A 121,896-nucleotide genomic window follows, 5' to 3' on the forward strand; every position below is an offset into this window, starting at 1 on the left:
TGGAGTGAGCAGAAATAGCTGCTACTTTTTTGAAAAACCAATTGCAGAAAAAAAAAAAAAAAAAAAAAAGAAGTACCAAGGTCTGATCCTGATCTCAAGTGCTGGGATAAATCCATTGAAGCCAGGGGATTCATGGTACTTTTTTTGATTTAACGAGATCAGAATCAAGCCCTGTAAAAATACTTCTACTGAAAGAAAGTGCAAAAGGGTATCCACCTCACAATGAGCTGTCTGTGTTATAGTATTTTTACTATTTACCCCCTCCTTTTTTAAAAAAATCACAGCCAATTTACATGTAGCGATAAAGACAGACACTAGCTAACATAAGGCTCAAACATGCTGGACGGCAGCCTGGGGATAACCTTGTTTCAGTGGGGATTCAGAAGGGAAGAAGGAGGCTGTGCCGCAGCTCTCAGCCCCCGTAGCTGAGCCCACACAGTACCAGAACCGGGTTTTTATAACGACAGCAGCTCCGTAAATGCACACCAGCAGGTCTCCTTTCCACGTTAAATATGCAGTTGCTCCACGAAGGCTCATCCTGATATATCCTGATGTTTAAGACAACTTTCTTCCCTTTCCGCCTTAAAATCTACCTACATCAAAGACAAAATCTGGATGCTCCAGAGCCATGATGAGGTTGTTTTTACAGCTATTTGAGCAGCATGTTATACCTGCTTATTTGAAGATGATGATATTTGTATTGTTGCTAAGAATTCATGCCAAGCATAATTTTGGGGCGTTGTGAAGATATCATATTTGCATATTTTAAGTATTGATATAATACAAAATTCTTTTTATGACTCTTTTCACAGCATAATAATGCTCTTTCCATGGCATGACAGTCTTGAGCATAGAAAAATTCAAAAACAGAAGAAAATGAAATTTTTTTTAATCCGATTTTCATTTTCCCATGTTTGGAGCATCCCTTACTGCTCATGACCTGCTGCATATCATCCAGATAAAAACAGTAATTGTGCAGAGATATAGGCATTTCACACAGTAATGTCTTAATCAAACAAATGACTACATTCTGAAGAAGTTTGATTTTTTTTTTTTTTCTGCAGCGCACTCTATTTCTAGCCTTGCGGGCTTTATGCCAGTTGCCGATGCAGAAGACGGCCCATATGAATCTCTCCCTTTTTTCCCTTCTCTTCTGTCCCTTTGCCTAGCCTCAGTCCTCTCTCTGCCCTTCCCTACTTCTTCATCGTTTGAGCAGAGACTCTATTTCTGCTCTCGCAGGCTCCACGCCAAGCCCTAGGATAGAAATAGCTGGCGTGGAGTCTACAAAGCGCTTCTTCCTTCCCGCCTCTGACTGATTCCCATCTTTCATTTCCCTTGTCCTGCTCCCTCGTGCTTCTCGCCAACAGCTTTTGTGCCGTGCCTTTCTGCCCAGCTCCAAAAGGGCTCCCCAAACCAGCCCCTGCTTCTTGGCAATAGCAGCAGGCTGGCCTCAGGGCAGGGGATTTGAAGAGGCCAAGTAGCTCAGGTGGGTTTGAGGATGTGCTAATGAGCAGCACATGTTACGGGTGAGCGTCCATATTTACAGGGGCTTCGAAGTGAGAAAAACCTGAGAGGAAGGATGAGGCAGGAAAAAAAAAAAAAGAAATCCAGGGACAGACACTGTCTCTTCTTCTACAGGAGGTTCGCTTTCTGTGCAGTGGGGGATATTTATATTGAAATTTTAATTGCGTGGAAGCCCTGTGATGCTTGGCCGGTGTGAGCTTTCTTGCGGTGCAAGGTCGTAATGGCTGGTGCTAGTGGTGACCTGGTCCCTCCGGGCAGGCTGTGGTTCTGGGGATCTTCTCCCTGTGCTGGTGGCTGGTATTCCCATGGGATGTTTTCTTACTGTAAAAGGGTTTTCTGAACGGTCGGAATACATGCTTTGGCAGTGGCGAGGGGGAGGCGCCTGCTCAGCAGCCCCCGTTAGAGGTGAGCGGCTGCTTTGCTGAGGGACGTGGCAAGGAGAGAAACTCGGACACGCAGGCGGGAGACGAGTGGGGTCCGGTGGGCGGGTGGCCGGGCAGTGACGTGAGGCCTCTGTGCAGCAGCGGGTTCGTTAGTGACTTCGGCCTCCTTCAACGAGCTTATCCCTCTCTGGAGTAAAGGACACGAAGCGTGGGACGACGTTCGAACGCCACTGAGGGACCCGTTTTCCTTTTGTCTCCAGCTTGGAAGAGGCACGTCGGCAGTCGCGGGGCCTGCCGGCTTCAGGGACGAGGCAGCAGGGGAGCGCTGAGGCTGGGTGAGAGCAAGGCCCGGCAGCGCGCTGGCAGGGAGCGGGTCATGATCCGCAGCCGAGCTAAGCACCGGGATCCTGTCTCTGCTCTTCTCCAGGCTTTGCCGGAGAGGCTGCTGAAGGCAGACATCTCCCCGCGTTACGGGGAGCGTTTGGCCTCCCTTCAGGCCGGGCGGCTTCATTCCTGATCAGCGCAGTCAGACGCTCGACGGCTGCTCCTGCCGTGAAGCCCAGCGCGGGGCCGTGCCCCAGCTCTGGTGGGTGAAGGCCAAGGCCTCCCTTCCCCGTGCCCACAGCAGGGCCTGCGGGGAGGGAGGCGAGAGGCCTCGCCTCAGGGCTTTTCCCCGCGGGGCCCAGAAGAGGTACATCTGGAGGAGACAGACAGCCATGGCTCCCCGCGGCTCGACGGCCGGCGAGGGGCAGGGAGGAGGCCGCCGCTGCCTGCTGCTGCGTTTCGGTGGTGGCAGATGCCACCTCGCAGGGAGCGCTGGCAGCGACCCTTGCTGCCAAAAATCCTTCCGAGGCGTCGTGCTCCTCGCCAGCAGCCCTGGGGACCTGTGCTGCTGACCCCTGGGGACGGCGGAGCAAAAGGCAATCCTGCCAGAGCAGCTGCGGGATTGCCATCCTCCACTCGGGCATTGAATTTCTGAGATTTGCATTGATGTTTTTATTTTCATAACCGCCTCAGTTTTGCCGCAGTGTTTACGTACAGCAGCGGGAGACTGTTACCCTGGGATAATGCTCAATCCCGCTGACATTATCCGCCTTACAGTAGAAACATGGGGGATCTCTGCCAGCCCCTCCTGGCTGGCTGACTGACCCTTGGTTAGGGGAAGCGGCTGAAAAAAAAAAAAAAAAAAAAAAAAAAGGCGCTGCCTTCTATTACAAAGCTTATCCACCCAGCAATTTGCAATTTTAGTATGAAAAATTACCTCAGTTATTTCAAAATGCTGGCAGTTGAAATTCAGTTTGAGGGGGGGTTTTTTGAGGTTGGATAAACAGTTGGTAAGTGCCATCCCTGCCTTTAAGAACTCACTAAAAGAACCAGCAGGATTTGATTTGTTTGTACAGCAAAAAGATTGTTCTTTAATCCCTTTGGAGTTGTTGGATTTGATACTCCTGCCAGTCGAACTAATGAAAAATCCTCTGGCAGGATGTGTCAGGAAACAGAGACATCCATCCCCTTGCCTCTCCTGAAGATGGTGGGTATCTTGAAAATGGCAGAGCAGGGGATGCAACTCCTGCATCCCTTTGTGAAACATGGTAGCCATGCTCTGTGCCAGAAAGCAGCCCAGGGATGGAGGTCTTATTGTATTTGATATCAAATTAGATCCAATTATCAAAGAGGAGGTATAAGAGATTCTGAAAAAAAACCAGCCAAAAAACCCCAAACCCCAAACTGGACAACACTAACCAATAATCACTTAACTAGTGAAATGTCAGTACAGTGAAATCCACTATTTTAAAAATAATTAATGTAATATTTGTGTTATAATCTTAGATATTCTGAAATAGCACTTAAGTCTTTAAGGAATATGAAGGATTAATTCAGTACATAAACTGAATGAAATAATAACAGAAATTAAATCAGGCATGTTGCACCTGACTGGGGAGAAGGAAAGAAGTTGCCATTAACAAAGAGAGCAGTTTGAGGCTTCACACCACTTACAAGGATAAAATTAAACAAAACCAGACTAATTGGATCTTAAATGGGGCTAAAGAGAATGCCCCTTGGGCTCAGCTCAGTTACTGAAGCACAGTTCCCTATTGTAGTCTGAGATGCCCTCCGACCCCAGAGATATCCCTGTGGGCCTGGCCGGCGTTAATACGGGACTAACGGGGACGGCCGGGTCGGAACAGCGAACTCGTGCCTGTGTTCAGGCAACCGGACCAGGACCAGCCCTTGTTAGTTGCTTGCTGACATGTGTACGTGTATTCTTAAAAACTACTGTTAATGGAACTAGGAATTTTTGTATTGATTTAGTATGGGAGAACATCCTTAAATAATGGTAGTTTCAGTCTCCTCAGTTAATCAAATACCTAAGCAGCAATTTCAGGGACTTAGCCATCAGTTTTGGGAAAAAAGTCTACCAGGTATTTTTTATGTTACTATTTCAAATATATCCAATTCCAAATGTATTTATTTTATAGTAGAGTACAAATCACACAAATCTTAGAAGCTAAAAGAAACAGTACAGAACATCCAACCTGAAACATCCCCAATGCTTTTTACTCAAATTTTCTCCTGAAAAGCACCAAATGCAAAGAAACATTTTCTCAGAAAAAAACATGCATTAAAGTGTTCTGCACTGGGAATCTTTCAGATTCATTGCAGTGGTTCACACGTTCACTAGAAATAAGAAGAAAAAACAAGATTGCATCCCTCTATCCTTTCCCATTCCAAAGACTTCCCTTGATACTTGTGTGTGTGCATGCATGTGTTTGTACACCCATAATTTGCTCTTTTTTTTTTCTGTTTTATTAATTTTTGTTGACTTATCTTCGGAAGTTACTTGGGAGAAAGGAAGATTCCAAATCAGTTCAGGTGATGAGGACAGGGCTCTTCGGTGTACCGATGAAAACTAATTCAGGAACCAGACAGTGAAATATTTATCTAACAATTCTTCAGAGCAGGTAAGTGTTTAATTGTTGCTGTAGTACCAGGAAGCAGGCTCTGATGATCATTTTATCCTTTAACTATCACAAGAGTTCAACAGTCAGACAATTATCTTTTAATTTCCTCACCAAGATCCAAGTACCTCACAAGGTATTCAAACAGGATTTTTCTAGAACTGGGAAATCTAATCAGAGGTTTTATTTGCAATTTACTGTTTATTGTATAAATACATATATATAGTATCCTCAAAAAAATAAACCTTGTGGTTAACACTGGGAATATTTCTCTGCAGTTAAGAGGCCAATGCTTACTGGTAAAGTAGCTTCTTTTCAAAAGTGTGCTGAAGGATGTAGAAGAACAGCTTTGACAGAGAAAGGTGTGGTGTCCACGCACAGTTGGCATCTGCTCAGATTTCAATGGCTGGTCCATATTAACATGTCTTTGACAATACACATATGGCACTGCAAGCAGAGGAAAAAGACGCACCGAGAAATAGGATGATTTCTTTTTTAATACTGAAGGCTCATGTATTAAAAGTCATACATTTGGAAAATGACAGTTGAGGAAATTCAATAGTATGTCTTGTAAACCTTTTTACTGAAGTTAAGAGTATGTCATTATAAAATGCGTAAAATTGAAAAAAGAATTTCCTTAAATGACTTTCTTTTGGAGACGTCTTAGGGAGCATTATTTTGATAGTGTTAATTGTTGTCTTTTTCTTTTTTGATAAATGGATTATGCAAAATTAATTCCCTCACTATGTAGATTTAATCCACAACACAGGACCACTGTCAGAATTTTAAAGTATTTTGAGTTTTCTAATGAATAGATACAAAAAAGCCATACTCAATTAATTTATTAGTTTGAAATTTGAAATTATAAATCAGTCACTGTCTTTATCTACAGTTTCCTGCATTTGACCAAATCCTACTGTACGAATGCCCGGAGAAAATCATTATAGGATATTTTTGAAGACAAAGTTTTATCATAGTATTCCAAAACGTTGAATAACTCCTCTTCAGTTAGGGTGATGCTGTACTCACGAAGAACCTACAAAAGACAAACACCTTTAAAATTTATTCTAGTGCTTTGGGTCAGCAAGAAGTAAAAACATTAGTTTATCTTGCTAAAATTTCTTTACAAAATAACTTCATGATTCAGCTCCACTCTGTCTTAGGTTTCTCAGAATATTAGAAAATCAAACCTTCCTTTATTATCTCTTATTTTGCCCATGCCAATACTGGCTCCCTGGGACGCATATCTGAAAACCTGCACACGCAGGGGTTTTGTCCACTAGCCCATCTAGCACTTGCCTGAGGGAGCATTGGGAAATGGGTAACACCCACGTGAATAGAAGCTAATTTTAAAAAGTACATGTTTAAAAGGCTTTCAGTACCATCTGGAGGCAAGATGGAGGTGGAATATCTTCCTTTCTATCCTCCTTGGGTGATCTGCAGCCTTTGCATCCAGAGAAACGGAAGGAATATCCAGTCACTCAAACTGTACAAACCCCTATGTATATAATAATGCCCACGATGCACTCAGTGCTTTTAATTTCCATGGGACAAATGCTCAGCCTGTAAGCATGCCTTCCTAACGCTTCGGTGGGAACCCAGCCTGAACAGGATGCATCTGGTCCACCTGATGCTAAAAGCCAGGTTAGATACCTGCATCTTTCAAATATTTCACCCAGTGCATTTTTCAGCACTTCAACAGTTTTAAATGTTCTCAATGTCCTGACATGGGATGGAGGGGTGGGGCGAAGCATTAATTTCTGAGGATTACTTCTGGTTTTAGATGCACTTGGGAATTTAAACCCTGAAAGTGACCAGCAACACAGCGTGTCCTTGTGGGCTATGCCAGTTGTCATTAGTTTTTCTGGCAAACTCAGATTAGTCTGCCCCTTTCCTTCTTAACAGCTCAGCATCAGAAATCGCTAATGACCCCTTGCAGATAGTACAGCCATAAATAGCAGTGTTACTGAAGTTAGTAGAGAGCTAATTTCCCCGTTTCAGTAAATTAAGTTACCTAGGAGATAAAGGGATCTGTACCTCCACAAATCACTTGATATTTTGTCAAACAGCAGATTAACACCTTTGTAGTAGGATTTTGGAATCAGGGATTGTTTCTTGATTTAGATCCATGAAGAGTTAGTTTTTCGTTGTAGGTTTGTTGTGGTTTGGTTTGGTGTTGTTTTGGTGTTTGTTTGTTTTTTGTTTTTTTTTTTTTTTTTTGCTTAGCTTGTATCATGTTAGGAAGCTTGATGAGAAAGTTGTTGACATTACTTTAACTATAAATGGTAATCATCACATGTCCTAGAGGAACATGACAAATTAAAATCAAATGCAAACGAGCCTGATCTTCACTCCTCCTCCCCTGAGCCCGGTCTGCTGAGGTAGTGCCCAGGCAGTCAGCAAGTGGCCGTGATAGGCGGGGAGCCGCAGGCAGGAAGGTGATATGGCCGCGTTGATCCATACGTCTTGCTCCTCTACCTTTGGAGAGGAGCAGACAGGGACTCAGATTTCAGCTATGTGGCAGTGCCGGAACGTATCTCATTCCCACCGGTCCTAAATAAGTAAAGATTTAAAAGAGCATTTCTGTGACTGGTATAATTGAACAGGTTTATATCTACCAGGCAACAAGCCGGCTTCCTGCAGCTCCAGGGGAAGGGAAGCATCAGAAGCACACCTTAGCGCTGCTTATTGCAGCAAAGCATTTGCTTACTGCGACTGAGCATCCTGTCTGCTAGTTGATCAGTTGTTATTTTTAATTAAGAGCAATACCAAGGGGTGTCCTAATGCATGCAGCATTAAGTGGGTTCAGGGCGCCACTCTAGTTTTTTTTCTTGCAATTGAATAGCAAATATTCAGAATTACTCCAGAACAGATAGTGATTATTATTCCTAATTAAAACAATGTCAAAGATTTTGAAATTAGTAAAGCTAAGCAAAAATCAAACTCCCCATGGATCTAGATGAAGAATCACTGATATCCAGAATACACAGGTGTGTATTTGCTGTTTGAGGACATACAAGATACCTAAATATTTGCAGAGGATACAATCCCTTGCCTAGTATAAAATTATGCTGCACACAGAAAAGCAAAAAAGAAACCAGAAACAGAGGCTCTCAAATGGGGATTGCTTGAGCCCATTCCACTTTTCAGAAGGACCACACCAGTTGGAGGGTCGCAGGATCCTGCAGCTGTAGCAGTGCCTGTAGGGAGACCCGTCAGAAGGTACGCTTCTAGTCCCTTCCCATGTGTCTGTAGAAGATGCACATTTAAACTTTGTAGAGGGACTAAGGTTTTTCTCTGTGTTATCTATTCAGGATGTCAGCAAGACCGCAGACCTCAAGGAAGTGTAATCACATGTGGAGAAAGATTGCCGTGAGTAATGGTCAGAGCTGAAGTCACAGAGAGGAGCCAGTTTCTACACTCTAGTTCAGTACCATTTTTCAGAAAATTTTCAGTCAGAAAGCTTAGATTACACAACTGTAATTTTCTGACTTATTTGCTAAACACAACTTACTTGTCTGAAATCTGCAATATTTAACAGTCCTGTATGACTTTCATCATAGGATTTAAAAGTTCGCTTCATTGGTCGCCAGCAGTGCAGGATCTGGGGCTGAATTCTCAGCATTGCACTGAAGAATGATGTGGTTTGTGGCCCAGGACTCAGCTAACGAAGTTGGATGAGAAAGACTTGCATTTACTAACAGCATCGTGAACGCAACCGGGAAGAACTATAATGCAGAATGAAAAGATGTTGGACTGTAATACTGCCTTAATCTATGACTGGCTGCTGAATACTTGTTTACAAATTATTGCAAGATACTGTTTACACAAGATTATTTTAACCTCTAACATTTTGATATTCTTGGAAAGTGCAGATGGTATATTTACTTAATCACTGTCAAAGCCCTAACTTTTTATTATTTGAAACTGATTCTGAAGTCAGTGTTACTTCTGCTTAGATCTCGGTGTCTTCACATGTGTTATGCTTGTCCTTGTTTCAACTCCCTCTTTCAGTCATTTTTTTAAATTCTCTGCAGCGTTCATTGTTCAGAGTGAAATTTTTGCTTAAAAGTGACTGAATGCACAAGCCAACTGTGGGAATGGTACAATACTTAACAAAAAACCAAACCCTACTGTACACTTTCCCTGGTACATAAAATACCTTGTAACCAGCTTTTGAACCTTTCTGCAGTTCCACAGCTGGACTACAGGATTAATTTTCCTTGGGACATGTTGTGGCCTGTTGTTTAACCCAGCTAAACTTGTTACGTTGATGTACCCTGAACACCTGTGAACTGTGGAACTATTCATTAAGGCAAAATTAGTTCCACTTGTACAAAGCTTTAACACTGGAGGGATGAGTAAGGGACTTTGGGAAAAATCAGCAAGCCTCAATCCACCTGCAGGCTCTGGATCTGCTCTGCTATTTTCTTAAAATATGGGTCCATCTCAGCTTTCCCCTAGAGTCTCCTGGTATTTATTATTGTAATTGGGTAAGTTGCTAGTGCCCCGCTTGTGCCGGTTGCACGTCACTGGCGTCTCTACAAGCATCTCCTTGGGAAGGAATTGCACAGTCGGCTTTATACATCTGCTACGTGGACACAGAGGCTGTGCTGCACCTACACTAGTTGTAAGAGACCTGGGGGGCAGCTGCACCTTCTTTCTGTGCTTTTGGAGTATTTCTGCTTCAGACTGTGTAGCTAAGGAATGAGTGAGTACATGAACAATGCAGTTTCCAATCCAAAATACTGAGTACCCTTGTGGGCTGAAGGGAGGGAAAGGGTGCTTCATGGTGACTGCAGCTTGGATTATTTTCATAGCTCAGACCCTGGATGCTTCCATGAAGCCCTAGGCCATCGATTCTCTCAGGCTTTTGAGAAAGAGAAGGAATTGTACGTGCCACCAAAAAGGAAAAAAAAAATTGTTTTTTTTTTATGGTGCCTTTTGATGTTTATCTGTATGCTTATTAGATGGAATGGACCGAGAGGTCTATGAGGAAATTTCACTCTGAGTATTACATTATATAAGGATGCTCAGAACATGGACTGAGACCTTCATTTTTTCTGAATTGAATAAATAAAAATTATTCAAGACAACTACATAGGGACTTAGAAATTACGGCTTATCCACTCCAGAATACTGGGATGGAATTTTACAGCATCAAATTTGTGCATAAAGGAAACCTCATGTAAGGTAATGAAGTTCTTTCATGCAAAACTTAATAGTTTTACCTTACTCTCCCTACTGGTGGTGAATACTTGATAATTCCTAATGATACTCTCTTCATACCTTGGTAGCAATCTGTTCATTCCACATCTGAAAACACTTTGGTAATGTAATTTCTCTATAAAATGCTGCTACTAACCATATCTAAGCTAATTAGGCACAGTCAGAAACAGCCTAAAAATGTAGCAGGCTTGCTGAATGAGCAGATTTGGAATTTGGCACTGTTCCTACTACATAACTTGATTGGGATGCTATTACCGATGCCTTCCTTTCTGGGCCATGAGAGCCAGATTTCTGTGTCTCTTCTGATCTTTTCTGCCCTAGAGCAGTACTGTGAGCAGAGGGGAACAGCCTGTGTGTAGCTGTTTTGCTGGCGTTCTTTTGCCTCTTCATTGTAGCTTGGGGAGCTGGTATGTGTGGCAGGGAGAGCTGCAAGGGCACAATGTGTGCTGGCCAGTCCTGGCTACGAGATGTTTTTAGTGACCATCAACAGCAGTGCAAGGGAAGAGCTTCCCCTGGGCTTTTCTTGCAGTGCTGGGTGTGGAGCAGAGGCAGAGCTTGCTGACCAGTAGGGGTCATCTTAAGACACATCCCATGCACTTTTTATTTCTAGCTTGATTTTTATTTAGTTCAACAAAAGCTCTTAAACTGTCAGCTCCTGTGTTTTCTATTTGGAATTATTACCCAAATTTTAGGAAATTTGACCAATTTACTATATAACCTGGATACGCAGAGCATGATCCCAAGGAGTTAAATCCTCCAGCTGAAGGAGATACCAAATGAATAGTAGGCAATTAGTATCATGGGATTAAATAAAAGAAAAAGAAAGTCCCTGCATAAAGTGACTACAGAGACAGGCAATGAAATATCCTGTCAGTACAGCAGAAACTAAAAAAAAAAAAAAAAGAAAAGTCACTTTGATTTTTTTATAAACTTTGTACCTACTGGCTTTTGTGGCTTCTGTATAATCACCCTCTGTAGCAGCGAGCTTTCCTGTGGTTTTAACAACAAGATACTACTCTGAAGGAAGTCATAGTATGCAAATCTTCCATTTTTCTTGAAATCATATTTTGTTGTTATGTGGTTAATTTCCCTTTCATTTAAATCCAAATTGAACTTCTCTGCTATATCTGAAATGCAAAGAAAGAATACTCATTTTGTCATTTTGAAAAATAGCCAATCGTTGTCCTGTGTTCACAAGTTTTACCAGGTAAATGCTGACAGGTCGTCAGTTCCTGTGACTGCTGGGTGTGTTATGCAGATCTTGCTATATGCAGGTATATGCATATGCCTATACTTATGGGGTTACAGTTCACATTTTACAGGATTTCAGGGGACTGATAACATGTCATTTTGATTTTAAATGCACAAGAAGTACTCCCTGACATCACCTGAGACAGAAGATCTGATAAGCTAACATGTTCTTACAGCCAGGACTTTACATGTGATTATACAGGTGTGCACTGTCTTATCACACATGCAAATATCCTAACAAAGGCACAGAAAATCCTCTCTCTAGAAGAGAACACAACAGAAGAGCAACATAGCCCAGTTCTTCTAGGAGTAAAATTCAGGGTCCTTTCAACTCAGCAGATGTTCAACCATCGAGACCAATGCGACCAGAACCACACAGAAGCCCACAAGGAAAAGACCGGTGAATCTATTTATTGAAATATCCCCAGGGCACAGAAAGGGTAGTGTATTGGGAAGGTGATGAGAAACTCGTACACATGCCATAAGTACCCACAAGCAAGCCATGCACTTCTTTTTCAAGGAGTAGCTAATTCTGAATAGGAATGTGAATGTATTGCAGCTAAGGCTATTCTGCTCTGCAGTAGCAGGGTGGTACCTGGAGCAATCATGCAGTAGATGCCGCTTCCTAGAGGCTAGATGTTCCTATGGCTGGGACAGCAGAAAGAAAACAGAATGCATCTGAGAATGAATAAAGCACTTTTCAGATGGAACAAACCTAAGAAGTCTGACACTGAGATTTCTCCTAGCTTGCCGACATCCTTCTCTTTGCACGCTTTCAATATGCCTCTCCAGGAATGCAGGATGTTCTTTCTTATCTTATTGTCTATGGTTTTGCAGGTAAGGACGGATGCAGAACAAGTTGTTGTCTGAAGACGACTGGATGTTGGTATCTAAAAGCAAGAGATAATGGTATTTTTTTTCTATTGAGTTTTACTGGTTGTGTAGCTAAACTACCAGATCACAAATCCAGTTTCTGGTCTTCCAGCCTTGAGATTAATGTACCATTTGAGCCACTTCTAAGTCTGATTTGAATTTGGTCTGCAAAACTCTGGGTAAAGATGTGAGAACACTCTTAGTGTCGAAAGAACACCATTTAATGGGCCTTGACTATTTTTTTCTTAATTCAGCTTAATCTGTAAATCATTTATAGTTTCTCCAAACTGTTTCATATTAAACAACAGGTACTGTGTTCAAAAAAAGCTATGTAGTACCATCTCAGACCAAACACAACCCAGTGCAAAGTCACTGAATTACGAAATAACATTGCTTTGATTTGTTACCAGGAGGACTCAGTTCTGCAGTAGTCCTGTGCAGAGCCACAGAAGGAGTAACGTGAGAGGATCCCGGCGCTCAGTGTCTTTTTGGCTGCTGCCTCAGCAGTACTGTGGGTAAGCTGGAAGTAAAGCCTCAGCCTACTGCTGTACAATACATGCACAAAGCGGTATTTATGCTTCTAGATCCAACACATAATCTCATGTTTAGTGAGACCTCCCAGTGCTCCCTTGAGGGTCTCACTGGTGCAGACTTGCTGAGGCCTCACACACGTTTCCATGCAATGAGTGCTGCAGGAACATTCATCCTGACTGGTGTTCAGGCCAGCTGGGGTCTTTCCAACAGCCATAAATTTGGGGAGACTTAAGTTCTCTTCCTATTGTCTCCAAATCTAGCACTCACAGAGAGTAAGAAGGAATTTTCCTTTGCTTTCTCTGGGAACTGGATCAAAGCACAAAGGATGCATGTAGCTAATCATCTGGGCTTTTCAAGAAAGAATCTATAGTTAATGCAATAATTGAGCTAGCAATGGGCCAATATTTAGATTTACCAGCCCTGACAAGTTGTTTGCATCTTTAATTTGCTCAATCTGTTATTTCTTTTTCAGTAGCTAAACATCTCCATGTAGAAGTAGTCAGAAAATCCATGCATGTTCCAGGCAGTGAATAATTCTAAATATTTTATTCTTCTGTTGTTGGTTTGGTTGTAGATAAAGAACGTGGAATAGGTAGGTGCAGCTCCACAAGGGGGATATTTAATTTTTCTGTTTGTAATGATTTCCCCACCTTTCTGTGAATTCTAGCACCAGGGTAAGAAGCCAGCATGGCGTGGAGAGGACCAAAGTGCATTATTGAAATGAAGTATAGGTATGGATGCAAAAATGGAGCAGAACTACTGCATTCCTAATTAATTTCTCTTAACTCTCTCAGATCACTAGCCTTCATGGCAAGTCTATCAGACTGTCAGGCATTAACTGCTGTAATGTGGCATCCACCAGAAAGCAGGCAAGATCACCAGAGTATTTTAGGACAGGCCAGCAAAAACCTATTGGAAAATTGCAACTGCCAGTCCTGCCTACCTTTGTCAGATGACCACAGATAAGCCGTCTATATTTTTTAATGCTGCTTTTGCAGCAATCGGACCTTTGTAATTTGGGCTGTTTTCTTTGTTCTCAGAAATCTGATTGTGCTTGAACACAGAAATTTTATTTGCTGTACAGCTCTGCGGATATGTGTATGGTAACAGCAGGGAATGCTATTGGTATAAATCAACATATATCCTTGGACTTTAGTGGAGTTACTATCTGGCCCAATTTTTGTCATCGTAACACAGTTTTGCAAATTACCTCATTTGCTTATTGACAGGTGGTTGTGCCTGATTTCATGGGCAATCAATAGGAATACTTTCACTGAGTCCCACAGGTATTACTTTCAGCCTGCGCACAGAAAAGAAAATCCATAAAATAACCACACTTACACTCTTTTGCCCTACTAAAGAAGATGACATCTTGGGGTGTTCAGGCTGAGGAGACATGCATGGGTCCTGCACGGCATGGGTAGCTGGCTTGGTAGAAGTTGCAGAACTAGTTGCACTGGGAGTGCTGGACAGCATCGTTACAAGTTCTGAGCTGAACTTCTTCAAAAAGTCCTGACACTTCAACTGTCCACCGGTGCTGACATCCACTGTGTTCCAAAGATTTTCAAACTAACGAAGAAGCAAAAAGATGACTTTTGTAAATGCTAGTTTTACAACAAGAGAATCCCCTTATGTACTAAGCATATGACAAAACATATCAAAAAGAAAGGGAGAGGATGCCCTGGAACAGAAGGAATCCTAGGGCCCATCTTATTAAAAAAAAAATCACAGCTTCTCTGCAGAAGCTCGCACAAGGCTGGGAAAACAATGAAAAAAGGATTTCTGCAGGACATTTTTTAATTGAGTTGGGCCCTTAGTGTGCTGTTTAAGCTACTAAACCCTGTGATTAGACACAGTGACTGAGCTGCAGTATAGAAGAATAACGCTTTAACATGAGATGTAAATCAAATACATGGTGCACCTGTATCCTGGCTAAGTACCATTGAAGCGAATTTCTCACGCTATCAGGGGCACCTAAGTTATACCACCATCTCAGGATGCCATTAATGTTCCTCAGTTATTGTATTTGCATCAACAAATTATTTCACCCCGAGGGCAAAAATGAATCAGCATGAAAGAACACAGCAGGAAATCTTTACAGCCTTTAGAATCACATATAGTTACAAGGTATGGCCAAGAACTGTACCTCTACAGCACAGCCAGCCTACAGAAGACCTGGGGGCGGCTGCTGATACCCTTGCTTCTGCTGCCTGGGGAGGTCTGGGTGGCTGCTTGGCCCAATGCTGGGCAGGTAGCCCACCCTCGGCAGGTAGCCCACCCTCGGGGCTACATATGGTACCATAAGGATGAGGCTGGGCTGATTTCCCACTGAACAGCACGTTATTCAGTAAGTAGTTGCACTGAATTAAATGGGACTACTCATGATATAAGCTACTAATCAAAGCAAGGATTATCACAGCCTGCCCTTAAATGAGCTGTACTCATTTTGTGAGTGTTTCAACAGTCATCAGTATGCCTTTTTAGGGTCTTCATTATTGATTTTTAATATAAATCTAATTGGGAAGTTCAGATTGCTTTTGATTTGATCTTTTCCGGCAGAGACTTAAACCCTAAAGGAAGCTAGTCACCTCTTTGATGCATGTGCCAAGTTGCAGTCAAACTTCAAAGGGCAAAGGATACATTCTGAATTTCCTTTCAACTTTCCCCCATTGGCCTAGCTGCTACCACATTATGAATTATAAACAATTCTATTTTGCGCTTGTGATTGTACTTCACACTTCATACGAGGATCTCAAAGTGTTTTACAAACTTCAGTTAAATAGAACAATACCCTGATGAGCTGGGTTAGCTATAGTTAGAAACTATTTCAACACCCAACAAAGTTTAGCCATTTGGGAGATTACAGATAGTTCAAGCAAGTCAAGGGAGTTCAAGCAGAGAGGAGAAAAGTGCTTGTGATAAAAAAGGGGATGTCAGTTGGCGAGGTATTAATCAACACCTTGCTTGCAGCGTGTTTACCATCCTTAGCCTTTTATGAAAAAGGTCACAGTATCAGAAATTCAGAAGACCAAGAAGCCAAACTTCAGGAAGAAATTCTTCATCCACTATTCAATACGGCCTCCAGCTGAGCCTTGCTAATAGCAAACAGTAAGTGGCCATCATCCAGAAAAGGATAAAAGAAGACATTTTCTATGAAGTCACCCAGACTATGACTTTTAGTAACACTTCTGTAACAACTCTGAGCAGCAACAACAACCAGCACAGCAGGGGTTTGGATTAGCAGTGGCAAACCCTGTACCCAGATTGCAGGGCTCTCCTGGGGCATCTTCATATAGATACACGTAGGCATATCTTTGAGAGGCCTGTCAAAATCAAAATATCTCTGGAGATACAGGGCTCAAGTCTCACTCACACAGAGGCTGCTGCTTATATAAATGAGGCTCCTCAGGCCTGCTTCTCGTTGCTATTATGGATGACAGTTTCTATCAAGATTTTTTTTCTTCACTTGCCTGAGGTTCTTTTAAGTATAAAATAGCTCCCGTGTCCCTTCACTTCTTCTTGAGTGTAAAGTAGACAGGATCTAGTCTGGAGGACTTTTCAGCTGGAGATGCCTGCCCTACTGCTTCCAAAAAAGAAAAAAAAAAAGAGATTTTTTTTTCACAGCTCGGGAAGGTGTGTGTTCTCCTGCCATGAGCTCACCCTGATGCTTCTGCACAGGGGTTCACAGGCATGAGGAAAGTGTCATCACATTTTCACTTTTGCTTTCACCTGGTGTTGAGCCTCCAGGTTCAGATCTGTCACTTGCACTTGGTACCTCACCAGAATTGTGGCTACTAGGAATAGAGCACATAGGCCATTTTGTTTTTTTCTGCTATTTTCAAGGGGAAAGTGGAAAATATTTTTATTTTTTTCAGTGCTTTCACCTGTAACTTTACACATGCGTAGCAGCACCTGGTAACACGGCAGACTGTGCAACCTCATTGCTGTAGTTACAAGCAGGCCCTGCTCCTGTCAGCAATTTATAGTAAAAAATGCTGGGCCAAGAACTCAGAGGGTATATCTGCAGTCAGCAAAGTACTGAAATAATTTTCTGTAATGCAGACACCCATACGAGTTTGGAGGCTCTGTGTCTTGTCTTTCAGTTTGCTGCCAAATGGCATTGATGCAACTGTGAGCATGAAGGTTAGAGTGCTGTTAAGTAAAATCTGAAATCTTTTAGTCAAGGTTCCCTCTGTTTTATTATTCACCTAGTCTTTGGACTAGGACAAATCACATTGAACAAGCATTAGCAAAGATAAAAAAATGGCTCTTTTAATTTTAAATTCAGCAGAAGCAGAATCTTATGTAAGACTGGCCTCTCAGATTCCCTTGAGATTAGCACTGGGCTAATCAGATGGTTTGTACTGCCAGATTCATGCCATGACTTCAGTCACTCAAGCTGAATTCAAGGTTACGTAAACTCTGCTAACACTAATCTGGTGGAATCTTTAACCCAGAAAAGTAGCTGAGAGGTGGCCAGGAAAGTCAAATGTTTGCCCCTGTCTTTGTCCTAGGAAGACAAGACAAAATAGCTACTGAGAAAAAGGAATTTGCATTAGCTCCTCATGGAAATACTTTTTATTCCATGCTGAGAAGGCTTTTTTCCCCATCAACTGGAAGTGGATTAATTTAAAATTGAAAACAGAAACTTTTAAAATAGCAACTATACAGATAAAGAGCTAGTGAAAGAGAACTACTGTGCTTTAAATTCACACCTTCGCTATTAGCAATAGCATCTCCGTGACTTTGCTTTAGAAAGCCTGCGATTATTATAGTTCATAACCATACTCAGAGATAAGGAAAAAATAATCTTCCACAAATGCAGCAACAAATGTTCATGGAATGATAGTCTTAAAACATTTTCATTTCATCCAAAGTTTTAAACTACTTGCCTATACACAGCAGTATGCAAACACATGTCTCTAGCCGTAGCCAATTTACCCAGTTGTACACTTAAATTAAGATGACAAAATAATTTAGTTTTCTTACTTGTTCTTCAGTCAGCTGACGAGAATGTCAGTTACATATATCCCAGAACTCTTCTTTTGATACCGTATTATCTTTTGAAGAGTCAATATATTTCAACTCTTGTGCAATGCGTTAAAGCCAGCAGTCACTAGTTCTTGTATCTGTGAGAGGATGCCTCTCTCTGACAGCTCCCAAGCAGATTTAGGTGGAATGACTTTTTGCCCTTCCTCAGTCTAGACAAAAAAAAAAACATACACAGAGATTCAGTAATGGATCCACTGAACAAATTATAAATCATGGTGTGGCATTCAGCCAGTCGAAGAGGGAAATGTCCATGGAGAAGGCGGACTTAGAGATCCCGCGGGCAGTAAAACCTGCTTCCAGGAATTCTGGCTTGCACCACAAAAGAGAAAAGGGGCTATGCAAGTAGTTAAGGGAAAAAATAGACTCTCTATAAATGTGATCCAGCTGGTGACAGGCCAACAAAAGCACAGGATTCCAAGACGGACCTAAACTTTTACAAAGGTCTAAAAAATAGGGTGATCTTACAAAGAGGGCTATTCTGTTAATGCAGAAAAAAGGGAAGTGAGCGCTAACTAGCCCAAATATCCCAAATGTATTCTTCTCATCTGAATAGTCTTTAGCAAGCAGTGGAAATCTCTTTCACTGAAAAGGCACTTCAGTTCTGAGATGAAAGAGAGGGCAATTACGTCCCTTTCCTTTCTAAGGTCCAGGTATATTTACGGCGGTACTTTTTAATCTGGTCACCCACAGTAGGGATACTGCCGCTAAACAATGCAGTTGAAGGCTGCAAAGGTACAGAATATGTGAGGGGAAAATGGAGAAGGGGTTGGGTACAAGTGTGTTAATGCTAGCACAAGATGTGCACAAACTCCTTTTTTTCAGTGTGTCGCTTTCAAATCTAACACCGGTGTACGGCTTTTAAAATCTACCACTGGAGCTTATTACTGACTAAATTCCCATTATGCATTCTGCAGGGTGGAAATCCACACTTTGGGTAAATACAGTAGAAGGTCATATGGCAAGCAGAAATAAAAAGGACAAAATACAGTTGGTTGGAATAAACTGCAGAGTAAAGCACTGCTAGGCTTTGGTATGGACATACCTGAGAATACCGAAAGTCTAACTGTGCAGGCAAAAGTCTACATTTCATGAAGTTAAATATCAATGAAATCTATTCAATATTACATTCTACCTCCAGAATTAGCAGTAAACTTCAGTTTTTAAAATGAAACCAAGTTTTACTTACAAATTATTCTTAGGAATAGCACAATGTGGAATAATAATAACAAAGAAAAGCAGTATCAGAATTTTGAAGAAGAAACTATTTATTTTCAGTAATGGAAGCTGACTTTCCACCCACTGTACTATCTAAACTAAATATGTAAAATATCTTGAAAGCAAAGTTTTCACAAACACAAGTGGCAGCCGGTTTTACTATAGCTGTGGTAAGAAGTCCTGGTAAAAACAACAAAAAAAGATAAATCTGGTTTTGGTTCAAAGACATTTCTTTACAGCATGTTAAATGTTACTATCATATTTTGTACCCCTATGTTTAAGCATATAAGCTTTGCCACCTTCCTGCTCCATGCAATATGAAATACCAAAAAAGAAACAGATGGCTTTTGGTCCTGCGCTCCTGTTTCCTTGTCACGTCTCACATGATCATTATAACTGGATGGAAAAGAAAATATGTTTCTCACAGAACTGCAAGAAACCTGCCTCCTAATCAGAAAAGACTCCACCATCTTCAGATGCAAATAACACTTTTCAATATTAACCATGCTTTACATAAAACATACATGTGGGACAGGCTTTACGCCTGCATTATTATTAAGAGAAGAAATATGAGAAGCAGAATCGTGCCTGCAGACGCAGAAGCCAGTCTGTGCTGTAGTCAGGAAACGAAGATTTGCTGGGCACGGTCCACGGCAGGGCGGCCTCCTGCCTGCCCGACATTACTGCAACTAAAAAGCACTGTACCGCTGCTTTTAATTATTCTAATGAAGCTGAAGTTTTAGGGAAAGCGTTACTGCCCTGCGACCTTTTAAAAAAACGTATTTTGTAAGTGCAAGCTTTCCTAATTTATTTAATTTCAAGAGCTTTTTGTTTCTTTCGTAAGACCTGATGCACTTTGATCTTAAAATGGTTAGAGAGCCAATAAAAAAAAAAATAAAAAATCGCTTGTTCTTCTTGCAAACCGCTGATTGAAAACTAGAAAACTTGCATTTGAAACTAACCTTATGCACAGCGTGGGTACATGCCTTAGCTTTGCTGTGTCTGACTCGAACCTCACGAGTGAAAGGGAGCCGCAGGAACGAAGCTGCCTCAGAGCCGTGCAGCCTATGCCCTAGCAGTGCTTGCAGATCATTTACAGAAGAGTTTCCATTGCATAGAAGAGGGGTTACTTCTCTTTTAGTGATTTCCTGACATTGGCTGCCACATGCTCCACTCGCTCCATCAGGCTCTGTCGGTATATCACTGCAGAATTCGGGGGCCAGGACCCTGCAGCCTGCTCCTGCTCCGTCCCTTCTCAGACACCCCGCGGCCTCTGAGCAGCACCTGCCTGCGGCCAAACGCCAGCTGCTGCGTAAGGTGTGAAATCCAGATTCCCTGACTGTTCTGCTCAGCTCTGCACAGGCTTTCTCGCCCTTCCAGACAGAATTTGAGAGCACCTCGGGAGGACCATGTAAATCCACTTTCACCTCCTGCTTTCACCAAGAGAGGAGGGCATTATTACGAGGCTTTTCTCATGGGCCACCCGATGTAGCTTGCTTGCTGTTCAAAGCAGGGCTGTATTTTTCCTCTTTAGAAAGTTCCTTGCAGAGCCTCATGTCCTTTTCTATAAATGGCATAACTATGCTGATTAGTAATAAAAGAAGGCTCTGCCACCCACACCTGCTCAGTGCAGCTCCATTCCCGCAGCTCCCTGTTTCTGGAAGATTTTTCTATTAAGAGGAATTCTTCATTAGAAAGTAAATTGGTACATCAAGATAAACTACAATTTCTCTGGTCCTGTTCCCTGCCCTGTCACAAGTCTGACCTCCGTCCCTTTCTGGGGAGGCTCAGAAGGCAAAGGTCTTGGGAAACAGCTTACACAAGAAGGCCCTTGTATCCTCCCCTGAGAAAGGATGCATTTTCCTCTTTGTACGTGAGAATGACCTTTGCCAGAAGTAATCATCCTTTTGACAGTTTACACAGCTTTAGAGGCTTCTGTGCTTGGCCAGTGGGCCCTCCTTTACCCTAACAGCGTGTATCTTCAAGTTGTTTTCCATAAATGCTCTTCTGTAAAGACGTGTGGAAGCAGCAGTCAGTTGCCTGACCGTGGATTGGGGTGGAAGTGCATTTTCTTCTCATGTTCAGATAACCAGTAATTCATCAGCCAGCCTGTTTTAGCTCTCAGAGTCTCAGCACTCTAGAGAAGCTTGTATTTTATCCCTGGGTTGCAAGGAGAGCTGTATCCTCATCTGGCAATGATCAGTCTAGCTCCATTAACCTGAGTGCTGATTTACACCTGCTGAGGATTTGATAGCTGGTGTGCAACAGGAGCTTGCAGTAATAAACTCCATTATAAATAAAAGATGAAAACTCCATTGAGGGTCATTCTGTAATGTAACATTTTCCTTTTCAACAACTATTTGCAACAGACAGATTCAAGTTTTGAGGTCACATTCGCAGGATAAAATACTCTTGGTAGTGTTTAGAATATGCAATGGTATATGATGGTTTGACAAAATGATTTGACAAAATGAGTCAAAGGTAACCCACATGCCAATCTCTGCCTTGTCTAGAAAAAAGCCACATTCCTCTAAATGTAATCAAAATAACTATTGTATTAAATAACTATGAAATATTAAGCCTAGGTAGAACCGGGTAAAGAAGCAGGAGCCACAGTGAGGCTTCCCTGCTCCTCTGTCTCCCCAGCAGTGCCTGGTCCATCAGCACCGTGCTTGATGGTCTAATACTACGTTCCCTACCTTCCATTATCCCTACTCTCTCCTTTTCCTCTGCTCTTAGTAAATATAGAGTGAAAGGCTTCCATCCCAAGGAACAATTTGCCATTTAAAAATTCCATTAGACCCTTTTCTTCATTATTTGGAACAGAAAAGGAAGGGGAAGTACGGCGTTGGCACGCTTGTCAATGGGGAAGGATCCCAAAACAGATATCCCAGCACAACGAGGGACAGCGCATTGTAGTCATGGGGAGGGAACTACGCAGGAGAGCAGGGGCCAGGAAGGGGAATTTTCAAACCAGTTTGCTATGGATAAAGAGAAACACGGAGTTAGATCATGGTGCAAGGAAAACTTTAACATTTCTCAGCCTGAAGCAGATATAATACTGGAAAATAGATGCAAACATGCAGGTATCCCAGAAGGAGTATTTCCCTGGAGCTGTTCTACATGAGGACAGACGAAGTTTGTGGTGCTGCTGGCTGAGGGTAGGGACATAAGCAGCAGGGCTAGTAATCTCTGCTGGTGGTGCAATGGGTCATGACTGATGGCAGTGTCTGATCAAATCAGTGGCCCAGAACAGGAAGGCCCAGAGGTTCAACAGACGAGGACAGTGAGCAAGGAATAAACCTGTAAAACTCCCACCCCCAAGACAGGAAAAAGCAGCACCTCTGCAGAGCGGGTCCTTACATATTCCTGCTGGTAGATTACAGGTAGATTACGGCAGCAAAATGAACTTCAGCTCCCCATGCATGAATACAGGGTTAGTAATGCTGCTGAGTTTAGGAAGCAAGGTTGTGGAAAGACCGAGGATGTCACTTCTCCATTGCATGGGGTTTTTGAGCTCCAAACCAATAGGGTTACAACAGATACACGGTAGAGTTGCAGTCTGCATTTCACCACTTGCAGGCAAATCAGTCTTTGGGGAGTCACAGCACAGCCACTCTCCATTTGTGGAGCTGGTAAGCTGTGTCAGTGCTGTCCCCTCTGTTGATTTAAGAATAGTTTCCAAGATCACAAGGAAGCTGTTTTGCTTGTGTTTTACAGGAAGGGATTGTAGCAGCTACTGCTGAGGGCAAAGTGGTGTGAGAGCAAGTGGCTTTAGCTCTGTAGACTCTCCACCAGCAACATGCCCAACAAAGATGGAGACCGTGACGATGTACCCATGGTTTTCACTAGTGAATAGCAGAAAATAATCCTGGACCTCAGTGCTGGGACCTGGAGGTACAGTTCTCACAGTGCCAGGCTTCAAGAAGAGATGTGAACTTGCTATACTGGGGGGAATCCTCCCATGGGTACTGGTCCAAGGAAAAGCAGGATGCTCTCTCTGGCAGGAAGAACATCAAGGATGAACGAACAAGCCTGCAGTTTTGCAGGCAGGTTGGTTAGATGGAACTGGCTGAAAACAAAATGCACTCAGCTGGTGAAGAAGGCACTCTGCAGCACGAGACAGACTGCTGAAAAACTCAGAACAGGAAGCTAAACACAAATGAAAATGGAGAATTTAGTGTGGAAACAGAAAGTTCAGGACAAAGCTAACTCAAATGCCTGATTTGATATTGAAATGTTCTGCAAAGAAGTCCTGGAATTCAATCCGATTTCCAAATTTCATCATTTTAGATGAAACCTCATTTTTTAAAAAAAAAGCTTTGCTGAATATGTTTCTACTCATTCCAGTAATTCCTTTGTGAGCTGAAAGACACACGTGTCAGCAAACTCCTAGTTAGCTCAGTTCCTGCCCTTGAACACGGACACATGCGGTAATCTGTCACTTCTCTCTGTCATCTCCTCAACCTGACCTGCCCTCTTTCTCCTCACTGCTGGACTTGACAGGTGAAGCTTTACTAAGCTTGCAGCAAATTACTCAGCGGTGTCAGCTCCAGGAAAGCTAAACAACAAATTGTTTGGCCCTGATCATAATCCCTCCTTTCCCCATATATTCCCCACTATAGGCAGCTGTGCTGATCCTGTATGAACACCTTGCTGTTCTAGACCTGAACAGCACGCCCTGAACTATTGCTTTTAACACGTTCTTTACTTTTTCCCCTTCCACGTCTGAAATAGCTCACAGTGGGGAAGGACGTGCGAGTACATTTTCTTTTGGGGGAGCCTGATTCCCAACTGCAGCTTTCATTAGGCCAGCAGACTGCATTAGCCACTTATTTTAATGCAGAAGAGCTCCACTCAGGCCTTATTAATCACAAGACTGGCAGGCCAGCCAAGAAAAGTTCATGATGCATACTCCTAGCTCCAGGGTCTTGACTTTTACAAATATCCTCAGAGAGTCCACTGGTGGTTAATACCATCCCACCCAAGACAATGTCCTCTCTGCCTCCTTTCTCAGCTCTTCTGCAGTGGGTTAGCAACACCCAAGCTAAGTGCCATAACCATGGTTCATTCCTATCTGAATATTAAGCTGCACTCACATTGCTTAAAATACTTTACGTTTCTTTAGTTCTATTTTTGTATAGTATAGCCCTACAGCTCTACACAGCTGTATTTCGGTCGGCATCCTGCTCATATTCAGATGCTGTAGTGTGTATTCTAGAAAGTTAATCAGAACGTAAAGCTCATCAATGTATGTCAAAGCCATCAAAAGATCCACGTGATGCATAAAACGTTTAGAAATAATTTCCACAAGTTTTTTTCATCTCCCCTCATTCAGCTGTTTTCTAGGAAAAAATACAACTTAAACCTGTATGGCTTGTTGGGTTTGTGAATGTTTGCCTTTGTGGTTGTGGGTTTTATTTATGAGGTGCCATTTGAGACAAAAGTCATCCCAGGCTCATACTTTACTAGTTCAGTAAATTTTCCATACTTTAATGATCAAGCTGCATACTTTACTTGTTACTTTTTAATATACTTCAGTGATCAAATTGTATAGCGTAATGATCAGTTTTCCTAACATGCCTGAATGAATTGCATACCTCATTAATTTAGATACATACTTTACAGGCCAAAATTGTAGTGTGTTTGGATGAAGTGAATAATTTAACAACCAGCCTTCTCTCAGAACCTGCACAGGAGCCCAGGAATACGTGTGAACCCAGAGTGGGATGAAATTGCAAAGGTGTGGGAAATTTTGGGTTGAACCCAAAATGAAAACATGAGATTTGAGAGCATCTGGAAGCTGAACCAGCACTGTGAATCTGGTTCGTATTTGTTTTGTCTTTTCAAAAACATTCCCTTGTGGATTAATTTAAGATTTTGATGGTGGATTTATCCCTTCTACCCCTAACATGGCACAGAAAACTGTTCAAGGTGAATGCTCAATATTGAAAAAAGCAGTACAGGCTCCTGCCCTCTCATGGACCGAGTACCTCCTGAAAGATGTGGAGGTAGCTTATTTTTTTGCTAAGTTGAGGTGGAAAGTATTTGGGGTCTTGGAGGACTAACAGTTAAAGAAACTTCATGTTAAAACATGGACTCTTGCAGATCCCAGGAACTGTGCAGCTTGTCAAGTTGTTAAGGAGGCTTAGCACCTGCTTTGAGGCTGAGAAGACATTACAGCAAAACCTTCCCTAACAAAAGCAGCTACATATTCTAAAGTTAACAGGAAAGCTTGCTGGTGGGTCAATATTACAGCACACAAATACGTTCTTAAAATAATTATGCAGGTATGTTATATTTCATACAATTGGTCTTTGTGCTGGTATGACTCAGTTGAAACTTACTGAATTTATATCAGCACAAAAGCAGGAAAGAGGGAAATGCGGCATTTTCTAACCTATACAAAGTATTCCACTGTTTACACTTGAGAACCATGTAATCTATTATATCTGTTGACTGCATTTTAATAAGCTGAAAATATAAATATTTTAGAATCCCCAAATATTTTTTAAATAACTATAATTAAATGTAGTCTTGCCACTAAGGACAAAGTAACAGTTGCACTACTATAAATATTAATGCTAAATTTTCAGAGAATAAAATACATTTAAGCAACCTTATAAAATTTTGAATAAAGCTACACTTATAATAAGCACTTTGGTAAAGCTATGCCTATTGGTAACTGACACCTATAGATAAAGTCTCTAACCTGCTACAAAAGCCTGTAACACATTACAAGTGTTTGGAGCTGTTTGTGGGTCCTCCTTCCTTCAAAACCTGTGGTCCTTCCTCCCCTCGTGAATCTCTCACGCCCTGCAATTATTTGAAGCCTGACAGACTTTGACTCGGGACACGAAGAGGCTGAGATAGATCTCACTGGTTTTCCAGCTTCTACTTTATGACACAAGATTTAATCACGGTATAGCTCTATATGGATTTGTTTAGCACAACATTCTATTATTGCCATGGCAATAAAGTGGTAGGCTTTTTATATGGTTTTCCGTTGGGTGATGATTATTATTTTTCTCACTTTATTTGTACTTTGAGCATATACTTTTGAAAATGAAACATAGTTACTTCTTAGAATGTAAGATGCAAGTTAACACTTACTTTTTTTTAGAACTGCTTTTTATCCAGCTAGTAACCAGCTTTCCCATCCTTTAGCCAAGTTCAGAATGAGCTGTACGGTAATGGCGTTTGGACTCCTGCACCCTCAGATCTACTTAGACCCGCTTCCTGCTGGGTAAGGCAGACTAAGAGGGGAGAAGCCAGAGGGAAGGGAAGAACTTTGAAATTAAAATAGGACAGAGCCTTCTTTTACTTACACCTTTTCATAATACTCCTGTTATTTACAAACATAGTAAGGATTGCTGCACTGATAAAAGGATGTGATTATGAACCAAAGGGTCTTTTCCTACAGTCTGCACCAAGTGAATGACCCCAAATGAGGCAATATGGACACAAATCTCTGCCACAGAGAGACAGCAACTCTAGTTTAATTTGAGTTGTTGCAACAGGCATATTCAGAGCATCAGAAGACTCTATCCATGACCGCAGTCAAGATTTTCTCTGCACTTGACTAAACTCTGCATTTGACCTTCCTGCTACATCTACGCTGCTATTACCGTTTGGCACCAAGAACCTTGTGGGCTTCCCATTCCACTCACTTTTCTGCCCAGCCCCTGCCAGTCCATCCAGACAGCTCAGGGATCACTGAGCATATTTGGATATCCCACATCCTACATCGTCCAGTTGGGGCAATCTGGCTGCATCCGTGGTCACGTTTTCAGCTTGCTACACGTAGAGACCTAAATCTACATGAATGTAAGACTTAACTTCTTAGAGCAGTTTGTAAAGAGATAAGGGCGTCATGGAGTTCAACAGGAATCAACAGAAATATACGGGAATTTTGTATGCGTAGTTAGTCAGTCACTCACTTCTAACACATCAGATCGTACCTTTTAAAGAAATATATTCTAGCTTGCTAGCTCTTCTTACCACTATGAGGTGGTTTATGTTTTTCAGGAAAGCTTTCCAGTCTACTGTGAAGTCCTCACAAAGATTAAGGTTCTTGAGAAGAACCTTGTCTGATAATTTAAAGCAGAAATTGTTAAGTACTTGCCGAAATTCCAGTGCTTTAATTACTCCGGTGTCTTCTTTAGCAAATAGAGAAAATGCCTGAAAAACAAGAATACAAATTATTTAAGCGAACCTAGACATTCCAAAAGAGAAGTCTTTTTCAGCAGCCATTTAGCAGTTCACATGGAAATACCTGAGACCCATATGCCTTTTACTTGCACATACTTTACAGATGAAGAAACAAAACACATTTCTCAGAACCTTACTCAGTTTGAAGATTTCCTTTCTTTTAAAAATGAGATGCAATTGTTGAAATAAGCCCAAAATAGCCTGTATTTCTGTGCCATATGTAAATATAAATATAGAAATAAACAACAACCTGCAGTAAAAGCAAAAAGGCATTATATCAAGTATCCAAACATTCCAGAAAAGGTAGTGGCTAAGACAAGAGAGGAAACAAACAAAAATATTTGAGGGCTGCCTTAAATAACCTAAATTAAAATGTTTTAAATTAAACTCACCTGAGCATATTTAATTTGCCTTTTGCCCCCCACCCCCCCATTATTGTCCCTGGTGGGGCAAGTTTGTTTTCTTCTCTAGTCCTTCATCCTCATTGGCTTCAGCTCATCTTGAAGGCTTACTTGCTCTTTTCTCATCCTCCTTTGCGCAAAATGCCCAGCCTATTCTTCTGGGGAGTTTTCCAAAGGTTTCCCGGGGGAAACAGATTAGGTTTAGCACAGCTGCAGCAGGAGGCATGCAAGACAGTAGTTCAAATGAACAGCGAGGTCTAGAAATGTTGTGGGTCATATCCACTCTCATTCTGCCTGGCTGCTACTAACTTACTGTGCCCCCTTGTTTTATTCTGCCCCTTATTTATGATGCTGCACGTATAGATTACTGATTCCATAAATGTGAATGAATATTACATCTTTCAAAACTTCAGGTTAAAGTCCTATTTGCCTGCTAACATGATAGCACATTGGTGTAATACAGCAATTTTTTGGTTTACCATTAGAACGGTTCTAAATAATGGACTTAAAAATGTGTATTTAATGTACGTGGACCATGCCATACTGACAAAACAAATGCTACCATAGCCAAAGGATATTGAAAAGGGATCCTTTGAACACTAAAGAGCATTCTGTAACTTCTTAATATGAAAGTTTGATCTTTGCTTACATGCTGAAAGTCTTATGGGAAAAACAAAGCACTGAGTATATAGTATGCATTGTACCAAGTGGTGAAAATGAATGGGAAATTACTATACTAACAGAGAGGACCCACCTGAACTCTTAAACTATTTGTTATGAAACTTCCAAGGTCTGTATTCAGTTGTAGAAATGTTGTGGATGGGATGTGATGAGTTTGTTTGGTTTTTTTTTCAACTAGCTGGACTCTAGGAACTATGCTTTCAGATCTGCCTCTTTCGAACAAAATATTTTGTTATAAGCTTATGTCATTAGAGTGCCCCATCACATAGGTGGCAGCAAGTATTACTCAGAAAATGGCTCAGAAGAAAATTGAGAACTTCCTTATTTTCTCTTGTAAGGGAAATGAGAAATAGTTCTGCTTTTCCATAACACGGTGGACAAAGTCTGGCTCTCCATGGAGAAAATCCCTTGGTCCCTGAGGTTATATTAACCACCAAATGGTATCCTAAAACACTAAATGGACAATTTGTTCATGCCAAAAGTAATTTTCAAATCATACCCTCGGCAGACAAAACTGTGACCTTCTCCATTCCCAAGAGACCCAGGGATGAGAGGACAGATATTGTCTTCTGTTAAGATTTAATGAACAGTAACCTGTGCTATTGACATTATCTATTTCTTATTTCAATAATGCAGAGCACAGGAAGGATCTGCCCCCCCCCCCCCCCTAAAAAATGTAGAGTAATTATATAAATATTTCAGTATCGTGTTCAATAGTTAGTCTATCTGGCCAAAAATGGCAATGTGGCCCCAGTAAGTTTACGTCGCAGGAGTCTGCAAAGAGTGTGAAAAGACATTTCTGTAAAGAAACAGCACCACCCATGGTACTACTTTTTGGGGGTGCTGGTACCAGTGACGTCTTTGTTGGAAGCCTGTGTTATTTTTAACTGCAGGACAGAGTCCACAGATGGAGATTTCAGAAATGCAGCTATTGATGACAGGGAATTTCTACCTGCACCGTCTTCCCAGCCGCTGTCCTCCTCCCTTCCCCTCCCTTGCGCGGGCAGCAGCTCTCCCGTGGTGGCACACAACCGGTCAGGCTTTTTTCGGGTTGAAGTTCCCTGACCCAGGTCACTGGGCAGGAAGGCAAGTGCTGGTTTTCGCACAAGGCGGGTGGGAGGACCACGTTGCTGTGGCCACGGGGGTAGCAAGACCATCTTTGCAGGCAGAAGTCTGCCTCTAAAGCCATGAGCTTTGAACTGGACCTGAAACTGCAGGTGCAGGTGAGATGGCTCTACGGTTCTTTGTGGTAGCAATGTTTCCTTCAAGGTCTTTTTGATTATTCTTTCCCATGCTTGGAATTAATCTTACTGTGGCATCAAGAATTATTTACTCTAGAGGCTGCTGCATTTCAGTAGGCTCTGACACAACAGTCTAAGACTACTTAATATACAGCATTTTTTCATTCAGGGCTTTCAAAAGTCTATAGAGAAGTGGTTATTTTTATTGTTCTCATTTTACAGGTGGGAAACTAGGAAGCTTGCTGCTCGACAGCTAATGCACCTTATCTGTCTGTGTCAAAATCAGAAGTGGCCAAGAGCAGAAATGCAGATACTTGCAGAGCCCCAGCTGACAGGTGCTAACTTCTGCAGCCACTATAATGTGCTCGCATCTGATCATATGTCTTTATCCTCAGTTGCTACACGATCCTTTCATCTGATAAAACCATAATGCCTGCCTGCAGTAGCACATTATATCTACTTATTATAAGTCTCAGCTTAGGAAACTCAACAGAGCTATTTCAAAGACGTGTGCTATTTACACGCTTGGGACACAATTTACAGACAACTGGAGGAGGAAAAGGGGTTTGGGGAAGCGAGGAAGGTCCTGGTAATTTGCTATTTGCTTTTTCCTTTCCAATCCTTACATTCAGAAAATCTCTAGGCTTGGTTTGATATGCTTGTTTTGTGGAGTTACCAGAATACAATCAATTAAGAAGTCTGCTGCTGGCAGAAGACGCTATTTCTACACAGGCTAAGGTTGTTGGTAGCATTCAATTAATAGCAGAAAAGTTTTGAAGCCTTTGGGTTGGTCCCCAGCCAGGCAGAAAAAAAAATAGACATTAAATAAGATGCGGTGACCATATGAAACTTACCTTGTACAACAAATCGTAAGATGATGCAACTATTTCTTTTATCTTAATTAGGGTCTGTTCTAAGCTGAGCGCTGCAAAGCTTGCAGGTGGTGCAGCCTGCTTTTGTCTCTGTTGGTATTTAGATGCTCTGCCATCATCAATTGCTCTCAGGAAATCAAAATAGGAGAGCTTGCTGTCATGAATGCTGATTCCTAAGCTAAGGGAAAAACACAGAATGAGATATCAATGATTTTAAATAATTATCTCACTGTTGTCTGTACTGATTAATTATTACGATGTATGATCTGTACTGCAGCAGCACTTCAGGATATGCTTGTGCTGTCAGTGTATAAATCCTACTAGTTCCAGCCCAAGCTCTTTCTCAGGTCTAAGCCACCAATCTTGTCATTTAAATGCGACCACTCTCTCAGATACAGATCTAGGCCAACCTCCAGATGCTCAAGAGACCTGCTTTACCCTGGGCCCAAGCGTACAACCTTCCAGTCCATCAGCATTAACTTTGTGCTTTTTAAACACAGCACTGTATTTTGATCACAATCTACTGCTGAGTTTACCATCCCCGACGTGGCCGGAGGACACGTAGGCTCCAAGCCTTGTCCTTGAATCTCCGTTTCACGTCACAGCGTAAACACAGTCTAATAGACTCTGTCCAGTAGTAGATGTTCATTGTGCTAGGTGCTGGTATGTTCCCTCGACTTTCTGCTTTACAAAAATACCTTTGACTCACAGATGCTGAAGTGCTGCTTAAGCCTCCCAATATGTCGCGATCATTACAATTCTGAGAAAAAGAAGCAGAACCACGTACAGCCTGGTAAGCCGTTACCAGATATGAGCTAGGATGTCCAGTACCGCTCCATGATACTTTCCATGGACGTACCAGCACCGGTCTGTGCTCACTCATGGTTTCTCTACCGCGTGGGAGGAAACCAAACCAGGTTCCCTGCAACGCTTCTCCTTATGTTTGTGATAGAAAGGCTTACATTCCCCCTCAAGCTGCACTTCACTTTGCACAGCTTGTCAGGCCACTAGAGAATTATTTTTACGCGTTCTTGGCAGGACTCAGCCTCACTGTGGCGGGCACTGGCCCTTCCTCCTCTGGTGTGACCACTGAGCTGCACGGAGAGCTGGCCCGTGCTGTTGACTCGTGGCACGCCGTGTCCAGTGAGGGTTCCCCTTCGGATGACCGGTGGCCCAGCCCATGGGCTCTGCAGGCTGCACTCGCAACGTGCCGAATTTCTGTCTGTCAGCTGAAACATCTGCTGGATCACAGACACTGGGGAATTTCATGTTCTGTCACATCGGAAATGCAGTGGGTTACAGAGCTGACTACAGATAGCTCCAGGTAACAAGAGTGAATATATTTTTGCATCAAATATCAGCGTGGGGAAAGATGAGCTCTTGCATATGATTTGGGAATTTTTTTTGCAGAGGACTTTGTTACCAAACTAAATTAATTTTTATTCAAAGATGTTTTACCATAAAAAGACTGGAATTAAGGCAAGCTTCACATATGCAGAAAACATGTGACTATAGAAGTTATTTCCCATGAAAGATTAAGACAAGATGAATAGCACTAACCATTACATGAAAAGCTATTTTCCTCCAATGTCCTGTGACTTGTGACCACTTAATGAAAAGACAGCTGATATATTTTAAACAAAGACTTCAAACTTGTCTAACGAGCCTGTAGAGTTCATCACCACAAGGGATACAAGAGTAGAGGCTTGCTTCACTCTCACTTACCCAATATAAAGCCAGTGCAGTAAGTTTGTGGAATTTTCTACCACTGAAAGACAATCAGAGAGTCTCCAGGCTACAATATACATTAGGTGATTTTGATACAGATCTATTGGCTCCCATGGAATTATTTCAGACTGACCTCAGAGTTTTCATCTACAGGGAGGTTTTTAATAGACTTTAATAATTTTATAGCCAATTATCAGAACTATAGATTCTTTACATATATGTATTAGGTAAACAATTCCTATGCTGAAGGGGAAAGGCTGGACTTTTTTTTAGTCTTGCATTCAGCTTTTTTGTTAGAATTATGGTCAAGGCAAGTCCTAGAGAGCCAAGACTTGACAGAGGAGATGGCCCCACTACACAACCCTGATTTTCTTGTTTAAAACTGAATTACTGTAATGCACTTTTATCATCTGTTTCCACAGTAAATCACTGGGGACCAGTGTCTCAGCTACCAATCACCAGAATATCCAGTTACAAGAATGACTAATTAATGGGGAGAGCCAGTAAAACAAAGAAGCAGCTTTATAAAACAGGCTGGAAAAGAAATTAACTATAGACCCCATATCTGCGAGTAAGAAAAAAAAATATTCAAGAGCCCTGATTTTGCATCTTGCAGCTGCACAGCACTCCCACATACTACCCATGTCAAGCTGGCTCCAATATTGGAGACAGTATGTGGAAAAGGAAATAATCAACACCATTTCAGCGGAGAAATAAATTGCCAAGTGGGCATTAAAATTTTAGTAATAAAACTAAATGCATATGCTAATCTACTCTGTATTATTTAGAAAAGACTATTTTGGATCAAGAATGGAATAATCTGCACAAAATTACAATCAATGGAGGTGTTTATCATCAAGAGGTCTTTGAGAAAGAAACAAGCAGCAGATTCCTATTAAGGTTTCGATTCATAAAAAGTTGATCACCCAATTAAAGGTGAACTGTGAAAAGACTTTGTTAATTTTATTTCAAAAAAGAGTCTGGTCTGGCAGGCTCTGGAAAACGAAATGCACTGCTGACAGGCATATGACCTTTGGGGGACTGTTTGGGGTAAAGAACCACAGTACCTAATGTTAGATCAGGTCCTTTGTGTTCTTCAGCCTCTACAAAAGAGATTTTTTTGTCTCACTCATATCAACACAGAGAATTAAAAGCATAGTTTTGCACAGCAACAACATTGGATCATCTGAAAATCATTGCTATTCTATAACCTGATTTAATTCCAAATCTATTTTGAACAGGATCCGTTTCACATGCTTGCTCTATTAAATTGAAATTAATTAAATAAAACAAACCAGCAAACAAATACATATACTCAAAGCATACTTTTTTTATGTAAGAGGCCATTTCACTCTCATTACCTGCAGAATCAATACCTTACCTAAAGAGATTTTTTCACACATATACAGTTTTAAGCATGTGAGTATCTGCATTAGTTTTAACAGAGCTTCTTATATGCCTCACACGAAGTAGACACTTATGGGCTTTTCTGGGTGTGACCAAAGAGGTCCTTAGGAGATAATCATACAAACCTGTTTAGAGGACTGCTGAACCGATCGTGATTAAGGTACTAGTTGACTTCTTGTAGTATCCTGTGCAGGGCACATACTGTTACATAGCCATCTCTATTTTTACCCACTTTATGAAAGGCCTTATTGAAATCTTGGAAGTAATCCCTAAATTTATCCCTGAAAGAGAGCAGATGTTTATTTTAGCTCCTTTGTTAAATCAGATAAAAAGGATACAAACAAATATACAAAATAGGGGTGGAGGGGCAGAGAAAAATTTTGAGCTTATTTGTGTGTGGTAAGTTCATATAATTTATTCAAAGACTGCCAAGTTGTTCACAAATAAACCTCAAATCCAACATCCCTCCCCCATTCAATTTGCACATGGAATTGCACAGCGCAAGCCTCCCATTGTAAAGAAATGCTACTTGGGTGATTAACTGGCTACTCCCCCTGTTCAGAATTGCAGATACAAAACATAGTTCTTTCTTTTAAAGTCTGTCCTGATCAGAGTTACAAAATGTTTAATACAGCCATTAAAATGATAAAGGTTGCAGCATACTTTCTGCAATTTGAGGCTCATGAAACTTTGACATAGTAAGAACAACTATTTCAACAAAACCAGATAGACTTGACCAAAACTTGGAGTAGCGCAGGGCCTGGTCCATGTCTATGGGAAGAAGTTCAGAGCTCTGCTGACTTATGTGGACTTTAGATCAGCACCTTAAAACCTGAGATATTTATCATTTCTTACACATGACTGAATTCAGGCCTCAGAATCTTGACTCTTCCTCCGACTTTATGTTGTCACTTACCTTTCACTGACATCAGGGACCTCTTGATCAAACTTTGGAAACTCAAGGAATGTGCCTCTGCCTCTTGATTTAGCCAAAGCCTCTCCACCATTTGGCTCAAGAGGACAAGGCAGGCGCAAACATCTCTCATTACTGCATGTCTTCAACTAGCAAAGTGGCTTAAGATTAATCTAAGTTAAAATAGTTGTGAACTATGTCTTGAGGTAGATTACCAAGTATACATAAATTATCTACATATATTCAGCACTCAGAAGATGCTACCCTTACGGCAAACCCGACAGGTTTGGGTCTGGGCTAACACCTCCAGCCGCACTCCATTTGCTTTGTGTTTGTTCCTTCTGACAGCCCCAGGGTGCAGGGTGCAGAGGCTGGGTTCCCGAGAGTCAGGATTTTTAGAATAAAAGGTTTATTACAGCGATAGCGCAGTTGAACAGTGTAACCCGCATAATCAGGCACGATTCGTGGCCTCTCACGGAGCCCGTCTGTGGAGCTCACGGCTCCGACCAGCTCGCTCTGCTCCTTGCTAAGCCACCGCCAACGAGCCGGCATCCGAGCCTTACGTTTCCCCTTGGTATGAATAACGTCCAATCGGTTGTTACAAGGCTAACTCGGGACATGCTAAATTCATATTTTTTAGCAACACTCAGTCAGCCTTTTCAGAGCTCTACAAACTCTCATGGATCCCTTCAGAGGTGTCTGGTCTCAGGTCCAGTCACTGGTGCTGCCTTTCCTCACACAGCATTGCAGAATCCTTGGTTTTCCATTTGTTTTCAAGAAGCTGTAAGTTCAGTACAGTCTTTACCCGAACAATACATTTTCCTTGCCAATTGTTTCTCCTAAGAATCTGTCCTTTTGGAGTTTGCACTTCATATGAACAAAGAGTAATTTCGCCGCAGCCCTCAGGGTCCAGGAAACACCATTGTGTATGCAAACAGCATCACCTACCTTAAAAAATGTGAATTATGATATGACTTATGTGGGTTGTTAGCGATTTACTATATGCTTCAGACCCATTGTGCGATCCACTGTTATAGGGACTAAATTGGGAGTACCGTGACTCTCTGCTTAACCAAGTTTCAGCTGGCAAGAAACCATTTTTCAATGACATTCCTCTCAAGTTCAGTGAAAGTACAGATCACTTCTCAGCTTCACAGCTTGCTCGAACCATCTTTTAACATTTTTAGCTCAGCTCACCATTATACTCAGGATATCTGGATATCCTTCATTCTTTACAAATCATTTCAGATCTGAGCTGCTGAACAGGGCACCATTGCTAGCTAAAATTTCTGGGACTCCATACCCAAACAAATAGAGCATCGATGTATGTCGTAACATGTTCTGATGTTAAATTCAATCCAAACGCATTTTCAGGCTAATGCCCGAGTCAGGTACTTCCAACAGGTTCAGATGTATCAACATATGGTCTTTTCTTTCACATTTTTCAGCAGCCTTGTGAGTGTCCCATGCTTTGTGAGGCACGTTAGGTCATAACACATTGACACCGCTATGCTGTTACCTCTGAAGCGGGTGCTGCCAAACACAGAACACTCGGATCCGATCGGTTGTGTGGGCTTGGTATGCAATGCCCTCGCTACCCCACAGGAGGTAACCTTCGTGACTTTCTGCATTGCATCATCTTCTGTACAGCCTCCCCAAACCTAGCCCACTTTCTTCTGGAATAGAATAATACTTTTTTAAACTGTATTTCCAGGTGTTATGTCATTCTCTGTCATTTTCAAGAGAGATTTCAAGGTTCCTTGAATGTTCTAGAAAGTATGTCTTTGATCAGTAATTATTTCTCCAACTTAAACTTTGTTGTCAAATTGAAAGGTTTCACCTTAAAAAAAGAAGACAACCTAAAAGTCACACTACTTTTATATTCTGGAAGCTGGTCTTTCTTTTGCCTACAAAGTGGTTTGTCCCAGCTCTGACCATAATAGATCAATAAACAAATGTGTGACATTTCTTACAATCAGAGAGCAGAGCCAGAGCTCTGCTCCCTCCGTCTGTGCCTCGAATCATGGTGTTGACAAGTGCCCTAGAGACACAGGCCACACATTTCCATTGATTATTTTTTTAACAATACTTCCTGTAAGCCATCTTTTGAAGACTTTGTCTGTCTTCTAGTGCCAATATGCGTAAGGCCAGGAGTCGTCTTTATTCATGCCTTTAATTTGGGAATTCTCTTCCCAGATTTACAGCCCAGTATGTCCATTTTGTGTAGTATCTCAAAAGCCACTTGCACAGATTGCCTGTGCGATACGAACGCTCATGTAACATTCACATGCTAACAGGCCTCTGGACACCCTTGTTATCTTTGTGGATGACATATTTGTAATGACTCTGTTTTATCTTGGTGACAGTTAATCTTTTATGTTATTTCTCTGCCCTTACATTTGCATTTCTGTCTAATCCTACTTCTGAGGCCCTCTTGGAAACTTTTTTCACATTCCCTACTGGTTTTCTCTCTACTTGACATCTTCATATCTATTTAAGTAGCCACAGTTGCTTCAAGTGAATGGCTTTTCCTACACTTTCCTGTGAAAACTCAAGAAGGGACTTTAAGCCTAAAGGAAGTCTCTGAAAGCAGACTCTCCTGTACAGTGGTCTAAAAATGCAGGGTGTTTGTCAAACTCCTGTCATGCAAGGAAGTTTGCTTGGATCCAGCAGAAGAATCTGAATTTGTAACTTTTGTAAAAATTTATTAATATCTGTAAAAACATATGCAGTCCTTTTACATGATGCCCTGCTTTTGGCTGGGATAGAGTTAATTTTCTTCCTAGTAGCTGGTATAGTGTTATGTTTTGGGTTCAGTATGAGAAGAATGTTGATAACACACTGATGTTTTCAGTTGTTGCTAAGTGATGTTTATACTAAGTCAAGGATTCTTCAGCTTCTCGTGCCCAGCCAGCGAGAAGGCTGGAGGGGCACAAGAAATTGGGAAGGGACACAGCCAGGGCAGCTGACCCAAACTGGCCAAAGGGGTATTCCATACCATGTGACGTCATGGCCAGTTTATAAACTGGGGGGAGTTGCCCTGGGAGTGGGGATCGCTGCTTGGGAACTAACTGGGCATCAGCTGGTGAGTGATGAGCAAGTGCATTGTGCATCACTTATTTTGTATGTTCCAATTCTTTTATTATTATTGTAATTTTATTATTGTTATTATTATTATTTTCCTTTCTGTTCTATTAAACTGTTCTTATCTCAATCCACGAGTTTTACTTTTTTTTCCTGATTCTCTCCCCCATCCCTCTGAGGAGTGGCAGGACTGAGTGAGCAGCTGAGTGGTGCTTAGCTGCTGCCTGGGATTAAACCGCGACACCTGAGAACATCCTTTGTGGGACAGTGTCTGTCCTCAAACATATACTTAGCCCTGTTGGGTGTAAGAACAATCTCAGTGACTTGTCTTTTGATCTTGTTGTTGCTAATTGGTTCTTCCATTTTTAAACTTCCCACCATTACTCCTACATAATCTAGCTCCTTTACAAGCTTCTCTCTCACAACCAGAGGAATGTTCCCAGCAGCGCGTGTTGCTGTGAAAATACAGCTCTATATTCTGTGTCTACTTTATCTGACACTAAAGATTTCTGGGTACTGATCTCCTGTGTTTATGGTTCCATCATCAGACTCACTGCTTTAACCAAGCCCAGGGCTAGGCATATTTTAGACCAAATATTATCTCTTTCTGTCTATAAACTTAAACTACTGTGTTTATCTTCACTTTTCAATTTTAGTTCATACAATCCTTTAGAAGGAATTAGATTCTCGGTAGACACCCTCAGTTTCCATAGTCTTTCTTCATATGGCTTCAGATTCCTGAGCCAGATTTTTCACATTGTGCTTGGAGGTACACATTGACTGAGCGCCAGTTTTGAATTTAGAGGTGTTTATGCTTAGTCTGCAGCCCCCTTGTGCAGCTTTTGCACAGAACGTCTATGTGTATTTTGTTGTATAGTTGGTTTGTGCACCATCACATAGATCTGGGGATATGGAGGGTATTGTCTTTTGCTTCTGCTTTTCCAGTTCCAAGGTCTCACAAAATAACTGTATTTCTTATAGCTGCTGCAGAATTTCTAAACTCCTGGACATAATATGAATCTGTGAATTCTCATATATTTCACTTTGGTTACTTCTTGCAGGTAGCTCTGAAAAGTCTTTTCAAAACTCTCGTAGTTTCCTTTCCTGACAGACAGCATGTCCTGCTCCCCTTCTAATATTTCCATACTGTCCCTTATGACTGTCCTAGTTCAATTAAACAGCTTTTTCTCTCTCTCTTTTTTTTTTTTTTTAACTCTACCTTCCTGCGATCTTTCTGTATCTTTGGATCTTAGATGCCAATTGCTACCTGATCCCTTAAAATGGAATCTCTGAAAACATCATAGCTACTTGACTGATCCATTTTTTTTTAAGATCAGCCAAAAATTCTTCAAAGGATTCCTCCTTCTGCATTCGCGTATGAAACCTGTGTCTTTCAAAAGTTCAAGTTTCTTTGGGAGTGCAGTATTCCTTCAACTTACTTTCCGTAGCTGCATGGATTGCCCTTTCACCCTGGCTTGGTTTCATGCCATTAAACACTTTGATAGCTCCTACTCCTGTAATATTCCAGAAAATAGTTGTAGGTTCCTTATGATTAATCTAGCTACTGTATATAGGTTTCAAAGCATGATGTGAATCTTTTCAAGGGAACGGCAATATTGTCCGTGTGTTTTAGAGTCTCTAAAAGCCCCTAAAGAGCTATCACCTTTTCTCTCACTTTCAAATCTCCTTTTTCTGGTTAATTCCTTTCTCTTTTTCACAGTCTGCTCCTGTTACCATGTGGTACTTGTTTTACACTCAAAGCAACACTCATATTGGAAAGAGCATAGAGGTACACTGCAGAGGGTGCACATCAGTCAGAGTGCACTTGCATTGCACTCAAGGTGGCTTTACTGTCTTGAATCTCCATGTATCTAATTACTGATTAACCAGCTTAGACTCGTTCAACCTCCTCTTAGATATGAGACCCTAGAGATCCAACATCTGCTAATTACATCTCTGAGTTTTAACTTTTATTATGTTCAGAAGCCTACAGACTTTCCAGCAGAGACACAAATCTAAAATCTCCTGACAGAGGGTTTGCTTTTTTTTTTTTTTTTGAGTTATTGTAACGTGCCACAGCTTAAACACCACGGCTTTACAGCGATTGCAAAAGGGGCAATGGTGGAGGAGGATGGGTGCTGAGGCCCAGCAAGAGACCAAAGGAGTCACACCTCGGAAGCAGGACACAGCAGCCTAAAAGCCAAAACCAGATGACCACCCCCAGGGCAGTTTGTGATTTCAGCGAGAGATTGATCTCCAGCCCCACAAGACTGTTTAGCACTGCTCCTTCCATCTTGCAAGGGTGTGCTTTGAAGGCGTGGTATGGTCCATGTAGTACCCTCATTGCAGAAAAATTCTGGAACCCTTTTCAACTGTATGTTACTTTCAGTGCCACTCTTCATCACCGCTATCATCTTCTACTTAAAACTTCCCAAAGAAAGTAAAGGCTGAAGTAAAATCTAACCAGTTTTTGAGATTCATATTTTTGGAAAATTGAGGCATTCAATATTTTTGGACTGATAAAAGATTTCCAAGCCATAATTATTCCACTCACAGCAGTAAATATGTGTGTGGAGAAAATGAGGATTAAAACCATAGATCGAGCTACAATGCCAAAAAATAATATTTTCTTGCAAATGTTTTGTATTTTTCTTGAAGAGCTGGAGAGCCACTGTTCAATGTCTGTTTCTAATTTGGGTGATTTGTTCCTGTGAGTTACAACAAAAGCAGAACGGGGGGAAAAAATGCACAGCAGTATGTTTTGAATTGTTAAGACGTCCAGAGCTTTTGTCTGCCTCACAGTGTGTAATCACAGGGCACTGAAACTGCTCCAAAGCTGTTAGGGTGAGGTTCGCAGCCCTTGCGGAAAGCCAGAAGGAAGGACACAGGCTGGATGCAGCCACTGTGCAAATGGAAACGAGAGGGCTTAAGCGAGATTGCAGAAGGGGGAGCGGTGCCGATGCGAGTCCCACACCTGAGGCACACCTCCTCCCAGTCCAAATTTGACAGGTGAAAGGCACCGGTTTTCCAACTCATTGAGAATGAAGTGGGGGCCGAGACCCACGTGGATCTCCGTGATTAAGTTGTGCAGCCACCGCATCTGTTTTCCCAACCCGGAGCAGCTCTCCTTACACCGACCTTTGCGGCAGGAGGGCACGGTGCTCACCGGCGCATCCCGCTCAGCGCTCTTACGCGGTCCCAGAGCGGAAGGCTGGCGTTCAATCGGACCGCTGCCTTCACAGCCACCGCGCCCAGGGATTTCGTCCATCTGGCAATGACTCCGGCTTAAGGGTCGTTTATGGCTTTCCAGGGCCTTACGTGAAATCTGAGGAGTTCAGAGGCCTGGGTTCAACTCTTGCACTTTCAGCTTTCCAAGAGAGAAAACCAGGGAGGAACTGCTGGCACGGGACTGCTCCCACCAGCCAGGAGGTGGGTGAGGACGTGTGGGAGACAAAAAGAGAACATTCAGCGGAACTGAAAGGTGGCAATAATCAATAACAAGACATTTGCAGACCACGAGCGATTAAGTTGTGAACTCATTCCCAGACAAAGCTGCAGATGCCAGAAATTTCAAAAGATTGAGAACAGAACTGGATGTCCTATATATATATATATATATAATGTATATATATATATAAATATCAAGAGAAGGCAGAATCTAACAAATAATTAGAACATAATTTTTGAAAGGGATATTAAAAGTCCCATCTGCAGGCTTAAACCAAACTCCATAATTTCACAGGATGACACAGACCCAGTGCAGGGGGCAGAATATTCCACATCCATCTATTAGAAGGCTGCTCCACCTCAACCAGAAACATCTGGCTCCAGTTCTAGCAGATAACTGAATCCAGTTACACTTGACCCAGCCTGCCACTTTCTGTTTTCCTCCAAATTATGGTTAAGCAATCGCTATGCACTTATCTGTATGTATTTGTGTGTATAGTTGCCGTATACATAGTTCTAGACATAGTTGTGGTAGGTTCTCAAAAGTAAATAATTCTGAATTATATGGACCTGCCAGCATGTCACATCATGACTATTTTATTTTTACCCGGCATGTCTTCCCCATTGATTTAATTACTCTCCAGCTGCTTCAGGATGAGTATTTGCATCTTTGAGCCACACTGCATAATTTCTGCTTGCAGCACAGCATCTTCCCTACTTGCAGAGCTGCTTCTTATTTATAGCATTGGAGACAGGGCTGCCTTGCATTTGGCATTGCACTAACAGGAAAGAAATAGAAGGTCCCTGACCAAAATTACTCTTCATCCAAGTCTAAGACTAGAGACAACTGGCTGGTACAACAAATGGAGTAGAACAGCCCAGTATGAAAGAGTTAGGGCCAAAGTTTCACGTCAGACAGTTACAAATACAGCAGTAAGCAATGCCTACAACACAGCAGCTGCCTAACCATCTCTGCTGTATATTTTGCAATTTTTTACAGGTGGAATGCTTGTTGATACCTTTGGGTGTCATAAGTGCAGTTTATGCCAGAAAGCTGCAATGCAGGTGGGAGAGTTGTGATGCTGAAAAGAAAGGACAATTTTGCCCTTGATTCCTTCAGCTTATTTGGGATACTGAAAAACAGAATCTAAAAAAAAGCAGGGTGAAAAGGCAAAAGCCTTAGCTTACAAGCTTCTCTCTGTGTTTTTGTTTTTGGGTTGGGTTGGTGGGGTTTTTTTGTGTGTCTAATGATTTCCCAAGCTGCCTCTTTATCTGCAAGACAAGGCTGCTCTTCTTTGTTTATGAGTGTATCACCTTTACCAACAACGTCATGGGGAATTATCATTCTTATCAATAATAATTTACTAGTTCCTACAACTTCTAGACACTTTCCAAGCACAAAAGAAAGCAAATGTGTGCTCTTGGGGGTATATTTTTACAAGTTTTTTGCTCCTGAGGGTTTATACTCCTAAATAAATAACTAAATAAACAAATAAACAAACAAACCATTCCAGAAGAAGAATGAAAGCACAAGCAGAAAGCACGATAAGCATCCAGGTGGTGTCTATCCACAACCTGGGTATATAAAGTTTTAACAGCATTGTACTGGGGCAGAGGATTCTCCTGCTGCCTCAATCTGCTGGCAGGTACAGGAACCCTGTAGCAGCAGCAGGTCAATCACTGCTGACTCACTAGGGCAAGCATGGATCATTAGTCTCCACCCGGAGTAGGATATCATTTTGGCATTTGTTTGTCAAATGCTCTTCTCAGGAGCAATGACCTATTAACTCTGTGACTGTTGATTTTCTCCGAGGCAGAGACTCCTCTTGCTTGAAGACAAGATGCTTATTTCTGTCATATGGAGCAAAGGCCCATCTTTGTCAAGGCCATTTTTTGCTGCATCTACAAAGCCATTTACTAACAATTTAACTAGCTGCTAGAGGGATGTGAAACCAACCGTGTTTGCTACTTGGCCCTCATCCAAGGGACAGGGTAGGATATGGGACCACTGTGTCCTACACACGCCCTCAGTCCAGCTGCAAGAAAAGCCCCCGTTGAGCGCAATCAGGTTGGTCTAAGTCTACGTTGCCTGAAACGGTCTGAGACGAGACCCACAGGGTGACAAAACTGTACTTGGTCTTCTCCCTCGATCTGAGCTGATAGTAGTTTTAGGACTGGAACCACAAGCTGAGATGATACCAATAAAAAGGCCAGGGCGTGCTCCAGGCACAGGTGCCAGCTGGCACATCTCTGCTAGTGAACCTTCTTAGCCACCGAAAGGGAGCAGCTGCCTGCAAACTACCTGTTAGGAATGGTCCTTGAAGCATTCTTGCTCCCAAAAGGTGCTGGGACTGATCAGAGAAAACGTTAGCTGACACAGGCCAAAGCATGGCGAGGACTGTTTTGGCAGTCTAGCAGCATAGATGACTGAGTCTGGGAATGTTTCTGGACATTCCGATTTGTCAGTATAGATGCTGCCATAAATCTGTAAAATAAGTAATGTAAGCCATGGAGAGTATCTGTAAAAAAAGTCTCACAGTGCACACTGAGGTAGGCTTATCTCCAGCAAATCAAGGAAATAACACTATGGATAAGCTTGGTCCAGTACCTTCTGAGACTCCTTGTCAGAGTCTTTTTTTTTTTTTTTAAATTACATTTGTATTGTACACGGTGTCATCATAACAAACTAAACACAAACATAGAAAGTTATATGCTAAGCTCATAACTAACTTACTTGATCTGCTTTTTAATTTCTCTCACATGCAGAGCTTTAGTTTGCCGTTTCTTTTGCTCTTCCAGCTTTGAATGCTTCTTTTGTTGATTATTATAATGTGCTTGTAAATGTGCATAGATGTCTTCCATGATGTGTCTGCTGAGCCCTGTTGTCAGCGGGTGCAAACTTTATCCCCGGTTTCTGTAAAAATTCTTGGTGAGTAAGATATCCTTTTGCATCTGCATCATACCTTGAAAAAGAAATGCTCTTTTTAAATATTCATGTGTTACTCATAGAAAGGCATTACAGATGTCCTTAAGTGACTTAACAGCTTAAATCTCACTGACTTCCCTTCCTTACAGAGGTGTCACACCACACTGAGAATGAGTGACTTTATATGAGACTCAAAAGATAGGGCTTATGCATTGTAATCACAGAGTTGATTCTGAAAATACTACCCCGAGGACCAAATTGTCAGGAGTATTCTCCAGCTCTCCGTACTGCTGCCTTTTAGTGCCTGGCTTGAGATGCAGAGAGCTGGGCTCCTAAAATTCCAGTCTCAAGTGTCTCAAAGTGGTCACACAAGTCTGAGATGCTGAGCATTGTAGTTTTCCTTCAGAAACATAGATTTAGCTTCATAAACACTTCTCATATTTTCTTCGGTATAAAATCTTCCATAGGCTTTTTCCCTGCAGTTTCTCCCCCTGCTAGTGCTCCGGTGCATGGTAATTCCTAATTTAGCCTCAGCTTCACTCTAATTCCTTTATTCAAGTTACAGTCATATCAGGCACGTAAGAAATTTTAGCTATTCTATAAAAGGAGTGGCTGATGGGAGTGAAGTTGTGCAGCAGATAACTGCGTGAAAAGGATACTCTTCAATGTGCCTTGGCATCCATAAGGAATAAGAATGGAAAGTAAAATGTAATGGAGTAGAAAATAAGTCAGAGATGAATCAGTGCTAAGAAAAATCTATATAGTTAATGCAGTTTCAAACCAAAATGCAATACACTCAGGTTCTATATGCTAGACAGAGTGATTATTTTTTTAAATAGACCTGTAATGAAGGTAGCTTTTTATCTAATGTCACATACAGCTGACATCTATGCCATTTCAAACACAGTTTATAGCCCAGCTCTTCTTTGTTGAAGGCAGACAAGTATTTTCCCCCACTTCACAACAAATTACTTGTCTACAAAAACATTTCATGATATTATTTGCCATCTTTACACAGCATGAAATTACCTTACTTTCTTTTGTTATGTATTTGGTATGTAGCATTTTTCTTTTGACTGAGTCACTTTTATTTGGGTAGAAAATATTGCAAGTAAATGTAGTGCTCTGAAAAGGAGAGGCTGGTAGCACTGCCTTCAGCTGGGTATGCGATGTGGACTGTCCACGGACCTTCTCGGTGGGAGCTTTGTCTGCAGTTCCCACCTGGCCCGAGACACCTGGAACTGACTTTCACCCATCACAGACTGAGGTAGGCGTTTGTGTGTACAAACAAAATTGATGAAAACCAAGTTAATTTAACCAGTGACCTAAGGTGCCTGCTGTCCAAGAAGAAAATGCGCATTAAATTAAAGGGATCAGTAATACTGAAGCCAAGAGAAAGTCCTATCTTTGAATTCATTGGAAACTGGTGGACCTAACTGCATTCTTGAACTTCGTATAATAAGATGTAGCCACCTCTAACACAGCGTCATGATCTGAGGTCGCAATCGTAACAAAATAAAAGTTTTCTTGTGCAGTGTAATCTACTGTCATTTGCTGCACTACCAAAGGCTCTATAATCCTATAAAAGATACATTATTGCAAAAGCTAATCATTTAGAGTTGTCATACCTTGCCCAAAGCTGCTTAAATTCTTCCAGGGTGATTGGAATGCTAAATCTGAACAAGACTTTCTTCAAGTCCCTCGGCTGTTTAATGCCATTTCCTTCACTGTCAAATTCCTGAAAATTCTGGACTGTAAAAGAATTCATCACTAACAGGAATCAACAAGTTTGACAAAATATTTGATCTCTCTATAATCTTAATGAATAATGGGAATTGAGAAAGAAACGGAAAATCATGCACGCCTGAATTTCACCTTTTAATGTTTTTTCATTTGATTTTTACTGTTTCCTACTTTCCACTATGGATGTGCAACTCTCAAAAGCTTGAATCAGGATTGACATTACAGGTGTTTAGGTGATGATGCCCTCTGTGTGGCAAGTTTCTTACTGATGGCAAACACAGGAGATATGAGCAAGAGATGTGTGCCTGCAGCTGTGGGTATGCCCACTGCTGAAGCTTGCCAGGGGAAGATGAAGGCACTGGAAAATGGCAATTTGGTCCCCAAATTGTTCTATACCCAATATGAATTTGATTCTGCTTTGTGTTTTGGTCAGTTGGTTGGGTTTGTTGGTTTTTTTACCATTCATCTTGCAAACTGAGACTAGCAGTACTATCGTCTGATTTACGCAAACATTTAACGAAAATATTATATTCATTTTTCTGTGTGCTACGCTGTTGTCCAAATATTGCAACTATTCAACAAGTTAAGATAAAAAAGTGGCAATAATCTTTATAGGACAGTTTTGTGAGAGTCTCTTTTTGGATGGCGTAAGCATCGCGGTCAACGCTTCACTGTGTTGGGCAACACTGGGTGTCAGCACAGGAGTAGGTGCGTGTTTGTGTACAGCACGTAGTCAGACAGGCCTCAGATGAAGCTCATTACTACTCTTACAAGAGAACCATTAAATAAACCCAACAATAGTAAAATATGAAGAAAGTTTTAGAAATAACTTTAATAGCACCTACTACATAATCAATGTTACAAAAACTGAGTATTATTCAAACTGTTGATTTTTTAATCACATAGTAAGTTTTTATCATTAATGAGCTATTTTGCAAGGGTCTCTGAATATTTATAGAATCAGAAGATCAACATTGCATAATGTTCTGAAATCTATTAGTGCTGCTTATTTATTTAAAGAAAACATTCTTCTTACCCTTGCTAGGTCATGCCATCTGGTTCTTGCTTTGATAACAAGGTAGTAATGAGCGTGATCACAAGCTAGCTCTGCATCCGTTATCATCTGGGTTTTTTCTCAGAAAAGAAAAAAAATAGAATAACGAATAGCCATGTTTTACGTTACTGGGATCTTTAATCTCCACAAGTTTCCTTCCTTTTTATTGTTCTTCATGGTAGTGGTGGTTTTGTTTCCTAGTTTCTAAGATACCCATTAAAGACTGTTACTTCACATCTGTGTAAGCGTAATTCTTTAAATACTGCCTTATTTCCCTAGCTGCAGGTTAGCGAAGATGTTTTAAATTTTGTAATTCCCTATTTATTTTCAAATCAATGTTGTTCAATTCTCCCTCAAACTCAAGAGCCAGCATGGATCATTTATACGCATAGAAGGAAATGTTAATTATCTCAGAAACAATTACATCCTGGAGTGACTCCAGGAAGATTATCCTTGATTTACAACAATAACGTAGACCAAAACTGCCTTTGTAAGTCGCCAAGGCATGGCTAGTAAGTCTGGCGAGTAAGACCCACATCTGCAAACTCGGCCACAAGTGCCTAACTTCTGGGGGCCTGGTTGAATCCCAGCATGCAGAGGGATATGGGTTCCTCGGATCGGGATCCAGCCTAGCTGTAGCACTACACAGAAAGCTGACTAAACCTGTGTGCTATGCAAGGACACACGTACCCGAGAATCAAGGGGATCTTACGTCTCACCATTTTTTTGAAGTTTTTGTGGGGAAATGCTGCAGACATGCGGCTTCAGAGCCCGGTTCAGCCGCACTGCAGGAATACGCTCCCTGGACCAAGATTCTCAATCAAGAGGGAGAGGAATATGGGGTCTGCAGACCAGGTGAGACGTGGTCACTACATCTGACCTACCCACTGAGTTCCGTACCACCCGTGGCGTGTGCACACCAGAGCTTAAGTCCTGGAGAACTGCACCACAGTCGGCTCTGCCACTACTGAGCTCCTGGGGCTCTGGCCCTTGACAGCCTTTGCTGAGGGCTCCGTTTGGATTTAGAAACATGAATGCCACGCTAATCTGTTTTAGGTGCCTGGGAACCTTCCGAGTATTCCCCACTCCCACTGCTTGAGAGAAGATTGCATAAGCCTAAACAATCGACCAACAAAAAATGGTCTAAAAACTTAGCTGGGAAAATGCAAGTGCTCTTAAGGCTTTCAATCACTATATTTTCTTTGCTGGACTTCTGAAACAGTAATAGTATTTGAAACAAGGAAATTCTGGAGCTAAATTCAAAATGTTTCAGTTTCTAGCTAAGTCCAAACCGAAACAGAAATGAGAGCACAACAGTAACAGTCTCTGACTCCAACTGTTAGCAAGACTCAGCCACCATCAGTTTCCTTTCTTGCTTTGGAGTGATGTCCTTGATTCACTCAGTCGTCCAACCCAGGAAAAAACAAACCAAGCAGATAAATATTACTAATATCGGAGCCAACAGTAATGCTGTAAGAGACAAATAAAAACTGGGAAATAAGCCTATGTGTATATATCACATCTTCACTGCCGCAGCAGAGAGGAGCGGCTGATCAGGAGCTTTTTCAGTCCTGCTGTATCTCGTCATTATTTTTATGAATTTATCTGTGTTTGCATAGTTAAACAGAGTCTCACACTGAGTTTTTAGAATGAATTTTTTAGTGGCTAAATGCCAATTATCATTAAAGTTAAGCTCAAACTTTAAAATTCTGGACGTTTCAAGTAGCAGCGCTTCTCGCAGGAAGGGGGGTAGCAGCACTGTTCTCCCCACGCTCCACCCGCTCCACGGTGCCTCAATGCCTCTGTGCTCCTCGCCTGACCTTGTCTGCTCTCAGTGCCCTGGTGCCATAAGGGTCTGGAGCAGGAGGCTTCGGGCTACTGTAATGTACACTGACAACAATATTAGTCTCAGAACTGGCAGACACTGTGCCAAACGGGTAATACCCTAGCGGCTCCTCAATCCAAAATGACATCTGATTCCCAAACCATATCCCCAGTTCCTCATGCTTGGAAGATGCAGCAAAGTTGTCCAGTTTGGAGGCTAGCTCACCTCTAAGGCTCCAACTCAGGCACCAGTATATATGTTTGACCTTACAGATTTAAGCAGTCCCCAGGGGTAGTTCTGGCATTTTAACCTAGTGGTGGATTCAATATCTGATTTAATGGAGTCATAAAGCACTGAGAATTTGGTAAAGCTACCCAACTTCAGCTTGATAAAGACATATTTCAATACTATCTTTTTCAGTTATACCCAATATAAATTTTCACACAGCATATTCATTTCTGTAAACATATAAGATCACTGTAGGTACCACACAATGTTTTCTTTCTTACTTGTGAGATGGCGTGAGCTGAGGAGGTACCTCCTTAGTTTCTTGGGTGTGGAACCGTTGACAGAATACTTGGTAATTTAACCTGGAGCTCACGTTCATTCCCAACAAACCAAGCAGGCACAGGAATTCCTCATCTCTAAGATGAAGCAGAAAGCTGTCCAAGAATTGCTGAAACTCAAGCAAGTTGATGATACTGTCATGATTACTGTCTGTTTCATGGAAGACAGAATAGGTGTCCTAACAAGGAAAATTTTACTAAATATATTTAACATGTCAACTTCATATTTTTAAACATAAATAACAAATGATTGCTCTAGACTTGTTTTGACAACAGGCAAATATTTTAAAGCAGTTTGAGAATACAAAGCATTTATATAGTACTGCCTTACTAAACACTTGGTATTGCCTGCAGTAAACTGCAGTCTTACTGCTTTGATCTCAAGCATGTACAGAACCGAGCTAAAGTAGGGAGCATCAAAAAGCCACCCCCATACAAATTTACAAATTAACTTCTCCTTTCCATCGGTACTATACTGCGAGGTACCTCATTTCTACTCATGCACAACCTTAGAAAAAACTGTAATGAAGAGAGACTTTACAGCAATTGTTCTACCAGCTGAAGAGCTTCTCCCATTAAAATAGATGCAAAATGTTCAAACATCCTTAAAATAGTGCAGTTCTTCAGAAATCTGAAGTAATTATGATCAATATGATCAGCTTTGCTAGGTGTGTCCAAGCTGGTTTGAACAGAGGATCAGTTTCCTGAATGCTGATCTTTCCACTTCTCCCAGGGAGCAGGAAAGGGTAATGACTGTGGCTTCTTTCCTTTGCAAATTGTGATCTCTCTTACTCTGTGCATATCCATGGAGGGAATTCAAGGAATACGTTCTAATGGTAATTACAGAAAACAATAAACAAACACAGAAAAGCTGGGAAACAACTCTTTATTAAGACCACTGTGTTGCAAGATTTAGGGACTAAGAACGTCATCTTGAAAGATCATTCTCATGATTAGATGGACTGTTCCATGAATGAGTAGTACAGTTATTCTTTTCTAATTGCAGAATCTTTAATAGCTATGCTCACAAAAGGATGGGAAAAAAATAACTCAGATCTTATTTTCCTGTCAGAGGCTGCTGAGAAGGCAACTAGAAAAAAAAAGTTTTTGCCTTGAAAACTGAAAGTATTTGAACCGGACGTTTCTGAGAACACAGAAGACATGAAATCCAACATAATTTTTAGAGTCACTTTCCTGACAGCTCCTCCAAACCAACTTTTAAAACAAATGTTTATATCAAAATAACAACCAGCTTCACTGCCAAAGCAAACCATGGCTCAATGTGTTTATCTCATAGACTTCCATCAGCTTATCATTAAGTTGATTGAGACACTCTTCAGCAGTCATGTAGTGATATTTAGCATCATTTACTCTGTGGTTTGGACTGTTACATAGTGTAGCTCCCGGCCCATTCAATCTGGCATCTGCAATAACGAAATCAGATTATAGCAAACATTGAAAAGATTATATTAAACGTATCTGATAAATAGCACAGTAATGTAACATAAACAAAACAAGAAAACCTGCAACCATATTCTTTACACCCCAAACATGACTAAGTCCAATAGCTGTATGAAGCATTAGTGGTGTCCACCCAATTTACAGTAATGGCCTCAGCTGCTATAGTTCTCCCAGCACAAGGCAAAGATAATCTCAGTTGAAGAAAGCACAGCTGAGACAAAGTCTTTTTCTTGTGCGTTAGCCTTCTCTGGTGCCTCATTGCTTTGAGGAAGGGAGGTATCAGACCGGAGGAGGAGGAACGGAGCACCGTGAAAGCTGTGACTTGCTGTCATATTGCCCGTCTGTCTCGGTGAGGGAACACAGGAGCTGCAGACAGTGTCAGAGAAAGTAATTTGTTACATCTTTGACTGTGTAGCACGATCGCTCCACGCTAGACCATCTCCCCTGGAGCAATTCTATCCTGGCTGAGCTCTCCTCCTCTTTGAACCGACGTGAGCTATTTCAGGAGATCTGCCATCAAAACACACCTGACTTAACAAAGCATCATCCCTGAAACTATTTCGCCTAATGTTCTGTTCTGGCAAGACTCAGTCCTGCACAAACAGCAGCTTCATATTGTCAGAAGTTTATTATACCACAGCCCAGCAGGACCAGGAAAGGGTGACAGCCAGCTTCCCAGCAGGACACCCGTGTACTTCCAGTCCTGAAGGGCTAAACTACTTTTAGGCCATAGAAAAGCTATTTTGGTCACTGTTCCAGATCTGATTCCTTCTTCTCGTTGTGCAGTGATACTCTAGGAACCTGTTTTGCCTTGCTTCTGGGGAAAAAGAGACCAAGCATCTTTTGTAGCCTCTTGAACATTTTAGAAATTTTCTGCAACATATGAGCCATATAGAGGAGTAAAGTAATTCATGTCAGATTTTAAAATGGGAAAAACCTCCAAAGAAAAATGTACTCACTGACATTTCACTACACCCTACTCCTGATTGATAAGAAAAATGCTTAGTGATCTGTTCTAAAGGAATGTATCTTTTCTTTTAAAAATATTTACATACACCGACACATAAGAGCCTGTGCAACTGCTCCAAAGAATCACTAAATAGTATTCACTGCATCATTTTAACTTCTCCTGATTTTACCCTTTAAATCCTACTCCCCCCTACAGACAGTCACTATCCTTCCCTTTTTTTCAATTCCAGTTTCTACTGAAGTCTAGCCAAGAAAATTTATATTTGTGTTGTCTTCCCACTAAAGCTTATAAGAAAATCAGGTCTCTTTTTCTGTAACTACAGACCACCGTCCACCCCAGTGAATCACAAATCATTGAAAAATAAAAGTTAAGAGGGTTTTTTCTTTGCCTTCTGGTTTCTGAGACTTACTTTATGTTAAATGTGAGTCACTCTTCCTTTTCCAACTATGAGATATAGTAACGTATGGAAAGAAAAGTTGTGGTTCTCATAATTGGCAAAAGCAAAAGCTTTAAATACAGACAAAACACTGTTGATTCTTGATTTAAATCAAAGAGCTGGCACACTCATTTTCCCCGAGGTTAACCTGTTTCAAACATGTTTTACTAGGCTACTGGATGAAGGTGCACATATTTTGGTGGACAGATGGTTAGCTGGCTATATTCACAAACTTCTAAACTTCTAGGCCTGAATGAAGAAAAACCTGAATGTTATGTCAGCCAGCCATAAGTAAGCTCTCCCTCTTGTCTTAGTTCTAAAAGAGAAATAATGACAGTGGAAAAGAATAGTAACAGTGTGAAAAAAGTAAATGCTCACCTCGGAGAAAAATAACAGAGGCATAATACAGAAGTTAGAACAGGCCTTGAAGCCAAGGGCAAAACTGCCATTGACTTCAGTGGTATCAGAATTTTACCCACAAAATCTAGACTTAGAGCATAAATATAAAAGAAATGAGAAATGAATAATTACTTACCAGCTTTAGTCTGCACTCAGGGTTCCACCCTAAGAAAAGAGTTCAGATTCCATCAGTTGAATTTTTAAGAGCTGAATATCAAACCCCTTACTTACAGTATCTTGAAATCAGTGAAATTACTGACGGGTTATGGCAAGTAGCTGAGATGACAAAATGTGCTCCCAAATTACAGATATATTCCTCTGGTATTCATTCCTCAGCAACAGTAAATCAATGAAGACCACATCCTCATTATATGGGTGGACAATACATCTATATCTGCACAAACAGTAAACCTTGCTCTCTCACTGGGATTCTTGATACTCTAATAAAACTATCAATTACTTTATAGATAACCACATTTCAGCATTCTCTAGTAGCAATGTCCCTTAGGAGATTTAACGTTCAAAAGCAGTACTTTAAATTAAAACCATAAACCAATAAATAACCAGATCAGACCACAGAGCTCCAGTTGTATATACTGCCACTGATGTCAGTTATTTTTTTGCAATCTGTTAGTGACAACTCCATGGCACCTCTCTGTGGACCTTTAGTTAGTTCACAGCCCACATGTTCCAGTTTTCCTCTTGTCCTGAATTAGCTACTCAGCAGCTCAGCTGGATCAGGAGTCAAAGAACTACAGACAGGAAGGTCATCCGTGTGCTAAAAATCGTATCACTGATATCTTCCTGATTTCACCAATAGCCTTTTCTCGAAAGAGAAAAGTTCTGGATTTTCCAGGAAAGGTTTGTTTCATGCTTTATTGCTGTTAAAATTGCTTTACCTGCCAGTGTTGCCACAAAATCCAGATAACTCAACCCTCCATCTGGTAACCCTAACTTTTCTGTTAGTAGATTAAATTGACTGTCATCCCTTGGCATGCCGTGATCTTCCAACACCTGTTAGAAGAGAAATAAAATAAGTTATATAATGGCCTATTTTCTTGCTTAATATGCCATTTTGAATACTAAATATCTGGGTGTTTTATCCTGTGGCTCAATTTGAAATTACTCTGAAAATTGATCTCTCTTCCTTACATTTACCGTAAGCCACTTAAATATAGGTCTATTTTGTACAACTTCAATTCTATACAGAAAGAGACAGAGAGCAAAATTTGACTGTATTTTTCTGACTGGCATTTTAAGCAAAAGCACCAAGTGACAGGCTAAGATTAAACTTCACCTGGAAAGTAAAAAGTGCCAGAAGAAATTATGTTAGCTCATTTAGCAGACTGGAGGAAAACTGTCATTTGTAGAATTTCCTGCTACAACTTTTCTCCACAAGCCTGTGACAACTACCTCCAGGACAAGAAATGCTGCAGGATGGATTCAGGCCCCTGAACCACATACAGCTGCAGCGACGTGGAAGGCATGATTCATTCCTTCTGCATTGCTGCTCTTCAAAGCATATTTGGGGATCCATTTTAGGCAATCTATTTTGGCAAGGAACTTTCTGATCTTCCTACATGCCTCCCATGTCCCTTTCTCCTTTTTTTGGCAGACCCTTTACCTCTCTGCATCTAAGAGATGCAGCAATCCGGAGTGGCAGCAGTCTCCCATTGTGTCCCTCTTAACGTTACCTTGCAGACGACTGTGGAGAGGTCCCTGGTTTTCTTCTACTTTTCCCACCCCCTGTTTCCCTGAAGAGTTGTAGTTGCAGCCCCTGCTGCTGCTGAGGGCTTTCTCCAAAATCGTCCATTTCCTTGGCTGCTTTGTATCTCCTGATTTGGGTGTATTTCTTTATAACCATCCTGCACAGCTCTGTCCTGACTTTTCCAAGTGTTCCTACAGCGATTACTCTTGCCATTATATTTCAGTTAATTGTACAGATTAAAAGAAAAAAATCATTAAATAGCTAACAACATAAGGAGTGTTAAAAAAGTGAGAATAATTAGCAAATTATCATTCCTTTCTGTGAATGTAAAGCTTCTGGATAAGCAAGCATATTTTATGTTCAGTTGAACAAGTATTTACCATCAGATCAAATGCTTAATAGTAGCGATAAGGAAATCTGGCCACACAAATCCAATCAAAGCTGGAGAGAATCAGTCACAATAGTAATGTTGGTGACTACAGTCTCAACTATTAGCACTTTCATCTGGAGAAAAAAAAGTGATAAAACTCCACTAAAACTGCATGCAAGATTAAGTCATATTAAATTGTACGACTAGGTCGTTGGCCTGTGCTGAATAGCTCACAAAAGGCATAGTCTCCAAGTCTTATTTAAAGGAAGAGGGTTGATGACACCCTTACAGGGAGGACATATTGTAATCCTTCAGAAAAGTGAAGGCACATGTGTAAATTGTGGAGGTTACCCCAGGACCCCTGACAGAGCTTCAGTTACCATCTTCCTGATTTTGAACTATATTAAAATTTTGCCAAGTCCAAAGGTGCAAAGGCAGCATCTGTGCCTACTTGTCCAGTTCCTAGGAGATCCGGGCCAGTGAAAACAGAGGTACTATGGTACTCTTTGGCAAAGGTGGTGGAGTTTGGCAACCCCTTCACTAACCCTCCTCACACCTTTGGTACTCCACAGGCAAGCAGCTAAAAGGTGTCCTTATGCTGTAAGCTAGAAAGAAAAACACAGAGCACCGACAGTGTTGGTATAACCCTGAAAAGGTTAACTGGTGATTCTATGTCTGCGTTTTTGGGTTATTCGGGCATACCAAGATCAATTACCCTTCAGAGGAATATAAAGGTGCATTCTGCCCACTCCCTTAATAGTGCTGTAACATAATGTTATACAAATAAACAGAGCTTATCCATTTCTGAGTTGGGCAGACAGCTTTTGCCTACTTGTTGTGGTTTAAGCCCAGCTGGCAACAAAGCACCACAAAGCCGCTCGCTCACTCCTCTCCCATCCTGGTGGGATGGGGAGGAGAAAATCTAAAGAAAAGCTCACGGGTCAACACAAGCACAGGGAGGGATCACTTACTAATTATGGTCACAGGCAAAAACCAGACTCAACTTGGGGAAAAAAACCAAAATCAATTTCATTTACTACCAATCAAATCAAACAGGATAATGGGAAGTAAACCCAAATCTTAAAACACCTTCCCTTACCCCTCCCTCCTTCCTGGGATCAACTCCACTCTCAGTTTCGATTTTCTCTACCTCCAGGGAAGGGGGTTGGGGTCAGTTCATCGCACGTTGTCTCTGCCGCTCCTTCCTCCTCAGCGGGAGGACTCCTCACACTCTTCCCCTGCTCCAGCGTGGGAAGAAGTTCTCCACGAACTTCTCTGACATGGGTCCTTCCCATGGGCTGCAGTTCTTCACAAACTGCTCCAGCGTGGGTCCCTTCCATGGGCTGCAGTCCTTCAGGCACAGACTGCTTCAGCGCGGGCTTTCCCATGGAGTCACGGCTATTTTGGGGGAATCCCCCTGCTCTGGTGTGGGGTCCACCATGGGCTGCAGGTGGATATCTGCTCCCCCGCTCCCCTCCATGGGCTGGGGGGGACAGCCTGCCGCCTCCCCGCGGGCTGCGGGGGCGTCCCCTCCTCCCCCGCTCCTCCTCCTTCCCTGACCTCGGGATCCGCAGAGGGGTTCCTCTCACGTCCCACTCCCCCGACTCCCTCACGGGGCGTTCCCCTTCGGAAATCTCTTCTCCCAGAGGCGCTACCGCCGTCGCTGAGGGGCTCGGCCTGGGCCAGAGGCGGGGCCGGGTCAGAGCCGGGGGAGCTTCCAGCAGCTTCTCCCAGGAGCTGGCCCTGCGGCCCCTGCCCTGCTACCAAAACCCCACCACACTAACCCAAAACACCACTTCTATGGCTTGGCTTTGAATAACAAATCAGAAAACAAGTATGCTTTATGTTTACCAGTATCACACTATGCTATGACTGTTTGAGTAACCTATTCCACCTCTGAGGACAAGCAACGCTGGCACTAGCTGCCTGGCTGCTCTAAATGAAGCTGTAGATCAGAGTAGCCGTTTCAAATGCACCAATAAGGTGGGCAATGGCGTTGGCACACCTGCCAAGCTCCAGAGTCAGGATCCAGTCAAAGAATAGCATGCCACTGTAGATCACTTTAACTTCAGTGGCACCCCAAAATGCCTCACAACCTACCCACCTAAATGCGCCTGTGACATGTCATATTGCCTACACCATTTGCGATAACCTAACGTATCCAAAACATCTACATGCAGCTGGCAGATGTGATACAGAGAGTCCTACATCCTTCTGGAGCAGCTGCTGGAGGCCAGGGCAGGTTCCCCGTCATGCCTACAAGGGTGCTAGACAACCATTTCTAGATATTCTTTATCTACCACTGAAACTCCATGAGCTCTGGGATGAGAAGCAGCTGTGCTCCCAGGGCAGGGATTGATGAACATCTTGACAGAATTGTCAGGGAAATTAAAGCAGGAAGAATGTGAAAACTCCCAGTTGGAATTCTACCTAGGCAATGAGGTGGAAAAACCCTTTCTTTTGCAAAAGGTGTAGAGACCTTTGAAGACCACAAGTGATGGAGAATCAGTTTCAGTCTGCGTTTCACCTGAAAACACACATGCCCAGGCTGTTCCCAGAGACATAAGGTAGTCTGTCACTCCAGTTCTGATGAGGAATCCCTTTTAATCACCCTTATTCGCACAGAGACCTCATCCTCGTTCATTCCAGAGTAGGCTTATTTCACTCAGCACAAGGCAAAGCAGAACAGGACTATTGCAGGGAAGCATGCCCCTTTTGAATGATCAGCAGCAGCAGCAGCAGCAGCAGGGCAGAGTTCCCGGGCAGTATTCCACCCAGCTGGGCTCTGCTGAGCTTGCAGGGTCCAAGAACATCACAGTGCAGTGATGCATATACCTGGCTGCAGGTACACGATGATCTTTTATCCTTTGTGCATTGCCAAAACTTGAGAAATGCATCATCCATAGTGTAATAAAAGAACACTGAAATCACAAAGACTAACTGTTCAGTAGCTTCTGGTGCTATACAAATATCTTAAATGTGAGTTGTACACAGCCAGCCAACACAGAAGAAAAAGCAGCAGGTAGAATGAGTTTGTTCTGCCTACAGTGACAAAACGCACGCGACTGCATTAGCTGCAGGCAACATATAAGCCTCTTAGGTATCACGTTGTAGTGCAAATCACAGCAACCAAAGCCAATGTCCCAAGGGTATGTGCCACAGATGTCGGATCTGCATAGGAGGAAGGGTTGCAGCTTAACACATTCTTAATAAGTGTATTACTAACAAGAAAACATTAAGAAAAATGGAAAATGTTTTATGTGTTTTGTCCTCCCTCTTTCCCACCCCTTCATTTCAAAGCAATTTCACTGCCTGCACGCAATTGCAGCAAGATATCCACCTGAGGGTAAGAAGATGTGCGGCTGAATGCAGCTACAGTGTTTGCAGGGGAAGGCTCTATAGTAACAGCCTTCGTCCCGTCATATGCCGTGGAGCACGTACCTTGTGAGTCTGTGCTGAGAAGAGGAGAAAGGAAGGCAACAGCTTGTCACCCCCTCAGAGTCAGTACATTTGGCCCTGCAAGAGTAGCTGGCGAAAACAGGTACAGTCCATGGTATACGGATGGGAAGATGATGTTTATTACTGAACCAGAGCAAAACCAGATTGGGACAACCTTTCTCAAGGGGCTATGCAGGCCATTTTCAAAGGTACAGTTCTGACTTGACCCTTCCTGACTCTCACCTTACCTCAGAGCCCAGGCAAAGGGCAGAGCACGCGTTACTGTCATAACACTATTCAGCAGCAGCTCCTGATTAAACCTAGGTAGGCTATGGAAATATTACTGCCACCATGTCTCTTTTCCTGCCCAGTCTCAACTTTCAGCAAAGCATTTTGCTTTGAAATAGGAAACAAAAGAAATGTACGGGTGGGTGCCATTAGCATCGCAGCTACAATCCCAAATCCATGACCTCATAAGTCTGTCCAAAGCACAACATGCAGTCAGATAAGCCATGAAGGCTGCGATGGGGCCTGGGAACACCACAGAAAATCCTACCTCAAAAAAGACACCTACAAAATTCAATTGGAAGTCATGGCAAGTAAAAACTATACGATTTCAATACATTCGTATTATTGTAGATCCTCTCAGCGCAGAGATGCTGTACCCAAATCACCTAACCCAGTATCAAAAGCCACTCAATATCAAATAACTACATTGGAAATTTACAACATGATCACTGAATTCGAAGGAGAACTATGGAAAGGTTCTTCTCTCCTGTTGGGGACCAGTCTCTGCCCTGAAATACTACTAGACATCCAGAGGAGATTTCCCTGACACAGTCACTGTAGGCTCCTTTGAAAGCGGAGCAAGAGTGAGCAAGGAAGAGAGCCAGAGACCCCAGGGGTGCCCCCCCGGTCCCACTGTGATTACAAGCCACACTGCAGTCCATGAGTGGTTCAGAGGAAGCTGAGGCTCAGAAATCTGAAAGATGGTATAAAATTAGCTTAGGTCATTGTCCCTGTAGCGTCATGCTGTATCTGTTAAGAATCTTGTTCTTCACCTACCTATATCCAGTTCCTACCAGCTACCACTGTGAAGTTGCAAAGAGGGCTTAAGGACCTGGAATTAAGGCTTAGGTGATTCTTTAAGGTATGCCCACTCACTTCTCATAAGAGGTGTGTTGTTGGTTGACATTTGACCTCCAAGTCCCAAATGTGTCTTGCCAGTCCCAATTCATATACGTTTTTTTTGACAACTGGGAGTAGTTGAAGATTTCAAGGTGTAATACTGCCACAGGATAACAATTTTATGTCTTTAAAGACAAGTTGAGATTATTTCTCATACAATAACCTGCATGAGACCTGTTTAGCTCATCAGTAACTGAAACAGTCCTGGAGGATTTAACTCTAGCTGTGTGAGCAGGCACATTGCTAAGACAATAAGTATCTTTCTGGGAAAAGTACAGGATAGAGAAAAATAGCTAATATATTTCCTACCTGCCACAAGTGAGCTTTATTAATTTTCCCATGTGATTATTTGTTGTAGGCAAAAAAAACCTGTCTTTGATAGCTGCTGCCTGTTGTATCACTCTGTCCTTCAGCCTTTTAATTACCTCATCAACAGTTCTATTCTGGGCATATTTGTTAGCTTGATCTTCAATCTGCTTGATTCTAAAATTGAAAGATTGTGCATGAAGGCAAGTCACTTATTTTTTGTAGTTTCAAACATTTGATTCAGCAATAATGAAAAAGACTTCTTTAATGACAACAAGACATAGATACGGAAGAAGCTTCTTTGATGCAAACCAAAATGATAGGTTGATCAAGTTAGAGCACACATTGATTCCAAGGCCTGTATTGTGCAAATATTCCTTATGTATAGCTTGCTTTACAGAAAAAAAACCCAAACAAAAACCCAAAACCAACACACAAAAAAACCAAACCAAAAATTGACTGATACTGCTCTGAAGTATTTCTTTTGCAAATGGAGATCCTAAACCTCCAAATCACAGGCTTAGTTTCTAATCAGCCCAAGTTTCTACATCAGCTACAGAGCCACCTTTACCCTTTAATACCTCCTCAGTTAACATGAGATGGCTAAGCTAACATGAAATAAGTTAATGAAAGTCTTTCCATTGATTTTAAAAGGAAAAAATATCTCTTATGATTTTTTCTCTCTTCCAGGATACCAAATAAATCACATTCATGCTTTTTCCCTTTGGAGGGATGGCCAGGATACCTTTCTTTCTCAGGCCTGATAAGAATATCCATAGATATGGACTATATACTCTTCTTCCTGAAATACCACAACCTTCATCATTAAACCATTAAAATAAATAACAGTTAAATATTTAATAACTTTTAAAGACAGAAAAGAAATTAAATTAAAGGGTATGTAATGTGTCCCACTTGTACTTATTTTACATCTGTTATGGATTTACTGTAACCCATGAAAAGGAAAGGTGTAACAATTATTTTTGCTAAATTTTAGAGCATGTATTTCCATATAAGCAAAATGCAGAAATATTCACTGGTCTTATTTTATAGATTTATTAAGTGTGTTTTATAGTATTCCCTAAACTTGAAGATAATCTTAACATTTTAACTCTTATTCTAAAAATATGCTAATGAAAAGAGTTTTACTTTGATCTGAGCAGCACGCAGAAGATTAAGTCTAAGCCTCCCAAAAGGGATCAAAAGATGACAGTGACTGCTGACTCCCTCCTCAGGATCTCAGATGGACTCATTTGCTGAAGGCACCCGGTCTTCTGAGATATTTGTTACCTTGCCTGAATGCAAGAGGTTGCCAAAACTTTACCAACTTTACCTGCCACATCCCACTGATTATTATATTCTCCTGCCTATCAACATAGGCCTTGCCATGAATGACCCTGAGAAAATGAAAAAGTAATTACAGGGCAGGTGATGAAGGTAAATTCAAATGTTTTTTATGCCCTTCCTCCTTAAGTTCAAGACTGGGGCAAAGGCTGGATGTGTCCTGGAAATAAATGCATGATTACTCGCAGGATGTCATCTAAAAGACCACCTTCCCTGTCAGGGGCTTGTTCACAAAAAGGTCTCTTTATCTACTACCTTTATAACCTAGTAGGGAAGCCTTAGACTAGATTGAAGAAAGGAGTTGGCATAAAACCTCACAGGACAGTATTAACCACAGCCACTTAGCTGACGACCTAAAACTACTTGGATTAGGGTTATGCATCACAGGGTCATAGAAGAGGCAAAACCAGACAGAATGGATCAAGCATGCTGGTTGTCAGTACATGAATATAAGAAACGTGGTATGAAGAAGGGGACCTAGAAGTCCTTATGGTTCTTGGAAGATCCTGCAATCTCACAGTTCAGTAAATTAAACCTTATTTAGAGTTCTAATGATAAAAACCTAATATTATGAGTGCTACAATGGTAGGATGCCTTCAATACATCACCAACAGGGAAAACAGGGAAAATAGGACTTGATTTGAAGCTCTTGGAGATTTGGAGATTTTTTTTCTGAGACAAAGAAAAAAAGAGGCAGAATCAGCTGGGGCAAAAGAGCTGGCTGTAATTGCTTGGGAAATGATTACAGCAGAACACAGGTTGTCCAGCAGATTATCAGAATGTGTCAGTGACATCCTGTCGATGCTGCAAAATCTAGTGAAGGTAAAGTCTTTCTGAATTTCATCCTAATTAACACAGAAACTGCTTGAAAAGGTGAAATACAGCCTAGGCAGGAATGATGATGGAATGACAGAGTTTATGACACTTGTAAAAGGAAGGTGGGAGAATAATGAAAAAAAGTAGATTTCTACCTTCTCAAGGAACGAAAGTCTCAAGAGAAATGGGTCTAAAGGGAAAATAATTTAAGGAGAGCTGACAGTGCATCAGTGAAACATGCCATCAAAGTATAAGAGAGAAATATGAGTACATACAACCAAAATCTGAAAGGCCACAACACAATGTGAGATTCAATATAAAAAATATCAAGAGTAATGAGAACTCACTCTATAAATGCTTCAGTAATGTAAGAGGGATCAAGAAAATATTTGGCTTTCTGTTCAACAGAGAAAGTAAACTACCAGCAGATTGCATTAAGGGGATGAAGCACTTAAAGCCTCTTTTTGTATCGGTCTTCAATAAAGAGTCAAATATAAGCAGACTGCTTGAACAGTGAATACTAACAACAAATAAGGAAAGAACAAATTACAGAATATTGCTAGGTGTTCATATAGGTTCTTAAAGAACTGGCTAAAATTGTCTCCCAAATTTATGCAGAAAAGCAAACACACTACCTAGCTTTAAAAAGAGGGAAGGAGAAGAACTGAAGAGTTACTGACATATTTCTAAGAAATCTATTCCTGCTTTCAGGCAGTAATTACAGAGTCACAAAGAGTTCAAAGCCTGTTAAGAGACACAAGAGCCACTAGGGATCCTTGAGATCTACCCTGATTTCAGGCAAGCTTATATTTTAAATTATACTCCCCTCTAACCAGCACCACTTTCACCTTGGTTTCCTAGGGAAATAAGAATAATGCAATCAGCCTTTTCATCCACATCTGTCAGCCCTTCCCCTAAATTTGGAGTCCATCTACCAATTTCAGTCAAACTTGAGAGGGGTGGGAGTCTTCAGATGCAGCGGTTACAAGTTTTGTGAAATTGACAGTCATGAAAAGGAGAGAGACTCTCCATTCTCCTAGTTGGGAAGGCAGGGACATTATCTTTTCCATTTGTTAGCAGCTAGCCAAGCAATCAGCATATGTGCCTCTCTGGGCTAGCCACGCACTCTCTTTTGCCCAGCTGCCAGCTTGAAGTACTTAGTGAGAAGTATGTTCTTTTTCCACCTTCAAGTAATAAGCCACAAGTACATTTACCAACTGTGTGAGACACCAAACCCTACTCCCTGCACGTTCCCATCTCACCGGGGCTGGGTCTCAAAGTTCTTCATTCAGGCCTGACAAACCTGACCTAACCGTCTACTCTAACACATCAGTTCTGGGTGCCAGAACGCTTGCTGAAGGTATGGGTAAAGCTCCAGATGGTGGCTCAGCAGAAGTTAAGGACAGAGATATTTATTAGTGAGGCCACTGATTTATCTTGAGTTTAGCATACTGTGTCCTATTGACAGAGCTGTATTCCATGTTGGTGAGTCATCTGCATTTTTTTTATCTTGCCAGCTCTCTGCTTTGACAGTCCATCAGTGGCAATGGCATTGGAGCTCAGTAAAAATAACCTTGGGGAATCTCTGAAAGATCTGTTCTTACCAATACAAAAAGAAAGCTCTTTTGACCTCAAGAACAGGAGGGACAAACTCAGCTTGCAGAAGACAAACAGGTTGATTTCTCGATTGAAGTACAGGTCATATTCTGCTTTGGGGACAATCTTGGAATGCATCTGTAGGAACACTCTGTTCCCATAAACCTTTACATAGAAGGAGCCAACCATAAGATCTTAGATATTTCCTAGTGTCTCACAAAAGCAAATTAGGAAAAATTCAGAGAGAGAGAGGCAGTCCGCTAAAAGTCCTGAGGATTAAGATGAAGGCCATTGTGGAACAGGATCTTTCACAGGTAGGGACACCTTAACCACCCTAACCTGTTAAAGACCTTGCAGGTGGAAACATGTGGAAATATCAAGATCCCACCTGTTGCAGACCATTGGTCCAAAATCACCACTTCGGTAAGAAAGAGGCCAGACTTGCTTTCCTAGAGACTTCGGGTAATATTTCTTTTCCATTACTTTTCACAAATTCTCCCTAAAGAGAGGAGCAGACTTAATTTGCAAATGAGAGGCACACAGCACCCCTTATATAACAAGGAAAGAGGTAACGTTAAGATTCATAAGAATACTGAAGTTTCATTTTAGCAATTTCAGGAGGGACAGAAGCCTTCAACTCCAGGCTAGGAGGCTTAAAGGTGCTGGTACCAGAATTGACTTGGCCACCACAGAACATCACTGGGGCAAGAGGAACTGAAGGGAAGATGTAAACCACTGCTTATACTTAGAGAAGGAGCAACTCATCTGACATAGCTTCAAGACACTGACCAATTCAGGTACTGAACATCCAAATGTTCTGTTTTAAACTTGTCAGTATGTGTAAACCAACAGTTCTGGTCAACGGCATAAATAAAAGGTCAGACTTGGTACGTTCGCAGCACGGTCCGAGCTTTCTGCACAAGGGATTGACTCACTTCTGCGCTGGCCTGACAGTAAAATGACTCAAGCCATGTGCCTGAGACCTTGTCTCACACGAACGGCTGGCAGGTAGTCAGGTTAACACTTCCAAACAGTTGACATCTGCCCAACGGCTAGTGGCTGAGCACACTATGAAGGAGTTGAAAGGCCTCATACCCAACAGTCACCTTGGCAAGAAGGTAAAGGAGATTGTGGTCTTTTAAAAAATATCCAGAAGGCTTGTATCTTCCCAAGATCTCACTAGAAGAGACAGAAGGATGTCCCGGTGCCTGAGAGGCCTTCGGAAGATGGATAGCATGCTCCTCCTCTGCTTTGTCTTCCTACAGCAGAGCTTGGCAAGGAGCGATAGTGAATTCCGGTGAGCGCAAGCTGTCCTCGTATTGCCAATTCAAATGCCAAATATCCACTGCTGATTTCTGTGTTCGTGACAGAAACATGAAGGTCTGGGTGGGCCTACAAACCATTTTGTGAGAGCACTGCTGAAGCCTGCATTAAGAGCGGCACTGGAATTGGTATTCAGGGTCAGAGCTGAGCGTCCAGCGTTTATAACTGTGTTTGGTGTCCCTGCAACATTTGGCCTCCTTTGAAAAGTGTGTGGAGATCCTGAGGCAAGGCTCTGAGACAACAGAACAGAGACAACAGAAATGGGCTTTTTGAGCCATAGGAATAAGCCGCCAGTTCCAATGTGTGAATACACAGACAAGGCAATCCCTAGAGCTGCTCTGAAGGGGATTCAAATGGGGATTCAAATTTCAGAAACACAAAAAAGTCAGACCGTTGAAGAGGAAACAAAGAAGTCTGAGGAGAATCTGGCACAAGACAGGGCATACTCCTGTATTGAAAGCTGTTGACAGAAACGTGAACTTTGCATAGGGCATTCCATTTTATGGAATACCAGCCTAAAAATGACGGAAGATAGGCAGTGAGCACGCCTCCATGGACATATTAGAGTAAAACATTATCTGGATTCAAGTGAAATGAAGTACATGTGTCCCGAGTCTGGCCATACATGTAGATTATAATGCAAATATAATAAAAAAAAATACTTTTAAGGAGAGCTCATCCCATTACAAGGGAAAGCTTGTTTTTTCCACCCCAGATTATACAGGTATTTACATGTATTTGGCAGTAAAAAGTGAGGGGAATCAGTAGGTCATATATCTTTCTAACCTGGATGCCAATATCAATGATTCTGGTGCAGTCGGAGGCTGTAGCTGTGACCTGCAGTAGTCACAGCCATCAGATGTGCCAGAGTTCCTGATCTGCTGAGAATGTTCAAATCCAGTTCCTGAATAATGAGCTGCACTGATTCTACGGAGGATCATAGGCTTAGTCTTCAGACGTTATCTAGAGGGCAAACCCCCAATTTTTGAGTGATGCAGTGAGCTATAATCCTTGTGGACCCTGTAAAGTGAGGTCAACCATTTTTACCTGAATGAATGATACATGTGTGTTTGCTCTCCTGATGCAATGCTTTGAGCGTTGCACAATTTTGAATATATCTCTGCAAAAAGAGAGATCAGCCCAGGACAGTACTTACCATTAGAAAAACAGCACATATCCTCAGTTTATCTGAAAGTCTCCTTTCTAGACATATATTTTCTTTACATTAAATAGAAAATTGTCTGTAATAACAGTACCTTTTTGAAATCCCCGTCTGCCTTTTTTCTTCTCTTTGTTGTTTTTTCCTTTGATATATGTGAGCTGATGCCATTTAAGTCACCAGAAAGAACAGCAACTTTTAAGTTATCCAAAAGCATCTTGTAAAAGATTCCATCAGAAGAGTTATCCTTGTATTTATAGCATAACCTGGATAAAATAAGATCTTAAAATAATTTGGGAGGTTGAGAACAATGCACAATACAAACGTCTTAAGGCAAAGATGATCAAAGTGACACATTTCCTTTCCATATACAGCTAAGGGCATTATTCAGAAGGCTATCCTTAGGCACTGGAAACTAGCCTTCTCAGGCTCCTTCTGTAGCCTACAGAGAAAGCAGGAACCTAACTTAAACACTGTATCGTTACCTGGAAGAGCTCCATTGACTCTAGAGGAGCCTAAGGACACAAGCCTCCCCTACCTACAGTCACCCTGTATGAATACCTTGTGTAATTAGTGCTTGAATTATATGGTGGACACGTGGAAGCAACTTGGCCCACTCAACACTGACCTGTCAAATTCAGCTGCTTTAGTGGAAGAGAGAGCTAAGATCGCAGCCACGGCACAACTAAATCTGTCAGAAATCATGAATGAAAGCCCTTGTTTACCTTAACTTGCTGCCTGGCATATGAATATAACATGAAATCACTAGCAGCCTAAGTTAATACTCCTGGATGTGAACCTTAGCAGCCCAGGAGCAGACACACTGTTTGTTCAGCCCCTTCTGTTATTCTGAGGGTAACTTCCAGCAAAGAGGTCAAGCTGGTAGTTCCCTGGGCCTGTTAAATTACCCTCTTAAATCACTGCCGTATAAATTAGCAGAGGTCATGAATCAGAGCCCTTGTCATCACTGTGTGGCTGCTTCACTGAGCTGCTCAGCCTTCCAGGACTTCATTCATGTTCATAAAGCTTTGGGGCATTCCTGGGTGAAAGCAGAAGGCTCCTGTCCTTGTGCTGGGGATGCATGGCATTCTCTGCACTCCACTTATCCCAAGTAACCATTCTATTTAGAATGACACTAAAAAAATACCTGTGGCAAAAAACACTTGTAACTTATCAAGTGCTTCAATGCCTTCCTTCTGAGGAAAAAAAAAAAAAAAAAAAAAAGAAAGAAAGAAAGAAAGAAAGTAAAAGAAATCAAAGCTTTCAATTCTTTTGAGAAATCCAATCCACACCATATACACTGCAGAGTAGAAAGTGTCAGGGGGGTGAGAGGGAGGAGAAAGAGTCTCCATTTTCTAGTATTTGTGAAGCTCTGCTCAGCTAAAACAAGTGTAGCCTTCACACAGAAAATGGCTGTGAACACTACAGAGCAACATCTGCTTTGTGAGCGTAATCCATAAAAGGCTTCCAAATGCCCTTAAAAATTGTTCCTTCTTTTCCCCAGTCTGAATGTCATCTCACAGGAAGCCATCTGGGACAAGCATGCCAGCTATTCTGCTGCAGCGATAGCAGTATTGTCCTCAAGTGCCTCAGGATGAGTCACATCAATGCAAAAGTCCAATTATAGTAGAAGCCCCCCAAAGCAGAAGTATCATTTCAAATAAATAAGACTGATGTAGCTGAACCACTGGAATTCAGAATGTAATTCAGTCACTTCATCACCTTTTACTCAAAAACCCTGCATCCCTTAAAGCACCCGTGCTAAATCCCCAATCTGGTTATGACATTCCCAGCACAGATGTGATAGTCTTAAGCCCAGTGTGTATGCATTTAGAGGAGTCAATTACTTTTTTTTTTTTTTGCTTATTATTTTAAAATACAGCTTTTAAAACCTAGCATTTAGTATGACTTTAGAGCAGCGAATGAACAGTGCCATCCACTGTTTCTCTGCATAATCCACATTTTCCTAGGATTGTCTTAAATAAGATTTAACATAAAAATTTATGCCACATTTGAAACAAAGAAATACAGATTGGTAAAAAGATGTGAGTCAAAACATATTTTTAGGGAGTCAGGCTAAATCATAGAATGGCAACTCTGAAAGTAGATTACAACAAAGGAGATTTTTCCAAATATCTGCTCACCTGTGGACGAGCCATTCTAACTTAATCAGCTATATTATTACTCCTTTATCATAAACCCAAATACTTCTCCAATCAAGTAGGCCATCTATTGCATTCTTAAGTATAAATTCTCTCTTCATCTTATTATGAGAATTACATTTCTTCTCCAGTGTGGGCATCAGCTCCCTAGAACATGACCCTGATTAATGATACTGCTAAGAACAGTACCTTTAGAAATGTTTACTACAGAAGAATTAATAATATGGTGTGACTAAGACCCTGTTTTCATGGAGTGGACGTGGCCAATGCGAGACTATATGTCCCTGAATGTCTTTGATGATGGAATCCAAACCTTATCTTTTAGATGTATCATGCTATTTCTAGAAAAAGATTCCACACTCATCCCATCTCTCTCACTTTGCTAAACACAGATATCAGCATGTTTCAACAGTGCCACAGCTCAATAAAGCAAATACACAAATGTGCTCAATGTTCACCTTAACAGAAATCCTAGAAGTATCATACCCACTTCTTCCTGTGCTTTGCTAGAGCACAACTTTCTTGTTCAGCATTTCACTAGACTGATCTCACAGGGCTTATCTTGCATCCTTTTAAAACAAAAGCAAAACAGCCATTGACCACAATAATGAATGAATTAAACCTTAACTATTTGCCTGTCATTGCTTTACTCTGTATTATTTTCTTATAGGGAATGTTTAGAATTTCAAGTAAAGACCACTTTCCAATTCAAAGTGGCTGTAATTCCTGACTTTTCTTATAGTACAGATCTCTCATTGACACAAATAATGGTAGAAACATTATTTAGAAAATTGTATAACTGCTGAGTCCCAGGTAATTCAAAAGATAATTACTTGTTCATGATCAATGACCACTGATTATATACTACAAAACACAGAGCTATAAAAGTGACAGATGATGAAAGCATGTAGTTATAACACAGTGCTGGGAACATGACTTTTATGAACCCAACGCACAGCACCTGAAGTTTTCTCCAAGACATTTATAGAAAGGCAAATGCATACAGTAGAATTGGTTTTACTGATCATGCTCATGCTCATTCATATTTCAAGATCAAAGATTATTTTCCAAAAGCCATTTCCTATTGATGCTGTTGTGTTTGCTCCTAACACACAATGATCAGCCGGACACTGGGTTGTAAGGGTCATACTGGAACTGATTTCTTTGATTTTCCTATTATGTTTTCAAAGGTAGGAAAGAATTCCACACCTTTGTGAAAGTCACTAGCTGTAAGCAGAGAAAACTAGAGTTCCTGAGAGAGTAGATTAGACCCAATTATAACCTGACTGAAATGTTATTGCAGTAAAATGCCTAATACAATTCCCTCTTCTTTGGACATAGATATTTTGACTCCATGCTCCCCATGCTTCTAGCTCTTTTGACTCCTTGCTTTGGGGAGCCTGCTCACATTGAAAATGGGATTTCTTGCTGACAATATTAAATTTCAGTTCCTTGTTCTTTACAACAATAGTCTACTGAGGAAAGACATAACATTAATTTAATTAATTTTGTATTACATTGTATTTGAAAATACTAAATAATGTTTGATAACATCTTGGATCTCCAGCACATCAGTTGTTCCTTTGTAGAAAAGGCTTGTGTCATCTTTGAAATGCTGAAATAATGTCAAACTCCTGAGAGTTTCCAACATGGAATTGTTATGAAAATAAATGAGGGATTTACAAGCTGATCACATGAGGAATGGGGCATCTCTTCCACCAACCTTTTCTCTTCTATATGCTTAAGGCAAACCAAAATACTTAATGCCTCCAGCTATAGGTGTCATATTAAAAAACAGGGAGAAATATATGGTAAGAAAAGAAATTACATTAAATCTGTTACACATCTTCAACTTACTTCATAAATTGTTGATCTGACAAAGAGGGACAACACAGCTGTAGGACTTTCTTAGATGACTTCTGTTAATAATGCCAGTACACTTAGGATGATAGGACTGCAAAGCCTTACAAAAATCTTTCCAATTTTCTGTGATTTTACCTGAATGGATCTCCTCCACCTAACAATCAAATGAATTAATAATGCAGGAAAGAAAAAAAAACGTCCCTGAGGTTAAGCTATGATAGCATTACGACATGAAAAAAATGTACTAAAATGAAAAATCTAATGTTGGAAGACCAACACTTAACTCAAAATGAACTGTGTTATCACTTACGGTATTACAAGCTAGAACAAGAGCAGGCTTCTTTATTTTGTTTCTTCCACTAAGCTATTCATGAACCATCTAATTTAAAACAAAGTTCTGTTCAGCTAAAACAATATTAGTGTACTAATTTCAAAGCATGATGCAACATCATGCCCAAAATTTACCCTTGAAAATGCTTGTTGTGAAAACTGACTAAAAAGTGACTGCAAGAAAGCGTATACCTCACTTCACAGATCTCCTTTAGGTGACTGAAGAGGCATGTCTACTGACGGATAACAACGCACAGCTTTTACTGTTGTTTCTCCCCTCAGTCCTGTAAAACAAAATCCACTAGGACTGAATGAATTGCAAGTGGCACTCAGCTTACTCAGGGCATAATTTGAAGACAATGGGCTTGCACAGGGGAAAATAATGACAAAATCTGGCTTCCTGAACCTGCTTTAGGATCTGCCTGTAGCACTGGCAGTTAAAGTGTTTTTCACTTGTAAATTGAGTACATTATAACCAGAAGGTTCTGAGAAGAAACAAACACAGGATCACATTTTGACAGAAAATCTCAGCATAATTGCAGATCTGAGCAAGCACTGTACTATGCAAAATTTCAGGTAAAAAGAAAGGAGGTGGAGATGCCCCTTGGGTTATCTTAGCTGGCTGGGGTCCTAGATTGGTTCCAGGTCCTGATTCTGCCCATTGCTGCTTTTACGATTCCTCTGACCAAACCCTTTCTGAGAAATGATAAAAATGAAGAGACTTCTTGAAAAAGTTGTCCTCTTTCATTTTTACAACCTGTAATCTGTCTTTTCTACAGGATGAGCCACACTGATGGACGTGGCATCACCACTCAGGACACAAAACAAAAGGATTTCCAGACACTCAGGCTTCCTTGCAGCTGCTTTTCATCAAGTTGTGGGTACAAACCCAGCCACAGAGTCCAGAACAGACCTACTCCTCAGGGCAGAATCACTCTCGAAGTGTGAAACCACAGCCACCAGGGTCATGTGTGGCCACTGTCATCCCTGGTGGTATTTCATCCCAAGGTGACAATGATCTGTGATGCTTAACATTTCCTTTACCTGCCTTCCCTCATGCTAGCATTCACTTCATATGGGATGCTTATTTTAAATGACAAAAATGGCTAGTTATCTGTGTGCATCTCTAATTTGAGTCTAACTAGCTTTATTTGTAAATCCCACTTAGTGTGCACGCCAGTTGTGCATGTAGGCACCATCGGCATATGCATTTTCCCCAGCATGCTAATTTTACAGCTACTAAAGTTTGCCCCAGAATTTCAGCCAGACCATTATTCTACTCAAAACCACCTGGAAGACACTTGAGCTGCTGCATCAAATGTTGCTATTGTTGGAGCCATCAGAGTGGAAAGCAGCCTGTTCCAGCCCCTAACATCAAGCATTTCAAAGCAATGCACACCATTGAGGGCTGCTCAATGGGACCTTCTTTTTGTGCATCTAGTATCTCTCTTGACACTACTGCACTCCTTTGATTTGTCTCAAAAACTCTAGCCAGACTACCTACAAAATTGCTAAATATGGAGCTAGTCAGTTGACATACTAATGCAAACCTAAAAGAGAGTTGATACTGAAAATTATGAACAGATTCTTAGTATTAGGAAGTAGATTTGCAAATGCAGCTTAGGTTATTTCTTAGAATACTTCAGTAAGCAAAAAAGTATTGACTTATTTCTGTCAAAGGAAACAGACATATGGCATGGAAGTGTTGACTGTGGATTTCAGCACATAACCTCTCAACCTTCGGTGAATGGTTCTAAAGGAAAACTTTGTGAGATGACTGCAAATTCAGAAGATGTCAAAGCTGTACACAGGAAAATATGCAACATCTGTATAGTATATAGCCTATAGTTTGAACCAATGTGTATTATAAAGAATAACAGATAAAACAAGAAACAGCGAAATATCAGCAAAACAGATCTGACAACTGAAAGCTAAGAAGTACCGCTACTGTTCCTCCTCTGCTGTACACACATGTGTGAGCTAGTGATTCTGCTGGAGTTTTCAAAAACCTGCAGTAACCATGAGATTGCTTTCCAATTGGTGCTTCAGAAAAAGAGTCTAGAAGTGCTGATTATTATTATTCCATTGCTGGAATGAATGTGAACATACTAACTTAGACAAAAACTGTATGTGGAGCACAACATTTTACCACATCCACACACACAATCCAGCATTTTGCCACAGCCATTATAAAAGAAGTTATAATTAGAGAATTAAAAGTAAACACTTACTACTGATTGTTTTTCTTCAGACAAGTCTAAAAATTCATGGTAGTCAAGGTATCCAGTCTGTTCTGGATCAATTATCTCAATTAACTCCTGGAAATCTTTACCTTTCATTTGAAATACCAAGTTACATAAAACATGACAAAGGTCATTTCTTGTGATCTTTCCATCTCATTTCTAAGACAAAAAAAGAAAGCATGCATAAAAAAAGAATGAACATTTACTAAAGCAATGCTGATTCCAACATGCCATTCTACACCGCTAGTTCATCCTGACCTACAAAAACTGAGAGCTCTGTAGCTCTGAGAGCTGTAGTTTGTGTATACTGAATTTAGTACTTTTACTCCAGTTCCCAGTGAATGTGCAACTGCAATATTTACTGATGGATGACTAAAACTAAGGGAATGAAACTACAGTGACCTTTCCATTACCTTGGGATAGATTATTTAGTTTGTTGGTAAACTGTGCCACAAGTGAATGGATATTTAAACTTGCTTTGCACAGACCAGCTCACATTCAGGTCAGTTTATCAGCTGCATTTCATTTCTTACATTGTCTGGAATCAATGTTCGCACAAAGTTGTGTCTGACTGAATAGTTGCTGGGTCTGAGTGAACTTGACTCAGTTGAGTCAAGTTGCATCTAAGTTGCTGTTATCATGTACCCTGTCCTGGTTTCAGCTGGGATAGAGTTAACTGTCTTCCTAGTAGCTGGTACAGTGCTGTGTTTTGAGTTCAGTATGCGAAGAATGTTGATAACACTGACGGTTTCAGTTGTTGCTCAGTAGTGTTTAGGCTAAAGTCAAGGATTTTTCAGCTTCTCAAGCCCAGCCAGCGAGAAAGCTGGAGGGGCACAAGAAGTTGGCACAGGACAGAGCCAGGGCAGCTGACCCAAACTATACCATACCATGGGACGTAATATCTAGTGTATAAACTGGGGGGAGTGGGAGCAGGGGAATCACTGCTGGGGGACTAGCTGGGTGTCGATCAGGGGGTGGTGAGCAATTGCCCTGCGCATCATTTGTACAGTCTAATCCTTTTATTTTTGCTGCACTTTTATTATTGCTGTTGTCATTTTATTAGTGTTATCATTATCAGTTGCTTCTTTTCTGTTCTATTAAACTGTTCTTATCTCAACCCACGAGTTTTACTTCTTTTTCCCAATTTTCTCCCCCATCCCACTGGGTGGGAGGGAGTGAGTGAGCGGCTGCGCGGTGCTTAGTCGCTGGCTGGGGTTAAACCATGACATACCCCAACCATTGCTGTAAGTCCATGCAAAAGTCCATCAAGTGATGTCTGTTAGGTCCTAATAGATCTCTCAGCATATTCATAAACAGCACATGAGCCTACAGTTGTCAGTGCTCACTCATCTGTGGCAGGATTTTCTTCATGATTAGCTTCAGAACAACAAGCAAAAACTCAACTAAACATTTTATGTTTGAGCACAGCTTTTTCTAGGGCTGCAGTTTTCAGATATGGTCCACAAGGCCAAAGTAAATGCTGTGCAAACACTTGGGTCATTACAGCGCTTTCAGTTAAAGATGCAATTAGAAGTACATGGAGAGCTTGAGAGTTCTGACTGTCGGCAGTGGTGTGTTAACCCAAAATGTTTGAGACCTACTGTCCTTGGACTTCCTCTTTCTTTTCTCATGCTTCCTTTGCATCTTAGTGTGCCTCCTTTAAATCAGCTATGCAGCTAGGCTGGGTCTATTAGCATTCTTGACCTGGCTCATGAGGGTGAACTTGCTCTCAGGGAGAATCTTTATCTGGGGCCTGATGTCTTGTCACGTTGTCATGCCAATGGATACGCATTTGGACTGTAAGGTAATAGGCATAGTTTGTATCTCAGTTCCCATGACAAGTAATATCCATAATTTACGTAGGGTAGTTTTAAATATGGGTTTATACCAACTCTTTTCTATGACTGTCTATTGCATTTTATAATTTTAAATTTGTTCCTGAACTTCTACTATTTTTTTAATTGTTTCTTTGTTTTCTCTAAGGAAACCTGTGGAAAGATAATGGGAGGAAAGAAGAAGAAAGAGTGGAATAAAGGCTTTGGAACAATAGCAGAAAAATTAGGAGTAAATAGTTCCTTCAGTGATTCAGTTTTCCTGGCTAAGCACTAGACAAATATCTTTTTGTTCATAAAATTCACCCTAAGAAAATTCTGTTTCCCTTTAGTCCCCCACAGAGATCCAGGGTGGCAGTAATAATATAGAGGATGAGCAATTATTTACTTCATCAGTTGGTCTGGGAAATACTTTAAAGTTTTGCAATCAAAAGATAATGGTCTTGTGAAACTACTATCTGGTATTTGAATTTTCTTTAGAGACTGTTGTCACTGCATTAAATCATATGGAAGCAAAACCTGATAATATACCTACCTCCCCCAGTAAATAAGTTAGGGAATCTGATACTGAAGCTACAAAGATAGCTTGTACTTCACAAGAAACAATTGTGCAGAATGACTAGGTCTTACCCATGAAGATGAAAAATCTGTTACGATAAAAATAAATTACATTTTGTTCAAACCTTAGACCATACAGGAAAGTTAAGATATACTACAACAGGATTTATTAAGCAGACTGCATTTGCTTATTTGGCCACCTTGCAACTTTAATTTTATTTATTTAAAAGGAATTAACTTATTGCCCAGATCATTATCTAAGTCAGTCCATAATCAGTGATGTGACTGGGGATGTACTGGTCTATTCCAACAGAAAAATCATGATGTTATGTATAAATATAAACCATTCTTACATGCATTTCTTTCACTGCGAGAGCCTCTAGATGCTGGGGATTAAATAGTTCTTTCGTCAGCCTGTCTTTCTGCCACCTCGAATACCTCTGCCTTTGTTAACAATTTCATTCAGTAATGCTCCAGTTCAGTAAATGAATTAAAATCACGTAGTAAAGTGCCTTACTGAATCATGGCCTGAATGCTCTAGGCATTGTTACTATTATCTACTGCAGTGTATAAAGCCGATTTCTTTTCCTATAAATTGCTAGATGAATTCTTTCTTTTTGTGGTCATATATATATATGTTTATATATAGATGAAATACCGCAGAGCTAAAAAGAACAGGTTTTATGTAATTATATTAGAAAGGAATTGTAATATATCATCTATATAAAACCATCTAATGAAAAATGCCAATACTACTTCTGAAGATATGCCCAGTGCTCCTTTTGCTTGTGTCAACCAGACTGAGAGCTTTAATTTTTTCATTTTATTATTTGGTCATTCAATTCAGAAACAGAGTCTACAATTTAAGAAGTGCAATATGTAGCAAATCAAAGTAATAAAAAAAAAAAAAAAATCCAGCTTGTCCGCTAAAGGGTTGATCACACAAGCCAGTGCACGGGATATACATATCATGACATTCCATCAAAACTGACAGAGAGGCATTTAAGCATAGTTTTTACATTGTGAGGGCCACAGAGCTGGACAGTTCTTTATCAAAAGCTCATATTCCAGAACTAAAAACGAAAAGGTAATCTGAAGTCTAGAAAAAGTCAGATGAAGTTACTTTTGAAACTGGAGTGAACCATGCAACAGTAAGCTCAACATTGTCAGTGTCACACATAAGTTACAGTCTACCCGCCAGATGACAAACTGCAAATATAAACCTTTTACAAACACATGATAGCACTCTCTGTTTATATTATATAATATGAGCTTATGATAATTGCCGCACAGTTCTGATTCTCATTAACTTTACCTATCATACTGATTTTATCCCTTCATCAAAAAAGATTTTCCTTGTCTGTAATTTCTCCTGTGTGCACAGGGACCATGGGGATGTATATTCATTGCTAAGCAGTGTATTTGGATATACACACTTATGACATCTCTCTTCTTTTCCAAAATGCTGTATCTCAGATTAAGGTGTAGCCTTATCCTGTACATATTAACGCCTATCTTTAATTTAAATGTCAGTCACAACCAATTGGTCTCCTACAGCATATAATGTTAAATAGGTATTCATGTTCCGTAGTATTAAGATATAGTATTAAAGCCATTAACTATGTTCCTTTAAACCTTTTTGCAATGCTGGGAACACTCTGAAGGTTACCTGAAGCCAGGTTTCAGCACAGGAGAAAAAAACATTTTAGTTTCTCTTATAAATCGCATTTAATTAAGAACTTGAGTTAGGAGACTTTCCAATACTACTTGAATTCCTTGCCCTGAGATGAATAATCTCTTTTTAAAAGAGACTAGAATAAAAACAATTAAATAATGCAGGTGAAAAATTACAAACTGATATTGCAATTCTAAATTTCTACATTTGCAGGAGATGCAACAATATGACTCTGAAAGAACTACGATGTCACATCTTCAAATGATGGAAATGCCAGTGCTTTAAGTGACTGAGGCACCACATGTGATCAAGAACTATCAAACAATGCACTCCACATAATGGAATGTATAAAAATAAGGATACATGGTAATAATAATTTAATTTTAAAAAAATGCTCAACTAATTTATACTGAATATTGCCCACACAAATGATTTTTAATGCCTTTTTGTTTCTGTGTTTCAGAATATATGCAGAAACTTTCTGAAAACATTCTAGGAGGCTAGAGAGGTTGTTTATTATTAATTCTTTAGTGTTGAAACACTTGTATAACTATTTTTTTCCAGGATCTGAGTTTTAAAGTAAATCACAAAATATTGCAAGACTTAACAAAAGAACATCAAAGGGTGCTTCGCTCATCCTTTTATAAAACATCAATCTGGTTCAACATTTTAAAGTCAAATTTGTAGTATAGTTACAGGGAACACTATATTTCTAGCTTGCACATTAGAAAGCACTGCTACTAGGTTGGGATTTTGTTTTCAGAATATGGATTAACAGGTAGGGACCAGTAGCATTTCAGATTCCAACACATCAAGAACAATTCAGAAAAAAAAAAAAAATCAGTTGGAAGAAAAGGGAGCAGGCAGTTGCTTGAGGGCTGGACAGTGATTGATGAAGAATCAGAAGCACGCTGCATGAACCTATTAAAAACTTTTAGATAAGAACACGACTGTATTTAAGTCCTGGAACAGGAGACATTCAAGTTCAAATCTATTTCTACCTCCTGAAAAAAAGGAGAGCAAGGAACTTACTTCTGTTAACTCTAAGACAGGAGGAAATGTCTTTACTTGGTTTACATGGGCTTTTCATAATAGCTGAAAACCCACTCACACAGTTACGTAAATATTTAGGAATGTTACAAAGTCACACATATTTAGACATTAATAATGAGTTCACTGGTGAGATCACTATTCTGCTGAACATTACATAGAGCAGCTGACTGGGAGAATAGTATTTGCTAAATCTTACTATGCAGATCTTGGTGCGGAAAGGCAATATGACATCCAAGATGACTTTTCTTGTGTTGATCACACGAGACTGAACATTTTTCATAGCATACCTCCTTCATTAAGCGTCAAAGCCAGTAGGTATCGCGTTTCATTTTACCAATAAGGAAATCAGCTTTTCTGGGAGCTACCACACTTGACTATAGACTGCGGTAGGCAACAAAAGGAGGCGAACCACTTCGGCCCAGAGACAGTCCCGAGCAGGAGGAAGAGCGCGGAGAGGAAATGCAGAGCCAGGTTTGGCCGCGGAACCTGCATAATCAAGATATAATGCCCAACACTGAGGTAACCAATGGTACCAGTCAACATGGGGTTGTCAACAGCTGCAAATTAGCACATCTGGATCCCTCTCTTGGAAGTAGCAGCGAACAGGGCTGTCCAGGACTCTGGCAGAGGCAAAACAGGGGTTGGGACCCTGCCTGCACTGCTGTCCTGGGGCAGTCTGCTGCCCAAGGCAACCGTATACTTTACTTATGCCCAGTGGCATGCCATTTTGACTAAGAAATGAGAACACTACAGATGCGAATGGCAGGCATCAAACAAGTGTGATAGATAACAGAACCAGATAACAGAAGCCTTCACATAAAATTGTAGATAACAACCCATTCTCAGGTAGGTCTGTTTCTAATGAGGTCTTCCAGGGCCTGATTTTTAGCCCTGTGCTGTACATCCTTTTGATGCACACACGTAGATATACATGTGTCTCTCTGTGTGTCTGTGTATAAACAGCATAAACACAGCTTGCTTGCTTTCTGTATATATATTTATATACGTATATACATACACACGTGGACAAATAACCTGGGAAAAAAAACCGCCAAAACTTTAAAACATCAGATGACCATAGATAACTGAGAGACAAATGGAATGGTAAAACGATGAAGAGAGCAAACCACTGACACAGCATGACAGGGAAGAATAAGCACAAGCAAAGAATAAGCTTTTATTATAGAAGTATATAAGAAATGGAGAACATATGCCAGAATAGAAGAGGAATCTCAATTATAAGGAGCAGTTACTCTTAAAGATTTGCAGGTCATAATATATAATCAAAGCATAAATAAATTGCCAGTACGATGTTAGGCACAAGGGACTCGGGCAGTCCTTGGATGTAGAAACAGGGGAGCACTTAGCAGGATCTGAGAAGTTATATTATTTATTTTTCTGGTATCAGTGCAACTTCTATGAAAGCACCAATTCTCATTTCTATCATAACATTTCATGAAATATACAGAAAAACTAGCAGGAGTTCAAAGGCAGCCACAGGGATGATTAAAGAACTGGCCAACATGACTTCCAGTGAAATTGTAGGAGGTCAATAATTTTTGTTTATCAGAGAGGTTGTTACAGATTATTTAGTCCCCAGTTGCACATATCCATGTTAAAGAAACTTGAAAAACAGACTCTGCGTGCTGCTGTAACAGAAAACAAAGACTGGCAACCACCAGATTACTTTGAAGCAGATATGAGACACAAATGTTTAGCTGTAAGAGTAATTAACCGAGGCAACACCTAAAAATAATTGCTCTTACTTCATCAAGCATAAGGAATGCCTGCTTTAAAAAGGGATAAACATCTTGGATGCATCTGCACAGCTTCTGAAGAACAGTGTCACTGGAGAAAGCTTCATCTCCTCTAGCTGGATTTACTCTGCAAGAAGAAAAAAGACAGTCTTTTCAATGCTTTCATGTCTCACCCTCTTTTGCTCACTATGTTCTTCTCAGAGCAGGAAGAATAAATTACCTCATTAAGACTCAGGGTTTGATAGGATTCAAAATAAGAGTGTGCTTAGAGAAAGCATTGCCAAAATATTTTTTAACTGAATTTAATCAAGGGTGACCATTGAGTGGATACGCTTCTCATTTTCAATAAATATGTATACCAGAGGTTACTCACATAGGAAAGGTAACTTCCTACTTATCTTCTTTTCTCATAGGAATTTTCTGCCTGTTTTCAAAGGTGCTCCCAGGATCCCGGAATTTTTCTAAAAATTGTTGCCAAGCAATTTTACCTGTGGCTTTCAGGCCAAATCTGGTTTTTAAAAAAGAAAACAATTTTAAAACATTTCATTATAAAACCACTCTACATTCCAAGAAGAATTTTGAATTAGAACATGACATCATCGTTATAATATCAATCTGTGCAACATTTGTAATTAGAGTAAGCTTGCATAGCTTTTCTTTGTTACTAAATATGCAAACTGAGCCAACTTATTTTCTCAAATCCAAATGTCTAGCTGTGGAAGAACTAGATCCCAGGTGAGAATTCATCTAACCAAATATACACGCCTGCACCTGAGCGAGTCACTCTAAGTTCCCTTTATAGTCATTGGGGAGAGACAGACACTTTCAGGACAGGATTCGTCTCATCCTAAAGTAGACATCTAAAACTGGTTAGATGAATCCTGCCGTTGTTTCTCTCCAGTGACTATAAAATGGAGTCTAGGAGGAGCAGTTCAGGCGTAGACATTCACATTACAGATGTCTAGAATGAGATAGTATTTAATGCATCCCTTCTCATTATTTACACATAACAGTAGAGAAACTAATTAAGGGGAATAGTATGTTGTTTTTTAAAATGTTATGATGTCCACTATGTCCAAATTTGAAAACTTAAAAAGTACTGGAAGTGTTAAACTATGTTAAAAATCCTGGGAAGTCACCTAGTATCATTTATTCTATGAATAATTACTTTGAAATCAATAAGGACCTAATCCCGTGACCCCCCCAAACCATTGGCATCTCTCCCACTCAGTTTCAGCGGTACTGCAGAAAGCTCCAATGCTCATGGCTAAACGCACTCCTACTTCAGATGGCGCTTTGTAGGCAATTACATCCCTCACGTATTACAGGAAACGTGCTGACTCGCTACTGTCGTCATCTCAGAAAAGCTTTTAAAACTCCTAATGCTCCTTAAAATGGTGGCAGATGGTATTTAGAGCATTTGCTAATCCAGGATGCACAGGACAAACCTAAAAAATTACCAAATGCAGTCAGAGGTATGCAAGACTTCCTGGATCTTTTACAAAAAAACTCCAGGTTTTGGACTACCCGGCAGTTTCTCAAGCTCAGCCAACAAAGCTAAAACCAAAAGCTACAAGAATCACAGCGTTCGGGCTTTGGCTGACTGCAACCTGACAGCACGGGGTATTTAAGGGGAGAGGAGGGAACCCGACTTTTTACAGTGGTCCTGCCTGCGAGTAGCATGCACATGCCCCCCCCGGCTCAGTGGCTCAAGGGCTGAGCATCTCCCGCTGCACAAGCGGGACAATTGCACCAGAGCCCAGAAGAGGGGCTGGGAAGGACCAAGCACCAAAGACGAAGACAGAGGCAGTGCTGCTGTTTGGATTTCACCATGGGAGCCTTTTTGTTCCCTGCAGGGAGGGGCTTTGCCAACAATGCTATTGAGGGATGGGTTAAAAAAAAAAAAAAAAAGCTGTGGGAAGGAGAGATATTTCATATCTGATTATTGTCTTGGATAAATGAATATGAAACAAACAGTATGAAATAACAGATTATTTTTAAAATTAAGGCCAAGATAACAACTGTTATTTTGAGCCCCCAGCTGAGATCCCTTCACACTCAAATGTCTATGGACTACTAAATCACTCAAATCACACTATAGAGAGCAATTCTGCACTGAAAGTGAGCAACCAGCCAAAGCTGCGTCAATCAGCGCAACAGACCTCTCCACTTCCACCTCCTTGCTCAGAAGCCCTACAATTGCCTCTCAGACTCTGGCAGTGACAATTGCCAAAATCCTGGGAGCTGCAGGGAACTTAGGAGGAAATAGCAATGCGGATGTGTCTGGCATTACTAGCTCTGATTTGTGGTGCCATTGATCAGTCCACAAGGTGCAGTGGTTTTCCCCCTTTCTGCAGATGGATAAGGGATGGTAGAATTCTTCCAGTTCTGCCCGTGGCTGGCCAACAGCACTTTTCTCTTGCAGTTTTTATCATGGAAAGGGATGAATCAGGCCCTTGCAGCAGGGGAGGAGGAACTCCCCAGCATTAAGTTTCATGGATCAAATTGAAGAAAGCCCTATTTAGACAAAGCTAAGTCAGTGGGACTACAAACCGAGGAAGGACTTTGGCTTTTTTGGTTTTATTTAAAAACCGCTATAGTAGGCCAGCTAACTTATTAAAGTAATAAAAATAAATTCTGCATGGCTTTTTGGAAGTATGCTTATGGTTACGTCCAAGTACAACAGAGTGTACTTCCAAAAGAAATGACCGGTTAGAGCCGTAACAACATGGATACCTGCTAATGTCATGTGATACATCATCTCATAGAGATCCTTTACAAAATACTACCCAGTGAGAAATTTTTAACCATCAGTGCCTTAGCATCTGATACTTTTATGCAAATCGTAAGTTAAAGGAAGGAAGCATGAGGGTAACACAAAAAGTTTAGAACTACCTCTGCTGCTGAAAACTGTCCTTGTGTTTTTAACTAATAAGTTCACTGCAGTCCTGGGCAAATAAGCACAATGATTTACCTCATATCACAAATAAAAGTCACAATTAGAAATCCTGGCAGCCACCAGAAAAGAGTCTTGGAAGTTAGGCTCTCCATTGGCAAAGCCTTCGTACTGGTCACGTATGATTTGCTCCCAACTGTCAAGAAGAACACCCTTCACTCACGCCCCTCAACCTGTGAAGGCACATAATACACAGCAAAGCTCCAAAACACAACCAAAATATTTCTTACATGGGAATGCTGAAATACTGTGAAATTAATTCCTTCAGTTTATGCGACTTTCTCAAGTTCATGATGTTTTACTTCCAAGTGAAAGAATTTTCAAGAGTAGAAGTGATGGAATTCAGGGAATTTGGGACTCAGATGAGTGATGTCCTTTGAATGAATTACACCTCAATGGTCTGCCTCTGATGTACTTGAGCTTGCTGCAGTAGGGACATATACTGAGAGATATGTGTGTGGGTAATCTGGTCCTAAACCAGTCAAGGATTAAATCCTAGCTGAAGTCTAAGGCAAAACTGCATCAACTTCAATGGGCCCTGAATTTTATATCAGGAGCCCATGAGATGTAAATATCTCAAACAACCATAAAACGCTGTCATGTATTATTACTTATAAACAGCTCCCTGGCACATCTCATGTCATATTATTTAAATAGAATCTTAAAAACCTTGAAATCCTGTCCCTTGCCCATCAATTACTATTACATTTATTATCAGCTACAATGAAGTTACTTCATTATTAGAATTAGATGACTATGAGGAACTTTTGCTCTCGTTCCATTCACCTGGTGGATCTTTTGAATTACATTATCTGAGAAATATCACCTAAGAGATATGGCATACATAGGCTTGAACATTTCTGTTTACAGCATCATTAAAATGTCACTATATTTTTCAAATGCTAGAGAAAGCTCCAGTGGAAGAATACATGCAGAAATCTTTCCATTATGCAACTGCTCTTAAGAGCAAGATTTACTTTAAGATTTAAACTAGCAAGTGACATGAATTGAAAAAAAAAAAAAAAACCTATAATAGCAATTTTTTTTACAAAGTAATAGTTGATCATTGTTATATCACACTGTGAATGACTAGAAGCAAATCAGATTTATCTGCTGAATGCACAAAGCAATATGGTTACTGCAGATGACTCTCATACAGCACCTGCTGCTGTAAAATGTGTATCTGCACTGAGGTCTTTACAGCTAACTAGTGCATGTAAAGAAAAAAATAACCAATTATTTACATGGGTGATTATATTCTTCCAACAATTTAAACAGATAAACTATAAATTGCGGAATCATTAAGCAGTAATGCATGATCTGGTTACTGACCTCCTCACACAGTATGATTTGTATGCCTTGTCCTGTTGTTGAAAGCTTCAGTACTATTTGGAGTAAAAATGCTGTGTAAGAGTTAAGTTGTTCTTCCTTTCTCTTTGACTGGCCATATGCCCTTGGCACTGTTGCCAACAAGTATAAAGTATATGCTGGCAGCTTTCTTCTCACAGTTTTTGGTTTCTGAGTACAAAAGATTAATCATGAGAGATTCTGGTCTAGATTTAACCAAAAGCCACAAAAACATCCGTTCTTGGGATATTTTGGCTTTAAAAAGGAAATATGAGTTTAGGAAGTTAGTTAGCATAAGCTAAAGTGATCGTGTCCAGGAAATTGTATTTTGGAAAATGTCCTGTGGCCTAAACTCTGCTGAGATCATTGAAGCTGGGCTGGAAAATGTTTTCTATCCATTTATCTTCTGTACACTATACTGCCCACAAGATGATTTGAGTTTTAGTCATAGTACTACAAAGATGCCCGGTTAAAGTAAAATAGTACATTGACTTGAATCCAGTAGTTGGCATGATTTCTCAACCTTCACAGCAGTTTTAATAAAAATATTTACAATGTCAGAACCTAGGTGCAAAAGATTTTTGCCTCATTTTAGTTTAAATTCAGATTTCCAGGTATGGAATTGCTTTACTATGCAGCACAAAAATGTCCCTTCAGTTACCTTTTTCAGTGACTGACAATGAGCAGTACAGAGTGAAAGCTTTCAGCATTAGTTCATTCATTGACTTTAGTTTTTGCTTCTTCCTTTCTTTTCCTTGCCAAACCAGCATATATAAAAGGACAGGCTTGCAGAGTCACACTATCACCATGAAAATATGGTGCCAACAGTTGTGAAGCTGCTCTTCCAGCAAATTCACACCATCCCATATCACTAGTCATTTGAATGCAAGACAGCAACACTCCCTTTAGGAAATTAAATACAAATTTGTGAGCAAGTAGAAGTAAGAAAGCAGTAACTTAGAGCTTCTACTCCATTAAACTTATGTACCTTACTGCAAAAAGCTTGGGTTTATACCCATCTACATCAGCTTTTACATACTGTGCCATACATACTGCAACACAGGCACAAGTAAGATGAATTAATGATGGTAGTCACAAAAAGCAATAATAAAGTTATAAGGCAGCAGTGCTAAAAAATGTCCCCTAAGAAAATAACATGATTCTTACCTATTCATTAGCTCTTGAAAAGTTTCATTTGGCAAAGGAAATATAAAGCCATTTATGACTGACTTAAAGTAATCCAAAGACACAAATCCACTCCGACTGACATCAATTGCTCTGAAGGCTTTTTCAATGTCCTGATAGGCTGAACACAGCTGTAATGAATACAATTTATAGTGTTTTGTTCAGAAACGTCAAGTACATGAAGCTTTTAAAACAATAATGCATTTTTTACAAGACCTTTTCAAATGTTCTTCTCTGTGAACTGATCAAATAGGTTACCCTGGCATGCTCTGACCGTCAGATGTTTAATTAATAAGCTCACTACAAAACAGTATTCCCAATCACACACTCTCAAATGACAAGTCAGACAAGTTTCTCAAATAATAACTCTGCCTCAAAATTCAGAGCTAAAAATACTTGGTGGATCAGCCTGCTTGATAACACCTGTCTTAACGTAACTTTAAAACCATCCACTGCATAACCTAGCATCAAGGTTTCCTTTATTAAAATGGGTCGTTAGCACAATAAATACTGGAAGATGTTAGAAGACATGCAATAGTTAACATAGCTGTTGTATAAACACATCACTCATTTCTTTGCCTTTTTTTTTTTTTAATTCATGGGCTGTTGCAAAGGAGCTATGTGGATGTGTTTTTGCTTATGGGACTTGTAAAATGCCTGAAAGTTGACTTACTGCAGATTTTGATAAGGCTCATGAAACAATAGGAAGACTGGTTTGTTTTTCTGAAATGTTAGCTCACACTGGGTTGTTGAATACTGCCAGCATCCCCGAGGCTTTTCTCCCCCCGCCATTTTTTGACAAGTACCCCATCTGCTTCTAAGCTGATTATTGTTCATTCAAAACTGCCGAAAACACAGTGTAAAGATAATGTATAGAGAGACTTTAGAAAGCCCAAAATAAACATCAAGGACTGGGAAGGATTGTAAGGTGAGATGTACTGTGCTTCCAATCCAGGCCTTGAACTCCATATCAAAGATATACAAGATGAAAAAGGGTCAAGATGTTGAATGTCCCTGTAGACTTGTTTGTCACTCCTCCCCTGTCTTTTGAAGGCTGAGAAAGCACAGTTACAGGACTGTGTAATTGAGTTTGTGGTAGAATATTCAGTCTTGGTGCACAGTATCAGTTTCTCTTTTCTTAGAGAGTCAGGATTTTCATTACATGAAGGCACAAGAGCGAGTGTTGGAAAATTTTGTTTCTTTTCACCTTCCCATAAAGCAGGTGGAATACAGTTACATTCCACCATCACACTCCCCAGTCCTCTTCAGTTAAGATCACATCTAAGGGCACAAGGAGAGGTCATTTGCCATGTCTGTTCCAGCTCCACACTCTATTCTAAGCTTGCCACCACATATCAAAAAAAATGTGTTTCTGCAGCAGCACCTATCCACTAATAATTTATTTCATGCAGGTCAGAAAATAATTGTCAGACAACGATAACTAGTCATTACTCAGTGTAAATCATTACTTACTTTGATCTGACAGAGCAATCTAGCAATTCTCATTAGGAAACACCTTAGCCATGAAGCTTCGATGCACTCTCATTTTGGTTTAGCCTAAGGAATTTGTAGTTCTAATACATACATTTTTAAGGCTGTGAATCTAATAAACAAGACTGGAATACACAAAATAAAATTGAACTACTGCTTCTGCTCTCTGGCTTTAAAAGCAAAAAAGAAACCCTGTGCATGGAATTTGTTCATAAAAGAAGTTGGTATAATTAACTGGCCTCAAAACTTGGCAATTTTCTGTTCTTGTGAGGCCTGGCTCAGCTTCTCCACCTGTCGAAGTATTCCGAAGTATTAATGGCACTACCGTACCTTTTCTGTAAATGTCCTCCTAGTGCTCTCCAGGCTGGACTCTGTCACAACGCACCCAGCTGGTAAACGCTGTGGGAAAAGTTTTGCTGGTGAAGACTGTGGAAGAAGATTTTTCTGGTTCTGTTCCTTCTATTTTCTGGAAGATTAGTGCTGTTCAGAAAACTGATTTAGCAAAGTCCACAGCTTTGTCAGCTTCAAAGAAATAAAGCCATCAAAAACTCTTAAAGGCTGTTTGGATAAATCTTTGTGTACAAAAAGACTAAACCAAACCTAAAATACAAACTTTCTTGTATTTTCCTGTATTTCAAACTTGATCAGTAGTTTAAAATTATGCTAACTAATCTGTGCATTTGTTGTAGTAGTTTTTCATTTCATATTTCTTTTAAAATATAATTCACACAACTTACAAACTTAACAGGTATCTTTATTACATTTACTATTAGAAGGTACTACTAGAAACTAGCTCCCACTCTTTGTCAGTACGTTTTCAGAATGATCCATTACCAAAAATATTCTTTCAGGAAATGGAAGACAGTGTCCTTATAGGCCTTTGATAATAAACATGCCTATTGACCTCAAAAAGGCTCTTCTCTCTTCCATTTCCTTCACATAGCCCTGTCCACTGGCCCATCTTAGCTCCCACAGTCCTTGGAAGAGCTTCCAATTACTATAAGTCAAACAGCTCTCCTCAATGATTCTCCATCAAGAAAACCCGAACACCAAACCCAAACCAATTCTGTGGAATATTTATTACAGCTGGGCTGAGCAGCTCATTTTGTGATGGCGGTTTGCTGTATACTGCTCTACTTAACGTGCTGTTGGCGTGTACACTCTTTGGGATAACGATTCTGCTATGGATGTGTTGTACTTGATTCAGAGCATAGCAGCAAGCCCTGTGATGGACAAGACGCCGGCAGTTTGAGAACCTTATGCACAAAGGGTATGTGCACCAAACTCTTTCAAAAGTTATTCCAGTGGGGCTACATAGGAAACAAAATGCTGCTCCGTATGGAAAAGGATACTCATTTGCTTAGGGCATGCTCTCCCCTGTTCCCTCTGCCTGCTCAGTGGCCTGCTGAACATGGGTTTGCCTTCCTGTTTACATAAAGCTATACTTTTTATTACTTGAACTTTTTAAAATTATTTGTGTGAATGCTCAATTCCATTTAGAACTGCCCTATTTCAATTTAGTTATGATTGGCTACTAAAAGTTATTAAACAGATAGCACTCAGTTTTGCACCCCAGAAATGCACCAGAGGTTCCCACTAATTTATCTGGATGATTTTGAAATCTATTTTTAGACCAACGTTGATCAGTAATTTTTTTATATCTACTTTACATGGACAAGGCTCCACTTCTCAAAGTGGGTGGGTGAAAGAGATGGAACTGAGAATCGGAGGGCAGGAGGTAAATGCAAGCCACTGTCAGTACAGCAGGGCTGCAGGAACCACAAGCAAGGTCTCCAGATGACTGAGGCATTCTAGGGTAGAATGAGTGGGGAGGTTGTGTCCCAGGCCCCATTAACTAGACGGGTTAATTACGAGGGTTAAGCGTGCACAATGCTAGGTACAGCATGTACTAGGAAGGAGGAGGAGCCTTAACTCATAAGATTATTTCTCCACAATTTCAGTACCCCACAAAGGAAAAAAACCCTCTTTTTTTGGTAGTTATATTTACTTCTAATAATGGTTTCAAAACAATCTTTGATAGTACTGCACAAACTTACAAACCTCTATATAGACACACCATAGTAAAATGGTGAGAAGTATTATTAAAATACTAGATGTTCTGACTTCATGATTTCAAAAGAGTTCAGCTTCTTCTGATCCTGCTAAAGCCAATGTGAACTGTTGGTATTCCGGGCTTTTGAATGTCAGGCCATATATTCAAAATTGGTTCAAAAATAATTCCTACCACCCAAGGGAAGACTTTTTGTCAGGAAGAGGATAATCATAATTCAGGCTTCTGGACTGCTGGCTTCTCTTTTCTAGACCAGGATAGAGGGTTTTTTCTATTTTTTTTATTATTTTTTTTTAATTCTAGAATTGTCTTCATGAAGTGCTAAATTTTGAGTAGTAGAAATGAAAGAGAATGTTTGAAGCTAATGCTCTTCAGCCTGCAAAGTACAGGTAAGTCTTTACTGGCTTTCTTCAGCAAAGGTAAGTTTAAATGCTTCTTTTTAAATAAAAATAAATGAAAAAATAATTAGCAGTTAAACTCATTCTCATGAAAAATCCTGTTGCCAAAATATCATATGTGTACATATGTGATGGACAAAACACCTTGTTAAATACACTAAATTAAATTTCAAGATATGAAAACAGATTTATATTATTTTCAAGTGTCCTGGAAGGGCCTTTCTCACTATCTTCTTAAACTCACATCTCCATAGATCCTCACGTTCACGTTACAGGTAAATATTGCAGATTTTTGCTGCATAACCTCTCAAGCACAACCCTTTTTATCCACTTACAGGGCTAAATCTCTTCACTGCCTCCACTCATCCAACAACTGAATTACTGAAACACACTTTTTCTGTCTTTGACAAAAACAACCATATCCTGCTCTTATTGATGACTCTTCCTTCCCTAGACAACAAACATAAGCTAATGCCTTCATTTTAAGGGTCTCCACGGTCCCCGTCCTCCATGCAATCACCTTTCACTCAGGAACGACCCCTTGTGCCACCTTGGACTGTCTGGTTCTTGCAATTTCAAACAAATACATATTTTTAATCTACTCTTATGGTGACCATTGTATTTGAGAGGACCTGCCTATACACATTCACAAACTGACTTAATTACTGACCATCAATCCTTCTTAAATATCCTTCTTTGAGTTGATGCCTACAAAGACATTCCCAACACTCCAATAAGTTAAGTTGCTGCTATGCTTGAAACTACTCCTGTCAGGCTGACAGAAAATGTCTTACTGTCACCTTGACCTCCCCAAGCTGTCCAAGTTCACCATTTTGTCACTGTCTTAGTGTGCAAGTTCTTTGTTACAAAGATTACCTGCAAAATTCAGTATGATTGAATACTGGATGTAAACTGAGGTTCCCAAGTGCTACAAGATTCCAAGCTGTAGTAACAAATTCTTTATCTGGAGTTTATGAGCTTGCAATGGTGATTTTATTTTTTTGGCCCATGTAATGTCATCCTTTAATTTTAAAGGCAGTTTTCACGCACAGTTGGTAGAATTTCCCAGGCCAAAGGAACCTGGCTTTCTTTTCCTCCCCGTCCTAGTTGTGTCTGCTGAGAATCAGAGGCTACCGATGTCCTACAAAATTGCAAACCAGATCCATCAACGCCAACAGAAATACTTCTATTGATATAACTGGAAAGAGGAAAAGTACCCAAGTTTCCACTCCTTTTCTGAGCACATACCTGGAACTTCATTTTCTGTGCTTTTTTTCTTTAGCTGTGTCTGTATTCATGCCAAAATTCTTCAGAAATTCTTTATAATCCATCACATTAGAATCTCTAGCACAGTAACAGTTCCACAGCCTAGAGAAAAAGCCGTTTTCCAGAGAAGATGGCTATTCTAGATCATACTTATAGTGAATTGAAGAAATAGGAAATTTAGGAAATCTTTAGAAACGCAATATGTAAACAATTGTGAAAAACAAATAAGCAGCGAATTACTTTTTTCTACCTTACCACTACATTTTTCTCCGGTCTCTTTCCTCTATCCAAGATTGTCTATAGTATACAAGTTGTCTGCCTAATATCATTTCAATCCTACATACAGTGCCATTTTCTTGGCCATCTACATGAACATGAATTTGAATATATCCGCACAAGGATATTTCTCTTCTAATAATATGTTATGATATTCTTAAACAAATTCCAGTTTAACTTATAAGTCATACCCAAACTCTGTAACAAGTCGTCTGAATTTTATAGCAGGCTGGAAAATTTGCAGCAGCTTCATCTGAATTAAACAGGAACCTCACTTTGCAGTTAGGACTCATTTCCACATGGTATTAACTTCTACAGCTTGAAAATTAATTTTTGATTACAAGCATTTATTTTCTAGATATTTCCCCTGATTGACAGTGAAGTTGTTAATACTGTATACACTTGCCATCCTCAGACTGCATCCAAATGCTTGGAAAAAATGAGCATTTTCACCTTTCAGAACAACAGTTCGTTAGAGAATCCAGGACCAGTTTATCACAAGTCACTGTGGGATTTATCTCCAATCCCCTTCAGAAAACAATGCTGTGACTCATGCTCATGTTTTATCTTCCTAATCATGAAACCTAGAAAGATGTAGTTTTTAAAATGAAAATTAAAATTCTGTTGCATAAAGAGGATCCATAAAGTCTAAAGCTAAAATGGTACCATAGAACATCTTGTGTATACCAGGCAACTAAGTTTCTCTCAACTTCCTTTGCATTTAGCCCCATAATTAGTCTCTAAATACAACAAAACTTGTGCTTGATTAAAGCACGTCTGACAAGAATGCATGTAGTTAGTCCTTAAGAATTTGTTCCAAGGACTCAGAAGAATTGATTGCCTTATATTTTCATTTGAATTTTTCTATCTAGCGAAGCTACTACACCATATAATGTAGTCACCTCTTAAACTCCTTTTTCAAAGGCTAAACAGATTGTCTGCTAACAATAAGCTCTAAAGCATCCACACCATCCCTTGAATCACGATTGTGGCTTTTTTGTTTTTCTTTTTTTTTTCCTACAGTTTTTCCAGCATCCTGGGAATGACAGTACCTGATGTGAAGCTGTGTTCTGTTTTTGACTTTGACAATATATGAAAATAAAAGTCCTATTTCTGCTCGGAACTTTTTTCAGACGTGTTTGGAACATTAACCCTGTCGGACAGCCACATAGTAGAAGCCAAGATCTTATGAAATAAAGACAAATACCACCCACTTATAACCCACCACTTGCATTAACATGGGGGTGAGAGAGGGGCAAATTCAACTTGCAATTTATGGGACCATGTAGGTGACAAAGAGAACCTAGTTAGCCATTCAGCAAATTCCATTTGGAACAAGAAGAGAGCTGCACTGTAACATACCCTGTTCTCCTCCCTGTTCTTTGGGTTGTATGGCAAAGTGTGAAGGAGTGATTAACTGCTAAGATCGTCGTAATTCCACCACTTTTGTGGTCTAGTGAAAGACAGGAATTACCGATCGCAATATTAAATTTACTTAATAAACTTGGGAAGCCATTAGCTTGCCTCTTGCCTTGACTTCCCATTTGTAAAAATTGAATTATAATCCTGCCCAACCCATGGGGCTATCCTGGTTATCACAATAAACCATACACCTGTGGTATATGCATAATTCATGGAGGACTTCACTTCTTTCCTCCAGCAATTCCCCCACATCCTATTTCCCCTCAAGCCTTCTCTTTGTCTCTTACTAGAGGGTGAGGATTATCTGTGAATTTTTTTTCAAGGAAATTTTAAAGGGATTAAGATTATGTTAGCTGCGAGTTGTACATATGGAAATACAGAATGAATATACAGACAGTACTCTGACATATGTGAAGCGCAGTAGAAACATACATAATAAAATGGATAGATTTGGTTCCACTTTGAACAAACTTTTCATGCATACATTAAAAATAAAAGGAATACTTCAAAAACATTTGCGTGATTGGATTATTTGGGGATTGACAGTTCTATTTTACGAAAATGCCGTGAGAAAAATCAGGTTAATAGTAAATCTCAGCACCAGTCATGATACTTTGGCACATTTTTGGAGTGTCTGAAATTCTCCCATGTTTACAGCTCAGTTTTTGAACTATGGAAAAAACCCCAGCCTACAACAAAACCCAGATACATGCACAAATTACCATGGCCTTACTACAGAACAGGAACACTCTTCAGTCATTATCCTACATTAGTGACAGTTTTCAGCAACCCATGGGGTACTCTGTTTTCTGTCACATGAAAACACTTGCATTTCTTCCCCTAGGAACTTTCTACTGTTACTCTTGGGCAATTTCTGCTGTTTTGAACAAAATGGCTTATTATGGATCTGCATATATCAAGGCTGGAAAGTCAATCCCATTTAATAAACAAATAGAAATACAGAACTAATTACTGGTTCAAAACTGTGCTTCTGCCTGCTGTTCCTTACACTCCAGCTTCTTACGCAGGATCCCCATGAAGAGGCAAGGATCACCATAGTGCTTTGCACACCGTTAACCGCATGCTTACAGAAGGGGCAGGATACAATCTGGATATGTAGCGAATGGAGATTGAGTCGATCTTTGCAGCAGACATTAAAATTGGGCCAGACCCTGTTTTTTTTATTAAAAAAATCAATAGGAGACTTGCTATTGCCTTCATCTAGGCATATGAAGAGATCACAAATTACGTAGCATCATTCTTGATTCATCTATGTTAATATGCCTTAAAAAACCAACTTACTGGTCCTAATCATCACAATGAGTAGTTTGCTTTCATAAATTTCTTGTCCAAGGAATGTATTCCCAAAGACTAGCTTTAAACACTGGCAGCAGTCTCTTCTACCCTTCTTGATGGAGGGAAGGAGGAAAACAAGTACTACCACAGGGTGATTCAGAAATCTTAAATTATAGTCCTCATCTGCTTGCTCTCTGGATATGCTAATATCTTTTCACTTACTAGAAAGGACAACAAGCCTCAGGTATTTTAAGTTAGCCTTTGGATCGCCTTGCCCTTCCTGTCATTTAATGATTTGCCTGTTTATGTCTGTGACTTCCCTATCTATATTCAGATTATAATCTGGAAAAAAAAATAAAAAATCCAGTATATGCTTATGTTCTACACCTGCTTAAATTTGATCACCGTTTCCTCTCTATGCCCAGGATGGAAGGACTGGATTGAAACCAGTTGAAAACAATGAAAATATGTTCATTACATTCAAGGGGCTCTGGATCCAATCCTCTCTAAAGCCCTGTTCTTGCAAACACACAGTCTTTCAGAGCACACGGATCCCAACAACATTAACTTTACCACTAGTTTTGGCTCTGATAGGCTGAAGCATCCTGTCTTGTGCAGCCATAATATTCTTGAATCAGTGCCATGAATATAGCTGGACTACCCAGATCCACAATGGAAAATCTTTGCACAAGTTTTCCTTAAAAGCTAGAAGACTAGCACATATCTTAGTGCTGATAAGACTATTACAGGAACAAGACTATAAGATCTTATGGATCTTATCAGAAAGATGGGGACAGACTTTTTAGTAGGGCCTGTAGCAATAAGACAAGGGGCAATGGTTTTAAATTAAAGGAGGGTAGATTCAGACTAGCTACAAGAAAGAAATTTTTTACAATGAGGGTGGTGAAACACTGGAGCAGGTTGCCCGGAGAGGTGGTAGATGCCCCATCCCTGGAAACACTCAAGGTCAGGTTGGACGGGGCTCTGAGCAACCTGATCTAGTTGAAGATGCCCCTGATCATTGCAGGGGGGGTGGGGGGGGGGTGGGGGGGGGTGGGAGGGGGTGTCGTTGAACAAGATGACCTTTAAAGGTTCCTTCCAACTCAAACCATTCTATGGTTCTAAGCACAAGAAAGCCAAGTATTGTTCTAGACATTTTAAAGTCTGGGTTTACTTTTAATTTCAGTATATCTTTCTTAAGCAACACTTCATCTGAAATTATTTTTTAGTTCGTAATTTCCAAAAAACTGAAGCTGACAATGCACATTTAATAAGCATAGAAATGGGTTCTGTTTTCCTAAGTATCAAAATATGCTAATTATAAGTACAACTATTCATTATTTTCCTGCTTTCTATTTTTACACACATACAAATACCTCCTAATTGTTAAAATTGAAAAACAAACAAATGTACCCATTATACTTTTTATGAATCCAGCCTACTGTTCAAGGAAAAGAAATCATTCTTTACACAAAGATTTGCTCTGAAATTGCTGCCAAAGAAAATAACCTTGAGTTATTTGCTGCATAACTGTCACATGAGTACATTAAAGGTGCCTAGGGACAGCTTCGTCTTGAGCATGTGACTTTTAAGAAAAAGCTTTTAAGTTCAATATTTAAAAATTGCTGCCATATCCCTTTTCTTTCTCTGATTTTTAAATTAAATCCAGTTATCGCATATAGGAAGAAGTCAGATAGATGGCTTTTGTTTCTATGTTTTCAGTCATTTATCTAGCAACGAAGGTTTGTATTGCCTGGCTGCAATGAATTCAGGATGTCATTGGGATGTTAAGGGAAATAGGTATATATGTATTTCATGGGTGGTTTTTCCCACAAAACTGGAGAATGTAGCCCTGGTATGAAATCTAAATAACTTTCCTGACCATTAGGACTAGATGATCAAGACTGCCCAACTGTGAAAACCTAAAAGCTGAAGTCCTGGGATCTGGTCTTAAGGAGAGTTATATTTTTCACATAATGAAGTAAATCTTTAGATGGGATGTCCATTCAAAAAGGGTTTACTTCTTCCTAGCAGAGACTGGGTTTCAGAACTGTTAGCCTTCTTGGGGTTTTTTTTCCTAAATTTTTTAATATCCTTTTGGTGAGGTCATACAATTGTTCTGTCTCTCTGGAGTTGGGCTAGCCTATCTGAAAGAAACGCTATGAGCACAAACAGGGCTCTCTGGCAGAGTTTGTGCATCCAAGACACATCTCTGAAAATGAGTATTTTCCCCTGACTACATAGTAAGTGTCCCCAGCCCAAAAGATCTGTCTGGGCAGTGCCTTATGTCAGGATCTTGACAGAAAAAGCCCTTAGTAATTACAGGACTGGTCCAAAGTCCATTAAAGTTAATTGAGAGTCTCGACACTGTGTCCCAGAACAACCATAACAGGACTACAGGAAAAAAATATTTGTTAATCAATCCAAGGCAAATATTCAGCAGGCTCTGGCTTGAATCAGAAACAGCTGCAGAGTCCAAAAGCAGAAATCAATTCAGGATACCACACTGTGAAGAGAAAGCAGAAAGAAAAGTGGCAGCAAAACTTGGTCCAAAGAACAATATTGGGTGGTTGGTTGTTTTTCAAGATCAATGCAGAGAGAAGCATTTTAAGTGGATTATATTATATTGTAATTCAAAACTAGAAACCTGAAGGACAGCAGGAGCCCAAGCCCTATCAAATAAGATGTGTTTTCTCTAAAAGTCACAGCCGCAGGTCCATACTATGAAAGATCTACTGCCCAGAGAAATGTGATAGACAGTCATATCAAAGAAACATAGCCTAGTAGTTAAGCATTGAGCACCCAATGCCCTAGAAGATCCCTGGACCCTCAGCTTTGAAGAAAAGGCTCTTTAGAGATGTAGAAATCTCACCAGGAACCTCAAAAAGAGAAGAAAATTTCTTTCTTATGAAACCAACATTTCATGCTGCTGGGTTTGGAATACAACACTCCAGTCTTTTGCCCAAGGAAGGGAGCTGAGTGAGAATAAAGGGGGGTAGATATATCCAAACAGTCTAAAAAGGCTGTTAGCATTTACTTCACCTGCCTGCTTATCTGCCCTTGACATGTTAAAAAAAAAAAATAAAAACACCGAAGAAGCCCAGGGACTATTGATTTTTTTCAAGGAATTTGATGGATGGTGATTTTGAGAACCTAAACATTCCATGGGAGACCCATTTTAGTTAAATTTTTTGTTGTTCACTTTGGATTTTTTCCAGTTTCTCAGCCATTATCACTACTGTCAGCAGTGCAGATTTTTGGAGCAGTCAAGTGACTTGATAAGGTTCCCAACATGCCAAAAAAAAAAAAAAAAAAGTATTGTGCTTGCCCAGTTTATCAGGAATTCAGAGGTTAGCATGGACATACTTGAAATAGCAAGGACATATAGACTCAAATTTCTTGGGTTGCCCATGCCTCCCCAACCACCTACAATATAGACAAGATAAACCCAGTCATTATGACCCAAGTCATTCACATGGACAACATTATTTTAGGGCACGATGACTACAGGATGTATAGCCTTTGTACATTAATATACGTGCAGACAGAGGAGCAGAGTATACTCGTTTGTTTTATGGTGTCCTTGAGATTTAACTGGATCAGTGCAAAATTACCAGCACAGAAGTCAATTTGGCCCATGATTTTAACCACACTTTCAAAAGAAAAACATTTGGTTCCTTTGACTAGGACGTTAATATACCTCCTTAAATGTATTATTAACATTAATTATCTTGCAACTTGTGCTTTGAGAATACACTTTCAGTTGCTTTAAGGTTCACCCATAATAAGAAATTCAAGTATAATTTGGGTATATTTAAACATTCTCAAATTTAATAGGCTTCTTCAAAAGTCATTTGTGTGATATTCCATCAGTAAGAAAAGAAAATAAGTGTTACATTTAATCTCTGTATTATTTCTGATATCCTGTTGTTTCATACAGAGGTGACTTGTAACCCTTACTTTTAGTTGTTAAGCTTCAGAAGCTTTTCTGATAAAATCTCATCATTTTAGAGCTTTAAACCCCCCAAACAAAAATTTGTGTTCTTTTTTATTATTCAGCACTTACGAGATGTAGTAACATTTTTTATAGATTTATTACCTTTCAGACTGCAATGCCAAACACAAGGTTTATTGTCAAATAAAGTATCATTTTGGTTTTTTGATTGCCTGCTTTAGAAGAGTATTGCTTCTGTTCTATAATTGCCTGTACCAAATTATTTAATTGGGTTTGTTGATATCTAATTCTGGAAAGTATCCCAACCAGAAAAAAAATACACAAAGTGAAATAGCGTAGCCAGGCAATATGAACTGACAAAAATTATTTTGGAAGATGTTCACAATGAAAAAATATCCAAATAAAAAATCCAAACAAAAATCCTCAAGCTATAGAGTACCATCCTAATTTGCTTCATTTTCTTTTAAGTCCCTGTCCAGCAAAGAATATCTCCAGTGGTATTTCCTGATGGATTTCATAGACTCCAAAATCCACAAAAAGTCATTCAAAATCATAAGACGCTAAGCATTCTTTGGAAGCAGAGCATGTAACATCAGATTCATGTTGGTTTAAGGCAGTTTGTAGCTGATCTCCCTGCATGTCATTGGCATCAATTCACAGGCATTGTCATCACTTGATCTCTTTCAATATTTCCATCACGGTGCCTCATAAGCACGATTTCCCAGCAGCCTGTTGGCAAGGATACTAAGCAAGTATTCCACATGCTCTTTGGAAATGCACTCTCTTACCCCAACACGCTTGGGCCATCCTTCTTCCTTGCCAGTCCTGCTGCCGTCAAAGCTCCGGCTCCTTCCCATCCCCACGTCCCTGCTCCGAGAGAGCCGGCTCTGCTACAGCTTCTGTCAGGACAAACTAGTAGGGGCGCTGGATCCACCATATCTGAAGCACATACGGAATCCCAATATTAATACTTAGCCATTGCTCTGCCATTGACAAATGGAGCAATCTAGTTTCCAAACGCTACACAAATATTAATCAAGGCTCACATCGTACCCCTGAGGTAAGCAAGTGTTTTTCCCTCACGTAGCTGTGCAAACCACAGCCCTAAAAGGGTAAGTGTTTCTTCTGAGGCTGCTGGTGAACCAACTACCGGGCCTAGATGACCGGGTCACTGAATCAAGCTGCTCCTTGCTTTTTGGCTTCACCTTACTCGGGGGCAGCCTCTGAGTTTCCATTCCACCATATCACTCCACATGAAAAACACGCTAAGGGGAGAGGAAGCAAACCACAGTACCCGTGACACAACATTTCCCTGTTCCCTGCCTCAAGCCGCACAGGATGTGAAGATGTGCCACGGTACCATTTTATTTCAAACAGCAGCGTTCTTCTGCCCCACGGTCAAAAAACCAGTCACATTCAAACTACCTGCAGGAATTCAGCAGAAGCACAAAACAGCCAATTGGAGGTTTTGTCTTTATCAAAGGCAAGATTCCACTAGTCATCTGGCTATCGGGATCTTTTTTCCAGTGAGAGGCAACGGCTCTTGGCTTTCTCCACTCACTGGTCTCAGCAGAAGTGGGAAGACACCTTCTCATTCAGAAGCCAACAATTTCAATTCAGCTGTGAAAGGGAGGGGTTCCCGCCTCCTGTAGATAAGTCCTGCACACACACATTGTCCTCTTGATACATTGGTTCTGGGGAATAATATTTCAAAAATGTCTTATGTATACCCCACATCAGCCAAAGGAACTGAAAGGGACAAGCAAAAGGCTGTCCTAACACCTCTTATGAGCAGAGTAAGGAAATCCTTTCCTCTCTCCACTACTTCTTCCTCTGGAAAAGCCTCTGGCGTTCTCAGTATCTCTTCTATTCAGCTTTCAGAGTGGAGCACACACCAGCATCTCCATTCAGATTCCTCAACCCTGTCCTGGTCTGAGACCAAGAACATCCACCCCCAATGTCACTCCATGAGACTGCAGGCAAGAGCAGTCCCACATTGTCCCTCTAGCATCTTAACCCCCATCCTGAAAATCAAGCTGTTTGGGATGAATTCTGATGCAGGACTCATCCCTTTGGAATGAATTACCAACATATTTATCCTTGCCTACTATTGCATGCATTTAGTCAGAGAAAGGCTGAAGGCTGCAACTTGCATACAGAAGATAAAGTGTCAAATTAGCCTGCTGCAAGCAGCCCCCAGCCACTGTCATTCAGAACATCATATTATTAGCCTCACAGAAAAATCACAGCTGTTTCTTTACTTACTTTTCAAATTCTGAGTCCTTCATCCTAAAACAGGCAATCTCAAGAACTTGCCTTAATGTGTGCCTCTATGTCCACCCTGCACAGCTGTAGTTAAAAAGTCTGCAGCACCTGATAATGTTTTTCACATTCTTTGCAATCTACACATTACAGGTGATTTCAATGAACAAGAAACCAATACTGACACAACTGAAACAAATGCAAGCACTGGAGAGCTTTGCTAAGGTATAATACCAAATGCCATTTTATACCTATTTTGATAATACAGGACAACCTTCCCTGGCACAGCAGAAAATTTTACAATAACATTCCATGAGAAATGAATATTTTGCATTTACTCAAGTCTAAGGCAATTTCTTCTTCAAATGGCACTAGTAAACTTCAAAGCTCTTTTTGGCAAAGCAATGAATTTCAGATATGATTCAGATATTTTAAACAGTAGGCAGAGGATGATCTTCCTTCAATGACTGAAACCCAGAGACTTGCTGGAAACCAAATATCAAAGATCAAGGCAGGTATACATTTCGTAAGTATCAGTGAACTCCAGAATATCAGTGAATTATTTGTTCTACATATACCAAAGCATTCTTCCCCCCCTCCCCCTTCACTTCAAAAATTACCAAAATCAAGAAGATTTAGGGGTTGAAAGAAAATGTATACATGGGACAAACTGACAGATATATTAACATTCTAGCAATTGCAACTGTCTTCTCCAAGTCTGTTAAAAGTCTCAGCAACCTGGAACTTAAAGTAAGCTTACAAACTGAAAACTGACAATAAAAGTAGTATTGACGGCTTCCACGCTTAATCTGTTCTGTGTTGAATTGTTCAGCTTACAAGAATAAAGCTTTGTTCAAAAATATCACTCTTTTTAACTGCTGTTTCTGAAAATGCAACTGGGGAGCTGAGTCAGGCGGTGTTCTTTCTGGCTCACATAATAGCAGCAATAATAAAGATTCTGCCACTGCTCCTTACTCACTCGTTCGAATGCAGCTGCCTGAGACAGAATTAAGTCCAGCTCAGTTGCATATGCTCTGTAGCGCTACCAGGAGTAAGGAGAAAAATCCTTGGAGGGAATCCTGATGTTAGGGAAGTCAGTACTTCAGTGGAACCAAGATTTCATATCTTGTTTGTTTTCACCAAAAGAGTTGAGATTCCAAGTCCAGTACTCCCACTGCAGAGCATTTATGCAGAATGAATAGGCCTATTTGTGGCTATAACCATCCACTGATGTAAGCAAAGGTTGCCCAAAGTAAGTAGCTATGAATCAGGCAGATTTGACTGCTCCTTGGCAACTCTGCCTGGCAAAAAAAGGGTGGAAAAGCATAAAGCTTTTTATCTGGCTAAAGACATGAAGAAGGAAAACCAGTTTTTATTCACTGAAAAAGAAGTGTTTTCCTATAGTGATAGATATATAAAACAACAAAGAAAATTCAAATTCAAAGAAAGGATTAGACTTCACCAGAGCAGGCTAGGATTTCTCTCCCTTGCCATGATCAGCAAAACATTTCCATCACAATTCCAAGCTTTTCATGGAGAAAGAAAAGCAGTAATCTTGATTCATTTCTGCCTGTAATCAGATTGAACTGAGAAGTATTATTTAATGAGTGAAGCACAGGTTTGGATACTGTGGTGCCTGGCACTGGTGGTACATTTTTCTGTCAGCTTGATATGACCATTTGTCCGTACAGGTTAGATAAGCTACGTACCAACCAGTTTCTGCTACCAGAATCTTTCAGCAAAGACACTAGAAGCAATGTTCCTGTTCGTTCCCTGGAGTATTAGTGCTATCACAGCACTTTTAGCAACCACAGGACCTTGCCATAGTGTCTTTGGCATAACGCGCTCTGTTGTCACTGACACGTGCCAGCTGGCTGCTGCTCCCCACCCCAGCAGTGACTGCGTTTCAGCAGCATTTATGCATGTAAAGCACTTGGGGATCCCTGGGGAAGAAGGAAGACAATGACTATTTTAAATATTTTCTTATACTACAGAAGCACAAAGGATATCCATTGAAAACACATCCTCTACAGGCATCACAACAGGAGGAACTTCCAGACCGTCCCTTACACTGACTGCAGCTTACTGTGAGACAATTTCATGCCACAAATCACTGAAGTTCATTTTGCTACCCAGCCAAGTATTGCCGATCACTGTTTATCGAGGCATTTTTCTCAGCGATTGTGTGTCCCATGGATCTGGGCTTGTAAGGTGCCACCTGCGTCATGCGTTGCTTCCCTCTCCCAGCCTTTATGGAACTTGCTTGGTGGCTCAGAGTATTTGGCCAGGGTGGGAAGGAGATCTGGAAAGGGGCTTTCATGCGTTCCAATTACCCCAAACTCCTGAATTCTGCCTACAATAACATATACCTTCTTTCTGATGTTGAATGAGTCTGAAAGAGGTTTTAGGGAATCCCTGAGACAAGCAGGCCCCTAGCATTATAGTTAGAAGAATTGTGCTTTGCGGAGGGGGCAGCTGGCTGGATGGGAAGGAGGAGAAGTCCTGCACAGATGCGCTACGATGGCTTGCCTACCTAGGGGGATATGCATGGAGGAGACTGGGACAGACCCAGTGTTTCTTCTGCAGGAGTAAAAGCCGCTTGCCCTTGACATGAGTATCAGAAGAAATATCTGTGTTCAAACTTGCGGTTGCTGCCCCTCATTAAAGCCGTACAGTCACCCTAATAAACAACATATGGGAAATCTGGGGTTATTATTTGCCAAGAAAGCAAAAATAGCAAAATTTTAATGGCAGCATTAAGAAATATGCTGCAAGGAACAAGTTGGGGACAGAGTGGTAAAACATGCTGCCTTCTTCCATTTTTGTGAAAATGTGTCAAAAATGCATAAATTAGTAAAGAAAAACCCGTACTATAACACCTGGCACTCTCTCTGGCAAAAGGACTAGAGCTCAGATATGCTTTCAAGGCAAACCCTGCAACACAGGACAGCTTGGAAGCTTACCACCCCTCTAACCGTCCCTGAAGAGACTGTGCATCAGATCCACGGTCTCCAAAACACCCTTCTCGAGCGTGGAGGAGGTGCACGTGAGGCAAGGGCTCCAGGGCAGGAAAAGGAAAACCCTCAGTCCCTCTGCTTCCAGTCTGTCTCAGGACAGCCTGGCAGCAGGCTGTAGCAGTCTCTCTGCCTGACTGTCCCCTTCCCTTCGGCCAGCGCACCCACGCAGAGATGTATGCTTCCATGTCCTGCCCTTCGTGGCACCCGGCTGTGCAGGCACCAGGGGAACAAGGGGGATGACGGGGAAGCTATTAGAGGTATGGTTATATACCTTATCGGCAAAAGGAATATTTCAATCTGCGAAGATCTACCGATCTAGCATATTACGCACAGAGAGATACACGCATCAGATTTTGTTTGTTTTGTTAAAAAAGAAAGAAAGAAAATAAATGCCTGAAAAATTTTCTTCTCTTGCTATAAACACATCAGTGCTCATTTTCCCTATATTCTACTTTGGGCCATTTTGTGTAAAATCTTTAATTAAAGTTTTTCTTTGAAATTGTCATCATCAAACCAGAAGAAAGAAAGTAAAAAACGGAAGGACACAGCTGTGCATATATGAAGTGCTATTCAGTACCAAATGAATTGGAACAAAATAAGTATCGTGACTGTTATGCTCTTAGTTTTGGCTCTGTATTCTCAGTAGCACAGTCTAACTTGTCACTTTATATTGATTCCATCTGTTTACACTCTGCAGAGTATTGGCTTCCTACAGTGAACATTTCCTATTTACCAGCTGGTAAAGATAGGCCCAAACCAGATAGAAAAGAATTAGACTATTTTCAGATCCTCATAAACATAAAATCAAAAATTAATGGGGGAGGGGACATAAAAGTAGGAGGAGTGAGGAAAATATATGGGCCTGATGCTTGTTCATATTGATAGCCCTTTACAACCCATTAGCAATTTTTAGAGACCTTGAAATTTGTGCAATGCGTACACAAAGTAAATCAATTTTCAGTTCTCTTTACATTCTGCTTTACATGAACAGGCTTGTTGTAAATGCAAATCAATCCCAGTACTTCAGTAATCTTTAAAGAGAAACAGTTGGGGCCTGAACTTAGCTAATATAATATTCCCACTCCCACCATCCAGCTATGAGTAAAAGACCTCCACATAAAATGGATGCGTACATGCAGTACAGAGCCATCTTTGCACTCCAGCAAACGGAGTGTTAGTTATTTCTTTTTCATACTTGCTGGATTCCTTTCTTAAGGAAACTATTATTTGGAGGGGCTGACTCACTTCAGGAGAGTCCTTTCACTGCCATTAAAAAAACTGTTTCAGGTTGCAAGCTCTTCTTGAACAAAGTTTTATTTTTTTAACATTTAGGAACACTGCATCACTGAAGCTGAGGCTCCTTTGTGTGGTGCCATGTCCTTTTGCAAGTATCACTGGGGAACAAATCCTGTCCCTATTTTTGGAGTCCTAGCAGCCAAGTCAGTGAAATTGCACTCTATAAAGAAAAAGAAGACAGATTTGGATGCTTAGAAGACAAGTTGCCCTTTATTGAAGAGGTCTCTACTGAGCCAGGCCAGGAGCATGGAAAAGAAGAGTCTGGGCTTCTGGTATGCTATGAAAGTTCTGGTTCTTGTTACAGCACATAAAGAAGTGCATAAGTATCCCAGCTACACTGCTGCCTTACTACCTTGAACACTCACTGAGTCAGTAGAAAAAGAGTTCTTTCATGCACCACCATTTACATTCTCAGGCACGCATCTGTTCAGCATTTGGCCCTCCTTCTGAGGCTGTTCTTTTCTTAGGAGGCAGCACTGTGGATCCTAAACATTGTGGCCATTTTCCTACAATTTGCTGTTACTTTTCTTTCTTGATCAGTTGTTTGTTCGAGGTTTTTTGGTTGGTTGTTTTTTCTTTAAACCTGCTTTTCCCCTTCAGGAGTAATATTTTACTACATTTGACTAGAAATGATAGAAGGACTCCTAAAGTCAAAACTAAATGTAGAGATTTGCCCTGGCATTTGAAATACTCAAAATCTTTTCCTAGTTTAGCTATGCTTTACTGAGCAAGTAAGAATGACTACAAAGGCACTAAGGCTCACTTCCAACAAATACAATAACTTTGGTGTTATAAAACCAGGCAAGGCCAGCCCTGGATCATTTGATTAAGTGAACTGTCAGCATAGCTAGAGTTTCTAAGTGCACAACAGTGATGAGAAATCCAAGGCCACCTGTGAGGTCTTGGTTCCCCCCTATGTTTTTTCACTGACTAGGAGATGCTCTGAACCACCTGCTGATTTTCTTGATGTCGTGGTTTAACCCCAGCTGGCAACTAAGTACCACACAGCCACTCACTCACCTCCCTCACAGTGGGATGGGGGGAGAGTCAGAAGGATAAAAGTGAGAAAACTTGTGGGCTGAGATAAAGGCAGTTTAATAAGTAAAGCAAAAGCTGCGCACGCAAGCAAAGCAAAACAAGGAATTCATTCCCCACTTCCCATCAGCAGGCAGGTGTTCAGCCATCTCCAGGAAAGCAGGGCTCCATCATGTGTGACGGTGACTTGAGCAGACAAACACCATTACTCCAAACGTCCCCCCTTCCTCCTCCTTCCCCCAGCTTTATACACTGAGCATGACATCCTATGGTCTGGAATATCCCTTGGGTCAGTTGGGGTCAGCTGTCCCGGCTGCGTCCCCTCCCAACTTCTTGTGTCCCCCCAGCCTCCTCGCTGGTGGGGTGGTGAGAGAAGCAAAAAAAGTCTTGACTCTGTGTAAGCACTGCTCAGCAGTAACAAAAACATCTCTGTATCATCAACACTGTTTTCAGCACAAATCCAAAACGTAGCCTCATACTAACTACTGTGAAGAAAATTAACTCTATGCCAGCCAAAACCAGCACACTTCATCTTGGCCATTATGCTAGTTATGATGTCTAAATAAAGGTTCATGTGGTCGGTGGTCCAAATACAGCTTTCTGCCTATACAAGGATAAAATTACTATTCTGTATTTTACTGAGGACATTAAGAACTTTTTCTCTTTTTTTTTTTTAACATGCACATACATATTCAAAACCCAATCAGATTTACAAATATAAATGTATCCTTGACTGATGATGTGCATCCAAACAGGAGCAGAATAAGATTCGGCTTGGGAATAACCGCTGTGATAAATGACAGATAAATACTTAAAAGAGTATATGAACTCTTAAGTGTATCTGAATAATTATCTGTGTACATCACGCATTTATATATCTTGCAGTACTTCTTTAACTGAATTGTTCCTGGGATATATATAAGGCAGTAACCTTGCCTTAAGTTAATGATGTTTTCTGTTAATGTAGTAAAATATACATAACAGCTCTATTTCACAATGCTGTTAAAAAAAAACCAAAAACCCCACATAGAACCTTGTAAATTAAATTTACCTCTAATCAGGACTTTGGAGGATATTTTCAATTCATAAATTCTGTAATAAGAATATATTTCAGCAGTTTCTTTTGTGATAGGAAACGCTTAACATGAAAACGTAAACGTTACTCTTCAGTTAGCCGCATATAGCCAAATGAATAAAAGCTATGACATTAATAACAACTATACCAAGTTATGATTGATAGGCTTTTCCACAGCGAGAAAAGATTGTCTTGGATACAATCTGTCCTAACAGCCTTGCGATATGTTAATATTTTATTCAGACTAGAGTGAGGATATATTCAGATGTCCTACTCAGTGGAAGGGAAGCAAATGGGTTGCAAATACTACTGCAGCCCTGAGGTGCAATAACAGCTGTGAAATCAGAAAGATTTTATTTCTCCCTCCCAAATTACAGGCCAAGCCCATGCCAAGCACAGCAGGAGGCTGGATTTTCCTTGGAATTTACATCAGGTTATTTTTAATGTATTTCTTCTATGAACAGTCTTAGGGTAGAGCCAACAGACTGTCACACAGTGCTCTAGAAGGCATGGAATACTCTTCTGTGTCCTTGTAAATAATAACTATTATTAGGCATGATATGTGACATTAGGTTAACTTGCAAATGCCCAAATATAATAAAATACTATGATGTTGATAAACAGATTTTCATGGCTCAGTTTGTGCAAAAATAAAATAATAAAAATCTAGCTTTCCCATAATCACACCACCACTTTCTCCTCGATTTAAAAAAGTGGGTTTGTGCAGTTCAAATTTGTGTTGAGATTTAAGCAGACTGAGCTCTCAGGTGGCCGGATACTTCTAAGCAAAAAGAGTACAAAATGCATAAAATACCGTTCTTCTAATGTGACAAAATGTTTTACATCAGTCTTGCAAAGGGCTAAACAATTACAGAAATTGTACTGCCATGGAGAATCTAGTTTCTTAAATAAGTCAAGCATTGTTACTCAAGCCACAAGCATCTAGTAACTAAGAAATAAAATCACAGTGGGACTATGCCAGTCCTACACCAGAGATTTGTTGCAAGACTGCTTGAAAGAGAAGAGTGCTTAGGTTTTTGATGCTAAAAAGGGACTCACAGTGTGGATCAGAGAGGCTTTATAATCTACTTAGTACTTCAGCATAATAAAAAACCGCAAAACAACAACAAAAAAAACTACAAAAAAGCATACAAGTATGACCACGTCTTCATGATACAACAGGGCAACATCCTTTTAAACACATTACTAAATTGATATTGGTACATCAAGAGCAACACCTACTTATCTGAAATGAATTACTACCCCAGCATGTGGTTTCTGTTATTACTGTGGTCAGCATACTTTCTCCTTGAGCAGGGATTCCAGCTGACTTAATGTTATTGTTTGGTGACTGTGCCTGTTCAACCTCAAAATAAATATAATAAAAAAGATTAGATGAACATAAAACACAAGTGCATCAATGAACATAAAACACAAGTGCATCACAGTACCGTTGAAGACCGACCACTGTAGGGACATCAATGCGAGAGTTTTATTTTAGCATGTGAACAACTATAAATGCAAGAAAGTGGCTTGACGCTGCCTTCGTTGTGGCTGTTCTTCACAGCTCTGCACTGGTCTTGGAGAAAATCACCACAAATCTGCATCCCTGAGCAGAACGGAGATGTGGCAGCTGCTCCTCTACCACAAGCGTGATGACTGTCAGTGTAAAATATATTTTCTTGAAGGATTTTTTGGGGGCTGCTGTAAGGGAGACAAAGGCTTATTAGGAGCTTGATCTGGCCCCTGGGATGACAGAGTACTAGGGAGTCCCAAGGTCAAGAAAGTTAGAGTGCCAGTTCTCCCCTCTCCTCTGCTCCCGTCAAGTGCTCTTCAGAGAACAAGAAGTGTGTCTCCTCCTCCCCTTCTCCCCCAGCACAAATCTGAGATCCACTTGTCACCAGTAACTTTTAAAACGCTTTTAAAAATTAAAAATACATCGCCTTGCTTTTGCTTTTGTTTCCGCATCCTATTGACTTGCACCAAGCACCAGAGCGGGTCGTTTTCAGAGTCAGCTACCAGCCAAGTTTACTTTCGCTGGTGGGTTCTGCAGGTGCCGAATTCCACTCTCCACACCTCCTGCTCTGGTTTCAGCCTTAACGGACTGCTCCTGAAAAGCCCTTTTGTATTCATATCTGTATTTGCGGGATGAAATCCGAGAAGCCACGCTCTGCCATCCTTTCAGCCCCCGCATTCAGCGGAACGGCTGGAGTTCTCAATGGAGAGGAGAAGCAGCTTCGAGCAAAATTCCCGGCGAAGAGCCCCGGTGCTGCCCTCCCGTGGGCAAACCACGGGTGTCCGTGCCCGGGGGCTCCCGCAAACCCACGCCGGGGCCGGTCCCGCACACCTCGGAGCGGTTCCCCAGCAAACTCGCCGGCCAGAAGACAAGAGCGTCTGAGCCTGATCCTTACTTTCCGCATTTGGGCGAGTTTAAAAGGAAATCAAGAGTCACGTCTTGTATATTCTCCTCGAACAGCGGAAGAAAATCCAACCCCAAGCGTACAAAAAGCTTTACCGTTTTATTATATTGCATGTAATAAAGAAAAGATTAACCTTTTATTCCAGGAAAGATCCCTCATTTGTTATTTAATTAGTTTTCACTAATTAATTAGAATTTTTTAAGCTCCCCTGTCTCTCTGGGAGAAAGTGGCTTAGGTCCCTCCCTTTTTCTTCTTTTCTTTTGCTGCTCCTCTTCTTCCTCCTGCTTCCTTTCAAAGTCCTAATCCCATTTTTGTATCCTCAGTATTACACTCTCTCATTCTCTCTTTGTCTGAGAGTTTTCTTAGCTTTGCACTTGCTGGGAACAAAGCCGGACTGGAATTTACAGAATATTTTTTGAGGCAACTATTTATTGAAGGCTAGATCATACAACCCCGCAGGGCAAACTGAAGGAAAAGGAACTTCCCTGCAGATCCCCTTACAGAATTTCACCCTTTATATTTTATTAGGGCTGGGGGGGAGGGGTGTGGTGTGAAAAATATTTAGTACTCACTAAGAAAGCTACTGCGAGAGTACAGATTTGGGTTTGGGGTTTGTTTGTTTGTTTTTAATTATTTTTTTTTTTTACATCAAGTACGGCTCTACTTTCCATTTACTTCATTGATGGTAAGAATCCAAACTTAACCCCAGTTCACACACAGCTGGTGTCTTCTCAACTTTATTATTGAAAAATTACTTGCACTGGAAATGAAGATGAATGTGAGTTATTTACTCCTAAAGGACTGAATCCTGAAACACTATAACTTTCCCATTATTGGGTCCCTTGCCTTAGCTTCTATGTTTCACTTAAAGACGTGTCAAGCTGAGTGGCATGCTTTCAAATCCCTATTAAACTGAATCAGTTATAATTTCTTTCATACACAACAACTTTCATTGTTAATTTAGAGAACAGACTGATTAGTCTTAAGACTTCATATTTTCCCAGTAGCAGATCAGTGGCTTGGCAGACCATTCCCTTCCCTTTGGCAATCAGGTAACATTCCTATGGCAACTACGCCAATTACCCATACAGAAAAAGTGATTTTAGAAAAAAGTCTATCATATCTCTATGACACTAGAAGCTCACATTAGCAGCTAGATTCCTCCTTGAGAGCTAGACAACTCGCACGTGATTCATGACTACAATTTAGAAGCAATTTGCCTGCATAATATGGAACACTTACCGTTTGAGCATGCTGGTACTCCTGGCAGTTTTAGTGAACTTTGACAGGAAGTTGAGACATGGCACAGTAACTTTGCCAATATTTGGGGTCTGTATTTCAATATACATGGATAAGTCCTACAGTGATATTAGATTGTTTAAATACTTCATTTGCATTACTCATTCTTTTCTTAAACAGCAAAAATAAATGTATCTTATAATTTTGGTTTTGTTTTGTGTATTATGGATTATTACTTCTCAGCAACTTGTCAAGAATTAAGCAGAGCATTAATTTAACATCTGGTAATTCCCTCCCAAACAAGTTACAACCTCCAAGTCTTTCCATCACGTAAGATAAAGATTTCTCAACTCTCTAGCTCTATGATCTTTCACATGTATATATGAAAGTATATCCATTCTCATCAGCGTCACTGATGCATCCTTCTCTTGTTCCAAAAGACTATTTAATGCGTTGTGCTGGTTTTGGCTAGGATAGTGTTAATTTTCTTCATAGTAGCTAGTATGGGGCTATGTTTTGGATTTGTGCTGAAAACAGTGTTGGTAATACGGAGATGTTTTCCTTATTGCTGAGCAGTGCTTACACAGAGCCAAGGCTTTTTCTGCTTCAGGTGTATATGTGTACCCCTAAAGATAATGCAGTATTAGCAAAGAATTTAACATCAATCTTGGCTGAAATGGGCCTAACCCATTACAGGCTGATTAGTTTAAAATGCAAATGTAATCGATCAGATCATTCAAATTAAATAAATAAACAAGAGTCAAGTACATTAGAAAAAAAGAATATATATAAAAATTAGTCACCTACACTTTCAGGACAGAAATTTAAGTGTACAGTAATGCTGGTGTAGATTGGCATCAGAATCTTCCCTTATTTTTGATAAGTGTCAGTCATGATATGATATAAACACCCAATGTTCCTTCAAGTCCAATCTGACGATGGTTTATAAGGTAGCAAATACCAAAAGTGAGCTGAGAAACTAATCGTGCAGACAAAAAACAGCTGGTCTCTGACTCAAAGTTCACAACCTAATCTATGCATATTCATAACACTGCATGTATATGAATTTAAGCTGTGAGGGTTTTTTTTTTTAATCAAAAAATCTGCTTGTAAATTACAACTCTTTCAAATAGTGAGACACACTACACAGACAAAATCCTCATATAAACATACCAATTGTCAAATTTACCTCACATTGCTTTTGCAAGTTTTCTATGGCTTTCACTTGAACAAAAGATTTTGACCATGTCTAGCATCTTTTTGATAATATTGGTCTGGAACCTGCTCCCATTGAAATTGTGCTCTAGATGTAAACAGGAACAGCCTCTAAATGATTATAAACAGCAATGGCGTAGCTATACCTCTGCCAGCACAGTATCAAATTTGGCTTCTGTTAGATGGAAGAGAAAGGTTTCAACCACTGTCCTGAATTCACCCTTTGTGACTGTCAGAGTCTGACCAACATCAAGCATCTGAAATGCTTTTTTCAGTTCATCTTCTTTTTCAGCTGTCTTTTGAAGTAAGATCTGCCCAACGTCCCAGGAGAATAATGTGGAATCTGGGATGGAGCTCACAGGCGTAACTGTAAAATATATCAGGCAGTCACCAGATACCCCTAAGTCTGGCAAAATCACATATTTTTCTGAGAATTCAATACAAATCAGTTAATTCCTAGAAATATTAAGTAAATTGGTTATTGTTTGCCTACTGATTTGAAAGCAATAAATAACCAAACACAATTGTAAGTATTTAAATAAAAGATTCTGGGGTTGCTCTTTCTGCTACTACAGCCAAAACAGTAAGTTGGAATATACACTGAAGTTTTAAAAGTTAAAAACCAATAAAGTTACAGTGCATAGATGTGTTCCATGACAGCAGCCTTCCCACTTCAAACTACAGAGAGGATCTCTCCACCCTGTAAAATCTAGAGACTTTATTCAGTTATTGAGCTTTGGGTAGAGATATCATGTAGTAGTGGGGTCAACATTCATTGTCTGTATATGGAGTCTATGGCTGGTAAGTGTTGTAGCACATGCCAGCCCCTTTCCCATGGAAAACACAGCCAGCAATGGAGAGTGGAAGTACCTGACAGTGCAATATAGTGTACAGGGATGCCTTATATTACTTAAGACACCTCTGGCTCTCATTAGACTTGAATAAGAACTAAACAAGGACCAAAAGATTTGCCCTGATGTTTCTTTTGGATTCCTAATGAGCCAAATCCAGCCACAGCTATGAGCATTTAATTACCTTCTACCTGAATCAAAGAAGGATTTGTACACAAATCTGAACACTGAGGCTAGTTCATAGGCATTTATGGTTTTTCCAAACATTAATCTAGGATCTGCTCTTAAACAAAATGTAACTGCCTTCAGAATAAGCTTTGTTTACAGAAAGCAAGATGGCAAAATACAGCTTTTTGTTATTTACAGCTTTGCTGCAGTTTTATGAGAGCCAAATTTTTTCTTATGCTCATCCCTTCCTTACAATGAAAGTATACAATCATGGACACCTTGCACATTTCATTTCAACTTCAAGCCGTTCTGACAAAAGAAAGCATTCAAATTCACAGCTGGATACAGCTTCAGTGAAATCAATAGAGCTGTCACAGCTTACTCCTACAATGAATCTGACCCTAAATCTAAAACTACATGGCAAGGAGAGGAGGAAAAGTGACATGAACTGTGATGGAGGAAGCCTCACATGATAATAATTAAAAATTACTTGCAAGAGGAATGTCCACATTGGGATTAACAGCAAATTCATACTTGATTGGAACAAACTATAAATCTTACTCCTCCAGAAAATGAGCTTTCTGTGGTAAGGGTATAGTCATTTCAAATGAGTTCCCAAAGGACAAGATGTATATCAAACCTGGTAATGTGTTATAATTGGAAACAGTGATCTTGTAGTGACTTCAGAACAGAAGCGAGACAGTCGTCCAAAGCAGGCATCTCTCTCAAGTTCCAGTGGACTTCAGAGAAGGGAAGAAAATAGAGACCCTGTTTCCTCACATACAAGCAGGAGGAACAAGAGTTGGGTGAGAAGGGCCATGGCTCCCTCTTCCACCCTCTCTCCATCAATAGAACTAGAGTGATTTTGCTCCTGTCCACAGGATCCAGCAAACACGGTGCATCTGTAACAGACAACTTCTCTCAAAGTAGTGAGGGAAATGTGCCCCAAACCCCAAGTAGCATAAGGGCTCCCTGGCCGCTGCAACTTGCTACACTGAAAGGCACCACTGAACCCCAAGCAAACAACAGGACAGAAAGGACTGAAGAAGATGATGCCACCTGCAAGTTACACAGTGCTTGTCCTCTGAGCAATAGGAGGATTTTGATTTCAAGTCCCAAGGCTGTGAACGCTTAGACTTCGGTACAAATCTGCAGCCGATTTAATTGAGCTCCACCTGCTGCCACACAATGATGCTCTGTTTTTTGTAGAATGAGGTCCTGGGGTAAATGTGATGCCCTGAGAGGAGAGGTGCAAGGCACTGAGGTCTTCTGCAGTTGTCACTCTGGCCATGGTCTCCCCTGGGTTTAAAACAGGATTATGTTTTAAACACACCAGAATATAGGACATGAATAAGAAGCACTGTGGCGGCCAACAGCAACAAGTGAGACAAAACCTGATTTCTTGACATGAGATCTAATTTGCTGATAAAAATATTGACTGAGATAGTGTCCAGCACAAACACAGAAATTGTGAACTCCTCTCATCTAGTCACTGTTAGTCAGCAACAGCTATCTCCTATGTCAGCACTTTCAGATATGCAGTTTAGAGTAGGAGACCAGAGTGGTAGATGACTAACTCCTTTACCAAATAACACAGAATTACCTCTGGAAATGTTTTTGCCCATTATCTTGAAGGCTATGCACATCAAAGTACTCTAAAAATCTTTAAAACCACAACCTTTTAGTTAAGAAAGCCTGCTATTTTATTAAGCAGTACAGTTGCTTAGATGTTTATTTAGACTTTTAGGCTTTTGCAGGAGAAAAATGCATGTACCAGGCACCAGCTCATTACAGTAATTACTCTGTTTTATGAAGAGCTATTATTAATTTTCCGCACCAGGAAATCTGAGGCAAACTATACTGTAAGTATAAACAGAAGAGCTAACTGGGAAAATAACAATCAGACAGAGATAGTATTGCATGGCATATGCAACAGTTTCGTAAGTGTGGCTCACTGGTGACCCGCTAGGCAATGTTAAACGGTCTGCATCTGCTCTGTGCAACCATACAGCTTGAACAGCGCCTGCGATTGCAAACACCACTATGCAAGCTCCCAGTAGGAATGCGGAGATCGATGATGCTCTACCACTCAAAACTTTGGGAGATGCCGCTCCGGGGCTTACTCAGGTATGATGAGGCGTTTGTCTTTGCCCATGTGGAATGTGTTTTGAGTGCTAATAAAATAAGGGAGATCCAGGTGATGGTGCTATCACCCAATCTTTTCCGTGCTGTTTTACAGTCATTAGTCACAAAAATACTTTCAAATATTGGCAGTCTTATGCACTGGATCACAGGGTAACTCTATTGATACTCATGTAGTTAACCCAATCAGACACTTCAAAGGAAATCTTTTAAAAGGCCTTGTTTCCTCTATTACAAATGTAATTCAAAATTAGAAATTTGGTTTCTCCCCAAACTGAGTGGCAGTCAGACAGTATAATATATTTACTCCTCTCTCTGATATGTGCGCATCAATAGCACCTTGCTCCTGCCACTCAATTACAACAGTATAGAAAGTGTTAGCACAGGGAGTTCTACGAGTTCTGAAAATCTAGCATGCTATGTACAAATGACAAAGGCCGTATAAGGAGGGTCAGTCAATTCTCTGTAAATGGAGATGAGAAGTAAAAATAAAGCAGACATTGCGTGGCCAAGTGAAAAACAGCAGGACAAGAGCAAGACTTACTAGTCCTTTAGCAAAAATGCAGGACTGTGCAGCATTTTACACAGGCAGAAAAGCCCTTCTGCCCCCTCCCCACCTCCCTTCAAAAAAACATCCAAAATTAATAAACAAACAAAATCACCATGGTTCAAACACTTCAAGTTTTCATTACCTAGCTCAGTGCTTTGGACTACTAGGGAGAAGGAGCGGGGGGGGGGGGACTGGTGAGGAAAGGAAAGGAAGAGAAAACAAACACCTTTCTGACAACTTAAGCGATCCTATCTTCATGTTATCAAACCGAAATTAAGTAGATCTGAGTAGACCATCTCCACTGCTTAACATGCGGCAAATTAAGCAGTTGCTGGGTAGTGTCACTGGGCACTGCATCTTCATCCTCTGTACACTCAAACTGTTGAATAATCTCTTACTGGGTTTTGACCCAAGCTTGGGTCAAGCAGCTTCTTGGGCACATTTCGGTAGTTAGCTTGCTCAGGAACCATTCCCAATGGGCAGTTTGCACGCAGCCATCTTGTTTCAGAGGGTCAGAAGTGTTTAACAGTCTGGACATAGGCTATTCCATCCATGCCAGTTAGCCTCAGTGCCAAAAACCAGTCACAAGCACACTTAATTTACTAGCACAGCCCATCTACAGCAGTAACCCCTGGCAGATGTCCTAGCTCTGTAGCCATCCATTAAAAGAAATTAGACTCCAAGCATTCTTCCTCCACCATTCAGGTGGAAAACAACCTTTTCTTCTTCATCTGATACATGGCTAAGTGTCATCATTACTACAGTCTCTTGGCTGATACACTTGCAGTGGCACCCATGCAAGTTTGACTCCCTAGAAACTGTAAGCAGGAAGGGTCCATTTCTCAGAGGCCGAGAGCTCAAATGAAGGGGTTCTGGCTGCAAGATCTACCCCATCATAAATACAGGCAGACAATAAGTGTATTTGAAACAAACACACACAAGCTGATTCTGCCATTGCCTCTTCAGGCAGCACCAAGCTCTATCTCAGGTACGGGGGGTTTGAAACTAAAGAGGCTGTGCCAGCTACTTGTACCATGTCCAAGCCAGAGGGAAATTCACGGACCGTTCAATACTACTCTGCCCTTTTTACAGGTTCAGTGGACATATTTAAATCAATTTGTTAGCAAATTCAAACAGCTAAGGTAGCAACAGCTATGTGGCTCAGTAACTAGGCTACAACAAGAATATGGTAAGTAGAAGCACATCCTGCTGCTGCTGAAGTCATTAGCAAAGCTCTCTTTGAATTCAGAAAATCAGGATGGATCTCTAAAGTAAGTACTCCTGTAAAAATCAAGTGCAACTGGTATTTTCTGGACTCTAGACATTTTCTGGTGGAAGTATACGTCTGCCTGGTCTACTAACAGTCAGCTTGCCTTTCTTAGCTATCTTTCACAGACCCTTCAGAAACAGTCCATTGTCCATTAGAAGTCTATATACTAAAAGTCAAAGATTGCAGGTACAGAGCAATCAAACTTAAAGTTTCATCGGATACTGAGCCTGGTTCTCTTCTCACTTACACTGCCTTTACACCTGCAAAATATCAGTGCATGAATCAAGAATAACTTACCTGCACTGAATAGCTCCTGATTTATATGTTACTTGGAATTCATGCTGGTGCATAAAAAGTCATAAATCAGATCCATTGCTAATATTTTTAAGTACACTCCTACTAGTGCGAGGGCAAGATCCTCAGTTACCATAAATCAGAATAGTTCTGCTTGCTTTCCTATCTTCAGAAGAATTACAGCATTTATAGCCACTAAGAGATTTGGCCCTCATTTCCTCTCATTTCAATAATTTAATTGATAAGACTTTCCCAAGTTTCTACATACCAAGTTCCTGCATCTGAGGCATGTTTCACTATAGTTACAAGACGGATGGATCTTGCAAATGGTATACACATATTTCTGGCCAGTTTGGATAGAAATGTAGGAGGCAGGCAGAATAATGAGGATCTGTTACAGTGTTTCAGTCAGAACCATGGGACCATGTCCTTTTCTTTTCTTGGAAGAATGAATGAAGCTTTAGAACAGAATGCTTTTTCCATTTGTTTCTGAAAGCTTCACTGTTTTGCATTGTGTTTGGCAAGACAGACAGCAAGTCTCACCTTCATTTTCTCTTAGTTCTCTTTTTATTTTTAAAGCCTGACACATTTTATGTAACCTAATGTAAAAGGATCACTGTTACTTTGTCCTTTATTTTGTTTTATTCCCCTTGAAAGAGTGACAGTCTCTGCAATTGTCAGATAACAATTAAGGCTACGAATTCCTCCATGCAGATCAAGGGTGAACAGTTTGTGGCTCTAGCACAATTTGTTGTTCTCATGATGGGGTTATAGCAAACAACTGGCAGCAGAACCACATCAGAGTATAAGCTCCTGCATGACTTGAAATGGGTTACCAGAGGCTTCCATGCTGTGGTGGTTTGACCTGGACTGGCTGCCAGCTGCCCACGCAGCTGGTCTCTCACTCCCTCCCCTCAGCAGGACAGGGGGAGAACATAAGATGGAAAAGCTCATGGGTTGAGATAAAGACAGGAGAACACACTTACCAATTACCACCCATGCAAGACAGACTCGATCTGGGGAAAATTAATTTAATTTATTGCCAATTAAAAATAGAATAGGATGGTGAAAAACAAAGACAAAAACCCTAAAACACCTTCCCACCACCCTCCCCTTCTTCCCAGGCTCAGCTTCGCTCCTTCATTCCCAACTCTTCTACTCCCTCCCCCAGAGCAGTGCAGGGGGCTGGGCAAGGGGGGTGGTAGTCCATAGCAGCTTCTCTCTGACACTCCTTCCTTCTCACATTTTTCCCCTGGTCCAGTGTGGGTCCTTTTTACCAGCTACAGTCCTTCATGAACTGCTCCTGCCTGGGGACTCCACAGGCTGCAGCTTCCTTCAGGGCATACCCACCTGCTCTGATGTGGTGTCCTCTGTGGGATGCAGTGTGGATATCTGCTCCAGCATAGTCATCTCCATGGCCTGCAGTGAAATACCTGCTTTACCGTGGCCTCCTCCAGGGGCTACAGGGGAATCTCTGCTCCGGTGCCTGGAGCACCTCCTCCTCCCGTCCTTCTCTGACTTCGGTATCTGCAGAACAGTTTCTCACAATTCTTTCTTTCCCTTCAATCCCCACTCTGTCAACACAGCTATGCTGTATTTTGCTTGGGGTTTTTTTACCCTTTCTTAAGTATGCTTTCACAGATGCACCACACCTGATGGGCTTACCTGTGCCCTGCAGTGGATCTGTTGGAGCCAGCTGGAAGCAGCTGTATCTGGCAAGGGGCAGCTCCTGCCCTCTCCTCACAGAGGCTCCCCCTGCAGCCCTCCACTACCAACACCTTGACACCTACGCTCAATACACAGGGCAAGTCACCCTGAAATCCAAATGATGGGTGAAGCAGGGGTTTTCTGGGAAGCAGCTGTTACCTCCCACCTCACAACTTTTCCTGGAGCTACCTGTCTCTAAGGCATGCAGCATCTTCACCAGTGTTTGTTAGCCGTAGGAAAAATTCTGGTGTGCAAATCACAGACCATCCACTGTAAAGATGGTGTCTTCTCATTGCCTTCCTTTTCTTACCTCCCTGACTCCAATTATGAAATCCTTAATATATTCTCAGACTGCAGTTGCTACTTCTCTCTATTCTCCTTCCATGGCTTGAGGGGGAAAGGCTGATTCTGGAAATATCAGCTACTTAGAGCCAGATTTTGCCCTACTCTTAGGATGACCAAAAAAGTTTTCTTCTTACTTCATAAAACCCAGGGGAAACAGCAGTAGGACTTGCTTTATGGGAAATGCTAAACAGCAAATAAACATGAAAGCAAACATGAAAGGTCTCTCTAGAAAGAACGAACAATCACTTAGATACCACATCCTTTCCTGCACGTAAGCTGTCCCTGCATGACATACTAAGGCAGCATTTTCTGGATTCTGGCACGTGTATCTCTCACAATGACAAACCACCCCGAAGGCCCCTGCCCCTTAAAAGGTCTAATGTTATTCAAGTGGCTGAGCACGTTCACTTGTTCCTGTGTTTATCAAACAAGGTGGTACAGCTGGAAACATACCTCCAACAGATCAGGCAGGGACCTGGCACCACTCTAATCTGTGGTGATAGCCTTCTCACAACAGCAGATGATGGCTCTTCAGCAAATACAGAAAGTTTCACTCCAAGATTCAGTTTTGTTGAGTAATGTAAAAGACTGAGATAACCTACAGGATGTGCATTTTATTTTGCAATGAGAATTTTATATATTATGAGCTCAGGGACTGTGTACTTTTGTGTCCCAAAGGCAGAAATTCCCCCGAAGTTAAAGCCAAGCTACAACACATCAAATAAGGAAGTTCAATAACACACAGGATGCCTCCTGTACTGCCCTGTACTTCCTCAGTGTGAGCAGGTCATTCCGATTGTCAGGACATGCTCTAAGTTTGTTTGCAGTGACTACTGGCCCACAAAGATCCTAAACTATAAAGCATCTCTCTTTCAGGTATTTCAGAGAAAAGGTGAAGGAACTCCTGGCAAAATGAACTGTGCAATAAAAAACACACCAACCAGATTCTTCTTTATCAGGGGCAATTAGGGATAGCCTCCTCCCTAAGAGAATTTCTTTTCTTTCTTTCCTCCCCTTGAAGAGGTTTTTTTTTTTACCCTTTCTTAAGTATGCTTTCACAGATGCACCACACCTGATGGGCTTGAAAAGCAGAGCATTTCAACAGCCACACCATCTTTTCCCTCAGTCCGAACCTGCAGCCCTCACCCTGACAGAACGCAGAGCGGCCCCTTTCCCTCCATGCTCACCGCAGAGTCCCTCACCCCCGTTTCCAGAGCTGTCCGGTGCAAGCAAACCCCGCAGCACTTTCTGCCTTGATTGGGGCTTTGCTCATCGTTAGACGACGGAAAAGAAAAGTTATTAGAGTGAGTCAAGAGCTCTGCTCGTGTAGGGAGGCAGCTGACCCACTGGCCGGTCCCCGGCGGGGCGTGGGGGGGGCGGCGGGGCCCTCCCCGCCCCGCCGGGGACCGGCTTCCCTCACGAAAAGGCCGCCAACACCGGGCCTTCCCGCCGCCCTGCCAGGCCCCGCTCGCCGCTACAACGCTGCCGTGGCTCCCCGGACGGCCCCCGCTGCTCCCGGCCACCTCCCCGCAGTGAACTTCGTCGGTCTACCGGGTTCCCCAGCCCCGGGTCGTTACCTGCGGCCCGGGATGGGAGAGCGGGGCCCGCCGGTGCCGGCATCGTCCCGCACCTCCTGGGGATCCGCGGGCGCCGGGACGCCGTTGCCATGGTAACAGCGGCCTTCGCACCTGATTGGGCGGGGGCGCCGCCGTTCGCTTGGCAACAGTAAGGTAAGTGCCTATTGGGTGCGGCGCCGGGGTTGCGGTGAGGCTCGCCCCGCCCCGCCCCGCCCGGGCCTCCTCCCAGCGAGAGCGGGCCGGGCCGTCGCCGACCGTCGGAGGCGGCTGAGGGGGTGACGGGGGCGGCGGAGCCGCGTCGTGCTCATCCCCCGGAGCCCCGGCTGCCGGGCCGGTAACAGCGCAGGGCCCGCCGCAGCCCTCGGGAGGAGGAGGCTGGGCCCCAGGGCCCCGGGCCCGGAGCCTCACGTAGGGAACCGGCGATCGCCCCCGGGCGCGGCTTCTGGTGGCCGTGGCCGGGCCGAGCGTTTCTGTGAGGAATCGGGCTCTTTAAGGTTCGATTCGGTATAGAACGCCTGCTTTTTGATGGTGTGGTGGCCCTTGTGAAGTATCGGTTGGGCGTTTTCCATCTTGATTTGAGTCCTTTTGCTTCCAGAAGCACTGCGTAAATTGTTGCAGTTGGACGTGAGAAAAGAAGCCTTATTCTGTGGCCTTCCATAAGCTTTGGGGGGGGTGTGTGTATGTTGTTTTCTGTTTGTTGGTGGGTTTGGGGTTTTTTTTCAATAAATGGAATGAAACTTGTTGAAAACTATATTGCAGCCGTTGTCTGGAAAAAATACAGTCTCTTGCACAGTCCAGACACGCTGGCCACGCATCAGCGAGTAACCGATAATGCTTTCGATTTTCAAGAGTCCGTGAACAAGTTCAGTATTTCAGTAGTTCTTGATGTAGACTAATGCCCTGCAGGGCATGTTAGAGCTTTGATCCCACAAAGATTTGTGTATGTAACTTAACTTTCATACCTGGTCCCTTTGAATTCAGCGGTTGTACTCCTTCAGAGACAGTCAGTCACTTGAGCAGAAGCATATAGGGTTGCAAGAATGTAATAGCAGTGTGTAGTGTTGCAGTTATTGCTAGAAAAAACAGAATCATTTTTAAATTCTCGCTTCATTTCAAAGTCTCCATGTAAATTGCTTCAGATTACTGAGTAAAAAAAGTAACCAAATGATCCATACTTGCATGGTTAAAAACCAAAGCTTGAATTGGCCCATAACTTTAATTTTTGTTTATATTCCTTTTTCATCCTCTTTAGAATACACAGGCTTACAAGATATTTAAAAATAAAAACAAAGAACTAGTTTTGCCATCTAATCTCAGTAGGATTTACTGAAGGAACAATGAACGTGTCCAAAAGGGTCTGGCTGTTAAGAGATGCTGACCCCTAAGCATGTGTGGCTGAAGCAGCGTGGTTAAAGAACAGAACTGGAAACCCACTGTGGATCTTCCTCTGTGGGTTTAAATCCTACCAACTATGGAGTGGTGGCGCTCCCAGGAACTGAAAATCTCTTGCAGCATTTCCAGGATTATCTGTTTAGTAGGGTTAGAACTGCCTTTTTTGGAGGGGTTACAGCAGCAGAAACAATGAAGGTCCAGAAGCAAACAAGAGTGGTACATGAATAACCTGGGAAAAGTTAAAATCTGGAGTGGTGCAAGCTTTGAGTAGCCAATATTCATCATCACCTTTGTTTCCTCTGGTAAATTTTTATTATTTATTAAGCCTGATCCATTTGATTATGTGATGTATGGGCAAAAATAAAATACTGCCTTCCCAGTGGAGCTTGAAATCTAAACATTTTCCTTGGTTCTTGTTTTGTTCTAAATAGTTCGCTTGTGCCGAGTTCTTCGAGCTCTCACATATTTTATGGGTGACTTTTCCAAAGCTGTAAGAAAGCAGATGTAAGGCCTGCGAGGGCTGAAGTCTTAGCACACTGTTACACCAGCTGTGCTACTGTTATCTGCGTGCGAGGATTAAATTGTCATCTTATGTTCAGTGCTGGCAAAAGCTGAGTATGTGACAGAGATGGTGACAGTGGATTTAACGTCTGGGTGGCAGTTACTTTGAATATCACTCGTACCATACATATCAAGCAAGTCGGCATATTAGCGATTATGATTGGAATCAGTCTGAGCAGTCAGCTGCCATTACGTTACTGTTCTTTCTGCATCTTGCATGCTGTCACACAGCATGTCTTCTTGCAGCACTCCCTCCTGCAAAACAATATTCCTTCCAAAAGCAGGTTTGGTTAATTCATTCCATGTGGCAGTGTGGATCTGTCTCCCCTTCCTGCTGAAGGACACAATTTCACCTTTATAGACTATCTTTTGCAGGTGAAAGTTGGTCCATGTGTGAAACGGACTGTTCCCAAGTAGACGCTGCATTCGGCCGATTGCAGAGTGCTTCCAGAAGAGCTCTGACAAGGTCTTGGGAGATCACCTCCGAGCCAGGGCAGCACCCAAGGACATGCTTTGGCTCCTTGCAGCTGCAGTTCACAAATCAGCCTATTATCTGAAACCACCATCCATATCAGTTTAAGTTAATATGTCAGCCTGTAAATTACAGCAGCTGAGGAGCCAGCACACATTTGCTTCTGCTGTCTGTCCTCCACGGTGGCCGTTTCTGGCAGAGAAGCAGAGTGGACAGCTGGAGGTGGTAGCTTCTAAAA

At 41.0% G+C, this 121,896-nt stretch overlaps 1 protein-coding gene across 1 annotated transcript; it reads right to left on the reverse strand.

The window, feature by feature from the left end:
• Nucleotides 1-5,780: 5,780 nt before the first annotated feature.
• On the reverse strand, nucleotides 5,781-121,612 carry EFCAB6 (EF-hand calcium binding domain 6). Its single transcript, XM_049822273.1, is given in 32 exon segments — nucleotides 5,781-5,903; nucleotides 8,382-8,531; nucleotides 11,039-11,223; nucleotides 12,063-12,237; nucleotides 14,096-14,323; nucleotides 17,744-17,847; nucleotides 17,850-17,955; nucleotides 27,023-27,202; nucleotides 30,410-30,605; nucleotides 30,964-31,187; nucleotides 33,765-33,843; nucleotides 34,479-34,573; nucleotides 43,661-43,692; nucleotides 43,854-43,969; nucleotides 45,561-45,679; nucleotides 46,712-46,809; nucleotides 47,614-47,845; nucleotides 48,550-48,793; nucleotides 49,064-49,299; nucleotides 50,867-50,947; nucleotides 52,523-52,551; nucleotides 53,286-53,400; nucleotides 54,081-54,116; nucleotides 59,516-59,573; nucleotides 69,654-69,708; nucleotides 69,711-69,813; nucleotides 72,221-72,321; nucleotides 79,596-79,615; nucleotides 84,578-84,726; nucleotides 110,476-110,696; nucleotides 119,287-119,703; nucleotides 121,540-121,612. Coding segments are annotated over 32 exon segments (4,380 nt in total).
• Between the last annotated feature and the right edge of the window lie 284 nt (nucleotides 121,613-121,896).

This window comes from Accipiter gentilis, chromosome 18 (genome assembly GCF_929443795.1).
Source record: "Accipiter gentilis chromosome 18, bAccGen1.1, whole genome shotgun sequence".
Lineage (NCBI taxonomy): Eukaryota > Metazoa > Chordata > Aves > Accipitriformes > Accipitridae > Astur > Astur gentilis.